A 144,179-nucleotide genomic window follows, 5' to 3' on the forward strand; every position below is an offset into this window, starting at 1 on the left:
ACACAATCCAGGTCAATGTTTTATCACTGACAGAATATTACCAAGGTCCTATTGGTCACCAAGCTCTTATGAGTGACAGAGCAAAAAATTACTAAAGTACATGTGGATTTTCAGTTGGATCCTGAGACAAGATTCTTCCTGAGATAGCTAAAATACTCCAAAGCATCTAGAGAGGTGTAAGAAACTGGGTTGCTAGATGAGGGGGGAAATAAACCTACTCAAGCAGAAACCACAATCCTTGTCAGAATGAAGTCGCAACCAAACTCTAAATTAACCACTGCTCATCCTGCTGGTAACTTGGCACAGAGCAGTCAGGCTTACCTTAGAGGCAATTAGTAAAGTATTTGTGCAGCACTTCAAACTGTAACACACTGAAAACATACCACAAAAGACTCTCACACCAAAAAAACAAAAATACAATCAGTAGAAACTGAGCTGTGGAATTTAAAAGATTTTAGGGAAAATGGTGCCAAAAAGCACAAAGCACCAACTGTGGATATATGGTCGCACTTGAGCAGGACCAAGTCACAAGTTCAGGCTAACCACGATGGAGCATGGGCTGGCTAAAAGGACCCAGTTAGACGCACTGATCAAGAATACCTTAAATCCTGGTTGCGAAGAATTACAAGCTCCTCCGGACAGGATGCGTTTCACAGCAGAGATGTGTCGGTTCTGAGGAGCTGCAAAGTGAGGTCCTGTGGCGTCATTGAGGATCCTGTCAACAAGGGCTTGCGATGCAAAGTACAAGGTCAAGGATGCATACTGCAGGTGAGGCGATACATCAGTTCTGAGGAGCTATAAGGCTGCGATGCGAGAAGCAGCGTCGCCGTTGAGGCTGCCGTCAACAAGAGATTTGTGATGCGAGGGCCTGCGTTGGGAAAGCTTGCAAAAGTGGTGGTTCTTATGAGGGCTGCGAGGTCAATGCAGAGTCCTTGTGCTAAAAGAACCTTGCAGCAGAGGTGATGAGTTGATTCTGCTTGGGATTGCGCTGCACAGCAGGGGAGATGCATCTGTTCCATTTGATCCACAGATGGACTGGCAGATCACCTTCAGGCCCACTTCCAAGGGTCCAGGACTGGGGTGGCAACTCTTGGTATGGCAGGACTCATATATGGCAGAATCAAGGTGCTGGGTTCAATGTTGTTGGAATCTTCTATCCCTGACACCCTGCTCAGGAGGCCAGCCTACTAGCCCTTGGAGTCACTCTGGTGTCATGGGTTCAACAGGAGCAGTCCAGCAGAGTGGCAATCCTTTCAGAAGCACAGCAGTCCTTCTTCCTGACAGAGTATCAACAGGTCCGTTGGTGTCTGAGGTCCAATATTTATATCTGTGCCTTCCTTTGAAGTAGGGAGAAGCTTCCAGAGGTTTCTCTTTGAAGTCCACAGGCATCCTGCCTTCCAAACAACCCTGGCTCCAGACTAACTACAGGGGGTAAGCAGCCCTTTGTGTGGAGGCAGGACATAGCCTATTCACATGTCAGTAGGGATGTGCCCAGTTCTGCCCTCCCATCCTGCCAGGGATGGTCCATCCAGGCCCACCTAAGCTCGCTATTGTGTATGGCTGTCTATGCAAAGCCCAACTGACAAATACACACAGTCATGTGACCCAGAGACATGCCATGGGCACTAAATGGCTAATTCAGGAAAATGCCAACTTTCTAAAAGTGGCATTTTTGAAATTGTAATTTAAAATACAAACTTACCATAAAGGAGGGTTTTTCATTACAATTCCAAGGACACCAAACATGAACTGATGACCTGTTCCCATTTGGGAATTACAGCTTATTAAAAGTAATAAGGTAACTCCAATGTTACCCTATAGGGAATAGGGAAAAACTAATTTAAGAGTATTTCCGCTATCACCACATGTAAAACTAAAAAGTGCATGTCCAACCTTTTAAATAAACTGCATCCTGCCCTCTGGGCTGTCCGGGGTCTCCCCTAGGGGTAACAATCATGTTTTAAAAAATGTTTGGGCATGGACAAGGTTTATTTTGCCAGGTTGAAATGGCAGTTTAAAACTGCACACACAGGCTGCAATAGCAGACCTGAAGCATGCTTTAATGGGCTACTTAAGTGGGTAGTACAATCAGTGCTGCAGGCCCACTATCAGCATTTAATTTACAGGCCCTGGACACGTCGTACCTCTTTACTAGGGACTTACAATTACATTTAATATGCCAGTTGAGGATAAGTCAAAGTTACCATGTTTTAAGGAGTGAGCCCATGCACTTAAAAACTGGTTAAGATTGGTAAAGTGCACAGAGTCCTAAAGCCAGCAAAAATGAGATCAGAAAAAATAGGAGAGGTGAAGATAAAATGTTTGGGGGAATGCTATCCTAAGGGTGACACTATTATTTATTTAGGATATAATACATGGGATACTGCAAACCTTGTATAAATGCATGTCTCTAATTTCTTTATAATCAGTGACTAGGGATCACTCAGTTGCCGAATATAATGAAAAGACGTCAGAACTTGAGTATTATAAGTTATTACAGTTGAGTTCTGACGTGACAATGCCTGCTGCCAGAGCAAGCAGCCGAGGTGAAAGGCAGGGCAGGTCACAGAAGATTATTAAATCAGCTGTTTAAAGCAATGAAAACGGAAGGTTGCTTTTCCTTTTTCTGTTCTATTTAATAGCTTACAAGGACAGGGAGCATATGTTTACTTTGTTAACTCCTTAGATAAGGAGAACATAGAATCCTTCTCCATGTTTCAACACATTCCTAGTTACTGCAGCTTTTCTTTAAAAAAAGGGACTTGCACTGAACGGTTTCTAATATCTGTTTGTAACAAATATATAACACATTGGCTCTTCACCTTTTGACCTCTGTGGACCCCCACTTGATCCTTACTGGAAACTGGGGACCCCCCAATTAATGATTATTTGAATCTGGGAACCCCTGTGGAATAGTTATTGGAATCCGGGGAGCTCCAATGAGTCATTACTGGAAACCAGGGACCCTGTCCAACCATTTTTGATGATTTGAGCATCAAAACTATACACTAACAATACAGAAACAAAGGAGCATTCATCAAACAAATATAAAACATGATGAAATATTCACAAACAAATATGTATCAAATAAAAAAATAATTCCAATGGAAAGGTTGGAGCTTTTCTAAGTTCACTCAAGGCCACTCATCATCCCTACTCTATTTTGTTTGATGCACTTGTACTGCTTTCACGAATCAGTCTGAAGATACTGACTTTTTTTTCCACATTTACAGAATGTTTTAACATTTTTCATTTTTACATTTTGCTTCATTTATATACACTTTATTAATCTGTTAATATTATTTAATTTTCTAAGCAGTTGTAAAGCCCCAGAATGTGTTTAATTTTGCACCGGGGTTTTATTTGTATTCTACATGTTTGCAAATATGCTCGTTCTTTCATATGAAAGAGATATGCACCAAGGTTTTAAGTGGTTTGTGGGAAAGGTGAAGGTATGACCATGTATTATGTGGGACAAAGTACCCTCCCTCCAGTGTTCATGATAAGGATATTGCAAATTACATCAGAGTTCCATACTCATACAGAGGAACAATGCTTAAGGAGTTATGGAACTCTGAGGAGTTCCATAAACTTAAAAAGGAACTCAGCTCCAGCCTGCTATTAGCTCTCTCCCATGTGACAATTGTCATCAAGAGAAAGACAGTACTCAAATTGCCGGCAGGAAACCAGAACGGTCCACATCACCACTTCATAGAAAAATAATGTGGAATGTGCCATCATCAATTATAAAATGTATTAACCTAAACCCAACTTATTTCTGTCCTTATATTATTATCACAACAAAATTAACAAACGGAATCATGAAAAGCAGATTAAACTTATACACTTAGGGCCTGATTCTAACTTTGGAGGACGGTGTTAAACCGTCCCAAAAGTGGCGGATATACCACCTACCGTATTACGAGTCCATTATATCCTATGGAAGTCGTAATACGGTAGGTGGTATATCCGCCACTTTTGGGACGGTTTAACACCGTCCTCCAAAGTTAGAATCAGGCCCTTAGTATTTTTTTTTTATCTGTTGCAAATAAATTGACAAAAAGGATGAATGTGACAGTAAGTATGTTGTAGCTTACTTAATTGGTCACAAAGAGTCTGCATTTTAAAATATCTGACAGGGTTAAAACACCTGCTGCCGAGATCTTTGTGTGCTCAGCAATTTTGAGAAGATCATGTCTTCAAGTACAAACAGTATGTGAATCTTACAACTTATAACTCTCATTGTCTTTTGTAACATTTACTTACCTTTATTTTACATATGTGAATGATTTTTAGTGTATCTGTGTGTGGTGTAAAGCACTCTGACACCCTACACTGGGATGAGAGTGCTATAAAAAAATTGAATAAAACATTAGTATGTGCCATTTATAAATTTATTTGTGTAATTACTCACACACAAAGATAAATCTTGCATCCCCACAGTTCCAGCACATTTCTTACAAGGGGATTTGAACAAAGTAAAAAACCTGCATCCAAGTTATAGTTTCTCACAAATACTTGTGAAGAGATTCTAAGCTGTGGGCATGTGCTTACTTCCACTTCATTAGAATCTAGGTGTTAAGCTTCAGATGACTCCAAGCGTGGTGATACTCAAACAAACAAAAGACTGATAGCTCTTCAATTCGGTTTTTTGTTTGGGTCCGACTAGAAGTGGAAAAAAAGAAAGCCCCATTGCTACCCGTATATTGCTGCTTCAAACAGAATGCAGATAACTTGCGGGTACTGCTGAATTATGTCCTGGTGTTGGAAAATGACACCAGTGCCCATTCAACATGTTTTCCTTGGTTGGCCAAGTCACAGATTCTGTCCAGAAATAGCTACTGGATCTGGGATTCATCAAGATCCCTCTACTTTACAGCACTGGAGGGTTCAAACAAAGAGAGGCACAGAGTAACTTCTCCTTCCATCTTGCCATGCACAGGATAATGACTTCTTCACTGGTTCACATAATCTCCGGTAGATATATTTAGAACCTCTCACAAGGACAGTACGGTAAAGGAGCAGAGGTCGTATACAACAATAGTGTCACAGTAACAATAATGATGATTAGCCAACAAAGATTACCTGGGTAACAACGTTGCAGCCCAAGAAATCGATCTGAGAAGCAAAGCAAGAGCCTGCACAGACAGGAGACAGTGAAACCTGGGCTGTGCCTGAGCACAAGTACCTCTAAAAACTGGAAATGAAGAAAGGATAAAAGGGGGAAAAAGAGAAAGACAATAAAGTACAGTCTGAGAGGCCAGGTGCCAACTTGTTTGATTGTGAAGTCTGTGTGGCAACCCTGCAGTGACACTGGATCTTAGTGGATCTCGAAACTATCTATTTCCATAAACAAATTAATTCACTCAAAAAGATTTGCAGTATTTTGTTTATCAGCCTTAAGAAACTGAATTGTATTTTCTACATACAATTTAAGTTGAGCTGATCAGAGAAAAGGAAGAACAGTCTGCTTGTTAGTACAGGTGGTTACAGTCAGAGGTTTGATAAAGAACGCACATAACATTGGTGACAGTGGGTGGTCCTACTTGGTGCCCTTAGAAACTTTAACTCTGCCTGCACAACAGGCTCTAACCAGAAGAGAGGCCTCAGAATCTTCCAATGAACAGGCCAATAGCCTCATAAATTGAGAAGGAATGACTCAAGAATGGTAAAATGTCATTAACAGTTCCTGAGGTCAAAGGTCTTCTCTACTCCTAATAATATAATTGCTGCTTTAACTAATAGCGTATGACCTGCACTCAGAAGTAGAAGTGGAAAATACAAGCTTGTATCTTCAGCTTCCTACCCACTTTCAAGAACCTAATGATGGTTTCTGATGTAAATAGCATAGCACTACCCCTTACTTCCAAATATTAGTCAATAGCATAGTGGAGTTCTCATTTCAGCAAGAAACGTTGTTATAAAACTCACTAGGTATTCCATCTTTCCCACACACCTTACTGTTAGAATGGCTCTGTATTGCAACTTCAATTTTCTCTTCGTAAAATGGAGAGTTCTGAAATCAGGCCACTTCTGGCACTCTCTATAGTGGAAGTTGGGACCAAATAATCCAAGAATGACACTTTTGCAAAGCTGAAACCTGCTACATAAATGTTACCATGATGGCCCAAAGTGTAGTTTGTATCCTACCATAATCATCTATCGCTAAATTAGTTTGATAGTCTTCAAGTTATATAATTTTATTCAGATTAGCTTCTCGTATGTTCTTACCATCTTTGTCCAACAGTAGTGCCCTTCACAATTTCCACATCATAAGAGTATGCCCTTATAGATTCTTGCCTTCCTCTCATTTTCTCCTGTTCACAGTTGTGCGCGTTTATAAGGAAGTGCATTCTGTGTGAGTTGTTTTTGCTTTGTAGGCTACTACCATGCATTGTAAAAAGTGACTGGAAAGTTAGAAAGTGTTCATAAACTGAATGGTGACGATAGATTGAGGTTCTACCTATGAGGGATATTTTAGTGGCTATTTTTCATGAACGTGGATATAGCAAGAACTCCAACCTATTTCAGATCAGAATATATTTCACAAGATTCTTTCCAACAACTTACAAGATTCAAAGTTTAAACTAACCAGATACAGGTAGCTCTTTGCATTGGAGTGTTTACATGATGAGGAAAGTATTGACGTTTCATTTCTGTTAGTCTTCCATGCACAACAAGAACATAAAATGCATCAAAAGTAATTACCCTTGCCACTAGGCCTGATGAACACCAGATTCATGTAGACATAACTTAGGTTTGCACATGACGCAATCTGTCTGATAAACAGTCTTTGGAAACCCGCCTAACTACTAAAAACATCCTTTAATTATATCCCAGGAAGCATTGGTGAGAGATACTACAGCTACCATTTGTCTAAAAAAGAAGCAGCAATAAAGGCAAAAGTGAATTTCATGTAAGTAGATGACCTCAGTGAAAGTATAAACATTCGGATGGGGAATAGATGGTTGGTCAACACACCAATAAAACAAGCTCTAGGAGATTCTAGACAAAAGGATTGCAGAAAAGTGCCCACTTCCATGCAACGTAACTAGAGGTCCTGTGTCATAATCATTAGGGTAGCATTTCTTCTATCTCAGTTCACAACACATTACAGAGGAACTTCAAGTGGTAGATGTGTTATGGGGACACTGGTGACTGCAGATGATTAACTAGCCTATCTGTTCCAACACAAGGAACATACAATCACCAGAGTGGGTTAAACTGGCAGGGTGGCATTTCCACATTGAGGCCCATATAGATTTCTGCTAATCCTGTAATTAGCCTTATGCTTTTAAATCTGATAATAGATATAATTATTACCCAATTTAAGGGTATTCAGTTCAGGCACTCCAGAAGGAGTGATGTTTGAGATCCTTTCGCTAATATTCTACCTCACAACTTGCTGACTACTGTATGTTTCAGTCCCAACCTTTCAACTCATTGAGCAATCTTGCTGATAACTAATTAACTATGAGGACTTCTATTTATGGTGCAGGGATTTAAAAGGGCATGAACGATCACAGTAAGTGGGTTTTTGATTGATGGCTGTCATAGTTTTAATAATGTTGACGTTCAGTAATGTGACGTAAATCAGATCACTTGTGAACTTTTACTGATGGAAAAGAACCAACACATATGCTTTGGGAGGGAACAGAGATAGAAGAGAAGTGCTCAGTGGACTGAATGAGTGTATTAAGAAGAAGAATGCAGAACAATGTAATCTCTCTGTCAGTTGCTTCCCTGTGACTTTATAAGCACTATGAAATGTACCATTACTGATCACAATTCATTATTCCTACAGTTCAAAGTAGGATTTAGAAACTAAATTATCGTTCTCTTTCACTTCTTGTGTAGTTGATAAGTGCTTTTCCTCATGTAACAGAAGTCATCAATACGTGACAATATACGCTGTATGTTAACTAAAGTACTAATAGTTTGAATGTAGAAAGATGCAATGAGAAGTCATTTTAACTGTGCATTCATTTAGACTAGTATTTGAAACCCTATTGTTTATAAATCAAATGTTTGAAAGATGTAATTGATATTATGTTGTAATTGAGACCTAAGACTAACAGAATGCATTTAAACAATACTGAATTTCTAATTAATAATGATTTCAATATAAGTGCAAAAATAGTTGAATGTAGTTCTGTGTTATAGTGACTGAAATTTATTAAATGAGTCTTTTCATTTAAAGTTAATGTAACCAGAATGTAAATGAGCCATTGAGAGAAGTGAAACAGTTGCCTTGAATGTGGAATATCCTGAACCATGGACTGACAAAATATACAATGATTTTAATCCTGTGTGGAACTACATGGGTGGATGGGACTCCCATGACAGACCTGGGAATATGTCCCGATGTTTCAACCTGGAGTCGATTATCGATTGCTTTTGGATGATTTCCCATAAGTGTAATATGGACTGTCTCTCAGATCAAACCAGAGTGTCGTATGAACTTTAATATGTCTTTGACCAGTTAGACTTTGGTCAGATTTTCAGATTCCCTGTTTGAATCCAGGCAGATGCCTTCCTGATGAAGAACCCTGCATGCTGAGCCCCTTGGAGAGGTATCGTCTTCTCTGATTTGCCCCTATGAGATGTCCTGCTGAGACTTAGAGATTGTTTCCCTAACCCATGCAGAAGGCTCTTGATCAAGCTTCCGGCACGCTTACACTTCCCCTCTTTATCTATCTTTTGTCCATCCTAGGAAGTACCTTGTTGCCCGAGATTATCTTTTTCCAAATTCTTTTTGCCCTTTTTGTCTTTTGCCCACATGTGTTGCACACGCACATTTTAATCCTTGATTTGGCAATAGTAGAGTTTACCCTGTGCTCAGCTAAATTATAATTCTGATGATTTTAAATTGACTATGCTTGATAAGCGTGAACAGTGCTTAATTTCTGTATCAAAAATAATCGTATTAATGTTTTGTACTTTTCTTAGTTTTATTAATGTTGGTTCACCTGAACTTATTTTGTCACCTTGGGCAGCCCGTGGTGATACTGTGTCTTTATAATTTTGCCTTGAGAGTTGTCTACTTGACTTTGAGCTTGAGTTTGTAATAAATCCCTTAACTTTCTACCTGACCAGAGATTCCCTTGTATGGCAAAATGGGTTATACTGTGCAATGAATTGGTTTTTATTGAAATTGAGCTGTATGGACCATGCAACAGGGTGTGGCAGAACCAAAGATCAGTCGACCTCGATGAGGAATGATTTTGGCGAAGGATGAAAATGCTCCAACACCTCCCATCAGCAACTGCTTCCCTGTGAATAAAACGTGCTGCTTTTAGTAGACATTTAAGCTTGAAACCAACAGATCAAGAAACTAGATTTATTGATGCCTATTTCATTCAATATTTCTCCAATAGTTTGATCTATCCTTATATTACCTTCCTAAATAATACACTGTGAGTGAGGTGAGAAGATGGTAGTATATATATAAATAAATATATATATACATATATATATATATATATAGATGAATAAATCTAGCTATTATTCAACATTCTTGTAGTGTCAGAGGTCTGTGAATGTCTATTGTTCAGGCACAGCTATTCATATTTAAAATGTGAAATGCTAAGTGCTTTCTCTAAGGTTTGAAACATGTGGCATGCATTTTGTACTCTGTAGCAAATATTCAACTGGTGTTTTTACTAGCTTCTGAATATGACCTGAGTCTCAGAGATATCTGCAGTATGTACATGCACTCAGTAAACTAGATTACTAGTATTAGAACCTGTGACCGACAGCAGATCTGTGTAGAGGATGCCTTAATCTACAGCTATAGTTTAGATGCAGAATGGAAGCATCTACCCAATTAACTATTTTATTTGGGTTTGCGTCTCTGAGCTGCAGGCTACACAGGAATCAGATTAACCACTGAGCATTCCTATTCTGTTTGGAAATTGACTCAAGGGATATAGACAGATCTCTGTAACAGGATCAATAACCAACTGATCTATTTTCCTGGGCATGGAAGATTAAGCCACAGGCTAAACAAAGGTTTCTCCAGGAGCTGACCTGCCCAGTTAGCAGGGTTTGGAGCCAGTAAAATGAAGATGTTTCGTAAGTAAACTCTAATTTTCATACCTCTCAAGAACAATTCCTTCCTGTTTTTTATTATTTTCCTACTTCTGGGGATGAATGTCTGTTGGATGTGAAGCAAGCTCTATTTACTTATCTCACCAGATCCAAAAATGTCAAGAAGACAGACACCTTGTTACTTTTGGCATTTCAGGAAGAGGTAAAAGACTTCTAATGTGACATTGAGCCGGTGCATCAAAGGGACTATTCTTTTGGCCTATCCTCTAATGAAGGAGGATGTACCACATGATGTAGTGGGTCACTCTACTTGGAGTTTTGCTGCCTCTTGCGTGAAAATGCATGGAGTTCCTCTGAGTCTACAGAGCCCGGATTGAGACTGATGAAAATATCCTTATAATACATTACAAACTTCAAAATGTCCAGAATTCTCAGAATTGTGGTTCTGGATTGTTAGAAGCTGTGAATTCCTTTGTTTTTCCATATAGTCCACTTTATTTTCAACAATTAAATCACCATGATTGGTGGTCCGTTGTCATTAATATTATTATGGTGAAAGTCCTTATTTTCTTTGGTATACCACAAGGTTTAATGACTGGGTCAAGGGTAAGGGACGTGGAGGTAAGGCCCTTATTATTCACTGGTAATCTTCATTACTCCTAGTCCTACTCATCCTTGACCCAGTCATTGAATCTCACTCACCTTCCCTAAATGTTCAGGCCTTTGACAAAGCTTTGGATTTCAGGAAGTACTGGGGCAAAAGTATACCATTAAAAACTCCCAGTTTATAGTAGGTGGGTGAAGCATTCCTGTTTTGTTTCTTGTCCTGTGATTGGGTGCAACCCTTAAGGTTTAATGACTGGGTCAAGAACGATGGATGTGGAGGTAATGCCCTAATTACTTACTAGTATTCTTCATTACTCTTATTCCTAGTCGTTCTCGACACAGTGATTAACCATGAGGAATGTTGCCCAATCACAGGACAGGAAACAAGACAGGAACTCCTAACTAACCTCCACAGACTCTCAACGAGTAGCAATACCCCACCACTTCCTGTAATTCAAAGCCTTTTTTCAAAAGCCTGGATAATAGAGAGGGTCACTGGGGTGTAATGACTGTCAAGGATGAGAAAGACTAAGAGTAATGATGATTACCACTAAGTATTATCTCTACAGCCCTCGTCCTTGACCCCGTCATTAATCATGAGGCATATCGTGGCAAGCTGAAACAGGTCTTTGGAAAAAACAAAGACAGATATCAACAAATGACCATTAAATAATGTGACATCTTTGCGATTTTATTGCCAATATCATGGTCAAACTCAAATAAAGAAGAAAACATGCTCAATCAGCTTAGTACAGATAGAACTACACTGTGACCAAAATTATTTTGTTTGAATGTTTTGGAACTTTTGCAGTCTCTAATATCCTATTAACATATGCTCTTAGGCCCAAGTCCCCACTCTACAAATTTCCTCCAGAGCAACACCTTGGATCTCAGTCCACAAAGTTGAGATCCAAGTGCTGTGTGGTAAAGGCTGATCCCTATTCAAATAAACTAGACTAATTGTATTTTAAATCCAGTGGCTTAGAGTTATCTTAAAAGCCATCTTTCCATTTTCATTAAGGCCATATGTGACAAATAGTCCATTTTCCTGTACTCACTGGATTTAAGATAAATGAAAAGTGCATGATTAACATTCAGCAGATTTGTTCTTGTTCAGAAGAAGAAGAGTAGAAATCCATAAAGATCAGGTCTTGAGTAATGTGAAACTTGAAGTTGACCTTTGGTAAAAAAGGAAGGATCCAATTTCAACAAAACAGCATCATCCAAAAACTGCAAGAAAGGCGGACGACAGAGCACTTTCTAGCAGAGGTAATTGCTACAAAACAAAGTATCTTGTGAGATAAAACTTTTTAAATCCACAGTGCCCAGGGACTTGAAAGGGGCTCTGTAAACATCTTAATACCAGGGAAGGACCCAGGGAGGAACTGAAGTATGGGGGACAGACGAGAAATGGTACAGTGTTTACACATTCTTGAGACCAACCCCCAGGCCTCCTTTATATCATCAGTATCATGGATGGCTTTAATTGCACACCGCTGAGTTTTTACAATAGAAGGAGACATATTCCTCACAAAACCATCTGAAAGAAACTGGGCAATGAAAGAAACAGGACAGGAATTTAAGAACAGATTCCACAACGAACACTATGCATCAAAAGTGCCCCAATGTCCTGAGTAAGCAGAAAGTGTAGAGGGTCTCCTGCATCCCTGAACTATATCAATTAAGTGCTGAGGTACCGTTGGTTCTCCAAATTTAACTTTTCAACCTCAAAACTGCTAGGAGCAGATGACAACAAAGATTAATCAAATCAAATCATAAATACTTATAAAGCGCGCTACTCACCCGTGAGGGTCTCAAGGCGCTAGGGGGATGGGGTTACTGCTGCTCGAAGAGCCAGGTCTTGAGTTGCCTCCGGAATGCGAGGTGGTCCTGAGGTTGGTGGGGAGGGAATTCCATGTCTTGGCCGCCAGGTGTGAGAAGGATTTCCCACCTGCCGTGGTGCGGCGGATGCGAGGGACGGCGGCGAGAGCGAGGTTGGCGGAGCGAAGTTGACGGGTGGGTGTGTAGAAACTGAGGCGACGGTTGAGGTATTCGGGTCCCTTGTTGTGGAGGGCTTTGTGTGCGTGGGTGAGGAGTCGGAAGGTGATCCTTTTGTTGACGGGAAGCCAGTGCAGGAGTCTCAGGTGGGCGGAGATGTGGCTGTTGCGGGGTATGTCGAGGATGAGGCGGGCGGAGGGGTTTTGAATTTGCTGCAGACGTTTCTGGAGTTTAGCGGTGGTTCCTGCGTATAGGGTGTTGCCGTAGTCCAGGCGGCTCGTGACGAGGGCGTGGGTCACGGTCTTTCTTGTGGCGGCAGGGATCCAACGGAAGATCTTTCGGAGCATGCGGAAGGTGAGGAAGCAGGTGGATGATACGGCGTTGACTTGTTTGGTCATGGTGAGAAGTGGGTCCAGGATGAATCCGAGGTTGCGTGCATGGTCTGAGGGGGTTGGTGCGGTGCCAAGGGCCGTGGGCCACCAGGAGCCGTCCCAGGCGGACGGGGTGTTTCCGAGGATGAGGACTTCCGTTTTGTCTGAGTTCAGTTTCAGACGGCTGAGTTTCATCCATTCTGCGACGTCTTTCATTCCATCTTGCAGGTTGGTCTTGGCGCTGGTGGGGTTCTTGGTGAGGGAAAGTATCAGCTGAGTGTTGTCGGCGTATGAGGTGATGTTGATGTTGTGTTTGCGTACGATGTCGGCGAGGGGGCTCATGTAGACATTGAAGAGAGTCGGGCTGAGCGAGAAGCCTTGAGGAATGCAAGCTCTTGTGGGGAAGGAAACTGAGGCGCCATTCAAGGAGTCTGATGAGCCATGGCCTTCAGAAGAGGGAACCAAGTCTGTAGGAAATTGGGTTACCTGTTGGGAAGGGAAAAACTTTTCAAGCAGCCACCACAATCTCTATGAGAATGAAGCACAAGAAAACCCCAAATTAGCCTGTGCTTAACCACCTGATAGACTGGCACAAAGCAGTCGGGCTTGACTTACAGGCACTGTGTGAAGTATTTATGCAGCACTTCAAACAATGATGAAGTGAAAACACAACATACCAAAAAATCCCACACTAACTTGGAAAAGTAGAGAAAAAAAAGTTTGGATACTTGTCATTTTGGTCTCAAATTACTTCCTATCAGTAGAACCTGAGATATGCAATTTAAAAGATTTAAGTGAAACCAGTACCTAGTACCTGACTGTGGTTATCTATTGTGACATACCAGGACAAAGGCACAAGTTCAGGCCAACGGGGATGGAGCAGGGCTGAATACAGGAACTAAGTTAAGCAGGCTGAACAAGGTACCTTACATCTTGTTTTGTGGAGCCTTGCAATATTCTGCGTTGAGGACGCGTTGTGCAGCAGCGGTTCCAAAGAAGCTACAGGACTTAAGGTGTGTAGTCCTGCAATGAAGGTGCATTGTGCACCTGCGGTTCTGAAAAAGGTGCAGGTCTTCAAAGCAAAGTCCTGCATTGTCAGTGAGAATGCAGTTGATGAGGGGCTTGCAATGCAAAGCCTGCATCAAAGAAGTGTCACGCAGCTTTTTGTAATGAGGAGACTGTGGGCTGCGATGCAATTCAAGGATTTTGAAGCTCCCACCCACGCCCACCTTGGTTGGACAGACAAGTTCCCCAGCATGGCCCCCTGACCTCAAGGTACTTGCATCTGCTGTCAACACCTCAGGATCTGGATGCATTTCAACTCCCTAAGACAGACTGTTCGTGTTCTGCCACAATTCCAGAGCCAGCCTAGTACTGCATGATACAGGAACTTTCTCCTCATAGACGCTGGCTTGTAAGGTTCCATGTTTCTGAATGCATCATAAAAGAGGCCTTAAATGCAGTCTTGCCAATTGAATCGTGAACACCTATGCTGCCATGTGACCTTCGAGCTCCAACCAGTTGAAGATTATTGCTTGCCTCCTTCTGCCTCTACAACAAATTCATCAGGCTCTGAAGATGACAAGAAAACATTGCCTTGCTCCATGTTGACTCTCGCCCCTATGAACACAAGATCCCTTGAGGGGTGTGAACTGACATTTGGGACTGTTGATTTAGCATAGCAATGGTCTTTGTTAACTGAAGCTGCAGCATTTGGACAAAAGGGGGTTGAATCAACCTATTGTCCAAACAGAGGAACATTAAGATTCCTTGAAAATGGCAATGGGTGATTAGAGAAACAACCACCTTGGTGAAAGCTCTCAGAGACGAACGAAAGCCACACAGAAGATACAGCCAGTTTTGACCCTGCACACAGAACCTCGGAAATTTCTGACGAAGCGTGAACATTGTGACATGTAGACAGGCATCTACAACACAAAGTTTGTCTGGATTACAGGAATGATTCTTTGGAGTGCTTCTATCTTAAAATGGATCTCTTCTACTTATTTGTTCAAATCCTTTAGGTCTATGACAATCCTGAAACGGTCTTTCTGCTCTGCAACAAGAAACACAATTGAGTAAACTCCTCGCCCCTCTTTCTTTTTTCGAGCAGGAACAATGGTTCTCTTCCACAGCAGAAACTGAGATCCCTACTTTAATGCTTCCATCTTTCCGTGATACCTTGGCAAGGGGTTATGAATGGTCCCTGACGGGGTTAGGGGAGAGAAGAGCTCTTTCTTGTAGCCTCTTTGAATAATGTCCAAAAACCCATGTGTCAAATGCGATAAATATTAAGGAAATAATGCATATAATGAAAACATGAATCCTACCAACAACCTTGAAGCTGGTTCCATTTATCTCCTGGCTTCCAGCATAGTCAGGAATGCTACTTAGAGTTGGAATCTTCCTGTTTCTGTTTTCTTTGGAATTTGGAAGGAAACCCCTTCCCCTGGACCCTTCATCCTTTTTGACGGTTGTCTGAAAGCCTTATGTTTGGCTTCGAAATAAAGAATAGTCCACTCCTTAAATGTCTTTTGTAACTTGTCCTCTACATGTTTCTCGATCAGTCGGGGACCTTGAAAGAGCATTCCTATCCTTTAAGGACAGATCCCTATGGGCTCCTATGGAAGCATAACATACGAAGGCAGATGTCTTTACTGCTTTAATCGATATATCTGAGAGAAATTCTCCTTGTTTCTCCATATTCCCATACTGTACAGAAGCTCTGGGCATTAGGTGCCTTCCTGCATTGCCTTGAATAGCTCTTTGAAGTATGTTAAAAGAAAGTGCGCTGTACAGGCACCATGCAAATCAGTGAGAAAAGCTTGAGTATAAAGCTTGAGTACACTTTCTTCAACACAGCATCCACTTTCTTGTGTACAGGCTCCCTAAAGGTGCTCTCCTCTGCCACAGAGGGTCTTCCCAGCAGACTAGCAACAACAGAATCCATTTGGGTAGAATCTGGAAGTTTACCCTCCATCTCCTTCGGGTGATAGTGTTTTTCCATAAACCTGTGAATGCTGATTTTATCAGGATCCTTCAATCCATTGAGAACAACATCCCTGACAAACTGATGGATAGGAAGAGTTACACTTGTAGGGCTTTTAAATTGTCTTAAAACTGCATCCTTAGAGGACCCAACAACCTTCTCCACAGGTAATCCAATGGAAAATCCCATCTTTTCGCTAAAGTGGTTGAAGGTAAAATGTCTTTAGATATATGTTTTCCCCTTATGATCCGGAGGAGGGGGCGACAAACAATCTAATAAACCTGAAGTAGAAACATTTGAATAAATGCTGTCCTGGCCAACTGGCTCAGTAGCATCACTCTTACTCTTGTTTAGAGAAGCCAGGGTTTCAAAGATTAGCTTTGTAATCCTGTCATCCTCCGAAAATGACCTACTCCTCTTACGCGGAGGCGAAGGAGAAACCGATCTAATGGTCGAAGATGATGAAAGAAACAAGTGCTTTTTCTTTTGAGAATGTTTACCCATAATGACAAATTCAGCAAAAAGGGCAGCAATAGTACAATTTCAGCTCAGTGAAAACAGTTTACCGAATATATGTCTAGGATAATGAATACCCCTGAGAATCAAGAGCACCCTAACCCAGAAGCACAAACAACCAAAGTGTTCATGCGCTAGAATCAGACACCTCAGTTTGACACCACGAATATGTGCGCTGTCAATCTGCCCGACTAGTGTACCAAAAGAGAGTTAAGGCAAACAGCATAACAATTATGTATTGGAGTCTTTTGCAGTGATTGCATTGGAAGGCAACTACTGCAAAACAAAGGCCAGAACCTCCACAGCCACCATTTAAGGAGACGTGGTACTGAAAAAGGTACGTAGCTCCAGAACTGTGTGCTACTAAGCCAAGCCATATGCACCAATAACCACTTACTGACTATACTCCGGGATCCATTCTAAATAGTCCCCACGGTAAGATTCTGCCAAATGGGTAATAGGATTTTCTCTGGGTTTTTGAGCAAAAGACTTGGAATGCTGAAAGTGCAACTTTGAGTAACAGAATGCACTCTACTAGTAGCTGAATGCCAATACTATCTTAGAGTATCATACATGTCATCATTTCAAACTGGAAAGTTGGAGACTTTGAAAAGATCAGGAGAATGTATTTGCCTCGTTGACCTATTAAAGCAAAGGCAATTTCGGGCGGAGGACATCTAAAAATTAGCTATTTTTCGCTTAAAAATAGTGAGTCCCGTCTCAGTCAGGTCTCTTAGAGTGTATGTATCACGCATGACATGAAATCAAGCAGCTGTTATGTAGCAGCTCAGCTACAGCGGGATGTATTTGAGAAAAACTCCAGGAAGGTAGGAATCCAGCTGATCTCACGAATAGTGTCACTCAAGATTCCAAATTAACTAACTAAAATAAGGCTCTCAAATAACAAAACAACATTGAGAAAGACAATGTGCAAATATTTCACGATTTACTGGGTCTGTTAAAGATATTTTGGGCTACTAATAAGAGATAAAAATCCAGTTAAAGCAAACAATATAATTAAACTGGCCGTAGTCCTCTTTATTCTCTTCTCTAGCTCCTACTCCTCCGTTGCTGGGTCTCAGGACTCTGCGTGTGCCCCACCCCCAATCCTCAGCCGCCACTTAGGCGCCGAAGCCGGTCAATGAACTTTGCGCGCAGGCGCAGAAGCGACCTCCGTATTCCAACAAGGACATGTTGGCTTTTGCCACCCTGAACTGAGCCTCTTTTGAGTAGAAATAGAAGGAGGACTGCGTCGGCACGTTATCTACCGACCTCTGGCCCTTATAGGATTCCTTCTTGAACTTAACCCTTACCTACACTATTAAGTAATAATTAGGAAAAATGGAGGGGGATAGTGGTGTTAGTTCGTGGATTTAATCGCAGCCAAAAAGATATGTTTTCTTCACGTTAGTTTATGCCACATAAACGTAAACAATTGACATATTCTATTTATATTTTGTATACGAGGGTTTGACCTAAGTAGGCAGCACTAAAGTGATATTTAAAATATACATCCAGGAGAACACAAATGCATATACAATTGTAAGGTGAAAACATTAATGGAAATTCACTAGATTGCAGTGAAATGCATGCACTACATCAAACAAGTGTGTTTCTTGCTGTGACAGTGGAAATATGCACTTGGGTCGCGTCACGTTTTGAGCCTTGGAACCCACCGATCTGAAAATGTCCGCTGCGCTGCCACGGCGCCCGCGGTGACGGAGAGGGGCGGTGCGCAGGGTGTCCTGTCCCCTTTCTATGATGATGGTGGTTGCGTGCCTGGCTGCCGAGGGAGCGTGCAGCTTGGACTCAGCGAGAGGCAGCGGGGCGGAGCCGGCGCACTTCCCTGCATCGGTGGACGGAGCGGAGCCTGCAAGCGAGCGGCGGCCACGGCACCATCACCATGAGCGCCGAGGGCTACCAGTACCGGGCGCTCTATGAGTACCGAAAGGAGCGCGAGGAGGACATGGACCTGCGACCGGACGACGTGCTCACGGTGACCCGGGGGGCGCTGCTGGCGCTGGGCTCCGAGGGCTGCGAGGCGCGGCCCGAGGAAATCGGTTGGATCAGCGGCTACAATGAGACCACCGGTCAGCGGGGCGAGTTCCCTGGGACGTACGTGGAGTACATCGGCCGCAAAAGGATTGCACCGCCCACTCCCAAGCCTCGGCCGCCCAGGCCCCCGCCCCAGGCCCCGACGGGAGCGGTTGCCGGTGGCAGGGCGGACGGGGAGGGCTGCGAGCTCCAAGGTGAGATCAAAGCCCGGTGCTGCAGACCCGACCACTGTGCATGCGCGGGGGCAAGGGCGGTGGGGAGCTGCAGCCCGTGGGAGACGTACAAGTTTGCCGTGCGAGAGGTGGGGTTACCAGGACGTCTTATAATTGCAGAGCACTTTCTGGTGAGCTTGGTGGGAGTACTATATAGCTAGTATTCCACCAAGGGTAAGATAACGGCTGTTGCAAACCGCACACGGGGATCCCCTGCTAGAGTTCCGTTCTTATAGGGCCCTGCAGACTTGCATGTGCATGATATGATATCGGACACCCAGGTCTCCCTTTGCGGTTCACGTGCTGAGATCAGCTGCCTTTCAGGTGGCATCTGCTTCCTGCATCTCCCTCAACCTTCGAGGTCACGCCGGGGCTGTCCAGTGCTGATCTCTGCAGGTGGCCCCGGCCGCTCCTGTCAGATGGACACAAAGGGAGCTCTGTCTGCAGCCAGGCGCCCCGAGCAGCGTTAAGGCGTGCTTGTTTCAAGAAGAGTGCCTCATCCATGAATGCGACTCAGTGGTGAACGTTGTGGTGACAGGTGTCTGGGGATCGCAATTTTACGCTAACCCCCACATGTGTTGGGTGATCTAGTCTGTGTGTGTGTTTGTATGTTTTGCAATCGGCTGGGTTGAATGAGTGTTGCTGTCATTAGTTCGTCCATCTGGTGTCGTGTATGTGTTTTTATTTTTTTGCTCAGGACAAGGCTTTCCTGTCACTGTAAATTTACGTTAACGGGAGACTTTACTGTGGGGGGGACGCATGTGCTTTTCACCGTGCTAGCCATTTTCCAGCAGGGCGTGTGATCTTGTTGGTTTATATCATGACCGGTAACCTTTCACGATCGACGCGGCAGTTTCGAAGCAAATTATGCGTGGCTCCAAGCATCAAGAGCCCCGCTACTCCGCAGCGTGCCAGGTTTTGAACGTACCCTTTAACTGAGCCTGAGACTTTCAGGCACGCATGTTAAAATTTATGGACTCTTCTTCCCTTGGGATCTATGAAAGTCACTACTTTAGTTTCAATGGATTGTTGTAAAAGTTTCATTTTTAACGTAAACATAACGGCTCGTTATAACCCCTGATCTTTTTATTGTCGACGTATACGTTTTCATGAGAGCCATAGGGGGTTAGCACTAAAAGTCGTAGTTTTTTTTCTATCAGTTATGCTGCCAATGTTGCCTGTCATACAGAAATAGTGTTACGTTCGGAATGTTGATTATTTTAGCTTTGCTACTTTTTGAAAAAAAAATCAAGCCAACATTATGAAACGAATTTATCACGTGGAATTCTATGGGAAGGGGCATGTGCTTTAGATATGAATTCTAAGTGCCACCTAGTGGAGAATGTATGCATATCTTAATATTCTAGCAAGCGAGGTGAACATGCGGTGAAAATTGTTCTTTTTGTTGTCAGTTTATGAAATACCTTCTTTTAAAACCAAAGTCAAATTTACCAAGTATTGCATCCAACCGGAATGCTGGTATCACATTTTCCAAAATTTCGAGAGTCTTCTGTCTAAATTGCATGACGCTTCCCAAAATAAGAATTTGCCTGCTGGAAACAATGTCTTTACTTTTGGTGTGGGACCCTACTTTATAAAATATCTACCAGTTGAACTAAGCTAATAACTTATCATGTTTGGTATTTGATCGGCAATAGTGCTCTCCTTTCCTGTTCGTTAATGTAGTGTTCCAGGTTTGGCACTTTTCTCTTGTATCTGTATTTACTTTACATTTTTGTTCTTTGCGTCTATTTGGTCGTCCTACCCCCGCACCCCTCCCACCTTTTATCAAAATCCAGCCACTAGTTAATCACCTAGGTATTTGTTTGCCAACTCTATTGTTGTAATCAGAGTGTCGCTAAAATGGAACATTGCAGGCAGAGGTGACTAGAAAGGTGTTATGTACGTATATTATTTGTCGCACAGCTATTTAAATGATCACAGGCTTGAATTCCGACGGGTCGACTCATCCATCATCTTTCCTAGGTTGATACTGAGTATCATTCAGTTGGATAACGTAAACGTCTTTTATTCAGCTCCAAGCTACTTAAAGAGGTAAAAGTGCGTTTCCACAAATGCAACTGATATGTCAGTATTACCTCATTTGGTTCTGATTGCATATCACATCAGTCTGGTGAGGAGTAATACTATGCTCTTTCGGTGTTGCCTACAGGTCAGCGAAACAGCCTTGTGTGGCTAGAAGATACTTCATCATTTTAAAACTTGACACCTAATAGAAGCCCCCGATACATCCATCCTACGATTCAAAACGTTGTCGTATCTATGTACACTTTTTTTTTATTTCAATAGCAAAACGAAACATATATATTTATACCGACGATGGCACAAAATAGTGAAATTGGTAACTTGTAGTATGTGAGCGAGTCATAGCATGATTTGGGAGGAAATATGCTGGTTACAGTGTACAAGATCTTGTGAGGAGACAATATCTCTGTAGCTTACTGGATAGTTACAGCTGGGCCTGATCCAAGAACGTTTTTGCTGTGACTTATGTTTTAGAGTATTTCTAGCTTTTTGTTAAGTAAGCAAGTAGTATCGCTGCATTGCCTCTGTAATACAGGAGTACGTCGAGAGTACTTGCTTCAAAATCAAGTCAAACCAACTAAGCAAAATCTTTATGAATCCGGTCTATTTAGTAGCTCTACGCTTAACAGAAGAAGCGGCCTTGACGTGCGTGTCATGGATAAGGCCTGATATTGTCATTAAGTTATATTGGTGGGTTCATGTTGTTCTTTCATCCTAAAAAGTCAAACACGAGGCCTGTCAAAATATAGTGATGATTGAAACGATGCTCCCCACAGGAGCTACTGAATGGAGAATTGACTTTATAACATACTGTAACCACAGTATATTATTTGATAACCACAATAAACCGATTAAAAAAAAAAAAAAAAAAGTTATATTGGTGGCTTCATAGTTGCTGGTCCTCAATGCTTTTCAACCTTGTGTATGACTTATTAGTGCTTATTTTAGTTGAGTAGTAACTCCATTGCGTAAAAGCAGTGTCCGAGCTGGAAACGGAATGTTTCCAATTGAGCATTGGCAGGATCGGTAACCATTGGAATTCTGTATCGCCCTGCACTTTGGCCAAGCTCAGTCTTTTTATAACTGATGTTCCCGCCCTCATAACTTATTTATTAACATGAGTAAAACGCTTTCCATAATGGTTGCAAATGTAATCTGTGCAGTTAGATGTACGGGACTGCCAATTATGTCTTGCTTTTTTATTTAAAAAAAAAAAAATCTGATTTGGGAACGTAATCAAATCTCTTAGAATACTTTACATGTGCTTGTCATTCAAGTTTGTAAAGCAGGTGATCATGTATAAAACCTTGGTATTGCAGATCAGCTAAAACATCATAAAAATAGCACTGCTAAAACCCACTAGTGCTCGTCCTGTTAAAACTGATGATTGTGGTGCGCAGGCTCAACGCCCAGGCAATTTTCAAGTGTTTTTTTTTTTCTTTTTTTCTAGCTAAGCCTCAAACTTGAAAGTTTCCTGGTTAGGTCACACTTTTGGATAAAATCTTATCAGTGAATTTCTGGTGTCAACTACAGCGGCTGCCACACTGATATCCAAATAAAATGTTTTTTGACTTATTTGCTTCGATACATTGCTGAATCAGTGCTACATACACATATAACTCCTTGATAGAATACCTTCCCTTGACGTTTAGGTTCCCAAAAGTCGCTAGTATATTTAAAAAAATGCTTAAGGTGCATGTTAAATAATTTGCTGTTTTAACAAAAGTCCATTTTCAGTGGTAAATTGTAATGCTTCAATTTAAGAGTTACAGTTTTGTTTGCCTTACTAGCCATCAGTTGTGTGTCCATGGTTCAAAATTAGATGCAGTCTTGTAGCGTATACTCATTGTTTACTTGTCTCCTAGTTCTGAGTCTGGAGGCAGCCCAGAAGATGCTACCATTCCAGAGTCCCCCATGTTGTCTAGCTGTGGTGAGCGCTTCAGTGATTAAGTACCACTCAACAATATTTGTAGCACTTTCCTGTGGTCATTTCTGCATGTAGTGTGAGATTGTGTCAAGCAGCCTGTTACTTCCTCCTAACCAAACACACTAGCTGAGAGCAATAGAGTACAAGGAAGCTACGTTTAAGGCCGAGCCTACTAGACAACGAATGCACTGTCTGTTGTGAGGCATATTGTGACTTACCAATAATCTAGAGGTGGTTGAAGCCCACCCATTGCTTGCCATTGGTTGGCTTTCCAGTCAGTTATTTGCCTGCTTCCTATGCATGTCAATCTTGTGTTTCTCTTCTGTGGTGCATTCATTCTTTACGTTCTTAGATTGGCTGTAAACTCTGCTTTCACTGCTTGTATTTCAAGCACTATTTTTTCTGTTATGTACTTTCATGGGTGTTTTTGAGCTGTCTCCCTTGTGTACCTCTGTCCTCTGTGCTGCTGTCTGTCACCCTTGTGCTTCCCTGCCCCTAAGTGTTGACTCTCGCCCCCACCCCCAGGTTGTTCGGCTCTGCACCCACAACCTTGTATTGCTTTACCACAATACCAATGTTCCTTTTGTATCTATCCCACCCTCCCTGTGTTGCTTTGGTTTCACCTCCCACCCCCTTGCGTTGCTTTGATGTCCCTCAACCCCACTCCATCAGACTGCTTTTGTCCCCATCACATTTCTTCCATGTTTCCCTTCCTTCCTACTCTGTGTTGCTTCTTCACCCCCCATTGCTTCCCTAAACCCCACCAAAGTTTGTTTAAAAAAAAAAAAGGCTTTTGTGCATGTTATTTTCCTTTTAGTTACCGATCCTACTCATATTAGTAACTAAAAAGAACAAGCATTTGTAATGCAATAGGTCTCACATTTTCTTGAGTTAGAGCTATTGGCATTGTAAATTCAAAACTGGACTTTTCTTGTCACATAAATTGGTCAACCCTGTCTCATAATTTCATATTGTCCTGCCATGTTTTCGTGGTCACTGGTGGCTACTGACATCAGAAATCACAAGCCATTGAGGAGAGACGATGGAAAATAAGACTGATTTCTTTTTGTTTTGGCAGAATTAAGTCTTGCCAGCCTTCTTGCATCATTTCAACAAAGCTCTAATGAAGTTAATAGCAGAGTAGACTGAGAAGATTTATGGCCCTAATAAAGGAGATAAGTAATGCCCGGTGTGCAATGTTCTGAGTGCTGGCAGGGAGATGCCCTGGAGGCGAGACTCCAGGTGCAAGGCTAAGCAAGTTTCACTTCATTGCTTTTAGGTTTAGCTACATTATACCAGAAAGGGCATATTGAGGCTTTTGTGAGCAGTGAGCTTAACAATGGGGTTTTTCGTTTGTAAAATAAGCTTATTTTAGGAGTCAGAGGTGAGGACAGCACAGTAATAAAGCCAAAACCAAACATCAGTGACATGGGAGGAACAGAATGCTACAATAAAACACAGGCAGCTACCAGCCTAAAAAACCCATAGTGAAAAGGGAGCACCAAAGAAAGGCCAAAGGAGTTCGTCACAGCAACAGATATAGAAACCAATCTGGAATAATATAGCAGTTGGTCACTGCTCTGAAACAAAAAAGGAGGGAGAAAAAGCAGAACTGGCAACTAGCAAGCAAGACTCTGTACACTGTAACCAACAAAGGAAATTACTTTAAGCCATAAGTATACTAAAAGTATACATGAGGTCAAACGCTTTCGCTCGACCTTAAAAAAAAAAGTGCCCATGTCAAAGGTTTATGTTTTCTTTTACCTTTAGCCACGCTGCACAGCATTGCGGATGTGGTGCAACATGCCTAAATACCCGCGTAGCCAATAAAAAGGTCACGGAGGTGAGGCTATTTGGTTTTGTCAATGCTTACTTTCAGCATGACCTCCTGCGCCACTGCTCTCAAGACTTAAGGTTTGTGCAGTATTCCTTTCCCTCACCAAAATACAGAACTGTTTTTTCTTATGGTCCCCTGAAGTGTAAATAGGCTCGAATCATGCAGACTGCTCCATCAGTTATAAATATGGTATGGGTTACTGGATTAGTTCTACTTCTATTTTTATGATTAAACCGACAGGTGTAGGAAGATAGACTTTTGCAGCCGTCTTGTTGAATATGTCTTGCAAGTTTTTTCCTTTCAACTGGGAACATTTACACATCAGTACGTGGGTTTCACGTTCAGAAATCAGGCCCATAAGATTAGAAAATCTCAAAGCATGTCAGAATGAGTATAAAAGTGTGGGGAAAGGAGCCCTTGGCATCTATTGAAAGTGTTAGCTGCAAGCACGACCCTGCAGACAGTGGCTGTAGCATGCAGTGATTAAAGCATGATGTGTGTGTATGTTTAGCATGCCAGTGAACAGTCTCCAACTTAGGGCCCTTTCAGTAGTTTAATATTGAGGGTTTCTCAATGTACATATAGTCTCACTGCGCAGGTGCAAGAACCCCTGTAATCTGTATCCCAGACGTCTACATTTGTAGCAGTCTTTGCTGTGTAAATAATCATAGTGCTGATATATTATGCCACATGTCATCTTTGTGAATATATTTTTGTTTGATGAGAAGACCTCTGACGTGTTAACTATATTTGCTTTGTAAAGGTGAATTTCACCTTTGACTTCAGTGAGTAGTTCTCGTTGTGTATTCACTAACAAACTTTCATTGATCAGAAATAGGGATTGTATTTGCACAACTTCATTGATGTGGACAACATACATTTGTGCTATGGTATGGAAGAGTGTTGCAAAATGTATTTTTTTTCTAGACGCATGGGTCAAGTGTGTGGTGGATAAACTGAAGCATTACTTTTCCTATATGAAGTACTGCAACAGCTCAGAATGCACATATGCAGGCATGCGTGAAGTATATTTGATAAAACCGTATTCTCCACTTGAATACATCATTTGTGTTTTACTTTATGATTCTTTGTTACATTCTTAAGACTGTATCTGTTGTTAAATATATCTTGGTCGCTAACTGGAGGTAGCATAAGTAATCGTCGTTTTCGAAAGTCGTATTATTGAAGTTTTTAGGACTATACACATCAAGGTAGTTTGGCTGTATGGCTCTATTATTTGAACAGGCTTCAGGGGAGAGACAATGGATGCTGGCATGTGTGCTGGCATCTTCTTTCACTAAAGAGTTAGATAGCTTTCTAGTTCTTTTTAGGTAAACTGATATTATTTATTGAAGTGATGTAGAGCTCAATATAATACAGAGGAATGACTCCCACACCCTGACCAATAAAATCACTGTACCATTCACACACCCTTATTACACTTCTGCAGCCCAGATCAGATTGGAATTTATGTTGTGTAACCAACTTTTAGCACAGAAGGTCGGCCTTCTCAAGTATCTGCATTCAGCATGCGGGGCAAACAAAGGTACTCTGAAGAATTTAATATGGCTAGTAATTTCATCAGTGGCAAACTGTTCATCCCAAAACCTCTGTAAGCCTGCCCTTTTGGGTGCATTCGAGTTTAAAAATGCAGCAACTCTCTGGAACCAAATCTCCTTCATTTATGTTTTAAGCTTGCTGACAACAGACACTCCATAAAGAACTGGACAGTCGGATATTCAATAGCATAAAGCATACAGCCCTTGTATCAGGGAGCTATGATAAACAAGTTTTACGCTATTCTAATGGGCATTTATTCCTCACTAGATTTGCATCCGTCTTGGTCAACCTGTCCCCTCAGCAACAAGTGCAGCCTTTGCGGGCAGCTACAAGAGTCCTTTACCCCATCTGCTGTGCATTTGCCCAGCACTAATGGATGATCTCAGAGAGCTTCACCGCCTTCACTTGTCAAACAAGGGATTCAAACAGTTCAGGAAGCTGTGAACCTTTTTTCGGAATGAAGCACCTCCTCAAGCGATCTCAAAGTTATACAATTTTTGGACAAAGCACACAAAAGGATAAGAAAGCTAAATTCGCCTTCTTCATTTCAGAACTGTAGGGCGCAGCGAAAAGAATGCCAGAAGAAGGAATGTGACCTATGAGCCAGAGTATGCAATATTTACATCATGAGAAATGCAGCAATAAAAGCTCAGGTACTTTGTGTGTTAAGCCCGTAGACTTGTGCGTAAGACCCTGAGTATACAACCGAACCTGGCCCTTGCAGATCATTTCATTTGCATTGTCACAATAGCTGGACACCTTTCAGTCTTTTGACTATACTGTCATGTTACCTTTTAGCTTAAATTACCCACAAACAGCATTATTTATTGAGCTCTTATCAATTTTACTTGTTCTGTCAATTCTAATTATAATTGTATTGCATAGTTCTCAATTTGATGGACTTGTCTAAATAAAGTATTATTAAACTTGACCTTTCACGTGGTGCCTTTTGACCTTTTGTCAGTGCTTGATTTTTCATGTTCTTATACAAAATATTTATGAATGTCTCAAAAGGCACAAGTTGCAGTAATAGTGCCTGGTACTTAAGGGAACTACTTTTTGTGAGGTGGTACTCTTTGTGAAAGAGCAGAATGCCATCATTCACAGGAAAGTTACCCAGTGCCTTAGGTGGACTGAGCCACTGCTCTATCCTGTAGGAGGAGGCATTCCGATGTTACTGACACAATAATGGCCAAATGATGATGAGGGCTGTTTAAAGGCCTTAAAATTAAATTGTAACATTACAGTATTCAGGTCTTTGGTAATAACCGTACCAACATTTTGAACACCCCAACAAAAAGCCTTTGTGTAACAATTACAGGCTTCAAGTTGAACATCTGTTTCAGTTAAGTTACTGATAGTTGTAGTTGTGTTTATTTGGTTCTATCCTCACTTAAAAAAACATATAACTATTAATTCTCTCACTTAAAATACAGTTCATTATTAGGGAAATGAAACAACTTGACGACGTTAAGCACAGATATCCCCTACTCGAGATTAAACGGAGGTAGCATTTGGAAAGGATAACATTATCTGCCGCATCATAAAAAAATGCACAATCACATTGTGTTGATGACAGTAATGTGTTTTTGTATGTAGTTCAGGATTATTTTGGGGGAGAGGCGGTGGTGAAGTTCGAAGAATGAGCTCTAAACTTTGTGTATCAGTATCAACAGTTTCTTTCGACTCAGTTGCAGAATTTGTTTTTTTGTATACACTGAAAATAGTATGGTCTATTCTTTCACATTCAGTACATTTGCTTAGTGACTGGGTATCCTAATCCTTGAACGGCTTTGTACTTGAAATTAACATTGCTTGCTGGCCTGTTGCTGCCCCTTAAAGAGCATTCTTTGGTCTTGTTAACACCAACATTGCTTTGTGTGGGAGAGTTTGTGATATGCAGCTGTGCTGTTGATCAAGTTGGATTGGAGCGGTTGGTCAAGCTTGTGTCTCGATTCTAGAATGTTTGTGCCTTCTACACTACAATTGTTAACTGCAGTAAGGTGGTGATGTGATTTCTGCTGTAGTTAGGATTGTGCACTGTTTAAACCCTCTCTACCCCCATTTTCACCTTGCGCTTCATACGTCTCTCTAGAGAACATTATAAATGCGCGTCTTCTAGAAAGGTTCAAGTGCCGCAGTGTCAGTTCCTTTTGTGGGGTGGTAAACTGGATTAGTAATACATACGAACCATTTATCTCTGTATCCGCCCTCTTTTCACATAGTTAATACTTGGCAGCGTTTTGTATTTTTACCGTTCCAGATATATTAGCATCAGCCTGTGTGCCCTCGGAGCAGGCTTGGCACGGTTACCGCTCTTTGCCTGTCTGTGAAGGGCGGTGCTTTTGTCCACGTGTAGCCCCCTTGTATCCAAGCTGCTCACTATGCAAATCACCACCTAGCCTATGTCTGATGTTCTACAAATCAAACTCTAAAAAACAAGCATTTGCGATGCAGTACAGTTTGCGCATATTTCGAACAAGTTAATTGGCATCTTTTGACAACAGACCCATGAGCAAAGACAAAAAAACAAAGTGGAAACCAAGAAAAGACAACTTAAAATAAAATAAAGTTAGCCTTAAAAAATAAAACTTTGCAATTTTGTTTGTCCTTGTGGACATGTTTTTGGCAGTCACAAGCCTTGTGTTTGCAGGGAACTGGAAGTTAGAAGAAAATAGTACCTCAGTCACATTTGGGAGCAGCGGTCAGGCACTAATTAAGTTGAAATCAATTAGTGCTTGATCCCTTCTCCACACAGAGGAATGGAAATTATGCCAGACATGCCTTGAAGAATTACGAGGCTGTAAAGAGGAGTGCCACAAACCAGTAAATGGTGAGCAATAGGCGGCTCCAAGCCCTTTACAGAACATAACAGTTTCTTGCATGCACTCGCAGGCTCGACCCTAAAAACACTTCCAGCTGTGCTAATGAAGCTAATTAATTGGTAATTTGTTTACACTAAAAATAACGATTTCTCTCTTTGACTCTTTTTACTCAAACCCTTTTGGATTACAGAACACTTGTCATTTCGGAAAGGGTGGCATGGTGGATGCTGCTAGTCAGAGCAGACTTTCACTGATTTTGTTTCCAGCATAATGGGTTCATTTTATTAACTGCACAGATTATAATTGGTTCATAAACACTTGTTTTTTCAATGTGAAAATGCTTATTTCACTTTCCAAGTGATTTTCATTCAAGAATCAACTAATTTTACCACTAGCAAAGCAGGTAATGTCCCACACATTTTATCAGTAATGTGAAACCCTCTCCTTCAATAAAATGGTGCTTTTATTTCAGACTGGATGCTATTCACTTTCCTTAACCTAATTCTAAAGTGCATTAGCTCGATGTCTATCCAAACTCTCTCAGCCATTACTTGAAATAATGCTGGTATAACTTCGCCATGCATTAATTATTAGTTTTTTGCAGACCAGGCAGCAGTTTATTCTGGAATATGCCGCAGTAGTGCGAGAAATCAATATCCTTCGTCTTTACCTAACGATAATAGTTTTCCCCCCTTAATAGCAAGCCAGTCGCCGTCTCTATCACAATATTCTTCTCGTCTTGCTCGACCTGTTTGCACAGTTTGACAACATTCAGATCGTTGGATAAGATCACCAAAGTTTGACTCCAGTAACCACAGTGTGCCCTTGGGCGACCGCTCCCCCCTTCACCTTTTCCCTGTACAGTGTTGTGCAGAATGCTATCTGTAGCCTCCCTGGTCTGATTGTTTGAAGGCCTTCGAATGGAAGGCTGCCTTATAATTATTGGATAGCATCACAATGGCCGCACCACTTGATCCTATTCTTTTACCAGCACTTTTGATATTCCGACACTCGGGTCCCTAACATGACTCGCACCATTGATGTTCCACTCACATTATGTGCCTGAGCTGTGGGTCACCTGGGTTGTGGCTTGCCTTGCGGAATGCAAGTAGACCACACTAATGGGCCTCTCAGTTTATCCTGGCCTCTTCTGAGATTCCTCTCCATTTGCCCGTGCCATACAGAACGAAGCTATTTGCAGTGGATTGCTAGTTTCCCTTAGACTCTAATGGCACGGTTCTTGTACAAACACTCTTGTCTTGTTTTTACTTTTTCATAGCGGGCAATGATCATTTCGTATATTGCCTTTGCATGCCGTTTCCTTGGGAAAGCAGCAGTTGCTCTCCCTTTGACTGAACGCCTGATCTGGCAGTGCAGCTGTCAGCTGATCTCTTTACAGCTGCCCCCGCCTATTGTACACTGTACTTGCAGAACAGTGTTATTTGTGTTGCCTTTTGATTTACTTACCGTCAGGCCCCGAGGTTCATCATGGCTTATGCAGAGCAGAGCTGCTTTGTGCCTGTGGAGTGCAAACATTGCTTGCTCCGTTTTTCAGCTTCTTTTGTGGACATATCACGCCCAACATAATTTTGTGCCACCCTTCTGGGGGTTAGACCAACTCAATGATTGTAATCAATCGTTTCAAGCTTCACCTCGCTCATTTCGCTTAGGTCAGTGAAACATATATCTGGGTGAGAAACATATCGACCTAAACGAGTTCCATTTATGGGAAGGATCGTTAGGGGTGCAATACTGAATACTGTTTAGCGTCCATTGATATGTCTACAAGAACTAGGCATGTAGCCAGGATTGACATGTAAACCCGCCTCACATCAAGTTAAACGAGATGCAATATCTGAGCTCAAGAGTGTGAAATCGCATTGACTGTGAGATGTAATGTTTTTGTCTTCATTTGAAGGTTTGGGGTGCAAAGTGAATCTTTCAGATCCATTTTGGTTCTTGTCAAAGGCATTTTGGTGTTTTAGTCCTTTTTGGTACATGTAGTCCATCTATTTAGAGGAGATGAGGCTTCAGGGTTACTTGAAACTGAATGCAACTAGTCTAGTCCAGCTGCCATTTCATCTTTGACCCCTGTCCTGCTCTAGCCTAGTATACGGTTTTCTGTTAAATTAGATGTATCTTATCACCAATAAACCAGTGGATATTTATTTGTGTGAATTTTTTTGGTACCTTTTTTAGGTTTTCTCCAATGCGCCCATGTTTTGTGACCCTGGGTCCCGGATTTTTTTTTTTTTTTTTTAAAGGTAAAAACGTGTGCCTGTGTAAATAAGTATGTGATCATGCTGTCCAGCTGCTAACGTGACGCCAGTTCTGGCTTTAAATTAAGTACTGCTGCAACACTCTTAAAGTGAAGCAATAAAATATTGACATTCCAGTTGTGTAAGTCACTTGATACTTTGAAAATGAGGGTCTGCACATAATTTGCCTTTACTGTTTGTTCCAGTAGACCTCCAAACTTGCCTGAAAAGTTAAGGGTGTATCTACTTGACGGCGGTAGTTCGCCTCAAAACATACAGTAGAACGTTCTCCTATAAAGTCGTCAAACCTGTTTAGTAATTTACAAGCTTTTTACAGTTTGCTCATTAGGCTTCCCCTTGGTAAGTTGACGCCTAGGTGACACTTGATATATTACTTAGACATGTACTCTTCTTTGCATGGAATGCAAACATTGCCCTTGTGTGAGGTCCAATCCAAATGAGCCATCACAAGAACTCTTTTCCACCCGAGTCATCTGACTGAGTGTGAGCTAAGCTATGATTTCCTGCCCTATGAGGTTCAGAAGGCAGTACCGTGCACCACAGGCAAATAATGGAAAATTGCAACCTTTTTCTGGCCTATATGGTCTCATTTTGATATTCCTCAGTCGTACTTTGAGCAGTTTTGTGGAAGTTTATGTTGCCGTGCAACAATAAAATACTTCCTTATTAATGGCTTACTGAAACTTCGAGACAGCTCGACAAAGCTGCAAACATGGAGGTCAAACAACTTCGACTCTGAATCCACAAGCAACTGAATTCTTTCTCATTGAACCGGGATACAAAATAACTGCTCACTGAAAGTTCTTGGCTTCACACTTGACACCACCCTGACTTTAATCACTAATGAAGATAATGTAATCGGGACAGTTTGTTACTACCTACTCTGAAGAAGATTGGACCTCTTTGTTCATCATTTTCTAGAGCAGTCACATCTTTATGGAACTCCCTACAAATTGTGCAGCTTAGCATCGCGGCAAAGAAAAGAAATACATACAATGAACCAGTTGAATTTGAAAACAATCAGCTGATTACTACTCACAACCCCGGGGTCACTTAAAGTAATTAAGCAAACGTGGTCGAATAGGCTGATTTTTATTTTATTTTATTTTGTTTATACAGTTATCTGGCATTAAGGTGGGTGGTAATGGTAATCTACCGCTCATGCAGAAAAAAATGAATAAAGATTTGTTAGATTATTTTAGATGAAACAAAAATGAGAATATTCTGAAACACGAACTTCTTGAAATCTGAACCAGTCGTAAAATATAGTGGGGTTCATTCAAAACGTGTATTGAAATACGTTCAGGGGAGGCCTTTTAGTTGTTGAGCACAGATCTTAATCGAAACCAACTAAAAAACGTGCTTTGTTCTACTAATACTTCTGTCAGAAGTGAGCGGCAGAGAATCCACATGCACAAAAGAAGTTGTCCATTGCCAGGATTCCATAAAAAGTAATTCCTTGGCCTCTCAATACCGCTAGCACTTTTCACACGTAGAGTGGTTGTAATCGGGAGAATAGGGAAGTTTAGCCAAATGTTAACTGCACTGAACAATCCTGACATCTGGTGGACCTACAGTGCTTTTTGTGAACAGCATTTTTTCAGTGCAAGTCGATCTTTGAGCATTTAATATTTCAAGTTTCTGGCTTATTTCAGCCTTCACAGGTAAATCAACAATATAAGAGTAACATTTGATCAGTTCATTTAAAAAAAAAAAAAAAAAAAAAATACATTCCCATGTAAGTTAATGTGTCTGTACCAACAATTCCTGGCAATATCACAACTTATTTTATTTAATACAAGTTTCACTATGAACATTCTGGTTTGAGGATCAGAAGATTTTACAAATGTTCAAATACTAATTATTTTACCTTGCAATTTTAAATCAGTTTGTCTGCTCGGATTTAAAATGTCAACATGGGGTCCAGTGACTCCACTTAATAAAAGACCATATTTGTCTTCTATCTGGTTTTATGCAGTAATCATATTGCATTCGACTCTATTTTATTCCTGACTCAAGTAATATCGAATAAAAAAAACCCTTTTCCACAGGTTTTGGAGTAAGAGACATACCAATAAAATGTGATACAGCACCAATGATGCCTAAAATGCAGCTCCGTTTCCTATCTAGTGAATCATTTCCAGGCAATCCCCTCTTGCTGAGATGTTAAGAGTGCTTCATTCTTAACTTGATGAGCTGAGACTGTCAGTACAGGTATTCAGTGATGTGTGTCGGGCCTTACAGTTCAGAAAAATGATGTCTGAAATATTTACGCCCTAGAGAGTTGTCAGCTAAGAGGCTGTTACATTCATAAGCAACAGAGTCTATACAGTAATATTCGTAGCCAGTTTAATATCCACAAAATGAATCCTGTAGTGTTTGTGTTTCTGGCTGTCTGGTCTATGCGCTATGTGACCCTAATACAGTAGTTACGAAAGTCCACTCGCGCTTGATTACCGAACTTCATTGTTCTGTTTTTGTGAATGGATTTTGTGTTCACCCCTGGTTTTTCTATTATAACAATTACAATGATTATTGGGTGGGTTTTACCCACACATAATCTTTTCTAATAGGATGTGGTCAAACTACTCTTGGGTTGCCCACGGGGGTGGGATGTAGCTGTTGGAGCATCCGTTAAGCACAGTTGTCTTCTCCAATGAACTGTTAGCTTTTGACAGTTTGTATGTAAAACGTTTAAAAAAATGTGATTGAAACCCTTAGACCCAAGACAAATAATTGGACGTGTTGGTAGATAGAATATTGGCCAGGGTGCACTTAATATGCCCCTAAAGATGAGTAAAGTTTTGTGATGTAGCTCGGTGGTGTGCAATGGATAATGACTTGTTGTGATGTGTTTTCAAGGACACTGTGACTCCACAAGGCTGTTGATGGTCCTTTAATGCGCAATAGAGGTATATATGACATATACATTGGGGATGCCTGGTATGTGCATGCACCTTTTACAATCTGATGCCTGGTGTGTTTGATCAATTAAGTGCCTTAAATGTGTAGCTGTTAATGGAAAATCGAGAGAAAAATAAATTAGCTTAAACGTTAGTTTAGTGTTGCATGTATGCCATTCCAATTAGGTTTTTGGTTCCCTACAGAGTAGTGCAGTTTTTTGAAGATGTTCCTATGTTTTTTTCTTTTTTATATTATGCCTGAGCGTTCGGGCCACACCTGTTCTTTCACAACAGCAAGCAGCAAACACTCTTACCCTTTCAACTGTCTGGCAAGAAAGGGTCCATGATCATTCTCCCTACTTTTTCAAGAGAGATGGAGCTGGCTGTCGAATTCCTCTAGTTTTGTAACGACTGTAATTTATTGCCATCGGTTAATCGATTAAGCATTTTTTTCTCCTGCTCTTGAGCAGGTTGGATGCTTCATTTCGCTTGGGGCCTTGACAAGCCCGCCAGTGTCAGGATCTCTAGAATTAGCTAACTTTCCTTGAACCTGTACCCTGCCTGATGCATGTTTTAAAGGCCTCTCTCTTCATCGGGTATGTTTAGCAGTGGCTTCAGTCTCTGCTCGTCCATTAATCGTCAGACAGCTGACTCGGGTTTCCGTTCACCGTCCTGTTGAAGAGACCGTTCACTCGAATTTTTACAGGTGGGATTAGTTCCCTGGGCTGCAGGCCTCCTTGACTCCTGGAACCTGAACCTTCTGTTGTCAGATCACGGCTAAATTCTTTACCATGGAAACTCGTGGTTGTGTCCCCATACACGTTTTCCTGTCGTGAAGAGTAGCAGTTTTGTACAAATTAAGTTGTTATTGGAGTTTGTAACAGCGCAGGGTCTGCCAGTACTTTGGCATTGTGGTGCTTTTGGAACTAGGTGGGGGTTGGGGGGAGGTGTGTGTGTGTGTGTGTGTGTGTGTGTGTATATATATATATATATATATCACCACTGTAGTGCCAAAAACACAGTAATGTCATACTACTGGCAGACTCTGCGCTGTTAAAAACACCATAGTATTTATCTTGCCTCATGCTATTGGCTGTTTGGTATATCGTTCTGACCCATCACACACAGTTGTTCAACTCCTGTGCTTTGTATACAGTAATCATTTCTTGATTTTGTTTTTTCACTGCAAATAGCGTTTTATAAATGTTTTATTTGTGACTTCAAATGCAATCCAGACCTATTGGTTTTGCAAGTGCTTGTTTGCCCTATACACTGGCATAAACTAAGGTGACTTTTTTTATATTTTTTATATTCATACAAGACTAAGGGCCAGATGTAGCAAAGGGTTTTACCCATTCTATGTCTATGGGAAAATGTGTTCGTACATATGGCCCTAGGTTAGCTGAGCTCTTGATTATTAACCTAACTGTTGATTGCCGTGTTCCCTGCTTTCCTTCACCTTCTGCAGTTTTCTTCAGTAAATGTTGCTTGGCACAGGTAAATTGAACAAGAGCTTGGATTTCTTCCCTTTTTCTTGAGAGTACTCTAAAACCTTAATACACTGGTAACTCGTGAGCATTTGGTACCTTTCACTTGGGTGGAAACCTTAACAATTCAACCTGCGTGAAGCAGCACAAATACAAAATAGTTCACCTCTAGCTCTGCAATAAATGACCCTGTGATCTCGATGTTTCTGCAAGAAAGTCGGTGGTGCTTGCAGTGCATTGTACTTTACTGTCCACTGTTTGATATTAGCTGTATATAGGTGTACCCCTCCGCATGGCCTCCTTGTCCACATGTTGATAACATTTAACAAATTGTAAATCTAGAAGAGAAAATCAGGATTTGGTAGTCCAGTCAGCACCTCTCTAGTTTCAAGGGGCACATTCTCCTTCTCACTCTCAGAAGCCAGTCTTGCTCCATCGCCATTTTGTGTATATTTATAAGTATTAAAACCATATTCCCCGTACCCTTCTAGTATTTTATATCGATATTTAAATTATATTGCACTTACATTTAGTGGAGTTTGTATCTGGTTTTTACTTATTCTTTTTCCCCCTCTTTGCCGCACTGCATTACTTTTTATGAGTTTTTTGTTTTTTTACTTCTCAACTACATAAACAGGAGAATAAAGTAATTCTGCTCTTCTCTAAAATCAACCCTCAAATGGCTTATTTGCAGCACTTTGAGTTGGTTTTGTCTTTGCTAGACGTTCACACGTCCAGCATCGTTTGATGGCTTCCTAGGACATTATGTCCAGCTTGCCCCGGTGCGCTCAAAGAAGTCTTTGTTAAACATTGGCTGGCTGTCCTGCGCCGCCTTACATGAATATAGCCCAAAAAGCCTGAGCGCCAGGCGCGAAATGCAGCTGGAGACTGAAACCCTGCGTGATAGTGGTGTCTGTGTATCCAAGTGAGGAAATCCGATCTGGTGGCAGGCAAGGTGGGATGGCGAGGAACAATTTAGACAAAAATATGATGGCCAAAGTACAGCTTTACTCTAGGCGTGTCTGCTAGAAATGTGAACATTTGTATTTATTGGGAAGATTTGTGATCAAAGAAAGCAACGATCACCCGAAAAACATATTTTCGGCCAGAAACGCTAATCTAATTGTTGTTTAACCCGACTTTGATGGCCGTTCATTGACATGTTAACACGTTTGGTCAATGAAGAGCTCGCTTGTAGGTCTTTAAAGTGTTATTGCGTTTTTGGTCTTCAACCTTTTTGAAAGTGCTTAGTTTTTGTTGTAATATTTCAGATCATGTTTGCTCTAACAAATCTGGTGTCTACATGGGCTAAGGGTAAATCTCGGTGCGTAACTAGCCTATTTCTGACATTAAAGTTCAGTTGATACATTTTTTTTTTTTTTTTTTTTGCAGCCAACAAACACTTTGCTCTTTGAGTGTGGGATTTTGTTTATTTTTTATGTATTTGACTTCAAGTGCAGGCGGTAATTGACTCCCTCGTGATTTACGGCGCCGAATAAACCTTCATTCTTACTCTCTCTTGGTGCTCAGTAATGTAGTGCCCATTCGATCGCTGGTACTCCGTACATTTTCATCTTATGTGATGTTTGTTGTTTTTTAATGTTATTTTAAAGACCATCCACGAGCTACCTCATGTCACTTGTTAGCTGTATGCTAGCCTTTGACCCTGTACTGCATTCCATTGGGTTTTTGGCTAGGTTGGGTTATCCAAATAGTACATGTATACAAAGTTCGATGCATCCCATGTTTTAATTTATAATTGTTATGGTATGTAGTAGTGCGCCTTGAAGCTGTTTATTTGTTAACAGTATATGTGAGGTAACAAATACAAAAACAACTTTGTGTAGTCTCTGAACATTTGCAATGCGTTTTCCCAGTCAGCTGTTTGTCCAAGTGGGGTTTCGTTAAGTTGTACGATTTTGCCTGAAGTTTGCTTTAGCTTAACTGCCTCTCCTGCTATAAATTACTCTGTGGATAATTAGACCTACTTTCTAAGAACTTTTTAGTGTCACTATATGGAAAATTATTTATTTCAAAGCTAATTCCATAAAACATGCAAGCCATCAGATGGATTTACTTCCGTCTGGTGAGTTTCTGCTCACAAGATATACAAGGGAAGGGGGGAGGAGGTACTGTGCGAGTCAGTGTACACTCATTATATTGTAAAGCAATTACGTACACTGTTCCGATACGTAAAACACCACACTACCAGTTAGGTGTGTGTGGAGGGAGGGGGGATTCACCTGGTCAACAAACACATTAGTTTGTTAGGCACAAGAGCTGTCACCCACCAGTAGGTGACATGCTTCATTATGCAACGTTGCTCCTCGTCAGGCTGCGCTGCAATGCCTGATGGGCGCCATAGATCTTTTGTTTGTGATTGCTGGGAAAAAGTGAGGTATGGAGAGGATTGGAACGTGTAATTAAAATTAACTATAGGTGCCAAACTGTTAAACTTTACTATGAAAAATGGGACCTAAGTCAAGGTTAAAAACAGAAAAAGAATATGCCAGATATGATGACCTGGTTTGTTTAAGTTGAATGTGAAAAGAAGAAAAACGTGTTCCCTCACCTCAGTGTATGTGAAAAGGAAAAAGAAGCCTGTGTGTGGACTATTGCCTATGCTACAGAAGTTATGGTCAGTGAATTTCTTGCCACATTAGTCACTATGGATCTGTTGGTGATTCATAGGACCTAAAGAAAACCTAGTCCTCCCTAAGAGAGTATAAGTGCTCTTTACTAGTAAGACCAGTTGTTACTTATCAACTTCTACTGCGTTACTGTGACCTGTAAAAAACAGCACAATCATGAAGTTTTGGGCATTTCATATATATTAGCAAAGAATGTGTCCACATGCACACACCTTTTTGAATTTTGTTTAAAGTGAAACCAAACTCATGCCCTCGATGCACGGTGTGGGCCGTGTTTTACATGTCTGAGCAGTGTACTTAGGTGGACTTGTACAGTGCACTTTGGTGTTATTGCTTTATTGACTTTCTGCTCACTACATCGCCCTGATTTTCCTGATCTTCCCAGTGTAGCCCTTGTAGAGTGGTGAGTGGGGGAAATAAGGGAGTTGCGACGGGCGGGAAGGGGGGGGGGTTGTCGCAACCTTATTGCCGCCTCTTAATCTGCTAGTAAGTTGTAGCGCTTCTAGGCGGGGGAGGGAGGGGGAGGGGGAGGGCAGAGGACTTTTGTACTGTTTTTGCAGACTGAAAGTAGGTTGCTCTTGCCAATAACTTTGAATTCGGAATGTCTTTTTTTCCCCACCACTTATACAATTCTACAAATTTTTTTTACTTAAAATTTCACTGGTGTTTTCTAACTCCGGGCATTGCATAAAAGTTTCACTTCATCTTAATCGACCTACCTCATTTAAACAATTTGAATCACCTTAGAATAATTATACCCTGTTCTAAAAGCTCTACCTAGGCTTCCGTGGGTTCTCCAGCCTTCAGACTATACCCTCCCTCCAACCATTGTTCCTTTCCATTGAAAGAAGCAATCGTTTGAATGACAAGTGTCCTAAAATAGCAACTCAGTGTTCAACCATAGAAAAACGGTCCCACTTAGAAGTTATTTCCAGTACTCTGTTCTCAGTCATCAATGAAAATGGCAGCTCCATTTTGTTTTTCATTTATTGCGTTTCAAAGCAACTACTTTCTGTTACTTTGTGCTTCACCTTAATACTCTCTTTTGTACTACATATATAATCATAGATAAGTAACCGTGAATTAAGGGGATATTTTTCTCATACATTTTCTGAGTTACATCAAATCAACAAGAGTGAAGCTCATGTTGTCTGTCACTCAGGCCCCAAGGTGGAAGAAAAACCTGGAATTCTCTTTACCCGTCTGTAATTTTATTTTATTTTATTTTATTTTATTTTATTTTATGTATGGCCTTCAGCCATCTGCCCCGCTTTCAGTTGTTACGCAGTGGCAGAGCAGTAATGGGGGTGTTATACATAGCATGGCCTCTGTTATATACTCCTGTCCCAAAGGTTAAAAAAAGGTCCTGCCATCCTTGACAACGCTCTAGCACCTTCCCTGCCTTCCTACCCTCTCCTGCAGCTATGCTTTCTGCTTTCAGTCAAAGCAGATGAGCAGGGCTGTGCTGAGAGGCTCTTCGGTAGTCCTGTCACCCTGGCCTGGAAGGCCTTCATGACATCACGGCCGGGGGTAACTAGTTTATCAACTGTTCTGTCATAGCAGAGGGACTCTGATATTCCGACCCTGAAATAAAACAGAGGCTCTCTCTCTCTCTCCACAAAGGCATTGTTAGTGTCATGTTAAAGCTGTTCAGGTTTGAATGATGCAGGAAGTATTGAGAAAATATGAAAGTAGATGGACACAAATGTAGTTTATGCTAACAGAGAGAAACAATAAGAGCAGACCCCAAGCAAGATTCCGTGCTTGTTAGTGTGTAGTGGGAGCAGCTGGGCCTTAGCCTGGTCTTGGAAGCACCTTATCAAGCAAATGCTTAACTCCTAATGTGCATATTAAGGGCCTGATTATCACCTTGGCGGATGGATTACTCCGTCCCAAATGTGACGGATATCCCGTCCAACGTATTGTGACTGACTGCGTAGAGTACTCGGGAGCTGGGTCCATGCTTTCCGAGACAAAGTACAGTGTGAGAAATAAAAAGGTTTCACAAGTCAGTGCTCACAACACAGGGCATCTCATTGGCACTCCTGGACTCTGCTGCTACAGAAGGTTCACCTAATGGAAGACCTATTGGGCCGTGGAAGTTGGCCGTTCCCATACTACGGTAAATCGTACCCTGTACTTAAGTATACCGCCCTGCATTTAATTAAAAGTTTTTATAAATAATCTCGTACTTTTGTCCAAGTTATGATTATCTGTTTTTCATCCTTCCCATGTTGGTAATGTCTTCCTTGCCAGAATTCAAACTGATGACCTCTGTCATCCCATTTGTCAGCTGTGAAGGTTCAGCTCACTGAGCCATCCGCCTGGCTTTTAGTTGTGTAAACGTTATGAGAACTTAGTGCGGTTGAGAAGTACTCCCGCCTTACGGTTCTGTTTAATTGGTTTAAGAATAAGCATTTTTTATTGAGCATAATCCAATTTACTTTGCCGTCGCGGGCCTCGAATTAACCTAAAATAGGCAATACATTTCCAAGTTGTTCCAAACTGTGCCTCCCAAAATATATTTGCCAGGAGCCCCAAAATCTTTATAACAATAGTGCGTACGTTTAAAAATTGACAAGATCCTAGTTAAACAACATTACATACATACTGCATTAGATTTGTAATTATATTAGGACGTTGTGATTCGAATGTGAACTCAATCTCATCAGTCCAGACGAGCAGATCATATTGCCCACAACATCACTTTTCAAGGCCGAGTAGCGCAGACTGTCCGTGGACCTAGTTGTGAAAACTGGGGAGATAAACCGAGTGCAGATAGCATAGGGAGAGGGCATCGTGGATGGGTGGGAACCTGCAATACCACTGCAAAAATACACCAAATCTGGGGGCAATAGGATCCACGAGGGAGTCCAGAGACCAATGGTAAGTAACATGAGAAATTATACTACTTGATGTGATGAAAAGCATGCCTCAGTGAGTTCGCAGATTCTTGTAAACCCAAAACAGCTTTCCCGTACTACTGAACCTAAAAAGGCCCCAGGCAGTTCTAATTATTTAGTCTCACCAGGGTACTGGGCACAAGAGGCAGGAGGAATCAGTCTATGGCTAGTCCCTAAACACAGTACTTGCAGGGCACAGGTCCTCCACAGCCGACAGTGATGGGAGGACAATCGTCAGCTTTCAGGAGGGCCGGGAAACTTATGTGGGGCTTGGAAAGGGCGAGGGACAAGCAGAACGAGTGGCCAAACCCCCCATCCCCAAAAACCCTCACTGAATAGTGCGAGCGTTGGGGACTAAGGCCCTGAATGTAACTGAAGGACGGACCTTCTACCTGGAGAATGGGAGTTAACTCCCATCACAATTATAAAGTACCAAAGCCCATAGCAATGCCCGGGCAGAAACTATATTGATAATAAAGGTTCTTCAATTATACCTCAATGGGTGAGATAAAGAAATAGATAAAAGTTAACTTTCTCAGGGGTCCCTTGGAAGGCAGAGGCTTAGGGCAATTGCGCATTTTGCCCATTCCTTAAAACATCTCTGAACGTAGGTATTTATCCCAAATCGTAACACGCACACAGAAGGTAGTGGCTTTATGTCTTTTGCTACATTTGGTGTTGGCATGTCGACTTTGTATTTGTTATGTTACCTGATTTACAGCTTCCACCGTGGTTAAAATGCCACTGGTTCTTTATGCTTCCCCCTTCCCTTAGAAATCGGACTGTTCCTGGCGCATATATGTATCAATGGAACAGGTTTTCGCCTTCCAGAGATTGAATTTGTTGCTTGTATATAATGACTTGTAGCCTTGTTAGACTCGCATGTAAAGGCCGAGCCTTCCTATCGGCGCTTGTGCTGTAGGAGGAAGTGTGGTGCAGTGCACGTTTTGTTCGTAAAGCAGATGTGGAAATCCCCGCTGGCCAGCTCTTGGCACGGCGGTGATGTTCTGCATGCCTGCAGGCAAACCTCAGCCTGAGGCCGCAGCAAGGTGGACGATTTCAGCCCCGTTGCGGTCGCAGCGTGTTTTACATTCAGAAAACGGTGCATAGGGAAAAGCGCCCGCCCCGCAGTGAGGGGGCGCGTCCCGTTAGGAGACGGGGCCTCCAAGGCCCTGGGGCACTCCCTCCCCTTTCCTTCTGCCGGGGGTGCCGGAGTTCGGCCGGATTTCCGCCCTGGCGCCTCGCGAGGCGTTAGGGCGGAAGTCAATCCTGCAGGGGGCATGACGTGGGGCCGGCGTTCGCCGTGCGCCGGTTCCGGCCGGCGCATACTGGTGGGGGGCTATTTAAAGGCCCCCCCCAAGAAGGCTAGACCTTCTTTTCCTGTGTGCGGCGGCGGGACCTGGCGTGCGGCCCGCGATTGTCCCACCCACCCTCTCCTTTATGTTTAGTAGTTTGGAAAGAAGTTGGGAAATTGAGATAAAAAATGTGACTAGAAACAATAGGAGGGGTTCCCCAAGGTGGGGCCCCCAGGAGGACATCTGGGATAGGATCCTGAAGTTCTGAGCCAACCAGCGGATGTACACACCAGATCAGGGGGTAAGAGACCTCAGATCGCTGGGGGAGAACATGGGGCTCCAGCTCTTGGCTCCCCCCATTACACCCCAGGGCTGATTGGTGTTTGGAGGGGGGGCGGAACCCGAAACTGGAGGACAAGGTACCGTGTAGTCGGGGTAACCGTCCCTCCTGGGATACAGGTGACACATGGGTCACCTGTGTGGTCCAAATGGTGGTTCAGGACAGGAAGGGATCCTGTCAGATTGGTTATGGTCACAAGAATTTCTCAGTAACATGTAAATAAAAACTGTTTTTCCTGTTGACTAACCTTGCCATGCTTGCTATTTGATGTTTGGCTTATTGAAGTTATGAGTCATTTTGAATTATGTCTTTTGAAATAAAAGATACTTCTTCCAACGAGTAAAGCTTGTCGTCTCGTGTATTCCTGGCGGGGGGAGTGTGGGCCGTTTTGGAGGCCTCCGGATCCTAATTGTGGAGGGCGAGTCTGCCTGGTGATTTGAGCTGTCTGTCGGAGCAGAATCCCTTCCGTCTCGGCCTCCAGTTAATGTGTACGCATGACGTATGTAGTAGCTTTAGTTGGTGCTTTAATTGGGCCGGTACTGTCCGGTATTGAGAACCGGCACTTTTTTATTTTGAGAGGGAGAGTACCGGCACATCTCAAGAAAAACGTTATACTTTTAATTGGAGAGTACCGGCACTTCTCAGAAACAGGCAGGTACTCTGGCACAGAGTACCTGCACTTTAATTTTGCCATTTCAAGCAGTGGCTTTCGTGAGAAAGAAGTCTGTATGGATGTTTCTCTTTTTACTTTTGCGGTGTTTTGTGTTGTGCCTAGTTTTTTCTTAATGCTAAGGTTACCTTCTGGCATTTTTGTTAGTTGGGTTACTTGGTGATCTCTGCTAATCTTTATCGGGGACTGGAGGTTTTGCAGCATATGCGCGCGGCCCATTTTGCAGTATGTACTTAGTAGTTGTGGTACGTGCTGTTCCCAAGACTGGACTCGGGGATGAGCGCTGTTTCCACACAGGCCACTTTCTGCTGCTTGCGCAACCTTTATCCTTGCCGTTGAGGAAATTGTTCCTGCTACTTACTGGTTATCTGCTGCAATAAAATGTGTGCTTATTTTAGCCATGCACTTCAGCAGCTCGGGCACGCTGTAGTTCATATTTATTGTGGGCCATAGTTATTCAGGCCATGTTCGTTTTCCTCTCGCTCCGTGGAGAGAGCAAGAGCTCCACCTAGCGACAGAAGCGGTAAACTGTTTCATACCGACAGTAAGTAGCCGGGGGAAGTTCTAGTGGCATGTTTGCTGAGGATTGCAGGAGCTGCCTTGCTTCTCGGTTGACTCGCTGGGCTACATCAGCAGAACCGACTTGTCATGTTCACGTTTTTGGAAGCGCATCACACTTTAAATAGGAATTTCATGTGTTGAGCTACCTGCATATTCTAGATTTAGCAAATGTTCTCCAAGTCCCTTTTAAAAAAAAATCTGGCCCCTCCCGCCTCCCTCAGCCCAGCAGCTATTCTATGTGCCTGTGCTACTGTCCCAAAATCATACATCAAGACATATTTTGAAAAGTACTTAATAATAGACGTAAATGTTGGCCATATCATACCCAACTTTTTCACGCTCTTAAAAGGAACCTGTTTTTAGTGCAGTTGTTGGACGACAGCGGTTTCATCTTTAGAACAACATTTGCTTTTCTGGGAAAAATGTGCATATCTGTCATTGTTATGGTAACCGATTTTTAGAGCGCGTTGTTACTTACACTGGTGTCCTGGCGTTAGAAAACTGCCATAACAGAGACTGTCAGGGAGGCCAGATTATAGCGAATAAAGCCAGCTTTTTAGAGCTTTTCTGAAAGCCAACAAATCGTGTGTGGCTCGTAGAGGGAAAGGTATGTTATTCCAGAAGCTGCTGCCTTTACTGAGAGGGCTATGCCCATAGGCTTACTTTAGAATGATGGCATGGGTCACTTCCGATACGCTGAACAAGCACTCAGTGGAATAGTATGAGAACTTTGTTTCAAATAAAGAGGTCCCATTTTATATAAAAAAAAACTTTGTGCACAATACAGAGGGATTAAAACATGACCTTCCTAGACACTGGTAACCAGTGAATGGCATCCAAAGCGCCAGAAATAGACGAGTAATAAGGCCATTACAATGCCAGTCTGGCTGCTGCATTTGACTTTATTGTAACCTATTCAAAATATATGCAGAGGGCCCCAAGAATATAGAGTTAAAAGAATCCATCCAACTTAGAACGGACAAATAAAAGCAACAAAGATCATGTGTCGCACATCCACTATTTGAGACAATTATATGAAAAACCGTGGTGCTCAAAACGCTTCCGCACACTTGTTGCCCATGTGCCAAACGCCATCTCCTATATAGGGACGGACGTGATACAATAAAGAATAAGTATTTCGCGGAGCACCTGTTTAGTTCAAGATTGTTGAATCAATATGTGGATAAAGTCAATAGTTATATTCATAACATATGTTGAAATCTTGTAATAGACAACCCTTTGCAAACGAGCTAGTCTTGTAAACGGTCAATAAAGACTTCTCAATCCATCCAAAATCATTTACTCACAGGAACACCGTAGATCAAAAAAATCACGATCCATTATTTCATCAGTTGCAAGTCGTATGTCACAAAAACTAGCATCAGCTAACACGTGTTTTGCTATTGAAGTCACTCCCAGGCCTCCAAAGGTAACCATATCCCGTAAAAAGTAAAGACGTGCAATAAAAAAGTAATGGTGGTTGCTTATTTGGAAATCCACAATATACCAAACACAGGGTCGATATATAGTAGTAAGGGGAATTCAGTTAAAATTCAAACAATTGCGAGCAAATGTTACGATTGTTCCAAAGGTAAAAGAAGTGACGCAGAATCCGTTCACCGGTTGTCGAGGCAAGTATACGCAATACTGGCCTATACAACCGGTGGAAGGATTCTGCATCTCTGAGTGCTTCCATGATCTGAAGTTAGACTTATCATGGTCTATGGACAGATTGTCACTACTTTTACTTGTGGTCAAACTAAGGCTTATACATTGGAGTGTATTCCACCAGGTGTGTGCCCTTCAAAGAAGATCTACACTCTTGCCAGACAGACCCTCCAATGCCTACCTCCGACATCCGAGAGTCTAGGATGGTGTGTGGCACTGAATTGAATGCAACAGAAACGCCAGCATGGCATATAGAAGAGCCAAGGGATCAAGAAGTGGTCTGCAAAGACCTGGAGTGGCTAATCGCATTGGTCACCAACCCCAGGATGGGAAAGATTAAGTCCAGCACATGGCTGTTTTATGTGTAGTCCCAGCAACCTCCTTCGTAAGATTAGGTGTTGCAAGAGTGCTGGTCAAGTATACTGCTTGTGTGTTTTTATACACGTTTGCCCAGATGGTAAAGTCACCAATAACTAGAAGGCTGCATGTGTTAGTAAAAAAAAAAGGCATAATGAAATCAGCCAATGAGTTTTCAATCAGGGGAGGAGCCCAGAAGAAGGTTACACAGAAATGTAGCAGTAACTGTCAGCATGCAAGCAGAAACAACTTCGTCATTGAGTTTATTTTTACGAATTGTGTATTTCCTCAAAGGCAATCGGGGGAATTCCAAATGCTTTCAGCGTTATTGCCATCAGTTGTCTGCCCTTTTGTGTTCAGTCCCTCTGTATTTCTTTGTGATACCTGTCTTTAGGCAGGAGGACCGGGGACGTTCTGTTTGCTTCCTTTGCTGCTTTGTAACTTAATCATAGAGGACGATGTAGGTTTTAATTTGTTTAAGCCTTGTACCCAGTTCAGTCCTGAGATGTTGCCACTTGGACTTCAGATTTGCATGCTTACTCCTCAGCGTGTATTTATACAGCCTTATACCCTATTGCTAAGGGCTATAATGGTTGTCAATGGCCCTGAACCTGATAAAATCCCAAAAGACAAATGGTTCCCTGTTCTTTCATGTGTGGGTTGGTTCTGTTACAGTCGATTCCCTTCGCTGTCAGTGAGGTTTTGCTTTACACACGCTCTCCCAGTTCTGTGCATGCGTTCCTTGAAACAGGATTCCCTTCTGAGTTTCTGAAGATAGTCGCGCACTTGCTGGAAGGGGTACGACCTGCCTTGTTGCCCAACTTCTCTGGGCAGTCGAAGTCTGAGCCTCGCACTGAAACTCCTCTGCATGGTGTCCAAGTCATTGGTTCCCTTCCGAGAATTTTTCTCCGGGTTCAAACGCTGACGCCACTTCCAGCCTAGCCGTCTATAAAGTGCCTTCTACACAGCATTACTGGTCTGCAGAAAACCAACGAGTCTAGTTTGCTTCTCGGCATTTCTGTACACAGACGATATAGAACTACAGATATACTAGACTGAAAAGATAGCACAACTGCATCAGATTGTTATAGTGAGTGATAATTCCGCTTTGGAATGTGGCATGCCAAGTCTTTCTAAGTGAGAGGAAGGTTGGGTGGCTAGTGTCCTGTTGGTGGTTTCCGGTATGCTTCTGGTGTGGGATGTGAATTTTTACAAAGGAGGGTCAGTGTTGGTCCTTTTCTAGTAGACCTCTGGTGCGACCCCTAGTTTTGAACTTTCGTGCTCCCAAGAAGGAATGTTACAACTTTACTGCACTTTCTCACCTTCGATTTGAACCCACTGCTTAGACTTCTAAATGCAATGTATCCAATCGCACTCAATCCATGTCCAGTGCTGTACTTATAATAACAATTCTCAGAGGGGAACCTATGTGGTCACCTCAAGATGCAGACGAACTGATTCTGTTCTGCTTTAAATCACTCTAATTTGGCCATATGCCTCAAAAGATTTAAAATTGTTTTGCTGAGAATCTAAGACACTGTGTAGTAAATGTTTATCAGAATTGAATAAGAAATGCTACATTTCGCCCACATGGGGGTAGTGAACAATACTCACATAAGTAACCTTTGCTGCAGCATTGAAGTTGCTCCATAGAAGCAGTGGTCAGGACTAAAGTGGCCAGGCCCTAAAGGATGAGATGCCACACTTTGTCCAAAGCAGGCCACGCTTCTCAGTCTGGGTGCTCTATTGAGAGCACAACGCTGTTGTAGGTTAAGAGATCATCATAATCTGCCAAGTGGAGAGACATATAAACTCATTTTGTCAGCACTATTTGGTTTTTCAAATCGACTTTTCCTAAATCCTTGTTTTGTTGGATTAAAAAAATACTAATAGAAACCTGTGACAGTAGGGAGCGTCTGTTCCCAGTATACTTTGTCAATTCCACATTCTTTTATTAATTTAGTCCTGTTTACATAATAATTGGGTATCTCTAATAACAGGTTTTAAAAGTATTTGATCTGATGTGCGTGGTCTGCCTGCACAAAACTTCAATTTCGCAGTATCATATCTAGGTTATACAAGTACATCTTTTAACTTCCTTTTTGGCTCTTAGCCTTGTTCTCGTGAGGATGTAATGTCATGTGCTCAGTTGTGCAATAGACAATATAATCATTTTACCTTTCATATTAAATTAGATCTGTAGTTGGCTGCGTTCGGTTCTTATCGAGTACATTTCTGTCAATAACCGTACCTGTAAACTGAAACAGTTTTCTACTTCATAAGAAGATGTTAGTTTGCCCAGTTGCAGACAGTTTTGCTTGGAGCTCGATGTGCTTTTTATTAGGTTATTATGCTAACGTTTGCTTTTTCCTATGCTGTATTTTCCTTGAACTCATAGTATTGAATCTACAGCTCCTTATGCCCGGTACCCCTTTGAGAAAAAACACGTTCTGTTGATCAATACTGCACAGCCTAAGCCATGATGTTTTCATTCTAAGAAGAAATATCTTTGGTACTAGGCTCTCTCCTTCACCTCTTGATGTCTTGAAGACCCTGTTAGTCCCAGCGTGCTTCTGGAGCGAAAGATGGACCCTCCTCACAATGAAAAGGAAATCCTCTTACCTCCGACGGACAAACTCAAGCCCACCATAAAACACAGGAGCTGAGGCTAAACCTGTCAGCAAATGAGGCCCAGAGGACTTTCAGTCAGGGTACTGCTTAGATGAATGATAAAGTTGGTTAATGTGACCTAGGAGTGTTGTCACTATACAGCAGTTGTTCAGGGTAGTGCATTGGTCTGGAGTTGGTGGGCCTTTGGATGGTTGCTTTCTTCCAGCAGGTCAGTTGAGCATACTCTCTTGTCTTCGTGCAGCTCAATGTAGCTGAATAAATCTCTTTCAACAAGATGGCAGGGCTTTGTAATCCTGTTCTGGCAGCTTTAGAGAAACTGCTCTAGCACTTTCTGATGGTGTTAATGGGCGTCTGGAGTTAGGTTTGTTAGGCCGCCTGGTCCCAGTTCAGTGAGCTTCCTTTAATTTCCCTCAGAGGCTCCACCTAAAAGTATTGCGTTGAGACTAATAGGTGGAGTGAGGTTTGCTCTGAGACTAAAAGGGCCTTAGAAAGCCCACTGGCATCCTCTCTTAAAGAAGCTGTCAGAAGGGGCAGGGTAGCGAGAACAAAAAAAAAACTCATGTTGTTGGAATGTTATTGTCCTCAGTTGTGGGAATAGCATGTCCTGCGCTTGTTCCTTATTAGAAGTGCGTGCATGAGGTAACAAGATTTATTTATTTTTCTTCCTTTTTCATCTTTCCCCTTTGTTCATAATATGCTGCAGTTCTCCAGGCTGTCACATGACCCTTAGGATCCAGTTGGTCCTGATCTTTATCATGAATGTGCTTTACATTCTAGGCCAGCATTCTCTTTTGTCCTTAAAAGAGCTCTTCCGATCCAATCTAGTGATCTCCTTGATGCTTTATCCTGGTCATGCCAACAGGTACATTGGTAGGTTGGTGCCATGGTCCCTCCTAAGGCTGTGCTGTGTCGGCATTTTCAAAGAGCCCGCCTGGCACATATGATCATGGCGTTGGACGTCGGCACTTGAATTGCCTTTTGAGAATTGCACTTTGAGCAGTGGATGGGCAAAGCAGTATCCCCTTTTTGATACTCTGAGTTACATTTTTGTAAAAGCTAGAAGCAGATAGGATCCTGTCCTTACCACACAGTTTAACAGTTGTGACTGCCTGAGATTTCCTGACACTGAAAGAAAAAATGCAGCCTAATGTTCATAGTGTTGTTCAGAATCAGAACGGAAATAAGGGGCATGTGAAATGTTAACAAAGACCCATTGTTTCCTTCTGTCTTGTAACTGGTGTCAAATTAGAGGACATTGGCCCCGTTGGGTAGCCTGCACCCTTCTGATCTGTGCCACAAGTTGATAATACAACATTATATACTCTGTGTATACAGTTTTTTAACTTTATTGCTTTATTAACAAATAGGGCAATCGTCACATACACAATTGGGCATTGGTAGACAAATACACACGAGAGTCATCAGTTCATAAGTGATTATGGATAAACAATGAGATGCACCATTTCTCAAACATCTAGAATAATGACTTGCTCCTCTGAGGATTTATTCATACCCGCCTTTTACTGGAGCAGGTGGTTCACACCCAGCCGGTCTCCCCAAGCCCGAATCGTCCGAGACATCTGTTGTCTCCTGCTCAGTGTCCAACAATTTCTCACAAAGAGCTCTCCAAGTGGTAAGAGCCTCCTGAAGTCTGTTGTTTCGCCTACTAAGTCTAATATGCGTTTCCTCGGCCAGGGACCAGTCTGCTTATTTCTGTGCCATCTCTCTAGCATTGGGGTGAGCTGTGACATCCATGTAATGGCGAATCTACATCGTGCTAGCACCATAGCTAGCTGTCCAAATGTATAGGTCACTGTGTATACAAATTTAGATGTGTTGAGCAATGATGTGGATTCTTAACAGATAACTTTGTAAGTTATGTCACTGCCGGTGATCTGCCCGAGGTTCCTGTTCCACGGACCAGTTCCCCTCCTTAGAGCTCTGTACTTCTTGATGAACAGTACCTGCTATTTGGGAATAGACTAAGCATATTATTAGCTCTAGGCAGAAAATACGGTGCGATCTATTCAAAGGGGCTTTGTGCTTCTCCACACACAGAAGATCTCCACACAACCTGTGGCCTGTACTGCATAGCGTGCATTCTGCTGTCGATTGCATTCCAGTAAGAAGGTGATCTTTAACACTGTTCCGGCGCAAGAGCTTGGCGGGCAGCAATAGTTGCTGCACGCTTCCCACAGGGTTATTTATATTGTACCAGGTGATGTACACAACGTTTCCATCTTGTGTACGGTAGAGACAGACACCTTAAAGCAGAGGTCTTCAAACTGGGGGGCGGGCCCCCCTTGGGGGGCCTCAAGTGATCCCAGGGGGGGCGCCAAACTCTGGCCAAAAGAAATATTCTATAGATAACATGCCTTTGTTTTAAGCAAAAGCATGTTATTTCAGTTTTAAAAAGGTAACAATACTTAACTGCAATGTTTAAATAGGTTTAGACCTATTTAAACATTGCCATCTTTCTAAAATAAATGTGAAAAATTCTGAGGGGGGGCCCAATGATTTTTATTTTTCAATTGGGGGGGCGCGGCATTAAAAAGTTTGAAGACCACTGCCTTAAAGGAAAGCATCATTGGAGTATGGTGCCGTCATTTATTACCTATCCATAACGTATTTTGCTTGAAATTTTAAGATTTCAAAAATTGTTTACTCTTTGAATGATTAAAACTTAATTTTCGTTCATAGGGTGACTGTTCTGAATAGGAAGCTGTACCATCCGCGTGATTGCTTTCAACTTTAATGAGCGATTACCCAGCGTGATGGGTTTTAATTACTTGTCTGTGAAAACAAACTTGGGTCACAAGCTACAACTTTCAGCTCTCTAGAGCCAGGCTGTCCATTTTATGTGCAGGGAGCCAAATCCTTCCCAGTTATTTTCAAGAAATCCTGTCTATGTAAATAAGCCATGTTTTATATTCTTTTAATGTAAAGGTATATAGGGTGGAAATTCTGAATGATTGGTCCAGCCATCTCTGGGCCTGTAGTGGATACCCAGCACTTTAAATGATTATTTGCTGAAGTGGGTAAATACTTAATAACTCCACACACACTTTCGCAAAAGTTGAAGAGTGGAGTATTTTGGCACACATATGAGCGCGGAGCCACTAAGTGCGGTTCAGACACATAATATAAAGTGACGTTTGTGTATTGTAGCTGTGAAGTAGGTCTAAAGGTTTGTTGGACCGAATCTCGCACCAGTTCTGCCATCAATCAATCAAATTTTTTTTATAGAGCGCGCTACTCACCCGTAAGGGTCTCAAGGCGCAGGGGGGTAACGGGGGGAGGGGAGCAGGGAGGGTCACTGCTCGAACAACCATGTCTTGAGGTTCTTTCTTAAGAGAAGGAGGTCTTTGGTTTTGCGGAGGTTGGTGGGGAGGGAGTTCCAGGTTTTGGGGGCGAGGTAGGAGAAGGATCTGCCTCCTGTGGTGGTGCGTTGGATGCAGGGGACTGTGGCTTGGGTGAGGTCGGTTGACCGGAGGTTACGGGTGGGAGTGTGGAAGTTCACTCTGTCGTTGAGGTAGGTTGGGCCGGTGTTGTGGAAGGATTTGTGTGCGTGGATGAGGATCTTGAATGTGATTCTCTTGTCTATGGGGAGCCAGGGAAGGGATTTGAGGTGTGGTGAGATTCGTTCGTGACGGGGGAGGTCAAGGACGATGCGTGTGGCTGTGTTCTGGATTCTCTGGAGTTTGCGTTTGAGTTCATCAACCTGTACTTCTATCTGTACAAGCACATTGGTGAAGCGTGCAAGCAAAGAGTGCACAATTGATGGCATTTCTGTATCTCCACAAGAAAATAAACCTGCTCCTGCTGGAAGTTGCAGAAGTGGGCTGCTACTTTCTTTTTGTTGCATGAGGATTGAACATGTGCCTTTAGGTCAATCCGGTACCATTTTATAATTGTGAACTCGGATTTGTTAAATGAATAGTCCTCTTTTTAATGTAGGTCTTTGGGTGTTTTTACAGTTTACATTTCCTGTCCAGGTCGAGGCATAATACTCTCTTGTATTCAGATACATTCAGTGGCTGCTGGGCATTTACTACCTTTCCATCTTACAGATCACATTAGTGCACAACCTGCACAGAAAAATGTGAAACTGTCAGTAATTTGTTCAGATAAATACATCTGCAGGTTTCCGTGCAAGCACTAACATGTGTTTCATTATTTGATCGCCTGGGGAGACTCCTGTCTGTGTTGGCAAATCTTATTATTAAAAGCAAAGCTGGTCTGCTGGCAGGATTACAGCATGACGGAAACAAAATGGGCCGGTGCAGAAGAAGGAAGACTATACTGCGTGCGTGCCTGTGTGCGCAGGGAAGCCATAAAGTTCACAGGAAAATAGACCCAAATGTGGTTTCAATTAGATGTACTGGGCCGAGGGTGATAACATTTCAGAAGTAAAATGTGGCTTTAGTACTTGCAGGTGACTAATGGAAAAAGTAGCTTTTACAGTTCGTTCTGTGTAGTTCATTAGCAGCTGGCACGTATTTCTTTTTGGGAGTATGTGAAATGTTATCCTTTTCAGTATTTATGTGGATAGAACTCCATGTGGATTGGCATTTTTCAGATATATGCAGGGCATTTATGGCTGCTTTATGCCTGCAAGCACATTGATTTTATTGACCTAGATGTTATTAGAGATGGGTGAGCCACTGAAAGCTCAAGCATGCCTGGCCCTGGTTCAGCTTGAGGTCCAAATCCAAAATGAGCCGAGCTTTCAGAGGAGGTGAAGTGAGCTAGTGGCTGTATCTGCTGTCCGTGTAACATGGGGAACAAGGTTTGAATCCCGACCTCGGCCCATCATCCTGCGAATTATAGAAAATGTCCCTTTGCCGAAAAGACGTGTAGCTCGGTCTCTGTTTGTTGTGGAGGACTCTTTACCCTTGGGCAAAGTTCACTGCTATACCAAACTGCCAAAAATAACGTGGATTCTGCTGCCACCCACTCTCTAACCGCACCCTCAAAAAAATGAAAAAAACGAGCACTAGGCTTTCATGACCTAAACAGATATCCCATCTAGTGGCTGGATTATGTTTTGTACCAAGATGAAATGCATCCATGTGTTAAAAGAAATAACACGTTTTGGAATTTTGAAGGCACCTTATCTCTAGCACGTTTGTGGCATGATTTACATACCAAATACTTTCAAGGCTCGGCTCCTGCATAAACTCTTGGAGCCAGAGCTGACACTTGGCGTGGCTCTTCCTGTTAATTTGTTGGCGCAGCCTCCTCCAGCTTTGAGATATGAACGTGCACACTCCTGAGATCTAGTGACGCTGTCTACCTGCTGCTTGGGTCGCCACACTCACTCACTGTCACGGGCATCCCCAGTTGGGCTCTCCCACCACATCAGCCACACGTATGTGGCCTTTTTGTTCCTAGCGCGTCCAGGTCAGTGGCAGATGGCGAGTTCGTGGGCCATCTCTTCTGTCAGGGTTGGGAGATGGCCTGGGGCCAGCAAATGCCTGCATTTTATGCTACATAATGGGGTGATCTGCTTTGCCAGGCAAGCGAATGCCACGGGTTACACTACATCAGCTGCTTCACTTTCATTAAACGTCCCTTACTAATAAATATGTCACGTTTTGGAAGGCAATCAAATAACTAACTGGCTTTTGCATTTGTCCACAGCTTTGTAATACTTTTTTTTCTGTGAAACGAGTGACTTAACACGTTCGTTTCTAGCGACATTCCGTATGAAGAGGCCTTTAAACAACATTTAAAAGGTAATTAGCACTGATCCTTGAACGCGGGCGCACCCAATTCGAAAGTAACAACTTTCAAATTAATTGTTAGTGATGAGCTTCCCAATGTCCTGGGCTATGCTCGAGGAACGAGTGTCCTTTGGTGTCTGGAAAGAGGCTTATACTACGCTTTTTAACCTGGGAAGGTAATGCTTTCCAGTTCCATGGTGACCGCGCATTATTTGTTATTGTAATTCCAATCGTTTTAATTACTACTGTGTGTGACTCCACGCCTTGACGTTTGATGGGATTGCTATGCAACGTGCAGCAATTCGTTTTGCTGTTTTTATTTGGAACTTGTTCGAGTGCTTTTTACAACCAGAGATGGCATTTGGCTGATCAGCACTTTGGAAACTGTTGCGGTTTTGTCCTCGGATGCACTATCCATAAACGAAAGCATGATTTGTAGACTATTAAAATGGAATGTTAGCATGTCCATTGGTAATGGTGGGTGGCAGCAGCTACGTTTTGTAATTTAAAAATTCATGGATAATTTTAGTAGCCGTGAAGGTGCCCGTTAGTTTACAATGTATGTGATGCGACTAGAGGCCTGGGGCCTGGCCTGACCTGACCTGACCTGTAGGAGTTTAGTCTAGCCAGCAGACTATATTTAGGTTCTGTACCCTGACTGTCTGGGCACCTTTACCACTCCTCCGCCCCTGTCCTGCCTTGGGTCGGGTCTCGTTGCAGCCTTGGCGTCTCGGAAGGCAGCCCCTCCCGTCAGTAACCGAGGAAGCACTGCAGCGCGCACACAAGGCCCCTGGAGGTTGGACCCAAACACTTTAACTCTTGGAACTGAATCTGCGCCCTCAGTTATGAGATAGAATTAACACAATGTACCAACGAATGAGAACAATGGAGAGGTCACGCTAGCCCACTGACGTTTCAAAATGAACGAACCATTAAATTAGTTTATTTCCTTTATCTGCTTTAATTTCAAGAGCGTTTTTATTGGGATTTTATACAATAGGAAAATTAAACAACACAAATGGCAAGAAACAATACATTGGTACCATCAACTCAAGTGGGAAAATTAGCTTAGGATATAGCATGAGGATTGGGTCCACGTTTATAAAAATAGCGGGTAGAGAAGTGTATTTGCAATAGTGAGGTTAATCATTGTATGTAGATGAATGGTAGAGTAAAAGAGGAGTCAAGAGAAGAAGGTGATAGGTGTGAAAAGTAGGGAGTACATGTGTAAGTGGGGTGGGCAGAGAGAGGAGTGGGGGAGGGTGGGAAAATGAGTAATTGCATGAATGAATGCATGAATTCATGCATGAAGAAGCATGAATTCATGTATTCACTCATTGCCTCCTGCGGCTTTAAATGAAATGCAAATAATTTCTTAATTTCCATCAGCGTTTTGTGGTGTCTTCTAATTCAGTGAAGGAAGAAATAAGAGTAGATGGCCGCAGCAAAAATAGGAAGCCGGAGAGGAAGGAGCGCCGGTCCTTTTAGCAGGACTCTGGTGGCACTAGTGACTGTTTTCTGGTCTTCTTGGGGCTTTACCCCCAGCACAGGCCCTTCCTCGGTTGCAGCAGAAACGTCCAGAAGACACCGGCTGTCCTCGAAAAGCGCGCCCTCGTGCAGGTGGGCGCGTGCTCCTCCTGTCACACGGCTTCCTCGTGTGTATTACTGTTAGACAGTGTCACGGCCCCAGACTCGCTCGTATTTATCCACTAACACATGAAATCAGTCAACCCGGATCTTTTCATTCGACCCTGCACTTCTGCATCCTGATACTTCTTGGTATGCGCCCTCTGCTTTTCTCAACGCCCAGTCAACGAGCAGCGTCGCTTGCTTTTAATCAATTCTGAGGTGTAAAATAGGAACGTTTAAAAAAAGGCTTCAGTTAACTGTTAACGTTTCTGGAAAAGGCACCGTTCTTAATGCTTTTACGTACGTGTCTTCATCTGGAAGCTGTTAAATGCCCCCTCTTTCGGAAACAGAGCCGTGTTGTAGCCTTCCTGGGCATGATGCACAGGCACCGTCAGTGTTAACATGGCACGGCTCCAGCCATACATCCCTGGCAGAGGTTGCGCAGTCCTTGACGGCTTATTTTTGGCCCCTGGCCTGCGTGTTCCCAGGGACTGCCGGTGGCCGGTAGGGGGAGGCATCGCATAACCTCGCTGCTGTCTACCGCAGATTGCTTTTTAAAGATTATCTGGGCTCTGATTGGAGCCAACGGAAGCCATCTGTTGCCTTATTTATAGCTCCTGTTTCTAAGAAGTATATTCCTTGGCAGAGGGAAAAATGTGTCTGACAGCTCATAATTCATAAAGTCACTAAGGCCATATTTGATGTGCACAAAACTCCGCTTCGCAGTGATTCTTGAAAGGCTGACGCCGAAGATCGAAATGGTCTTTCGAGGCGCTCGGAGTCGGTGCAGTAAGACACTATGCTCTGCTTGGCACGATGGCGGCTCTTCGCTTTTCGAAATGTCCATTTTCGAGAACTTAGTGCTCGGTTTTTAGATTGGACTCCCCTTTTCTTGCCGGATGATTCATCCTCGCCTTAAACTGCTGCCCACTGAGCGCTTTCCGGGATTCTTAGTATGGAGGAAGTCAGAACGGTCCACGGATTAAGAAAAAACGTTTTGATAGTATTCATTACTTTTAAAGTTCACGGAGAAAGAGCGAGTTTACATTTGTATCACCAAATTCTAATCACAGAGAAGGACTCAGTAGTATATTTTTTGTTTTGTTTTAAGGTGTTGCCGATTTGCATGTATAATTGAATCTTCCTAACTTTCTTCTCTGGAAAGATCTCAGTATGCATGAGACGAAACCAGATGTAATACACACGTGGAACTTTTCCAGTTTGGATGGGGGGGGGCATACTGCAGTAGGATAGTGTGAAAAGGTTTGTCTCTGAGTCTTTTAATGTGGTGTGTGTAACTCGGTAACAGAAAAGATAAACAATGAAAGCCTTATCTCTCTATCGTGTTTGTCTCCAGTCGTACTGACTTAGCCCTGGATCTCTTAATATCTGTAAAAGACATACGGGCACAAACGTAGAAGTGTGCCTGTACAAATGAGACAGGACTGTAAAAAATGTGACCTCAACAACACTTGGGTGTTACCTGGGTGGCTGAGTCCTCTGTGAAGATGTAAATTGTGGATTGAGAGCTAACCCTATACTGTGAAGAGAAGTGTCAGCGTTGAACGGTGTGTCATGTAGTCGAGAAGTCAGCTCAGACCTGTCTGCATGGGAGACAGACTTGAGCCTTGTATGTGATCTGGTCGGACATTATTAATCTGATGGCTTGAAGTTGGTTCAGTTTGGCTAAACGCCTTTGGAAATGACTAGGTATATCACGTGGTAACAATATACATTGTATATAAGCAGTGAGCAACCACCAGGTGCTGCTAGCTGGTTGTAATAGTCATAATTATGTGAGGTTCACTTATGCATTTTTTTCTGACAGTAGCAGAAAATACAAGGTCTTCGGCAGTATGCCCTTCAAGGGAGTTGAGGGGACCTTTAAAAGGTTCCTTACCCACAACCCGGAAGTCATTCTTTTGGGACTTCCAGCACGAGAATTTTCGCTGTGTTCAGATAAACTGAGACTAATGGCACCAGCATGTTTCCCTGCAGCAGTATTGAAAAGTTGGGTTATGAAGCCCTCAAGCTACTCTAACCTGTTTGCTTTGAGTATATAGTCCGTAAAGATGAGATCTAACGGATAAACCTTCAGTGCAAGAATAGGCTGTGGGCATGACCCCCTACTGTGAAATGTGTGGTGTATTCTTTGCCCGGCCCCTTCATATTTTTGTGTGCGTTTTTCTGAAGATCATACCTGTGCATTGCTTGTTTCTCCTATTCAATTGTAAATATGTAGAAGCTAACGGATCATTTTTTCACGATATTCAACATTTATTTCTTGATTGCCATGCTCCATGAATGTTCATGGCCTGCCAGTATCTCACCCCTTTCTAATAGGCTTTGCCACCAGAAACAGCTTTTTCAGTGGTGGTACTTTTCGGTTCTGAGGTGCAGTGGGACCTGCAGTTTGATTGGTAGCCAGAGACATTGTTTACGAGTGCCTTTTTTGTGATAACCAATTCAGAAAGAGAACCCTTGAACTATCTACTTTAGTATAAGGCTTCATATTTCATTTGTTTGTGTGCCAGCACAAGCATACCTAATCCATATTGGGTAGTAGCTCACTTCTTGAGATTGGGGTTTAAGATGCTAGAACTGACTCCTTTTAAGAACCATTTGCCAGAAGAAGAGGTTGTGTAAATGTAACCATTGAGGGAGAACCAAGCCAATGTTTTGAATCCCTTGCTGTGTATCTTGTTGCATTTATGCAGCAAGATCGGTAGTTAAAAAAACAGTGGTTCCTAAATGTACTGTGTGGCGAGATGTGACGTGGCTCATCCAAACTGTTGCCTCTGACCTACCCTGTAATTTAGTGGTCTACTTTTGCCTTTTATAATTTTCTGATGCCCACCTTCATATGCTGCAAAAGAAATGTTCCTCAAATCATGCAATGCAATAGTGATACCTACATTTTTAAAGACCCTCTGACACGCTCTTTTAAACCAAATCAACTGAAAAGGTTTTGAATGCTTTACCTGTATCGATTTTGTGGCTCTGAAATCATCAAACTCTTTCCCAGAGAGTTGCTACTTTGAAGCATCTGGCTTCAAACATTGCACAGAAGTCGGATAGTGTTCCTTTCAATGAGGTTTACACCTTTCTGCTGCTGTTTCGAGTTTTCCTCCTCAGATCATCTCTCATCTTTTATATTATATAAACAAAAGAAAATGGCTGTCAAACATTCAGTGTGTCTTTAATGAAAGCGCAATTTAGTGTTAATTTTTGGAAAGGCAGCCGGCCACATCTCCCACAGGGTGATATTAAGAGTGGACAGCCTCTTGGCAATTTCCATCAGTCTGACTAAGCAAATTATGTCTTCTGTGGTCACCACAGAGAAATTCTAGCCAGTATGAGAAATGCTTCTCCTAGGAACAGCATACAAGTCACTCCTGGGTGCATCCACAGGATTTGGGATGAAGGCTAATTAAGAGGGCTCATAGTTGCTACTTACCCTCTTTCCAGCCGCTTGGCCACAATGAAAACCACCTAGCTTTGAGAACAAGAAGTTACTACTTAATGATTCTTTTTTTTCAGTGTTGCAAGCAGAGTTTCCCGGTGATCGTAAAACAAGAAGTGTACAATATGCTCCAAAAAAATGGTGATGTCCTCTGGTTCTAGCGGTGTGCTGAGAAGAAAGCTACCCCTTTATCCGTTAGAGGACAGTTGGTATCCTGACAACTGGGGGCTGTCTTTTAATCTTTCTCACAGGCACAGCAACTCGAGATTAACAAGGAGACTGCACCCCTACTTGATAACAGTGAACACAGGATATCTGTGTACTGTGGAAAGTATTGTATTCCCTGTTGCTCTGGTGTGGTATCCACAACGGGGTGTTAGTGATTAGATTTCAACACAGCCCTGAAAACGCAGATTGCCCATAACCTACCCCTACCTGTGTGTCCATAAGATTAATAACGTTGTGACTGTTTCACCCATCCAAAAACTGTGTGATCTACTTTTGTGTTGCATGTAAAATCATCAATGATTGGGTTGCAATAAACAAGACTTGGTGTGGAAATGATAGGAGTTGATAGCATAAGTGTCAGGATGACATTTTAAAGAACGTTCCAGCATTTCAAGACCTGGCCATGGTTTCCTAAATTGTGGGGGGAAAACACTGTACTGTGCTGTTGGCTCTTTTGAGGGCTTCTTGAAGAGTGGAGTGACAGTGGTGCGCTCTATTAACCGTTGTTTATTTGTTGGTGAGCACTTCTTGCTGTCATCTGCACTGTTGTGACCTGAGGTGTGATAATATCGCGCTCCTCACCAGGCCCAGATTTTATTTACCCATGTCTGCGCATCATGTTTTCACTCCTGGAGGATTAGTTTGACGCCAGTCCCCTCCACCACTTCATTGGTTTACTTTCACTGCGTAGGACAGGCAGCAATGGTAATGACACACAGCCATAAGGCTTGTGCAGTAACTTTGTAACCCCACCAGAGCCAGCTCTAAATCGAACTGACCTAGACAGCGTCCTGGGTGGAAAGAAAATTTGGTGATTGTTGTGGGGGGGTGGTTGCGGTGTGAGGTAGGAGGCGTGAGGACGATGGGAGGAGGGCACGGGTTGATGGGGTGCTAACAATTATGCTGAGTTAAATTAAGGGCTGATTACAAAAGGCCTCATTACGAGGCTGGCAGTCTAGAGACTGCCAGCCTCGCTTTGGTGGTCAGGACCCCTGCAGCTGTTGCGGTCCAACAGCCACACTGACCGCCAGGGTACCGCCATCACCGCCGGGGATCTATGATCCTGACGGGCTGGCGGTCTGCGCGGCCCTGCAGATTACGACCTTGTTCTCCGTCACCTGCACTTGGCATGGGCACCCTTGCAAAGCAGACCGTGAACATTGCAAGGGTGCTGGTGAACCCTGCGACGGCAGCGTTGCCGCCGGCTCAATTACAAGCCACTGACAATGCTGCTGTCAGTTTCTCGCTGGGCTGACGGGCAGAAACCGAGGTTTCTGCCCGCCATCCCAGCGGGAAACTTGTACTGGGTGTGGCAGGGAGGTAGCCAGTGTGGCAGCAACTCCCTGTTGGACGTTCGGCTGAGGGTTCAAAGTCTTTAAGGGACCCGATTTAAGACAAAGTGAAATGGAGGAGCCGAGGTTTGCATGACACTAAGTCAGACAGCTCCTAGATGCGCCCCGGGCCTGTGTCCAGCTCGCCCGTGTCAAAGCCAGCCCTGAACCCCACACAGCACTGCATAATTAGAACTGGGGATGACGAGCAACCAGTATGGGGCAGTGAACGTGAGTCCCGCGTGGCGAGCTCCATGTGATTCCCAGTACTACTCCACAGTTAACTCAGTTGAGCGCCGAGGGTGGCAGCATCGGGAGTGAAGTAGCAGCCAGACCGCATTAACAGCACGGACGATGCGAGCCTGCGGTGACGATGTTCTGGCCTCACATACTCGCTTGCAGCCAACTTTATGATCTGATAGGCCGGCCGCTATTTTTTCTTCCACCTTTCATCCATCACTGATAAGGAACCGACTCGGGTGTCTCCGAAACACATATCCGAGCTTTAAATTTCCACATGATGCTGCCAGGTACTTACTCTAAAATATCTCTTTCTACCGAGAAGTGGCTCCTCGGAAAGGTGCAGCTGTGCGCGGGTCTCATCTTGCACTTGTGAGCCCTGCTGGCAGCACATCAATGTCAGGTATGCTGTGGCCTCCACGCGCCGCCGTTACCCTGGTGCTGCCCGGGCCCGCCGCTGGGAGGAGCCCGGCGCCCCCGGGCCTGTCCATTGGGCGTCTCTGCCAGGGTAAAAATAGAGCGGCGGGGAGACTGACTGCCCGCTGCGAGAGCGGCCTCCATTCGCCCCCCTCGCAGGCTCGCAGACCCTGGCTTCTACGAGGCCTCGCTCCCTCCGGACAATGATTACTCTAGGCGAAAAACTGATCCTGGATTGTGGCAAAGGGATTTGTAAAATGTCTAAGATTCTGAAAGGTGGATTCTCGGCACCGAAACTTTGCGTCGCCTTGCAGCATTCATCAAAGCAAAAAGTCCTTTCGAAAGCAGGTACTTGGCGCTACGAAGTTTTCTTGTGTGTGCTTGGTTATATTGTGCAGATACCTGCTGCGTCCTACAGCACGGTAAAGGCCGCCGAGTGGCTTCATTTGTCACGGTTTTAGTTTGGGCTGTAGAAGTTATACACCACTTGATTAACGAGGAGAAACGCTACTGTTGCTAGTATGGTCATTATTTTATTATTGTAACCTACGTTGGCAGTGTGCCTTCAGCTCCCTTCCCCAAAAACAATAAAATAAAAAAGCAGGCCGACTGCATATCCTGTGATTTTCTCATGGGTTTGTATAATACCCTCACTTGGTTCGTTAGCTCAGCAATATTTTTGTATGTACGAGAGCAGATATTTTTTTATTCAACCAAGTCAGCAGAATGACCCGTGAGTACCTATGTAATCTAATCGTATTCTTATGCGACCCTGCTTGTGCTCTAATCCCAAACTCCATTGACAGAAATGCTATGTTATATTTTAGTGTGATCATAGAACTAGAAATTGGTTGGAGGGGCGGGTGTAGAGCTTTGTTCTGTGTGTCCTGTTGGGCTCAAAGTATGGAGTGTGGCGGAGTGCTGAATAGCTGTTCTCATTTGCTTGTTGCTAGAAGACCCCATTTCTGGTTTTGTATTTGTACCTGTAGGATTGGTTGCACGAGATTTGTAGAGTTTAATGGGTTTGTCTGTAGGTCTGTGCCCTGAACTGATGTTTTGGGGCCAAGAGAGTCCTCGTTTGCTGCTTTATTCCAACTTTAGTAATCAATGGGAGGTGTCCGTTTCAGGCACTTTGGCATTCTAGGGTACCTCTGCCAAGTGCAGGCATGTTTTATTAGAAGGTGAGGTGAGGCTCCTGTGGGAGTTCCCTTTCCCACTGGTAGGAAGTTCTTCTTACTTCAGTTGGTTTACACTATGTTTTTCAGTTTGTGACAGCAGAGATTCACCCTTTGGACTGATGTCCTAGAAACCATGGTCTAACGTCTTGGGTATTATGGGGGATAGTGAGCATCACTGCGTTGTCTGATTTGATGCTAAATAATATGGACAGTCATCTCTTTTTTTTTTTTTTTTTTTTTTTCTTTTTCTTTTTCTGTTCCCACGGTGTTCTACTTTCCCTGTTCTCGGTTTGCAGCATTTCTTCGTTTTTTTCTCTTGGTGTCAGAAAACTTGCAAGCATGAGTACTTGTTCCCAGTCCACCCCCTGATGTGTACTTCATTATTTTTTCAGCCTCTTTCCACTTACCTGATAATCACATCTCCTCCTTGCTGTCTCTTTGCAGACTTTATCTGGTCTGGGTGAGGTGTTAAGTTGCGTTTCACTCACCTGTTGGGCGAGAGGGATGTTGGTAGCAGAGTTGTGGGCTTGTAAGCCGTGGTGCCTTGGTCGATGGGGGCATCGTGCAAAATTGTCATGATTTGCAGCACTCCAGTATTTCTTCATTTAACGTTACATGCTGCACCTGAACAAAAACGCCAAGATAGATAAAGTTTTCCAAGCTATCCGATTCACCTAGAAAATCCGTATTAAGAACATTGCAAATGCCCTTATTCGCCTATACGTTTTCGTACTCATTGCTGTTATTTATGTGGTTGTACCTTTCGGACAATGCTCGGACAGCCATTTCCCAAAGCAACAATTCCACAAAATCCTTGGTGACCGTGCACAAGGCGAGCTCCTGAAGTACGCAACAGGGCTCTTCCAAAGCTGCCAGGTCATGCCTTCACACAGCTCGGGCATTGGCCCAGCACCAAGAGCCTCATCAATGCCTTGAATATTCCGTGGGGCGCTGGAGCTCATGCTGCGGGTTTACGGAATGTGTGAAGAGCAGACTCCGGCAATCGTATATTTAAATTGAACCCTTATCAGAACAACGTACAGTAATATTTCGCCCCACATGGACATGGGTGTGTCTTTTGGTTGTGATTAAACGAATCGTTAATTTCCAAGCAAGCAAATGTGACAAGTTGCTGTGTGGTTTGTATGCGTGTTTGGCTCCCTCCAGCGGCATAATGGGGTTACTGCTTTTTGCAAGTAGACTAAACATTAAAGCATCAACAACGCTGTTTTCAGTTTTCTACTGTGTCATACACTGCTGCCTTGCCCTCGCTGCTTTTTAAATGTACGCGAACATTACATGTGATCTAACTTGTTTAATTTTTACTCTGCAGCCTTTTCGTTGCTAGATATTACGGAACAGTTTTCGCCTCCCGAGAGTGCACCTGCATTTCTCATCAAACTGTTGGATGCCATAGAAAAGAAAGGTAACTGCACATTTTATTGATTTCTAGAGTTATTTGCCTTTGCTTTGATAGTGTAATCGTTTGAAACATTTGACTGAGACCATTCTAGTTTCTAATACCAATCTGCTGTTCTCTGGCATAAATCAGATCAGAAGCGGGAGGACATGTTTCTAGGAAGCTCTTTTCTTGTGCATATTTTGAGAAGTTGTTTGGTGTTTTGTAAAGAATATTTTGTCCGTGTCCGCCATCCTAACTACACATACTCGAGAGCTCCTACCATACTGCGGCGCATGTTGGTTGTAAAGCATGTGGCTTCTCCCCAGCTAGCTGTTTTCACCTTTAGTTTGCCCGCAAGGGTTTGCACACGAGCAGAAGACATCTTGCCTCCAATCTGGGAGTAATAATTGACAAGGAGCTTACTTTTCCACGTTGAATCCAGCTGCACAGCAGCGTTCCACCTTCTACATAACCATTAAGGTCCTTCCTTTTATAACATCTGCTGCTAAAAAATACCTGGTCCAAGCCTTTGTTACATCGATGATACATTATTATTGTAATGCCTTGTTAGTCGGCCTGCTTAAATATCTGACACTCCGTTTGCCAAGGTTCAGAATGCTGCCGCTAGGATGATTTGGGGATTAAGAAAAGCTCACTTATCTCCCAGCACCATCAATCTCCCGACTGGATGCCAGTGCGTAAGGAACGCTAATTTAAGGCGGTGTTTGTGCCGTAACAACATTTATTTATAATAGTAGCAGGAGTCCCATGTTTCCATGGTGTAAACCTTCTCGCGATTTAATCACAAGATGTCTATCGCTAGTCAAGGCCACGAGATTCAGGAAATCTAGACAACGGGGCCACTCGCTAGCCATAGTGACATTAGAGGCTTGTAACTTTTTTACCTTTGTGTTCCCAAACCAATCTTGTGATCTTTAGAAATCAACTCAAGACCTTTCTGTATTCACATTATCTTTAATAGCTGTGTAGAGTGATGTACAAGCTATTCTGTTTCTCTGGGTAAAGAGATGTACCTGTGTCCCTGTTTTCTGTTTCGAGTCAGGACAGTATATGCACACATGAGCAGTTTTCGGTGGAGAGAGTACTTGTTACATTATTTAGTTTGTCCAACTTTGGTTTTGCTGGAACATTTGTCTAATCATTGATTGTCAGCTAATTTTTATTTTATAAAAGTTTTATATTGCGTGAAGAAACAAGTAAAGCAAACAACACACGTTTGAAGGCGGTAAAGGATGTAGCAGCCCCGAAGGTGCGGTGAGCTGCCACCCACAGCAAGGTCCAACCTGACAGATATACAAACAAGATAGTAAACAGTCAAGTAAAAACATGGATGATAACATGGCAGCGAATCAAGGCTCGGGGAGTAGAATTCTGTAGATTCTAGAGCAGAGATGTGTTCATTAGTAGCACTTTTAACTTCATTTTTGAATGATGCAGTTGATGGGTTCAATGCGATAGTTCCAAATTTCCAAAGCAATACCGAGAAGACTCTGTTGTAGGTTTTCTTTTTGTGAAATTTCAGTGGCTTCAATAATTTTAGAGATTTCAGATCGGGGGAGATGTGTTTTTTTTTTTTTTTTTGATCTTGTGATGAGCCCGGCGTATTGAGTTAAGTGAGGCCTTTAGTTGATCCAATTTAGATCTAGGTAAGTCGCAAAGGGTTGCAATTGCTTAATCAATTAAACAATAGAGTTTGAACAGCTGACTTGAAGTCGTTGGAGGGGCAAGGGGGTTGCTTTATTTTACTAAGGATGTTAATTTGTTAATTTGCACTATTAGTGACTGTACTGATATGTTCTTCTATATTCAGGTTCTTGTACAGCGTTATTCTCAGTGATCTTGTGGAATTTATAACATGTGGGAGGCAGTTAAGAGCATTTAGTTGCTTCACCCAGTCTTCAGTGTCACATAACTGTGTGGCAGGGCGATTAAGAGGAATTCCATCTTGAGTGTTGAATGAGGTGGTTGCAGGTCGGCTATTTTTTTTTTTTTTTTTTTTTTTTTTTTTTTTTTTTGGTAGCGGTATGTTGAGAGACCTGATATCCACAAGGGAGGAGATTTTCAAGTATAACTCATCAGCATACATATGATAGTAGATGCTAAATAATTGTAGATTTTCAGTTCGAGGTTCCGTGACTAGGTTAAGCAGCTAATACAACACCATCCCTTCCACACAAGTAAAAAGGGGATGAGTGTGATCATCAAGCCTTGCAGCTGTGTTGTCGCAGAATCCAGCATTTGTCTGATTTGCACCTTGGGGCACAGAGACATGTAAAGTGTGTGGGGTGGAGTCGGAGGGGTGATGAGGCTGTAGTCCACATGGGATAGGAGTTCTGCAACATGCCAACGTGTGTTGAATGGTGGGAGTGGTCAGACGAGGTTAAGGCGACTGATCGTGCAGTTCTCTTTGATTATGAGGGGCAGCACACAGAGTAGAAAGAAACTGGGAAAACTGAGAAGGGGGTGTGCCAAGGGCTGTGGCAGGAATAGTTGTGCCAGTCAGGGTGATGGAAAACATTAGCTTGCAAAGGGCTGGTAATGGCGGTACCATTGGGTGAAGGTTTTACACCGATCTAGCCCACTGCATTTGTCACCCAGTGCTACAGGCCTATTTTTTGGGATCTGAGTACAATTAGAGGCTCGTTAAAAATAGAATGTATAAAAAATATATGGCTGCTTTCCCCTAGCTTTGTCAGGGCCCTGGTGGTGTTGGTTGGGGTGCTATCGGGATGATGATAAACGAGGATGAACAGAATTGCAGCTCAGTAGGTGTTGGAGACCTCACACTTGCTTTCGGTACTAACTAATCACAGAAAACCGTTCAGAACAAGACACTTCCAAGATTGACCAGACCCCTTAGCATGTCCGCCTTTAGTGCTGAAGGCTTCTAGAAACTTTATTTAACATCAGTAATCCAGATTACCCCACCGACAGCATAGCGGCCAGTTGACACTCCCTTAGCAGCAGTGCCGTGCATGGTGTGTAATACCACAATAAACAGTAAGGGCGTTGCACTCAGCTAGGGCACGCGGATTGTACTTAACTACTTTCTTCGTGTCACAGTCCAAAATGTCTCCTGCAGTTCAGTGCATTTCACAGTGCAGTTCACGGGCCAGCGTTCAGTGTGAGGAGATCGTCATTGTCAATTGACAGGCTTGGAGCTAAATGATCACCGCCCAATGCTTTATTTAACAAAAATGCAGCACCAAGTGATGTTCCAGCAGTGTAATGTGCTTTGGATTTGTGCACGTTATTTAAATTTACAGTATGTAATTGGGTCGGGGCACGGTGTGCTTAGAACACCATGTGTATAATGATGTGCCTGGTGATTCAACGCGCCATAGCTAAATCACGTGGCATCTTACCTATTAAAATAATAATATGTATATATAGCCGAGTGTGATGCTTTTGTTTATTGTGGTATATCGCAGCGTGCTTTTTTTAAATGTTATTATTTTTTAAAGCTTACCAAATCCATTATATTTTATGTTTGGAGATTTCAGAACCGAGTTCAAATCGCATTACTAAAAGTTAACCAAACAAACCAAAAACAATCACAGATGTTTTCTCCAGTCATACCACCATGGCTAAGGGCCCTTCCTCACTGCTGCGTATTATTTCATCTGCTTGTAGGGGTCGAAGCTTTGTCGGCTGCGGGCCATCTATTATGTCAGGACTGCAAAGAAGAAACTTCCCCCTAGGTGTACCATTTTAATTCTGACGCAGTCTTAAAACGCGTGCCCCCCACTTCAAAGTTTATAATAATATATTAAAGCCTATTGAGAGCGTCTGAAAATGGAATCAATTTTTCCTAGATTAAAAAGCAAAACATAATTTAATTTGGAAAACAAATGGCAGATGTTAATGGGCTAAACACTCTCCACTACTTTCAACCTTGAGTCTATCTTGTCACAGTCATCAGTGGTCCTTTGTTGCAGCAGCAGCGTGACACCATCAAGATACGCCAGTGTTGTGCTTAGTGCCACATTGTACACATACGCACCCGCAGAGACGCATTTCGCCCTGCTTGTTTGACGAGGGTGTAAGGAGACGGAAACGCAGCCTCCAGAAATCTCCGAAGCATTTGCGTTAGCAGTGCATTGCCTGGCCATCGAATACATGGGCATATCTCTTCGCCTCCATCCGCCTCGGAGCGGAAGAGTGGGACTAAGACCGAGATGCGTCAAGCTTCAGTGGTTCGTTCACTGCACAGTGGAGCATGTCGAGTGGTTTTGTTCTTGGTGCCCTACTCTGCCTCACTGGACTGTGCGTGGCCCTCCAGGTGGGACCCAGGTTAAGCTCCTGATGTGGCCTGGCTTCCCTGGTGGTGAGGGCTCTGGAGAGACGTTGCAGATTCCTGCAGCAGCTTTCCCAGTGGGTTCGGGTTGGGTGTGGTATCTGAATACCAAGCTCCTGTTGCTTCACAGAACACGAGAGCAGTGTTGCAGCGGCGGGGACCAGACGACACCGAGGCCTTTTCTTCTCAGTTTGCTGTAGACGTGTTTTGTAGAGAAAGCAGTGCAGTCACACCTAAAACACTCACCACAGTTGATACCTACTTCTTACCTTAAAGAATGTTTCCTCTTCCTTTTTATGAGTACGCAAGTAAATCAAACTCGATTGAATTAAGCTCTCGCGCTCATCTGACGGGATGCCCAGAGGGCTTCTTACATAGTCGTATCTGTGGTATAAACCGAAGTGTTTGGTCTCCGAAAGGTTACGGAAATCATCTATTTGATTTTTATTTTTATTCTATAGGGTGGGACTCGCCAGCCCTCTACAGGACGCAGGGGACGACCAGTATAGCGGACCTGAGACAAGTTCTTGAATGTGGTAAGTGCATCTGCTGCTGCTTACCTTAAACCACTATGCGTTCTGTAGCTCTTACACAGTGTTGCATGGTATATTGCTAATTTGTGATTTATGAACGGGAACACTGTGGCATTTAAACCCAGGCAGCCCAGTCTTTGCCTTGATTAAAAATGTGTTATTGTAGTTTTAAATACTGTGCAGTCTGGAATATTGTCGGAAGGTGGCAGTGTTGTGTAGGGATAAGGTGCAAGCAAGCGACCATATATCGCAACTCTAAATTCCATGCATTCCGCAAGAGCTCACGGCACATTCAAACAAATAGGGACATTAAATGTCTGGCTCGAATTTAAAGAAGTAATTTATTTGATGAACCAGCGTCACAAAATATGCGATATGCAAATGGTGGTCCAATGGGGCCATTTATTTTACTTTGACACATTATTTAAGGCACTGAATGTTTTCTGTCGCTTTCTCAGTTGTCTCTGCGGGTCACACGTGGCATTCCGCTTTCGCAGGTTACCCGCTCACAAGACCCGTTGCTTCTGGTTCGATACCCTGCTTCTGGGGTGATAAAAGGCAGTGTGGGGATCTGCCAGGTGTCCACGGGGCTTCGCTCGTGCACTGGATTAACTATTCTACACGAGCTCGTGGGTGACAGGAAGGGCTCTGAAACAGACCTGTCAGGCAGGAGTGCTACATTCCCCACCCAGGATGCTGCTGGCTGCTTCTTGTCTGTGTTAATACATAATATTTACAGCTGCAACACAGACCTGTCGAAGGTAGTGCCAATGTTACACCAGCTTGTAGGCATACAATAGTTTGTCAGCACTGCAGCAAGTGTTTGTTGTGCACACAGTCTAATGTGGCAGACGTGTGCTAGGAAGCGAGCCCTCACCTTGCCCTCATAGGGACATTGTATCGACGTTGCATCTCACGCGACTCTACGTTTTCACGTTCGTCGGGCAAAGTGGAATTTGTCTAGAAAGATTTCAAAGTTGGTAGCAATTTAATCTAGAAATGAACAATCTATCTACATTAAGTAGTGTTTTTAGTGTTGGAATGAATCCGGGGTTGAACTAGTTAACTTAATGCCAGTATGCCTTAACCATGTTAGTGAAAGTAGTTAATAAAGTGCACTTTAAAAATGTGCTATTTTTCCTGAAGTGCATAATATTCATGTGTTTAGTTGTCCCAGAACAAAAGATTAATTTGGGAGTCTTTATTTTATCAGTGCATGGTGAAAATAACGTCTGCGGTGGGAATATGTGAGAATGAGCATGTCTCCGATCATTTTCTTTGTGAGTTTCTGCCTTGTAGATGTGTTCAAACAGAGCCAGGCAGAAAATCATTCTCTTTGGGGTTAAGCTGATTTCCCGTGTTTAATGTTTTGGTCCTCTGAGCCACCACACCTGCCTTAAAGTTAAAAACGGATTGTGTGCCAGACCCTGCATGGGTTTTGGAAGCACAAATAGAAGTTCTTTTGAAGCCTGCATCCTGTTCTGATGAACACAGCAAGCGAACTTGCAAGGTAAAGGTGAGCTAAAAGTTAGACCAAAGGAACATCTCTTAAAGCTTCCCAAGGGTCAGTTTTGTAAGCCCGTCTCTATAATGTCTTTAAGCGCTTGTGGTCATTGCAGCCGATGAATCCTAAAATTGGTGACAGTGGTCAATAACGCACCTGGCGTCACTTGGACGCCTCGCTTCAGTAAGTGTTAAGAGAACAGTGCAAGTGCGCTTCCTCTGCCTGGCTGGTGAAAAGCTAAGGTGATCTGTTGTGTTTTGATAACCAATATTCCTCTTATATCTGGGTCACTATAGTAAGCCAAGAGCAGTCACTGGGAATCAAGGTTACCTATTGATGGCACAGACTGTTCTTATCAGGGCCCCAAGGTAATTACGAATACCTGTGTGCACTTTAACTGCATACAAATGCTCCAACCTTCATGTCTGTCCATGAAATATGGCCTTTATTTGGCTCTTTCCAAGTGTTCATTGCTAGCCCTTCTGTTTTTCAGTCGAATGAAACCTCTTTTTTGGTAAGGCCTATGGTGTACTCCACTCCAACATCCTCATGTGGTGTTGGTCCTTCTGGTCAATATATAGGACAGTAAGGTGAAAAAAAGCAGCAGTGAACTTACATTGCATTTTTTCTTTCGAACGGCTAAAGGCATCGGTGACCTTATCCCTGACCTTCCTTCTTATGTGACAGTTTGGACAAATGTAATCTCACTGAATATATGTGTCGATCTTGAAGTCTTACAAATACTGTTTTTTATTTCCAGATTCATCTTCGATAGAGTTTGACCAGCTTGACCTGACCACTTTGTCAGACGTTTTGAAGCGGTACCTCCAGGACCTGCCAAACCCCATTGTTCCAGCACCGGTTTCCGCTGAAATCCTTCCCACAGCCCAAGGTATCTGTGAGGGTACAGCCTGGTTCCCGCCATTACAATTTGTACTGGTCTAGCTATGGCTGCTATCTTTGACATGGACAGTGCTCTCCTTGGCTTTCAGAACATTGAGCTGCGAATAGTTAAAAATGTCAAGGATTTATAGCCAGAGGAAGCTAATTGGTAACGTGTTTATCAGTGCTGGCAAGGGCGGTGCATCTGATGGGAACACTCTGTTCTTGGGATCTGCAGCAGGCCTGGGGACTGGAAAGGGCCTGCTGGAGTGATCTGGGAGGCTCTTACCTTTTGAGAATCGAGACCGCGCAGCGTTCGTTTTGTCACATTTTTAAGGGACAGGTTATAGTGGTTAATACGCTTCAGCGAGAAAATACATCCTGTCTCAGCTTCATCTCTGAACTGAATAATCTCACGTGACGTTAGACAGTAGGCAGGCCCCTCTGAATATTTTGTGGTTTACACCAAACGCCTCTACTGTTTCCGTTTGACCTGTTATCTTTTTTGTCTCTTGTGCTGCGAGGGTTCTTTGTTCTGGGGAGTGACTCTGAGGATCAGCATATTTTCGCTTTCCAGATTTAGTAACATATAAAAGAACAGTGAAATAATTGCTGCAGATAGCGGGATATTTGTGTCAAAATCTGACATAGTATCTGTTTGTTGGCAGAACTGCAAAACTCCGAGGACTGTGCTCAGCTGCTGAGGAAATGCATGCGTTCTCCTAGCGTCCCTCCGCAGTACTGGCTCACACTGCATTACCTGCTCAAGCATTTCTGCAAACTGTGCCACAGCTCCGGCAAAAACCTCTTAACTGCGAAGTCTCTGGCGGAAATCTTCAGTCCTCTCCTATTCCGGCACCAGGCGCCCAGGTATGTATGCATCGCTTATGGGACTCGAGTCGCGTCAAGAATGCTTGTGGGCCATACAGATAATCCACACATCTTTTGATTTAGCCTTATGTAAAAGGATGTCTTTTAATACGGGTAATTTGTTAATGTTTTGCAGTTCTGAAAATGTTGAACAGCACTCCAACATTCTAGAAGTTCTAATTACTAGTGAATCGCGTGAGTCGCAGTCTGCACCAGGTAATTTGGGTTTTCCAAATAATTGCACTGCTATTTTTTGTAGAGTATGAATGCACCTCGAGGAAGTTGAACATCTGTAGCTGCCAGGGAGGCAGTGCAACAGTTTTCATTGATACGGAATAGAACAAATCTTATGTGATATTGCAGGAGAAATAGCTCAGTTACCGCTGTCTGTTAATAAAGGGGACATGGGTTCTTACATTTTACCGGTATCAGGACACTGATTTTATGTTGACCATTTCAGAATTCACCACGTTTTTGTTTTTAACTGGCCTTGACCGCCTTATTGTTAGCAGTGCTGTCGTTTTGATTCTTAATTAACGTTTGTACAAGACCACCTGCCTTATGCGGTTAAGATCTTCCAAATGAGAGAGTTAAGTTTGAAAGGGGCAGACCTGCAGGAAACAGGCGCCTACAGAAAATGGCATCGAAAGGATGTTTTAATCTTTGTTTATAAGACAGTCACCCCAATGACCTCTGAGCTTGTGTGCTATATCTTTTCAGTACTTGCTGCACATTTTCAAAGCATGTTTCTTTCTCGTTTGAGAAGTTCAAGCATGACTATTTTTTAATTATTTTCGTCTGGCCAAGTCCATAGTCCATCTGCATTAATATTAAATGTCTTTGTTTTGAGGACTTGTGTAGTATTCAGAACTGAAGGGACTATTCTGTAGACGTAGACAAAATTAGTTAATGTAACTATCAGTACATGGAAACTAGTGCTTGTCTGTTAGCAGGTGTGGTGCAGGAAGCAGTGTGAAATGTGGTTAATTGTACGGTTCTCTTCCTGTAGTTTGGTTTTCAGATACTTTGAGTATTTTCTTCAAATGCAAACGTGTTTAATGTATAATGCTGGTTGTGCTAGAGTTAATCTATATGCAACTTTGTTTTGCGCCTATAACACCAGGTCTTCGTATAATAGTTACTTTAGAAAGACACCTTTCTGGCATACCCAAGTCTATGCACCGCTATGAGGCAGAAGGTGGCTGGCATTTCCGCACACTTGACAAACACCCACCATCCTACCTGGTGCTTTCATCTTGATCAAAGTACAGATACCTCTAACGTGCTGAGTGATAACCCTGTGTTTATCAGATATTTGTGAAGGGTTGTCCTCTTCACAGAGCTGCACTCTATCCTAGCTAGGTTATGGCAAGGCTGTTTTTGGAAAGTGTCTTTTGACCAGTAAATGCCTGAAGCAAGTGTTTCCTGTGTCTGAGTAGGGGCAGAGGGGAAATGATATGAGAATAGAAGTATGGTTTCAGTCGCGTTCAGAAGGCCTTGGATTATGCGAATGTCAGACTTATTTGATTTTCAATTGATATGTGTGGATCGGTCCATAAATGGTTTGGGTAAAGATTTTAAATCTTAGAAAGAAATGCTCATCATTCTTACTGTTCTGCATGGGTTGAGCCACAGACATATGTAGAAGGTGCTGTTTGAATTCTGAGCTGAAGAGTGCGGACCCTGTGGCATGGGCATGCAGAATTAGTTCCCTGGCTTCATGCTAAGCGCTACTGTTTGTTGTACCGCACAGTGGCAGATATATCCCAAACGAATGCTAACGGAAAAGTGCCTAAAGACCACCATCCTGACCTGTTCAGCTGAGTAAGCTTTTCCAGACTAAATCGGTGCTGCTTATGTTGCATGTTTGAGTGCTTTGAAAAACAGAAGATCTATTGGGAAGTGGTCCACTTCAGCCAGTCAATGACCGTACTGCTGAAATATTGATTATTTTACTACTGCTAAGATTACGTAATGTCTACTTTCCTGCCGTCTCCTATTCTATAGCTCTTCTCTTGTCTGCATCCAGCCTTAATTGTTTGTTTGCAACCATTGCACTTGGTAGCGTGTTAGGTATCTTATTTGCCGACATATATGACATCATACTAATAGAACAGTCAATTCCACATAGCAGCATGCGCATTCTATGCTGCCCCATGAATGCAAGGCACTTTTTCACAATCCCATCACTATGTAAAAGTCTTGGTAGGACATGACTTGTATGTTCAATATCACCTCCTATGCAGAATGCATCTTACCTGCGTGTTTATGTGCATCACACAGGTAAGCTGACGGTTGCAAAGGCTTCTCTCAGCATGGCACATCCACAGGCAGCAGAAGATGATGGTCCTTAAAGCCCCCAGGGAAGGGACTGAGGTCATTTTAGCATGTGAATGGGTTGAGGTTTTTGGCAATGTTTTAAACTCCGGTCTTGCATTCATGATGGGCGTGCAGTCTAGATTGTGTCCTGGCAGTGTTGTCAGCTCTTGTGTTTGTTTTATTGTAGGTGTGTAGACCATTACATATGTTTAACTCTAGCCATCTATTTTGACCCGAGAAGCTAGTCCGTCTTGTATTATTGCCATACTGTTAGCATGAGCTCCTAAACCAGAGAGGTTGCAGAGAACCTTGTAAATGCACTAGAGGCGCAAAGGGGGCAGTCAGAGGATTATCCACACTTCTGTTGTTGACCATTATGGCCCTCAAAAGATGTTTTCCAAGCAGGATGCCACATCCAGATTGTGACTCTACTTATGCTAGCTTTGACGTGCTGGTCTTCTACCCACCACACAAGAAAAACTATCCAAACTGAATCATGTCGATCATATGCTACACCTCCCCTAAGCCACAGGCCTATTGATTTGTTGATTCTTAGAAGAAAAATACTTGATTAAGACCATATTCATCATTACAGTTTCTGAAATGTGCAGGATACGATGTCCTTAAACAAAAGATTAGTTCTCTTTCTCTGTTTGAAGTGGCTACTCCTTCTGGAGATCCACAGTTATCCATGATATTGATTTGTGTGCTTCTTTTATGAAAGCCAGTTCCACCCTAGAATCTAGTGGAATTTGATTGTTGAAAGTCACTGCAAAAAAAATATGTTCCCCAAAGGTAATAACCCGGCACCCTGATATACCTCTGTAAAAAAATTGTTGTCCAGATATTTACATTTATTGATTTATGTTTTTGGTTCATTAGATAAGTAATTTAGCTTGGGTAGATATTGCTGATCCGAACTGAATTTTTCTGGACGACATTTTTAAAACTGGTGGATGTGTTGCAATGACGATGTAATATTTCAGGAACCATGAGACCTATAGACTTCATTTTGGTGTAAAAACCGGGTTTGAGGTGGGTCAAGTATTGGTCTTGTATAGACAGAAATAACTCCTCAGAGCAACCCTTCTGCCATTTTCCACAGTGTGGACTATAATAGAGGAAGAAGAGACATCTATAGAAATGAAACCAATAATAATGGTTTTTAATCATTTTAGTCTACATCAAACATTGTTTGTGATCTGCCTCTGGAAAAAATGTTTATTACTCCTATTTTAGACACATTTTAATAGTTCACTTTTTGTTTCAGCAATCACTAGTGGTACGTTCGCGGAATGTTGAACATTTGAGTAGAGCATATTGACAGGGACATCTTTTTGTAGCAGTTTTTGCAAGTACTTGTATGTGTAAGTTCTGTGGGTAGAGGCTTTAGAAATGTTGTAGGTTTTAGCACCCAATCAGTATCTTCCCAACCAAAGTCACACAGATCTTTCTCTACAGGTGCATGATCCAAAACATTTACACATTTTCTGATCAAGTAGAACGCTCTTTTAATGTAAACACACAGAATATGACGTCTATGAAAGGTCACTTAGTGGGACTGTTCTCTTGAACTCATTGTACCAAAGATCATCAAAGGTGTGACAGTCAGAACTTGTTTTCCACACATGCATAAGATATTTTTCTGTCATTAAAGTCAAATTTTTCTTCTGTCTCGGCAAATCCTTTTAGAAGCTTCCCAAGTTAGGCAGTTAAAGCTCCAAGCTTTGTTTCAAATGTGCTCATAGTGTGATCACCTGGAAGAATATGTGCATTGATAGGAACACTGGACATATCTAGGTCACGTTTCTTGTACAGAATATGAAGCAGTATTAGGCGTCTTTTCTTGCCTGTTCCATAACGTATCCATAACTCTGACAATCCTGGACTTATGAACATTGCGACAAATCTAAGCACAATAATATCAGTGCTATTTGACAGTACAATGACCTGATTGGATCCATTTCCAACAGCCCCTCAGCTTGTGGCACAACACGAAGGTCAGCTTCCTCCAACCTGCTGTTAAGTTCTTGAACAATATGGCCCATACTTTTTGAATATATCTCTGCAGGCACCAACTCCTCATTGACAATCATTCCACTTGCAAGAATTGGAAATTCAGTGTTCGCTGACGCATCAGCATATGTTGCTGTTTTGGCGAGTTAACCTCTCCATGTCCATCTTGTTCAATATTAATGAACAGAATTTATCAAGTTGCACAGGTATAGGGGTCAAATTTTTGATGCAGGCACGGTCACTTGTTCCACTTGCAGATATTTGTCTGATTCTCTTACATTCTTTGTTAGATAGTTCAAGATAACTGTCAAAGACAACGTGCAGTTCTTGCAAGGTGCACACTGACTTTGATATCTGTAGAACAGTCTGAATGACCTCTTCAAAATTTTGCATGGATGAAATCTTGACCATTCGCAATTGTGACATAAAGTCCACAATAGACGTTTTGAATGAGGACATCTTGTTGAATGAACGTTTTTTTTTTTAATTCCTCCAAGCTCTTTGTGCGAGTTTCTGCTTCACTGGTTTGGTTGCAGTATCTTCTTCAAATAATGCGTTTGCTGTAAGACAATCATGCAACAGAATTTCCTTGATAAATTCACCCCCTTGTTTTGCTACATTCATCTCTCTCTGTGCCTAAAAAAAATGTTTTTTTCTTAATCTGTTTTGTAGTGGCTGGTTGGACGAAACTGTTCCTATGGCAATTAAAGCGTGGAGGTTTAGGTTTAGAGATTATGTCAAACAGCTTTTTCTCTTTTGATGCAAACATCTCCTGCTTCAGTTCTGTGTACAGTTTCGATCCATGTACCAGGACTTCTAGTAGACAAGTTTTATATATCATTATCAACATATGGTTTGGTCACAAAGTTGTGTAGTCGCACAAGCTCACTCATTTCCTTGTTGCTGCATGAAGTGAAGAAGGCTGTCAACATGTTTTTTTAAACATATTTCCCTCTCTTTCCCACAAGTTTGTGGTGAGGAACAGTTTCACAATGGTCCATTAATTTTGAATTTGTCATCTCTCTGAAAACATTGCAAATAGAAAGGACTTAATGGTAAACGTGCTGCTATTGAGCAATATGTTCACTTTTACGTGTCTGACCAACAATTCCCCTGGAGCTTTTCTGTCATCTCTGGATCGTCGTCTCCTGTTTCATATCCGGAGCCACAGCATTGAACCCTCTCTCTCTGTGTTTCACCACAAAATGTCTCTGGATGAATTTTCTGTAAAGGTATGGTTTTTCTACCTCTAGCTTTTTCACTCATTCCAAATACCAGGATCCATATCTCCGGTAGTTTATGCAATCGAAATTCTCAAAACACAGTAATCAGTGACTACAGTCTTCACGTGCAGCTCCCAATCACCTTTCCGATCAACTTGTACCAAGTTTTTCACTAGAGCTATTGTGTAAAACATTTCCCCAGTACTTGCAAAGTTCTGATTTTCTTTACATTCTTTGATAAACTCTACGAACTTAGTTTTCAGGTTTTCTGATTTTGAACTGTGTATTGAACATTGCCTGGCTTTGCATTATGTCTTTTTAATGATGTGTACCCTGTGCCTTGTTATCTTCTGAGATAAGATATGCAAAACCTAATTTGTCATTCTTGATCCAGAAAGTTTTCCAAAGCAATGTTTCTATAGCCTCAGACATGATGAGAATACCTTGTAACAAACTAAAATAATGAGTTTCGCTCTATCCTGACTCGACAGTTTTGCTTCCAAAGATTTCAGCCTCAATAAATGCATCGTCCATTCCACATCCACTGAGAACTTCCTGCACACTGCAACACAACTTTTGTCATGTGGAAAACAATCATAATTGGATACAGATCATCAAATTCTTCCGGATAGCTCATAAATTTTTTAGCTACAATCCCACCTTCATCATGGAAAATTGGTCGGTTAGGCTGGACTTAAAGCTGAGCATGCACATTTTGGAAATTATTTTGAGCTGTGTATTCTGTTGCCTACTGTATGGTTGGAGATGGTATTACTGGTAAAAACCCAACCTCCTTCAGTAGGACGGTATTCTGGGAGAGCAGAGCATGATTTCCAGCCCATATAGGAGCTGGTTTTTCTTCATCCTTCAGTCCGCACCAAATAAGCAATATCATACATTCAGTTAAATCAGCTTTGTGGACCACAGTATCGGGTAGAAGAAGATACATGGCCCCAGCCACTTTAAAACTTTCTGGTAGACTGGGACGTGTGGATGGTTTGTAGTGATTTAGCACACGTTGGCAAGGCAGTTGGGTTATACGTTTTCAGCTTTGTTTGTGCCTACCGCTAACACAGCTTGTTTTCCAGCATCCATTTAATTGGTACAGTCGTGAAAAAGCACCATGGTAGTATCGTGTGCTGGATTTCCAGGCTAAGAGCTGTAATTAAAATCAAAATTATCAAGACCATCAGTTGTAAATCCTTTCCTGGTAAAGTGACTTGGAAGTGGTGTGCTGTTGGATTCACAAGATTTTGCAGCATGAGCTGCTAACAAGTTCCTGCTCCGTACTAAGTCATTATAACTTGTTGATACACCAATCCTACTCATTAAAGTGATTGGCTCTCTACTTTTGCACTTGTCACAGATTGCGTGGGCAGTCATCGCGTGTAGCAGAGTTTTCTTTCTGCCATGATGTAATTCATAAACATGATTCGGAAAATGCAGTACATTTGCTCAGCATAAGCCTCTCGGATCATGGGATTGTCTTCCACTTTTTCGCCTATATCTTTAAAGCCATCATGAACGTTGTCGGCTTCTTGAGTTCAGAACAGAACTTTATTTTGTAACAGTTTCGCTTTGCTAATATTGAACAGTGATGTTAAAAAAAAAAAAAAAAAAAAAGTTACGACATCAGGCATTCCTGTTGACTCCCATGATTTGCGGAGCTCTTAAGCATCACAAAATTTGTCATTAAGTCCAAAATCGAAATCTATCAGGTCATTTCTTAAATGGTTCCTGCTGATTTTGCTGCATCCTGTGATCTTATTTTGACAGCAAGAGCAGAGTCAAATCAGCTGAGAACACCATAAGTTGCTTATTCTTTTTGTTAGACTGATAAAAGCGAACTGAGTCATTGTACATTCTCACCAGAAAAATCTTCATTTCTTTATTATGGATCAATACAGCTTCATCAGTGTCAACCAATATTTCTCTGATCGCACAGAGTGTGAACCTGTAGCCAGCACTGTGACCATAGTGGCTTTGAAGCTTCATTTGCTTTTTCAAAGAGTGCAAACTTAACTGATGGCTGGTTGTTTACGATGCTGCTAGGAGCTCATTGTACATTGATATTTTCGAATGTATGTGTGCATACAAATCTGCTGCAGATACATTCACCTCGCTGTTTAGATCATCGACTCGGCTGAAAACTTCTTCCTGGAGGAAACTAGCTGCAGATAAAAACAAGTTTGCCCCTTGAGACTCACATACTCTGTACTTTTTTTTGTCCGTCTCTTTGGCCGTAGTTCTGGCTAAACCACAGAACACATCGAAGATCCTCTGCTTTTGGATCAGTTGTTGGAGGTGGACGAGGGGTAGTCGTCGATCTTCTAAGTGGATGGGCATTGTGTTTGATTGCCTTCCCTTTCTCAGAAGACTTGGATTCTTGTTGTGATTCACTGGTTTCTTCTATTTTTTGACAAATGTTTTACAGGCTTTTTTTCCATTGTTTATGACTTGTAGCACTTGCTACAATGATCAAATATTTGATCCTCTTCACCCATCAGTTTCAATCTTTTGTGAACTTTGTCTTGCTGTATTTCTGCAGCACCTCGAACGCTTTTCTGTCCAGTCGCGGTTGATGTTGGCTTTTCTTTCAGAGAAGTTTGGCATATAACACGTTTTTCTTTGTTGATGGAGTCCTCAGATTTTGTAGTTAGCAGCACTCTGTCAGGAGTGTCATGAGGTAAAGATCCTCTTCTTCGCTCATGTTTACAAATTTGAATCAACAGAACACCTGATACAAAAACAATGTTAAAATGAATTACCAATATGATGACTAACATCATTATAGAGCAGCCATTTTGGAAAATAGCAGAAGGGTTGCTATCAGGAGTTATTTTCTGCCTTTATAAAACTACTTGCCCCTCAAAATATATATTTTTGATACCAAAATAAAGTATGTAGGTCTTGTGGTTCCTGACATATTACATCACTGCAACACATCTGCCATTTTTTAAAATGTTGTCCAGAAAAAATAGTCTCAGATTAGCAATGAGCAATGTCTACCAAAGCTGAGTTACTTCTCTAATGATCCAAAATGAAAATCTCTGAACAACAAATTTTTTACAGAGGTATATCAAGGGGCCATAATCACATTTAGTCTGTAATCTATTTGTGTGATCTAGCAGGTTACATTTCAGCAAAAAGTTAGGGTTTATATTATGAGTTAGACATTTATTTAATGCCAAGCAGTCACATGTTATTCTTGTATGCCCATGTAGTTATTTCAACCCAATTACAGTTTATCTCAACCTGCTGGTTTCATCAGAATTTTTAATGTTTAGCAAACAGTAGGATTAATCTGTTGGAATTAGTATCCCCTCAACTAGCCTTGTTCTCTAGCAGCAAGTACTGTTTCCCCATCAAGTAGAGTGTTCTGGAAAGTTATTGGATGATTTTAAACAGGAACAGTCTGCAACCTTCGACTTGAGTTTTTAAACAGGCTTCAACTTAGACCTTTGGCGTACAGCATGATATAAAAACTTTGAGAGTAAAGATTATGATTCTAAAAGTGTTGAAGATGGCTTGGTTGTACTCTTCCTATAAGAATCAATCTCAGATGGGCGCAAGTAAGGCTATGCTTATAGGCTGGGGTCATAAATCTTTAGATTGGACCAGGCTGTTAGGCTAGAAGACATTGAGGGTGTCGTTTATACCTATTGTAATAGTAAGGGGGCATATTAAAGCAATCTGCTTGCCCCTTGTGTGTCTCCAAATGGATAGATCAGCAGTAATTGACCTTGACTTGAAAATAGTGGTAGATTTATTCTTTTTTTTTTTTTTTTCATTTATCATTTTCTTTTGTTACGGTTCCAACTTCATGAGCGTTACAATACAGGATTAATAGATACACAGCTCATCCTCTCACTATCTGAAGATCCCTTCACCACAATAGCTAACTTCCAGAGATGCATGATGAACGTAGCAGACTGGATGAAGGGCAACTGCCTCAAACTCAACACTGAAAAAACAGAAGCCCCTATCTTTGGGAACAACACCTTGCCATGGACTTGACACATGATGGCCCGCAGAGCTCGGCATACCCCCACTCCATCAGACCACGCCCGCAACCTCAGCATCATCCTGGATAGCAAGCTATCCATGAAGAAACAAGCCAACACAGTCTCATCCGCCTGCTTCCACGCTCTTCGTATGCTCTGCAAGATCTTCAGGTGGCTTCCAGCAGACACCAGAAGGACCATCATGCAGACCCTCATCACCAGCATAGTGGACTAAGTAAACATGGTATATCACACCCCATCTCAAAACTATACTAGTTCTCGATTCAGAAGAGATGCCATTTCAAGATGCTGACCCACACGTACAAGGCCCGGCACAACGAAGGACCAGCATACATCAACAAACACTTGACCTTCCACCAACCGACCAGACACCTCCGATCAGCTTCCTTCCCTCTCCCTCGCAGTCACCCCACAGATCTATTGAGCCAACAGCAGAAGATGCTCCTTTTCACACCTGGCAGCCAAGGCTTGGAACAACCTCCCCCTGCCCTTCAGGACTGCACAATCACTCCAAAGACTCAGAAGAGAACTAAAGACTCAAATGATCATTCCTCCATGCATTGGCATACAGCTCCAGTGCCTTGAGACCCTCACGAGTGATTTGCCACTCTCTATAACTGTTTGAATTGAAGATAAAATGCTTACTCCAGAAGGCCTTCCTGTAGTTGATGGCGTACAGAGTTCATGGGTGAATACTCTTCTGAAATCATGAGTCATTTGCAATATTCCACTCCATGATCTTAATTTGTTTAAGAAATTTCAGCTATTGTTGTCGGGTCTTTCCTGGCTTCAGTCGTGTCAAAGTTCTATTTCTGAGAACTTCTCAATTTCCCATTTTTTCACATTAAAGACATTTGATATGGAAGTATTTTATCAGTCTTGCATCGGGGGCAGGAGAGTTCTATTCTGAAGAAACTGGCATTTAGATCTCACCATGGGAGGGTGGGGAGGGGCACTTTGTACAATTGGAAGGTGCTGGGAATAAATATAAGTATGTGACCTTACCAGTTGTTAGGATCCTTTAAAAAAAAAAAAAAAAAAAAAATCTGTGCTTCATTATGTGACTGCATTCTCCATGCTTTTATCCCCTCACTCTCCTAGAACGTCATTGGTAGAGATTATACAGGTCTCGGTTTTCTTCTGTGAGAAGTGGCCAAACATTGACTTGTGGAGTTGAGGCTGTTGAATTGTAGCATGTTTTATTAGTATAGTTTGACTACAGTGGGTTGCTTAAGTAAGGTTTCATTAGTTCGGGTAAAACAACACAGTCAACAACCAAGGGTTGACATCATGGGCTCCACTTCGTTATTAATATCCCAGTCACTGGGGCGTGGATGAAATCATAGCGGCTGTGGGACATACTTATCACAGTAAATGTAATTAACAATCATACAGTAACTGAATACAGTGGATATCAGATGTGGTACATTAGTCATTTCTATCAATGTCATTGGCCTGGTAGTGTCTAAAGCATTCCCAGATGTTTCTTAAGATGGGCCTGCCGGTATTGGAGCTCTTCATTGTCCTCAACTCGCTTCCTAGAGAGGGCGCATCTTTCATCCAGTCAGTCATCTTAAGTGGTGGGTCTCTCATCTAGTGACAGTCTGGCTGTTTCTTTCCCATCAAAATTAGTACTCCCACCAGGCTTCTTGTCTGTTTCTGCACATTTGTGTATTCCATTAGGGCCATCAGCGGGGTGCATTCAGTTGTGGTTTCTGCTATCTCAGTTATAACTCTGAAGACATCCTTCCAGTAGTGGCAGATTGCTAGGTATTCCCACTTGAGGTGGAAAAAGCTGGTAGGGTCACAAGGGCTTCTGGGGAAATGCTTTGATCTCGGATTCAATTCTATGCAGGTGTTGTGGTATGCAAGGCAGTCTTTTGAGTTACTTAAATTGGAGTAGTTTACATTCAATCAATATGATTTTTTAGTTTGGGAGGAACAGTTTCGCCATACATCCTCACCTCTACTTTGCACAATACTTATTTTCCATTTCTCTAGGGATCTGTTATCTGTGCCTGTGCAGAGTCACTAGTAATGTGATTTGTATCCTTAATACCTCTATCACTTTTAGAATTTCTTCTGCCTGGTATTCAGTCATTAACATTATTTACTGCCCTATCAAGATATTTGTCGATTTCCAATTCTCTTTTCTTTGTATATCATTGTGGGGTTCCACCCTACTCATTCTGGTGGGGAACAAAATGCCACCATGGGGCAGGCATCACTGAGTAGGTAGGACTCTGACTGTAACAAGTATGTTATGGGTCCTGCAAAGTGGGCTCTGGCCATTTGCAGTCCATCTGAAGTCCAAGGGTAGTTATGTTTTTGCTTCTACATAATTTGCATATGTTAGTTTTTAGGAGTTGTATCATAACTTTAATGCTCATTTAACTAAGGTTTTCGGGGAATATCTTGTATATCAAACTGTGGCTTATGGACATGTTACATTAGTTCTGCAAAGCTCCACCTTCCATGTAATACACTTTATCCGAAAAGTTGCAGGTAATAGCAAGCGTTTTGCACGCGGCGTCCATAGTCAGCGGCTGACAACCTTGCTAAACTGTTTCTGTGATGGTAAAATGTTCACCCTGATCTCTTCAGCTGTGCTTTCTTCCTTCTTTGTGGAAGGCTTGACCAAAGAGTTGAAGACTTCTGAGCCAGTCTGGGAGCAAGGGAGAGTGATTCGTGTTTTTTCTAACTCCCGCACTTGGCACACTACAGGCCCGGTGATAGACACCAATTGACATCCAGTACAGTACATGTAATTCTTAGCATACAAAATGACACTTTATCAAATCTTTACAGTGGAATCAATTGGCCGCTTTATTAGTGTGGACAAGCGATTGTGTGACTGCCTCAATGTTAACATATTTACAGGTTATGCAGTTCGGTCAATGATCAACAAGCGTTTAGTACAAATGTCAAATAACTTTTGTCTTGTGCATTCTTTAGTTATCAACCCTTACACGTCTAAGTTCTCCATTTGACAATTTGTCATGCGTTCCATTGTCCTCTGAATTTAGCAGTCCCATTTTCCTTTTATGGAGAAGGCTCTCACCGACAGTGTTTGTTTTACCAGTGTTGTTTATTTGGGGGTAGCCTTCAGTTCTTGGAAATAGGCCCAACTCGCTACCTGGCGTGCTAAATGCCCTGCCATCCGATATGGCGGTTCTGGGCTGCGAGTGCCGTGTTCCGCTTAGCCCCCTTACTTTGCCATCTTACACCCTGCCGTGAGGCATCCCAAGGTGTGTGGCTTTTGTCCGCACACCCCCTTACTAGGTGTGTCCACCAATGATTTTTTGGTAAAACTTTCGCTGTCTTCCGCCACGCTGCCAGTGAGGCTCACGTCTCCTGGCAGCTCCCCCTTCGTGGTGTTTATTTATTTATTTTTTTTTTTTTTATGCCAGACTAGCCGCTAGGTTGGACCAAAAGATGGTCAACCCTTCCTCTGATAAATGTACGCCGTCCGGCGCATAGAGCTCTGGTCTCCTCAGGTGGATCAGGCCATGCCGGAATGCTTTCCCACCCGTTGTATTTGCAGTACTTGGCGACTGCCAGGTTTAGCTTTCTCCTGGAGTTATCCACCGCACTATCTGAAGTTGCCCCACGCCACCTGATCCGGGGGATTAGCTCTGACCAAATGATGGTGGTGTGTCCTAGCCCCCTGGCGATGCTCCACAGGACCTCTTTTATGGTGTAGAGGAGTGTCTTCCTCCCCAACGTGGTCAGGTCGTTGCCCCCCAAGTGGATGATAATGGCGTCCGGGTGTTCTTGGGCGGATTCGATAATTTTTTCAATTGCAGCCTGGAGCTGTGCCCATCTCATGCCTGGAAATCCCCACCACCGTATCCTGTTTGCTGGTCTGTCCTTTGGGTGCAACCTTCCGTTCCGTTTCCACCATGCCTCCAGTCTGGAAACAAATGAGTGCCCTATGATCCATGTGACCTTGGGGGGTGCCCCCGCCCCTGGAATGACAAGATACCGTCACAATAGGTGAGGCCGAATGTAACTTTTGAAGGCGTTGGAACGCCATCTACCAACTGCTTTGATTGCGTTTGCTTCAAGCCCCAGTGCGGCTGCGGTGGTGGCTGCCCCGATGCGAAATGAATGGGCACTGAAATCCGCCGCTGGGAAACCTTCCCTCTCTAGGGCTTGCCGCATGACCGCGTGAACTGGAACCTGCTCAGGTTGTCCCTGTTGGCATGTTTGAACAGGGGGCCTGGCCCGGCCGGGCGAGCCTGCAAATACTCTCCTATGCTGACCACTGGGCAGTACTCTGGTTGGTTTATGCGTTTTAATCTGATGCTAGTGCCCTGGCCTGCTTGGTCCGTTTTGGATCGTCTCAGGGTTAGCCGTACCTCTTCTGGTTCTAGATGACAGTCCCCGATCTGCAAGCATGACTTGTCCCCTGAGAGCTTGGCAGCTGCCGCCAGCTCACCCACCCTGAAAGCCCCAAAGAACGCTGTGGTGAAGGCTGCCCTGAAAAGTAGCTGCTCGTACCGGTCCTCCGCTACGAGCTGCAGGGAATTTATTAGCTTAGTTAGTTTGCTGAAATCAATGGGGCGTCTGGTGTCTTTTCTGCACCCCTCTAAGCGTTTCCAGCCTTTCATGGCTGTTTTTATATAGTGCGAGCCGGTGGGGTCCAATCCCAACTGTAATTTTGAATGGTGGGCAACCGCCGCAAGGTGTGCTTGTGCCCAGGACTTGGTTTTTCCCTGTTCGGATACCCAGAGGATGAAATGCTCTGCTGCTCGCCTGGTTTCTGCGGCGTTGGTTAATGATTCTAAGCCCCCCATGTCCATAAAAAACTTTGTATACTTATCATACCTCCGCTGGGTTTCAGGCGAGAAGGCGCTCTTTACTAGAACGGACAGGTCTGCTCTGCCAGATCCCATAGCTCTACTGGGAAGGTGGTCATCCTGTGGTTTGCCTCTGGAGCGAGTTTCCTGAACCTGTCCATCTGAGAACGAGAAAGGGCGTCCGCACGTGAGTTCTTTGCGCCCTCTACATGCCTTGCCCTGATGTCCAGGTTGTTTCTCAACTGGATGGAAACTAAACGCCTAAGCAATCTCAAGGTGTTGTGGCAAGATGCCGATCCTTTTGTTTATGGCCATGACCACTCCTAGGTTGTCTGACCACAGGGTTATTTTCAAATTTTTTAGCTGAGATTTCCATATTGTTAGGGCGACTATTATGGGGAATAGCTCTAGGAAGGTGATGTTCTTGGTGATCCCTAGCTCCAACCACCTGCATGGCCATTTTGCCACACACCACTCCTTCCCCAGGATGGCCCCAAAACCACAGCCGCCTGCGGCGTCTGTAAATAGAGAGATCTCCCTGGCAACCACCCAGCCGTTTCTCCATATGAGCTGGCCGTTTAATTCCTCCAAAAAGGAGTCCCACATGGCGAGGTCTCTTTTGACCCCGCTTCCCAGTCTCACGTGATGGTGTTTCTCACGCAGCCCTGCTGTCAACCGGCTCAGGCGCCTGGCGAACACCCTGCCTGCTGGGATAACTCTTGTGGCGAAATTGAGTTTGCCCACCATGCTCTGCAACTCGCCTAGGGTTGCTTTCTGTCTGCCCAGCATGGCCCTGATGTCTGCCTTTAGCTCAGTTACTTTTTCGCGCGGCAGCCTGGATGTGCCTGTGACCGTGTCTACTTCTATGCCCAGGAATACAAGTGAGGTGGTGGGCCCTACTGTCTTGTCTTCTGCTAGGGGAACTCCCAATTCTTCTGTTAGTGTTTGGAATGCTCCCAGGAGGCTGGCGCATGTGGTTTCCTCCGCCCCGCCTATGAATAGGAAATCATCCAAATAGTGCATTTTTCCCCCTGCTGGGTGCCTGTTGTGGAGTGCCCATTCTAAAAATGTGCTGAACCGCTCGAAATATGCGCACGCAATGGAGCACCCCATTGGCATTGCTTTATCTATGAATGTCTGCCCCTCGTGTTGGAAACCTAGCAGGTGGAAACTGTCCGGGTGCACTGGCAGGAGCCGGAAGGCGGATTCAATGTCAGCCTTCGCCAGGAGTGCCCGCTTGCCTGTTGTTCTGATTAGGTCTATTGCGTCGTCTAGTGTGGCGTAGCCCACTGTGCACGCTTCTACTGGGATTGCATCGTTTACTGATGTGCCCGCTGGGAAAGAGAGGTGGTGTATTAGTCTGAACTGACCAGGTTCTTTCTTTGGCACCACCCCTAGTGGTGAGATAATTAGGTCTGTTGGGAAAGGGGGGGAAAGAGGGCCCTCAAAGCGCCCCATCTTCAATTCTTTGCTGATTTTTTGACGGATAACCAGGGGATGCTCAGCGGCTGATTTCAAGTTCTTTGTGGTCCCCCCAGCTATCTGCCCCTTTATTGGGATAGGGAAACCTTCCTCAAAACCCTTCACAAGCGTGAGTGCGTCGCATTTATTGTGGTATGCATTGGCTAGCTTCCTCAGGGTGGTTGTATTGATTGGTGATTTGGCTAATTTGAAATTCAACTGGTTGGTCAGCGCTCTGGGGGGGGGGGTGGTCATTAATGCTTCTTTTTCCTATCTTTTTTGTCTGACTTGTGTCTGCTCTTTCTACAAGTGGAAGCTGGGTGATCCCCCCCGCAGGTGGAGCAGCAGTGTTTAAATTTGCAGTTCTGCCCCCAGGAACACTCCTCTGTGTCAAATTTCCAACATATAGCCTGTGATCCCTTTTCGCCTTGTGGTTTCGCGCTATGCCAGGTTCTGTTCTTCTGGGGCGCTTTAAATTTCTCGTGTCTCCCTTTGCTAAAGCCATTCCGAAAGGGCTGGTCCCCTCTTCCCGCCCATGCGTTAACTTCCCTTGCGACCATCATTTTGTGGATGTAGCTCGATACATCCTCCTGGTTCCACTCCATTTCTGGGTGGGCTTGCATTTTTAGTCTAAAACTTTTATCGTATTCTAGCCAGGCATCCCCGGGGAATTGGCGATGTGCCTCGTGAATCTTGGATTCGTAAAGCCAGAGGTCCGCTGCGCAGTGAGGGAATTTCTCTACTATGACGCAGGCCATTATCCTAAATGCGTCTAGCCAGTTCTCAAAGTTTCTCTCTTTTCTAGCCCTCTTCCTTTCTCTTCTATCATCGTCTTTCTTATCGCATACCGTGAGGTCTAGGCCCTCCAGCTGGATTTCTAGCAGTGTAAAAATATCTATGAACTCTTTTCGCCATATTCTTTCTTTCACTGGGAATGGGATAGCCGTCGCAAGGCCTGCTGCTTTGGTTGTCATGGAGGCGGGGCCCAATGAGGGCCTTGCGTATGATTCAGGTGGGTTACCTGTATTGGGCGCAGTGGTTCTCGCTGGCGCTCCCCAAGCCGACAAGGGATCGCTTGGGGCGGGGGGGCTCTACTGTATTTATTGGGGTGTTTGGATGTCTGCCCATGGGTTGGGTCCTGTCTACATTTGACCCTGCCCCATCCCCCCGCAACAGCAGTGGCGCCAGTGACTTAAAACATTCTTTGATAATTGCGCTTATATGCTCACCCTCTGCTGGTGCGCTCGTTCCGCCCTCCGTCGGTGACGCCGCTGCCTCGACCTCTGCGTTCTGGATCACGACCCTTGCTTTCTTGGTTGGGTTGCTTGCTTGCTTCCCCTCCGCTCTTCGCCGCCTGCTTGGTTTCTGTGGTGGGAGAGCTGCTCTCTCCGGTGTCTTCTCCGGCGGCGATGTGGTGTCCTCCATGCGCTCAGTGGGTTCCCTGCTCTTGTCCTCTATCTTGGCGCGAAGCCAATCTTTGCCTCGCTTCAACGCTTCTGCCCTCATGTGCGCTATCATGCTTTCCAAATCGTCCTGCTGCTCTGCTGCGTGGTCCTCCTCCATTTCGCTTAACTCAGGTCAGGGTTGTGTGGCACAGACCCTTGTAAACAGATATGTGCTGGTTTTGGCCCCGGGCTGGGATTCAGCTAATTACTTCTTCTTTGCGTTGCCTTGATACTGGGAAAGTGAGTGCTCGTGCTGCAGGGTCGCGTCGCGCTTGTGCGCGGTCCCCTGCAGGCCATGAAGAGTAAAGGGGGTGTGTCCGGTGGCGCCCGGGGTCGCGTCGCGTTAGGGAACGCGGTCCCCCGAGGCGAATGTGCCGTTCTTTTGTTGTGAGCCGTGCGCTCTCTGCCGGCACAAAAGGATTTGCCCAGGGGTCGCGTCGCCCGTTTTTTGGGGTGTTCCTCAAAATACCCGTTCCTCGTTGGGAGCCGTGCGCTCTCAGCCGGCTCGAACCACTCGGCCCAGGGGTCGCGTCACAACCACGCGGTCCCCCTAGGCGCTGGTGCAGTCCTGTGGTGCGCGCCGAGCGCACGGTGCCGGCTCTGCGAGTCTGGCCGGGGTCTAGCTTTCGACCCAAAGCCCCGCCGCGACGGTGAAGCTCGGGGGTGTGACCAGTGCGCTCGTTGCCGGCTCGGCCGAACCAGCCCGGGGTTGCGTCGCGTTGAAAAACGCAGTCCCCCAAGGCAGTTGCTGGCGCTGTTTGACTGAGCCGCGTGGTCGGTGTCGGCACAGACGAGTCACCCACCCACCTGGGGTCGCGTCGCGCTGCTAGCGCGGTCCCCCTAGGCAGGGCCTCTGTGGGTGCTAAAAGTGACCGGGAGCTACCGCTGGACGAGGCCGCAGGATCTGGATTCTGGTTACGGATTTTAGCATCAATTCTGCTTAACTGTAAAGATTACACTGTGCTAGTTGCAACTGTGTAGTTATGTGGTTCAAGTGCACGTTCTGTTAAAAAAGAATGTTTTGCATTGTCTGAATGTTGAGCCCCTAAATGGAGTTGCAGCAAATTGGCAGTTGTTTTCCATAGTCAGCTAAAGTCATGCATGCCAGTTTTCTGACGATCCATGCTTAGGGGAAAAAAGTTAGACGGGGGTTCAAAAGTTCGTGTGTTCCCATTTTCGCTCCTAAGGGAAATTTTACGGTTAAGCAAAAAAAAAAAATCACTGGAAACATTTACACCAAACGTCTATTTTGAACTGTATTCAACGCGTGCATTCGTTGTTTTGGTGTAAAACCATTCAGTGACTGTTGAGATGTAAACGTAATAAAAAAGTTGCCAAGTAAATGTTTTGGGGTAAACACTTTTCTGTTTCTCTGCCGTTCAAAACCCACCACCCTACTATTCTTCTCCCGCCCCCCAACCCCCGCGGCAGCAATCATACAAATTGTTATTTTTAAGCTTTTGAAGGAAAAAAAAAACACACAGCAATAGGGTAAGCACCATCCTAGGTGCCAAAACGCAGGGCAGTGATGGTGGGTAAAAGGAGTCATGGAAAAATGGTCCGAAACCAAAAAAAACAAAGGGGGTTGCCGCAATGAAATCAGTTTTAAAGGAAATCACATCACAGGACCACCATTTGTGAGCTGCAAAAATGTATCATTTTGTATTGAAAAAATCATTTTTTCGCTAAAAATAAAGATTATGCTGCTTCCGTTTAAAATAATAGGACAGGTGGAGAAAAAAACCACAAGGTGTGCGTTGCAGAAGTTAGCTGCCACGTTGGCCAGGCCGTTTAGTCCGCCCTTGTTGGCCATGGTCCTTAAAGGCATGTACAGTGTGAGTTGGGTCTAGCGGCCAGTCAAACATTCACAGTGAGGTACAGTGGTGTTTTGCGTGCCTAGAATTGGGCCCTGTGACCAGTCACCCAGGCGTAGCAAGGGCTTACAAATTGAACTGTTAAAAACCCTAAAAATTCACTTATTTAAAAAACAAAGAGACACACATTTTAAAGCAGCGTAATGGCTTTGGCGCAAACTTGCCAAACTACGGGAATTTGTCAAGTGTGATTAGCATCTAACTCAAGCCATAGCTCACCTCACGCCATGCTGAATCACCACTTAGCCAAATACTTAGGAACAAGAATACATGGTGGGTAGTTTAGGTTTCTAACTATTGGAGGCAGAACTGTAATCCGCTTTGAACTGTTTTTTCTTTTCTTTTCAATGTGCGTCTATGTAAAGATGGTAAATGGAATAAAACTATCTGTTGGTGGTTTTGAATGCTCCACTTTACCTTTGAATATATGAATATATGAATATATATATATATATATATATATATATATTGCCCCCTTGGGCAGCAGTTGTCACTGGAAAGGAATGGTACTTTTTATATGTCTATATGTGAGGTTTTATGTGGCACGTTGGAGTGCTTGGTTTTTGTGGTATATATTAGGTATGTGTTGGGCCTTTTTTAAGTGCCACCAAGTTCCGCTGAGAGGACCTGTTGCGCGTTCCTGATATTGTTCTGAAAGGTGCAGACTTGCGGCAAGGCAGGCGGTCTATTTTTTGCAGTCTGAGGTCAGGCGTTTCCTGTTCTCTGTGAGCGGAGGCTGGTTGTTTTGAATATTGCGCTTGGAGGCTATTTTGGTGTGCGCACAATGGCCTTCTCACGCAGCGGCCTAAAAAGAGCCGGCCCTGCATTGGCCACTCGTTAGCTGATGACAGCTCTTAGGCGGGTTCTGTTGCGCTGTCGCGAAACCTCCCCCATCTGAAATCCCTGGCTCAGCAAATATTTGAACCTGCCCAGGTTAATCATGAAACGGAGATCTTTATCTGAGTTGGACGTGCAGGCTGCCGTCTTTTTTTCGGTGTACAGTACTTGAATTGCCTTTGCTTTTCAATGATTAACCTGGTCGGAGAAGCCTGCTTCCCCTGCGCCGCCCGCAGCTCGAGCCTTTAACAGTCGAGAGAACTGGCAGTCCTGTCTTTTGGGCCTCTGTGACCGGCATTAGCCAACAAGTTCCCCCGGGAGGGCTGCTCTCCATATTTTTAAAGAAGAAACGAGCAGTTGTCCGAGTTGGACTTGGCCTTCTATTGTTCATTGTTCCCGCGAATGCGAATTGGTGCCTGGATAAATAAGTTTTGAAGACAGGAACATTATCCATGCATAATTTACTGAGTGAGTTATTTTCAGTTTCTGCAGCTGGGGGGTAGTGGCTGCACGAGGGATGCGGTGGTTGCTTGCTGTGCCTGAAAGTTGGGGTTTGATTCGTGTCGTTTGATCTGCTCAGTTGAACTTGACTTCCTGTCAAACGAGTGGAAAATCACTTGTGACAGTGTCTTGTCTGTGCTGGTTTAGCGCTCGTTGCCACAGCCAGCTCAACTGGTTTGGGTTGAGCATTAACCTGCTCGTACAAGCGTGGCCGTTCAGAATCTGCTTTAATGGGAGGCACTGCGGTATGTTTAACACTTGAATGACCCAGTTTTTCTTCACAGCCCTGACTTGTGTTGCACTTTTTCAGCAGGTTATTTTAAGATTTTCGGTGCACATGCAAATTCGTTTGTCATTAGTAAAATGCGTAGTACGTGCCCCTAAAAATAGTTTTGTCTATGGGCACCAGCCAATGGCTTGGCTTGCGGGGTTAATGGTAGCAAAAATATATATTTTCGTGCTTGGGATTTATTTCATATCTGCACCAAGAATGAGGCGTGTGACACGTGTAAAAAGCGAGACCACGTTGTTGCAAGAAGTTAGAGTGGTGGGGGTGTGTTTTGTAGAGGACATTTAATGTATGATTTGTTAAAGAGCTTTTCTGGAGAAAATTAGACTTCTCTGTAACTTGAACAGGTAAATACCATAGCCACTTGTGGTTTTAAAAACGAGAGAACTCGGTTGTGCCGAAGTATGCTTTTAATAAGTCATCCTTTTTTTTACGACGAAGTATAAAGGCATTCCGCTTTGGGTATGTAATTGTTTAAATAGTCTGATTGAAATTCAGTATTGCTTATATGCGTTCTAATTTAAGTATGCCGTCACTGCATGCAGAGTTGGTCAGCAGTTTGCCGTAAATGCTGACTGAGGCCCGTGTAACGTCAGCTTGTAATGTGACATGTTTGCATTGTATGGCTGCAAACCATGAGCTGGCGATGTCGAAGCCCGGGCTCAAGTGTGGAGCCTCCTAGTCGCGCGGCCCGTGAGCTTTTGTTATACTGCCAGCAATGGAATGTACCATTCTGCCTGAGAAGGGTGCGGGTGAAACTCAAGGGTTTCCCGACGCTAGGAGCCGGATTGCGCGCCTCATGGAGGGAGTGCACGCTGCAGTCTTGTAAACGCAGGCTGCTTCTGGGCTCTGAAATTCCGTCAGGCAGAGGAAGTGAGCGGGAGGGGTCTGCTGACACTTTGCCGGCTCCATTGGTTGGAGCGCATGATGTAATAGGTTACAGTGCAGCCAGCCCCTTGTAGCTTTTAAAATGCATTTCAAGAGAGCATCACAAAGGGAGCCGTGTGCTTCAGTAATAACGGAGCTTAGCCGGTGAAACGGGCATCACCATGTACAACACGGTGTTGGATATGGGCGACCTGGAGCGAGATTACCACAAGGTGGACGCCCATTGTGGGACCGAGCTGATGTTTTACATAGAGATGGACGCACCAGGTAAATGCGGCGTTATTCCCGAGCTTCAGTTTGATCTGCATTGTTCTTTTGTCGGGACATAGGTTTGTTTTGTTGCACACGTGAGTGTAGATAAAATGTTTTGCGTGGAATAGTGAAGCATGCTGACATTTGTTTGGGCAGATTTTATGGCTTAAATGGGGTGACTTCCCTTCGTGTATTTTCTAGTTCCTTGCTGACCCCGTGGGATCATATTGATTGTGTAAACAATTTGCCATTTTCTCAAAAATGCATGAATTTCAGAAGCATATATAGGCAGATTGTTTTTTCGCGGAACAGTGATTTCTATACATATGAGAATATATATTTTTTTTCACTAGAGCTTCTTGACCTACAGAATGAGGATTGCTGGTCATGCTTTAGACATTTGCAAAATGGAAAATGTAATCTTTTCTTGGGCGACATCTTTTAACAGATATTCATAAGGTGCAATTTGTAATCTTTTGTAACCTAAGAACATGAATATATATAGGCAGTGCTGCTGAATGTCTAGAGCGTGAGGTGCAGGCTATTTAAACAGATCCCTAGAGCGAACATTAGATGTGCTCCCCCCTGCACGGGTTACTGGGTGGTTGCCCATTTAGTGGGTCTGCAATCTTTTACTGGCACCTTACACCCCGGATTCTTTCCAAAGTCATAAACTTTGACCGGAGCTTCTGTGCTAGACAAAATACAATATTTGCATTAACTTGAAAAATAGCTTTACAGTGACAATGGGGGGTCTCCGATGGAAAACTCGGAAGTGTGCTTGGCTGTGCAAGACAGCAGAAATCTTTCTCTTTAAATAAATTTGCCTATGTAAATCTGACCATGCTACGTTTCAGGTGTAGAGTGGGTAGTGATGGAAATAGTTAATATTTGAGTGGATGGCGATGGAAAGAAACACCAGCATGTTAAACGATGGTATATTTGTCAAAACCTTTTATTTGACAAACTGAAATTTTTGAATCCATCTCTGTTGCCCTAACCCTGCCCTGTTTGAGACCAAACTTGCAGTATTGAAGACCTTGTCAAATACAACTGACGTGGAGTTACTTGAACCCTTATTTTAGAGAGTGAACGCATGTGTATTCCATAGTGAGACGTACCATCTGCTTTGGCACCACGAAATAAACATGTTATGCAACAGTTCTGTTTGCACCAGACACATACATTGAGTTTTCCCTTTCTTTGCAGCCTTGCCTCCAAAGCCACCAAAGCCCACTGCCCTACCCAATAGCGGTATGAACCACACCATGAGTTTGCAAGATGCTGAATGGTACTGGGGAGATATCTCACGGTAAGTGTACGTTAACTTGCAGGCTTTTGCCTCTCCTCCAATTGCACACTGGAAGAAAACGTCGATGTCATTTTTTTTTTTAAAAAAAAATTCAGAAAGCATTTTATACAGTTCATTAGGAGCGTGGAAGGAGGTTGCTACAGTGTGGATTACCTTGAAGTTGTTTTTTTTTTGTTTAAATCTTGGCAGCAAGTCTCACAGTTTAAGTGTGCTGCAGCCAAACAATTCCAAGTTCGTGGCTTAGTCTTAGTCTGTTTTAAGGTTTTAGTCTGAGGCAGTCTCCAACAGCAACAGTACTCTGCTTCAAGGAGATAGAACTGTATTGATGGCAGTATTGATAAATAGACTATAGAGCTTGGAAGTGCCTTTATATGATGCCTGCTTGAAATATAAGTTCCATCTGAGCAATTTGCCAATTTTGCGTTATTTGGGAGTTTGAGGTATTTTTACCTGTGAGAAACTGGTTCACAAAGAAAACATTTTGCTAAGGGATTTTTGCTCCAACCGCACTCCAGCGGGTATGTTGCATGACATTTATATGAAGTCACCTTCAAATGAAAACCTCGTTTTGTGCAGATAGTCACTTTGCATAATTCTGTGCGGTAGCCTTGAGATTTATCTTAACAAATATGCAATTTCACACTCTCATACTCGAGACAGTACATTTAAAATTCTTTTCATATGCACATACTTAAACAAGTCTATTTCATTTTGTGTTTGCATGCCTTTCAATGCTCTGGGTGAAGGGCACAGCAGAATAAATTAATAGGAGGTGTTACAAATTACTGGACATTGCAGTTTCACAGACAAAGCAACGTTTCCATATCCACAGACTATTTAGCTGATCAGAAGGCCCCAAAAGTTCATAGTAATTAAAAAAACTTACATATTGGGGGACAATAAAACATTTTTTTCACCACATTTATGCCTTCTCTGTTTCTGATATTGGTACTGAGTCGGGTGTGCCGAGGATTCGAGCAGAGTAGAACATATAAGAACACACCTAGCAGGGCTAAGCACTCATCTGTGCTTGAAGGTGCAGATCTAACCTAAAGGCTATTTGCACTGCCCTACCTACATAAGGTTTATAGGCATGTTACTGGCAATGAGTTTCAGTTGAGCCTTTTGTGCTTTTCCTGTTGTGGCGCAAGACTTTATGGGAGTAGGACTCTGAAGAATGTATTTTCCTTTTTGGAGTGGCATTAGTGTTGCTGGATTGGATAAATAGATTGTGGACACTTTTAATCCTTTAGCTTTGGCTTTTGGCAAAAGTGAGAGAAAATGTCATATCGCTTCAGCCGTATAATCCCGTACGATGCTGTCGCTTAACAGGGAGGCCTCGTTGGTTCTCCATTTTAGAGTCACGTGGTGGCAGATGCTTGTCGGTGCAGACCACACTCAGAAATTGCATTCATTGCTACTGGCTCCATGTGCAGTATTATATCTGACCAACCCCAACCCATGGAAGCCGTTAGGCGCTGACTTGTTTCTTAAAAAGTAAGTCACAAAGTGGTAATAATGTCAGGTCATTCCTGGAGGAACACTGTGCCCATTCCAGAACAAATGTTTGCGCTGTATCATACAAATAGAAGATGACCAATAGTAGAATTGGCTGGTATTGCTTTTTATTTTTTTAATCGAGATAGTAGCTGTTGTTGGAATTATTTTAGTTTATTCCTGTCTAATGAAACAATGTGCATTATTTTGCAGGGAAGAGGTAAATGAAAAGCTGCGTGATACAACTGATGGTACATTTCTGGTACGAGATGCTTCAACGAAAATGCACGGGGACTACACCCTCACCCTCAGGTACTGTACTGTCTTACACTCTTGAAGATGCATTTTATTTTTCAAAGAAAGGTGAAAAAAACTGCTGCTTATATTCTGTGTGGATTGCTTTACAGAAAAGGAGGAAATAACAAATTAATCAAAATATTTCATCGAGATGGAAAATATGGCTTTTCTGATCCGTTAACCTTCAACTCTGTTGTCGAACTTATAATCCACTACCGAAACGAATCTCTTGCTCAGTACAACCCAAAGCTTGATGTAAAGTTGCTTTATCCTGTGTCCAAACTCCAACAGGTACAGTCTATTTTTTTCCACTCCAGTTGCATTTATTTAAATAGGGCAGTGTACCATGCTCTTGGAGCATGCTCTTAATGGGTAAATGGCACTCTCTATACTGGTTTATATTCAAAGTAAATTGTAAGCTATAAATTAGCCCAAAAGCCAGAAAGTTGGCTAATTGAAGTAATCTCTCGCCATTGACATCTCTAGTGATCTGTAGATAGCAAGTTTTAGTCCTGGCAAGGCCATCGCAGCCTTCCATCTATCCAACGTCGTCAATGGCGAACTGGTATACTGGAATAGTGATTGTTGTTATTTAAAGTGCTTAAAAATGTCTTGATTTTTCTATATAAAAGCTCATTAGATTCTGTCAGCGTATTTATTAGATGTCCCTTGTTATATGCCTCAAAATGTTCAGTTAATAGGTGTGCTTGAAAACGTTCTTCTTAAGAAAGCTTACTTCTCTAATTAGATTTTTGCTTTGGGGTTTCCAGGACCAGGTGGTGAAAGAAGACAGTATTGAAGCAGTTGGAAAGAAACTGCATGAATATAATCTTCAGTTCCAAGAAAAGTCTCGAGAATATGACAGACTGTATGAAGACTATACAAGAACTTCTCAGGTGAACCTTTATCTCTATTTTTGGTACAATTTCAAGGGTACAGGATCTGTGTTCTAGTACTTAGGTTTAAAGGTGGCGCATGGGTGCAGAACACTACCAATAGTGTCCTGTGTATATATCTACCTCTGATCTGCAAATTTCTGAACCACAGTGGCTCGAGGTGCCCATAATTATAACCAAACATCCTTGCTCACCATTCCTGTGGAAAGGTATTTTACTACAAAATTTAGTGGCTGCATCACCTGACGCCTTTCAGCTCTAACCTTTCATATGGTCACCACCCTAAGAACAGTTTCACCCTCATAATAGCTCATCAGCCAGGATGGATGGCACTGTGTCCCTGTGCTTCAAAAACTGTTCTAGAGAAACAGAAATTTGAAGTGATCAGATTCTGAGTGTTGGTGATGTTGAAGAGTGCACCATATAAAGGAGCTGCTCTTCATATACATTTTGGAACTCACAGGAGTTCCCTGCATTTGTTGCATAATTTATGCAGCACTCTAAGCCTGAGAGCATATTATGTTGACTTATACATGGTGCTCCCTGGACAAAGCTATGCCTCTGATGTGCTTCAGATAGAGTGAAGAATGTCAGGGGTTGCTTTTATTCATTACAGGTTGAGTGATAAAAAGCTTTTGTAATTTTTCAGCTCAGCTTTAATGGCAGTGTCTAATCCTGTGCTTAAAAACTTTGCTGTAAAAAAGGCCAAAGGCTTTGTCACTCTATAGCTCGGCATGGATGTCACTGTACATGTTAATCATACGCTTAGAAACTGCTAGAGAGACAGACATTGGAGGTGAGTAGGTTCAGAGTGTTGGTGGTGTCTAAGGGCGTTCCATGTAAAGGAGCTGCTCTCCAGCTAAATCCGGGAACTACCCAGAGTTCCTTGCTTCCCTTTTTGCATAATTTATGTAGCACTCTTAAGCCTGAAAGGGTGTTGACTTGGATATTTATAATATACACACACAGCCCTCTCTCCCTGGGGGTGTGGATAGTAATAGCATTAATCACTTTTGCATGACACCCCCATGTCTCCTCTTATGCTGTTCCATGGGATCAGTTTGTGTTGCACTTTTTGTGAGGGCAGAGTCAGTATAACATTGTGGATTAATAGTTGTTAATACAGGGAGATTTCTGAGGTTCAAGCCAACGTTGACAACTAGAGCCTCATTGTCCCTGCATTGAACTTGGAATTCTTTGATATAAACTTGTTAAATCCTGTATGTTCCTTAATACGAGCAATTAAGGCAGGACTTCATGCTTTTCTTGATCAGTGAGGAAGCCTTTGTAACTTCCATGCCTGTACTTTCCAAATTAAGAAGTATGTGTTTGTAAGAATCATGGTTGTTCTGGGATTCTCTGAATGTATGATGTACTTACACTAACCTTTAATCATGTTGCTATTAATAGTACGTTCTTTTGAAGTCCTAAATGTTCGTTAAGATGATTTTTGTTTTCATGTCTCTTCGTTATTTAAATGCACATGGTAAAATACTTACTTTTCTTTGCAGGAAATTCAAATGAAAAGAACTGCCATTGAAGCATTTAATGAAACAATTAAAATATTTGAAGAACAGTGCCAAACGCAGGAAAAATATAGCAAGGAATATATAGAGAAGTTTAAACGTGAAGGCAACGAAAAAGAAATACAAAGGTAACCATTTCAAGGGTGTAACAGAAATGTATACACATTGTTGCAGAATGCCGGTTAAAAACGTTGCAGGTTTGAATTGCAAAACAGCGTGGAATGAACACCTAGTTATACGTTTATTGTGAGATGTTTGATTGCGTATAAAATGTAGAATTTTAATACTTTAATTTCACTGGATCTGCAGATTTATTAATTGATATGCACCACGATCTTAACTTGTCATTGAATTTTGGTATATTCAATGTGTTCTGTTTTGTCCATTCTGCATTGTACGAATCCCATATGTCCTCCTCCGTCCATTTCCTCCCACCTGTAAAAATGTAATCTGCTTACCTGCAAGTCGAGATCGTGTGCTGGCAGGTTTTGTGGCTTTCCGACCACCTCAGATTCTAAGCACAGTTGGTCATCTAAACAGCTAGAGTTAGCATTTTCAGTATCTTGAGTTGACCAGTGATGGTGTGTTTGTGGTAGCACAGAATTCCATGAATAGGTATACAGAAAACTACCTTCTAAAAGAAGCAGGCCAAAGGAAACTTTGTGCCAGGTTATTTTGGGTCTGCAGAGACACAAGACGCATTGCGACCCAACTTACATCGCCAAGTCAGAAGAAAGTAAATTCAGGGGTGTCTTTCCATTCAAAACACACTTAAGACGAAGTTTGCGCATGTAAACAGGGTGTGTAGGTGCTGCAACACCAATCAAACAAAATAATGTTTTTTATACAAGGGACTCTAACTTAGCATGCTTGTGAAAATGTAATTGCAGTTCTTAGAAGCTTATGATATAATAAAATTAATCCCTTTTTTAGGATCATGCACAACTACGAAAAGCTGAAGTCACGAATTAGTGAAATAGTGGATAGCAAACGAAGGCTCGAAGATGACCTCAAGAAGCAAGCAGCTGATTATCGCGAGATTGACAAGCGCATGAACAGCATTAAGCCTGACCTCATCCAGCTGAGAAAGCTCAGAGATCACTACTTGATGTAAGGGTTTTTTCACATTCCCACTTGGTTGGCCTGGAAATGTGGCCGTACCGTTAACTGTATTTACCATGCCTCTTCACTTCCTCACGTGTTTGTTTTTCCACTTTTAGGTGGCTAACTCAGAAGGGTGTTCGCCAGAAGCTGTTGAATGAGTGGCTGGGCAATGAAGTCACAGAAGAGTAAGTGTGTGCAGTCTTTCTTACAGTAGTTTGTTCACCCCTGCCTAGCAGTGGGTCAAAGGGAGGATGTTCCCGATTTCCTGTCCTAGATTTTATAGCAAGTGAGTGTGATTTGTTAGAATGACAATCCTGGTCTCATGGACGTCAGGTCCAGTCCCTGAATTGTCCATACCCTTCTACTCCTCAATTTTGAGGTGTCTTAAAACAGCCATAAATATCAGCCGAGAAGTTCAGAGGAAAGATGAGTGTCCAGCTTTTGTTTGCTGCCACTGGTGGTAATGTAAAGGGTAGGTGTGTGTCAAACTTACCTTAGCAAGCGTTGTTTATGTGGGGATACCCAGGTACCTCAGAGACCAGGGAGCATACTTTGAGCCTAAACATGTTTGTGTAATTCAATAAAAACGCATTGATCCTTTATAGTCCACACATCTAATAACTTCATTTTTCATGAGCCGTGACATAAAGAGTTGAGTTAGTGTGCTTGATATACATATAAATTACTTATCATAGGATTATTGCAAATATGTATCGCTCACATGAAAACTAGTGTGCATCATGCAAAAAGTTGTGAAAAAATGGTCATCACAAAAGTGATGCAATCTAAAAGATGCCTATGCTTGTCCGTTTGTAGTAGTACAAGGGAGTGTTGCTTATCAGTTTCTTCAAAGGCCAAAAGAGGAGCCCTAAATAGTAGGCAGTTACCCACCACAGGAGTAAGGAATGCAATAGGGTAACAAACTTGCATGAAGTGCTGAGTTTATTCTCGGTGGCTTGCATATTGTTTTAGTTTTGTGTATTGAAGCTTTCAGGGCTGTAAAGTTGCTAAAAGGTGGCATACGGCACTTTATAGAACTAAACAACATAACAAATAAAATTTTAAGTCATCTGCATTACTAGTATACATTTCAAGTCATCTAAAAATGTCTTTATTTCTTTAGTCAATATTCAGTAGTCGAAGATGATGAAGACTTGCCACATCAGGATGAGCGCACTTGGAATGTGGGGAATATCAACCGAGTTCAAGCGGACAGTCTGCTGCGAGGGAAGCGAGATGGGACATTCCTGGTGCGGGAGAGCAGCAAACAGGGATGCTACGCCTGTTCGGTTGTGTAAGTTATTCTTCAGTTGTGCGCAGCTTAACGGAATTTTCAAAACCTAGCGTTATGCAGTTTTTTTAAAAAAAATTTTTTTATATGAAGCAGGGAGGAAGGAAGGCCTTGTAAATGGAAACATAATCAGGAAACCTACAATCTTTAAGATAATGTTGTGAACCCTGGGACTCCGCGCCTGTTTTTCAGACGCTTTGGACCTAGGAACGCATTGTTTAAAAGTGGGTGTGGATTAGACAATTTGAAAAGCGTTCTGGAACTTAATGGAAAGGAAAGAAGGCATAATGTCTCTGCAGGGCAGTAACTTTGAATCTGTCACATGGTATGGAGTGAATAAGATAGGCCTAAAGGAAAATTGTGCACTAGAAGCTGCAGTTTAGAGTATGAACAGTAGAATTCGGTTAAAGCTCCTCTGAAATTAAGATGGGTGAGGTTTCCCATCATAGGTTTCTCCTAGTCTATGGTTAACAATGATAAAACACTCCCTAGTGCCATACACTAGCCTTGACTGTAGGTCAGCGTATGACCTTAATTATATGTTGTCTTATGTAGTGCTGACTCCACCCAGTCGAGGTACAGTGTTTTGTATCATTAGAAATCCTTACCAGACCACCTGAAATCAGGGTTGAACATTTAACAGCATATCATTAAAACCAGGCATGAAGAATAGTGACACTACCATTTGACAATGAGGAAGAGTGGTATTAAAGAATTATGCATTACAACATAAGAGAAAACTTAGCGGTCTGATGGCAACTCAGCGTCCAAAAATTAAACTTTGGTCTCAAGTAGTTGGAGGACAGGCAGGTTAGAATTGAACATTGAGTTAAGAATGCAAAGGTTGGGCACCTGTTGATATTATCATTATAGAGATATATTGTCGAGGCTAAGTAGGAGAATGGTCAAGTCTAGGTGAGCTTACAGTAAGGTTTATGAAGAAAGCGATTGAATCTCGGGCAAGTAATACAATTGGAAGATAAATTGCTAATTCTAGATTGAGGAGTAGACTGAGAAAGTGAGGGGAGTGTCTTCGTAGGCTAGGCCCCAAGAGGAATTAGAGCACAGAGTTGCGTTGAGAAAGGTGCCCATGAGCAATTAAATTAAACAGTCGGGCGCAGATGTTTGGCAAGGAGCAGGTTTATAAGAATGGATTTAAAACTCTGAAAGAAAGGGCACATTTAATGTGAAGAGATGTTCTGGGAGCATTACCAGAGAAGGATCTGCAAAGCTTGGCCTTCTTAACGTAGAGTTGAGCAAGGATGTCTGGTTCTGTAATGTAAGATTTATTTGCCAGGTGAAGTAGAGGGAACTGATTAACAAGCGGTCCAGCACACCAAAGGTGCTCCTAAAGCAAGCCCGTCTGCACCCAAACAGGTCCAGGGCCCAGGAGCCCTGTATCTTTTCAGCCAGATAGATTGATATTTTCTACTTACTGACTTAGTGCACTTTGATATGCCTGTCCAGAAGCCTGCCAGGCCTCCTTAGACCCTCAGAGGAGTCTACGAAGTTGTACTTTTTTTTAATTTTTCACTTTGCGAACATAACCTCTACAATTTCACCATTGAAAATTTTACTCATGTTCCGAGATCAATGAACAGTGAAGTTACCTTTTCCTGTAGCACGTCAGGAAGGAAAGTTTGCTTCTTAAGCATTAATTGTTGCTTCCTCCTAAGGCATCAACAGCACTTATACAATTTTTTCCTGGTTAATTCCCCTCATGTCCTGTTTCTGACTGAAACATGGCTTCATGAGACCTCTCTTTCTGATGTCATCCCTGCATTACCACAAAACTACTTAATCACTAGAAAGGATCACTAGGATAAATTAGGAGGCGGGATTGCGATTGTTTTTAAGGATAAGTACAAAAAGTGCAGGGGCTATCTGTCCCTGCCTGTGAAGCTTTGTTCTTCTCGCTTTGTCTCACTCACAATTTCACTGTATTCGGTGCCTGAATTTATCATTCTCGGTGATATGCCGAGGACTGGTGTTCCCTGGTTCCTGATTTGCTCTCTTCCTATGTTCTCAAATGCACTAACTTTATACTGCTTGGGGTTCTAAATATACACTTGGAGGATCCCACGTGCAGCTGTTGCAGGGGTGTTGTAGAGGATCTTAGCGCTTTGAATTTGGATCCAATTAACTCAGCACCCACCCACAAGGAAGCCACCTCTTAGACCCTATTTTTTTTCCAACGTGCAAGATCTTACTACAGACAATCCCCTGCCACTCCTCTGATTGGACCACTTGGCAATGCCATTCTATTTTGATTTATTCAATCCCCTCCACAGTGGCAGCCAAACCTCAAATCAGGCCTAAAAACTGGTCCAGATTAGCTGTTCCTTCTCTTAATGCTCAGTTACGAAATGCCAGACCTAATATGTCCCACTGTGGTTTAATGAGGCTCCACCGGTGAAGAAAAAGCGATACAAGGGCCTGGAAAGGTCCTGGAGGAAATCCTATGAAATTCAAAACAGCATTAAAAAAAATACAATGCCTTTTGTAGACCTACACAGGCTACGTTCTACTCAGATAAAGTCTCTGCTGCCCAAAACTGTTCCAAAACACACTTTAAAGTAGTTAAGGAACGCTCAGACCCTACAAAGGTTTCTCTGTCACCCTTGTCTCTGTCACAATGTGAGGAGTTGACACACCTTTTTTGTTAAAAAGGTGACAGACATCCAGCACACTCTTGTAACTGCTTGCATGGGCAAATCTCAGTTTGATGGTAGCATCTCCAACACTAGCTCATGGGTGCAACCTCCAAATGGTGAAATAAACATCTCAGACACCACACAAACCATTCAGAAAATGAATTTATTGACCTAATTTGGATAACCATCATTTTCTGACCTTGCTGCTGCAGTCTATCAAATCCAGCTCTCCACAAGATCCTCTGACCAAGCTTAACCTGCTGGACTTAGGCCTCAGACAACTTCTAGCAAGGCACCTCAACTCATCCTTACAAGAGGGTCAGATTTTCCAGGCATGGAAACAAGCCCTGGTCCGGCCCCCCTTAAAAAAGCGTAACTTGGACCTCTTTATCTGATCTAATTTTAGGTCAATCTTGATGCTTCCCATCCTTTCCAAACTCCTGGAGGGGTGTGAACATGCAGTTTGACCACCTTTGTGGAATCTCAAAACTTCCTGCACTCCCCTCAATCAGGTTTTAGAGCAGGCCACAGTTCCGAATCCACCCTCCTGAGAGTCACTGAACATCTGAGGCAGCTTCTGGATGAGGGTGGAACCGCTGTGTTGATTTTACTTGACCTTAGCACGGCCTTGGATACTGCGCCACATACCACTCTTCTGGAGTGTTTCCAGCCAGCACTGTGTCTAAGCCTCATGCCCTTACTTCTGGAGTCCCCCAGGGATCAGCCCTAAGTCCGATGTTTAATACCTGTCCGTCCGCTGGCAGACGTTATGTAAAGCTGCGGCATCACCCTTTTCATAGGCAGACGACACTCAAATCATCTTCTCTTTGTCATCTGCTGAGGGCCACAACTAAGGCTCTGCACTCCTACTTGAGTCTGGTTTCTACCTAAATAAACATCAACTTGCTTAAATTTAATGGCTATAAGACAGAGGTAATGGTCTTAGGCAAGACTCCCCTGCTCTGTGGTCCACAGCACAGACCTGAGACCCTAGGTACTGTTATTAAATTGGATTGCAATGTAAAGAACTGGGGCTAACCTGTCACTCGTGCTAAGGTAGCTTCCACCTGTTTTTTTTTTTTGGGATGATCCCTTTTTCAGCCCAAAAGACTGTTATTCAGGCTCTGATATTATCAAGATGGGACTACGGAAACTTCCTTTATTTAGGGGCATACACGGCGTCTATTAGACACCTATGAGTAGTCCATAACTCTGCCACCAGGCTTCTATTTCGACTCCCAAAACGTACTTCTCTGTCACATCTTCTTCACAAGCTTTATTGGCTCGCTGTGGAAAAACTAATACAGTTTAAAGCATCATGCTATATGCACAAAGGTTAGGTCAGGCAGGGGTTTGCGGTTTCTACAAGATCTAGTAGCACCTTAACAGCCCACTCACTCTCTGCACTCAAGCAGCTGATCCTGGTATATGGTTCCCTGAGTCAAATTGGCTTGCATGGGAGGCTGTTCTTTCTCATTCCTTGGGCCCAAAACTGCGGAACACCTTAGTCTTTGAGAAGCTGTGATCCACTGTCCATCTTTTGCAGGAACCTGAAGACCTGGACGTTCTAATTCGGTTTGTGCAGCCTGCCCTACCTCCTGCCTAAGTGCCAGGAGACCCTATTTGGGTAGCTGTACTCTATACAAGATTTCTATAATAAAAATAATAATCCCATAGTCCCCATTCCTTGAGGTGTAACAGTGTTGTGCATAAATCGATGGCAAAGAGCATTCTTTAGCAAAGGGTTTATAGTCTCGGAGGGTTCCTTAATCTGTGGTCTGGGGTTGGCGACACCTACTTGGGGACCTACTTTGAAAATTATATAAAAACAGATTAATGGAGTGTAAATAAAAAAGAAAAACTGAAACGTAATACTTTCTGTAAATGTTAAAGAATTTGAAATTAGGTGCTAAAAATTGAGGTGGCCCCCTGAGAATGATTTGTGGGAGCAGTCAAACAGAGTATAGTATAAATGATCGTTGTCCTCAGTTGAGTTTAGAAAAGCTCAAACCTTGCCGTTATCATGTTGAGGTTATTTTTATATTAGTTTGTGAATTTAAAAAAAATATTTCCTCGTTTGCTTGATGAATCCTTGTTTCTATATGTGTATGTATTTTACGGGTCGAATCATAAAAATTGACTAAGCCTGGGTCCCTGGATTCCAATATTGATCGGGGGAGTCCTTAGAAGACAAATGGTTAAGAACCACTTGTCCATTTCATGTGTTCCATGTAGACCTGATATGCTTTGATTATGTATATATTAAATGGAATATTTGGTGCTCACGTTGTAGATAGCTACAACCTAAAATTCGAGACCTCTTCTGATCTGGCAATCTCATTGTCATGCTATTATTGTAGTTTTAAATGTCCTCACAGTCTTGTCTAATACACAATAGCCAGACTCCCAGGCCACCAGCGGAGAGGGCAGCTTTCTTCAGTATTTGTACTTCCAAACCACAACCTTCATGTGCTTAGCCTGTGCTGCGGATGCGAGGGTGGGGATGGCCAGGAGTCCTGCTCTTTCACTTCGCTGGTTAGTTCTCTGGAGCGCGATGAGCTGCCGGTCCATTTCCTAATGTTCTACGACATTCTGTATATTAGTAACTTTCTTAAGTAGCGTTTATGTTGCAGCTGCTCAGATTTTTCGTTGAATTTCCTCACAATAACCTGGAGTTTTTCTTCTTTTTCTTTCCCTTTAGCGCGGAGGGCGAAGTCAAGCACTGTGTGATAAACAAGACTCCCAGTGGCTATGGATTTGCAGAGCCTTACAATTTGTATGGCTCGCTCAAAGAACTGGTGTTACACTACCAGCACACGTCGCTCTTACAGCATAATGACTCGTTAAACGTCACACTAGCCTACCCAGTATACGCACAGCAGAGGCGATGAAAGACTTGAAGCGCTGTGCTGAGTACTAATTCAAACATTGGGGGCCTCACGAGGAAGAAGCGCGCCCTCCCATTGAGCACGACTCCGGGTTCGGAGCGGCAGTATCAAAGCAGATGGGATTGGAGATTTCATCTTGGCATTGGGAGATGGAACAGTTGAAGCTGTGAATGTGAGTGTCTGCTCGAGCGTGCTTGTTTTCTGGAAACAAAATGAGGAGAAGCACAGCGACAGAAGAAGATGCTAAACTTTATTTCCTTGCGGAGACTTCGGAGGCCTTTCACAATGGTGCTTGTTTACTCACTTTTGGAAGCTTTACAGGCCCAAGATACGACTTGTTTCTGTGAGCTCCGTCAGAGGCTGTTTCCTGTGTACACCTCCTCCGGATCCGTGTTTGTTCCAGATACACAGCAGCATCGTGGATTGGTTCATTGTCCATTAAACATATGTAGCAGAATGGCACTTTTCGTTTGTAAGGGACACTTTAAAGGAACTGCAAGGCTACAGGTGTCTGGAAAAAAATTGCTTTGGTAGCAAAAGTGCCACGAAGTGTTTTATTTAGACTTCAAGACAAAAGCCTGTTTTTAGAGCCTATTTAAAACTGAAGAAAACAGGAATGGCATACAGTATATAAAATATGTACATAGTACTGGGTGACTAGCTATCAAATAGATGGAACTTATCAACACCATACCGTGTCTATTTTCTTTGTTTTGCTAACGGCTGAATCCCTAGACAGTGCTATGCAATGCCTGTTATACTTTAACCCGTACCTCGTTTCAGTGTATCAATGAGATAAGCTTCCTTCTTTTTTCTGTTGCCTAAGTGTATTTTGTATAGTTTTGTTAATGTTCCTTTTGTATGTTTTACTAAATGTACTTGCCAGTACGAAATTGGCTTCAAAATGAAACGAAAACGTTTTACAGTGTAGTCATGTAGACAACCTGGTTAACACAGCTGAAGCTTTTGTTAAAAAGCTCACAAGATATATTTCTTTCATTAAAAATATATTAAGGCAGTGTCTCAAAATCCGCAGTGTTCCCCAATCCGAGGATTTTATTTGCAGGTGTCCAGTTATGCTGGGATGAGAGTATTTTAGATAATGGTACTTCAGTGTTTTTTTCTCCCAGAGTGTTGGTAGAATATATTCTAGTTTTTCTACTCTTGGAAAATCATAACATCCACTGTTTTTTTTACTATGGCTTTATCCCTTATCCCATCTGGATACACGTGTCAAACTTTAATAAAGTGTACATGAATTTTTTTTAAAAAGATCTCAACGTACATCAAGAGAAATTGCTCACATCTCTTAAACTATTAATGAGTGTCTCTCAAAGAGCCTCCTGCCAGAACCACTTTCAGTGATGAAGCTTTGTGAAGTCTGGGGCCACTGAGTGTCCAATCTCTTCTGTGGCAAAGCTGTGACCTTATCGACGCCTTGAGCAGATGTAGATAGTAACTTATGTAGTTGCAACTTTAAATACGATGCCAGGAGAATCCTAGCTTTAGGGCAGATTTGTTTGGGGTTTGGCCTTTACTCCAGGTTAATTCTTCATTGATACTCATCGTGTTTTCAGCTCCCGTGGAGAAAGCTTAATGTAGGTTATAAAGGACAGGGTTAGAGGTTTGTTACAAACTAGTGGATGCTCTGTTCTAAGAACTCGACGTTCAATCAGCTTAGCAAGGGTTCAATGAATCAACAGGGGCTTCGATGCTTAAGTGAAATAGAAAACCAAACTTAGTTCAAACATTAACTCAGTTTTTGCGTACTGTCTGTTGGATTTTCCAAAGTATTTTAAAAGTAATGCCACCATGCAAAGACCGAAAATTTAAATTGTTCCTCGATTGGGATTCTTCCCATTATGTCTTTGAATTTGAGAGAAAGTGCTTTCGTCAACGCTTCCACATTATTGACCATATGCATTAAGGAATCTGTAATGCTGTGATGGTACCAGCATACCCACCCGGGTAAGCCGTTAAAGAGGCGCTGACAGGATTAACTGTTTTCACTTCAGTTTGCGGCCTTTATTTACTGCAGAAAAATTGTTTCTGTGGAAAGGACATACTTCTCTGTTCCTGACTTTTTAAAAAAAATTCTCATGGGGACTATTTTCAAAAAAACCTTTTCTATTGTTCACTTAACAGTAGTCATTGTTCAAGAATGTACGGTAACAAGATAGGTGTTGGCTTTACAGACCTGTGTGTGAGACACACCTGCTACATGGGGATGCGGTTTGCTTTGCACCAGTCAGTGATGTTCACATTTGTGGCCCAAATGATACACCTCTTTTATTATTAAGTTTGTGGAATTAATATTGCTTTTTGGAAATGAACTTTAAAAAAATGAATGCTCATATCTCGTGCCCTTGTGTAAGGAGGAAGAGCTCAGTTGATAATCCATACATAGAGACTTCCAGTATTCTCTTAATTTTTCAAATATACACGTAAATGCCGACTTCAATGGCATTACAGTATATCCAAACACCCTTCTACCTTCTCAGTGTCCCACCCATCTATATTTCATTTGTCTATGATTCTTATAAACAGTGCTCGGTTAAGTGTATATTTGCATGTCTAAATAAGGCAACGTGCAAATTGGTTGTAATAATTGGCACCTGTTTCCCTACACTGCCAAAAGACATTTCCATGTAATTTACATTTGTCATTCACAAATATTGCGTCCATTTTTTAGGTTCACTGATCTTGGTAGGGAACTGAAATGTTGAGAATTTGTATTGGTTGTGTGACACATTCAAGTGCATAGTGTTATTTTCTGCAGTTGTTAAAATGGTTCCCTTCGGGTGGTATTTGCTTAAAAAAATTATGATGTGAAATAACTATACCTGGAACAAGCTGGTACATTGGTTCAAGGAGAACTGTGCCCTGGCACAATCTTTAAGGGAGAAGGTGATCTCTTTGGCTTCGAAGACAGTTCAGAATATGAGTTTTCCCTTTTTTGGTTCCACTTAAACTTTGGAGTAACATTTAGACTTGTGCGACACACTGGTGAACGCTGGTCATAATTTTCTCGCCTCTTTAGTTAGAAACGACCGTCGGGGTTGCTATCACCGATGTCTACATTTTTTAAAATCATCCATTAGGTGTATTATTAATAGATAAACTTAACCCGCTATAATTTTCACTTGTAAAACTTAGTGTTTAATTAAAATGTGGGAAACCACAACCTATATTTTAGAAAACATGTCTGTAAGAGCTTTGCCGTGATTGTACATGACCACGTGCTGGAGCACACTTCTTACTCATCTGTGTATTTCCCAGAGGCACTAGCTGTAAGCCAAATGGCATCGCTGCCAGTAGGAAAAGTAAGAATATATAAGCGATCTACACTACACAGACCAAAATCAATTGTTTTCCAGTTATACATCTGCAAGAGGAAAAAAAAATCTAGGTCATATAAGTTGCCCGCATGTAGCCTTAAATTACAGGTTCCAGTAGAACTAGCAACCCAAATGAAAGAAATGGAAGTCTGGTGAAGATTACGCCAACGCCATTTTTACAAACTACTCTAACGCCCACAGTTGAAAGCAGTGCAACTGAATAAGGCCGGTACCCTTACTGCTGGTCTTCACGCTGTTTTAGCCTTAGTTTTCACATGGAATACAATATGGCAGACAGCTGGCATATCAGTTTTTGCTAAATGTGCTCAACTGCTTCTTAGGAAACTAGTGCTTTAGTTACATCTGCGTATACGGCTGTAACCATCATTTTAAAGGTACCTACTTTTTAGGTTGGTCAACATACAAACGTCATATCACTTGTGATGTCTTCTTTTATAGGAGGTTTGGCAGAGGCAGGAATTGTGTGTGATTAGAGCAACTCATTCAATATCAGATCACCTGACTGAATATGCTTGCCCAGATTTATAAGCTGTGCACCAAAGTCAATATGCCCGCTGTTGGAAAATCAAAACTTCTGTGCAAATAAGCTGTAGTGGCCATGTGCTTGCAAGGAAATTCTAAAGGTTTTCCTTTTTTGAGGAAAATGTCTGCTGTTTGTAACATAGTGCTTTTGCTATGCATGGTATTCTGTTGGGAAGGCAATCCTGACACGTTCAGGCTCACATTGCTCACTCTTGGAATGGGCAACTCAAAGCACAATGCCTCACATGTGACAAAATTCAGAATGTTGCCAAATTTTGTAAACAAAGATAATCATGAATAACACATTGCTAGTGAAAGTTAACTTGACATGTGTTGGTTTATAAACTTGCATTACATTTGTCACCATGCGATTGCATTAGCTGCCCAGGATGCTGCTATTTTTTAAAATCATGTTCCAAATTAAAAAAAACTGTTTGTTAAATGTTTTTACAACATTAAAACCTACTTTGTTTAAAAAATAATAAATTGGTCTTGTTTGGGGGAGGATAGGACGGTAAGCTGTAATTTGCCTTTACAAGGTATTGAAATTGTGCCTCCTTGAAATTTTGTTTGAGCTATAGCTTTGATAAAGCTCTGTCTTGTTTAAGTTGCTTTCAAACATTGTATTAGGCCTTCAAACAGAATAAAGGTTGTTTTGAAAACAAACTTTGTTTGCATTACTCAGAACACTTTTTGTGGAGTATTAATAGCTAGAAACTAACCTTTTGTCTGGGGAAGTTTATATAATTTGTGTTTTTACACTAGTCACATTTGACCAGCTCTTCACTGCATTCCTAGCAGGTGCCTACCCATTCTAGCATCTTGAACAAGCCAAATTCAGGTTAAGCAGATAACTGGAATATGTACATGTAGAATATAGTTTGAGTGCTACATGCAACCGTAGATGCTATAAGCTGGAAATACAGCATTCCTTTTGAAGTTTAAATATCTCTTATCACTAACATAGAACCTATTGTTTTGAAGACTGCTTGTGACCACAGATGGGTCACCATATGAATTCCATCAGGTGCTAAACTGTATATGGTAACTTTTTCAGCAATTACTCCCGTACGCTAATGGGTTGTGCTAATGGTCTCAGCGGCAGCTTAGTCCTAACTCCAAAAGTAACGACGAAGAACGACAATTGACTCAACCCTCATGCACGCATATTTCTTTTATGCATGCCCTTCGGCACAGATCAGTTGCTGTACTCCAGAACTTTGTTCATTTTTCATGGACTTCCTAAATGTTTGTTTTGCTTCAGTGTGCTATGGATGTCTCCCCCACCCAAAGATTACAGGTGCAAATCATGCCCCACCTGCATGAAGCAGATGTCAGTTATGAATCTACATGTATGTCTGTCTTTGGTGTCTGTTCCAAGCATGATTTGAAGTCTTGCAACTTACTCTCCCTGAAGCACTGAAGACCACCTGGGAGCAGGAGGCAGTTTTGTATATTGTTGAGCACAGAAATAAGGCTTGTCACTTTCTTATTCCAAGGCCTTTTTCGGCTCCAAGCCAAAGTCCAAGTCTGTGTCCTCTGTTTAGTCCAAGATGAAGTCCAAAGGCAGTTTTTGGCGAAAACCCAAGAATCCATGCAGAAGTGCTCTCCCCATTGCTTCCACTCCAGGAAGAGATAATGCAGCAGTCTGAAGGCCTTGCTCCAACCCGATTCCTGAGCTGGAGCCGATATGACTCATATTTCCTGGGACTTTTTCCACTCTGCAGCAAATAAAGTACTTCTATGAGGCAATCCTGCAATGTTTCCACATGATTCAGTGTCCCTCTGGAGCACCATCGTGCTCTATGGATCTCAAGTCCAGTTTACAGCATAGCTTTCCATGACGTCAGCTGACCACATTAGAGATCTGGACACCCTCCCTCCCTCGCCTCCACTCCATTACTGAAAGCCACACTGGTTCCATCTGATCCAACCGTGGCTCCAGAGGCTAGATTCCAAATTCTAAACCAACCCTCCATTTGGAGCGGAGTTCAGTTGTGCAATTGTTAAAGGACAGTCTGTGGTGTAGGAGAACTCTGTGGACGTACCTGTGCTGTTACCCAGTAAGTATACTGATGGTGATCTGTATTTAGACATTGAGTGCTATTGGTTTTGATACCTTACTGGAAACTGAATTGGATGTGTCATTATTGCCTTCCCACTGAGGAAAGCGCCTCCTTACCAGTAGTCTTTAAGGCCTCTGAGGTGATGGAACTGCAGTTTGTCAACTGTGAAAACCTAAGTTAATCAACTTATGGAAATTTTTCAACTTTGCCGTTCAACTTTTGAACCTTACCTACTTTTCAATATACCCCTGACATGTACACTGTCTGCAGTGGGGTTGAAACTATGTACAGCACTGCTGGTAAGATACTCCATCAATAGGTCCGAGAAGTGACAGAGCAGAGCCGCACATAGGTGCCACACTTGTTTTGTTATGGTTGCTTTCTTGTAGAGTGCAGCAATTAGCCCCCCAGGGCACATTATTTCTAAAACCCAGGTCTATTATGGACTCCTGCTTCAATCACTGAATAGACTTTGTTCAACACAAGGAAAAAGTCTGGTCTTCAGGTGCCACCTGATTTTCAGATTTGATTCCAGCTTGAGAGAAACGAGAAGCGGGTTCTTCTTACTGTTGATTGTTTTGCAGCAAAACTTTGGAACCCTTCGGTACAGTGAGAAACTGACCTCAAAGTGTACACTAACATTTCCTTTGTTTTAACGTCTTCAAACGTGAATCTGAAGCTCTATTCCAGTTGACATATTAATTCCAAAACATTTTTTTCCAGTGTGCAAGGGACCTGTATCTCCACCAAAGACTCTTGGGCTCAAACGGTGCCATGATTGCTGGAAAAATGTCAGACAACCCACACAGCATGTGCCCCTGAAGAATGTGCACTCGTGCACCTGAAAGCAGGGCTGGATCTTTCCAAACACCTAAAAAAGTTACAGACCTCGTGTAAGTCCCACTCCTGCTCCAAGTAGAGCGTGCAGACTCCTTCCCACTCTTGAGGCTGCTTCTGCAAAAGGTCCTCTTTGCTGTAGAGGGCATCTGATTAGTCAAATATCAAAGAAACAGCATAACAGTTGAAGATGCACTTAGCACCATCCCACCACTCTCTTGAAAGAGAAGTCAGGAGAGCATCAGGGTGCCAAATGATCGTGCTCCTGATCGCAAAGTAGACTCCTCAACTAGTCCCGTTCTGTTCCAAATTTCCTGGGCCATCAGTGAAGCCGCAGCACTTAACGACCTTTAAGGAGGCCATTATATGCATTTTAGTACTCTTCCATCTCCCTGTGGCGTGCCTTTGGGATACAAGGATCCGCAGGGGCCTACAGTACTGGTACCATCGGCGGATCTGTCCTCTGTACTATATGTGCCCTTCAAACCCACATCTGGTTCTACAACTACTCCTGTGCAGATTTCTATTCTGGCTCTTTGATCTAGGCTGGTTGCTTCTCTATTGATGCTGATCCTGATGTTGCTGGCACTGGACGTTGAGCCTTTTTTAGACTTTGTTGTCTGACGTCAAGTTGAATTCATTTCAACCCTGAAGGAGAAATTACTTGACTCCACTTATGTGCACCTGGTTGCTTTATTCTCCAACTCAGGAAAAAACATTTCCTCTTCCATGAGTCCTTTCTCAAAGGTTTTCAAGGTTTCATCACCTTTTTGGCTGAAATGCTGATGATATCTATGCAGACTTTCAGGAGGCCAGTTGGCTGGGGACTGTCCATGACACACGGTCAGTTTTGCCTCTTGAGCCCCTGTGGAGGAGAGTGCATCATTTGCTGTTGTGATTAGACGTGCAGCTAAGGTTCTGGACCTTCAGCTATGTTCTTTTGTCAAAATAAAAATAAATGTCCTCACTACACTTTGGACCCTGGGCCAGCATCCTCTGAGCCCCTGCTTCCATTTAATGCAGCCCTGACCGTGACACCCTTATTTCTACTTTGACAAAGCTTTGCTTTTACCTATCTGCCAATAGGAAGGTAGCTAGGTGCCACAGACCCACACCTACAGACCCAGGTTTTTCTTTTTTCTTCTTCTCGCAGGACTCCTGAGATTTGGGTGGTCCAAGCTTCTACCAGCAAAGTCAACCCTAATGCTTTCACTCCAGACAGGTAATCGAAAAGTATTAAGGCATTCAAAAAGTGGATCTTATCTTCTGCCAGTTTAGTGTTGAGGTCAGTCGACATTGTCTGCCTCTTAGGTCATTCAGTGCACTCCGTCTGGGGCATGGACAGTGAGATCTTGCTGTTCCGGAGTCGTTTCAGGCCTTTTTGTGTCAAACCATTCAATACGGCTATGATGCATCTAAATGTCATACAGCAGCATGCACTCTACTGACTTGGGTGTGCAGTGGGCTTTAGTATTGTGTTCTACCACCACACATGAAATCGATATACTGTATTTTCGGAGTATGTGAAGGTTTCTCTAATGGGTATACTATATGATGGGCCTCGCCTCTAGTGAAAAGGTGGACTCTGCCCTAAAATGCTTTAAAGATAGCAGGGCCACAGCACATTCTTGGGCCTTTCAACCCCTGCCTGACCGTTCCTCAGCAGCCCAAACCTGAGGGCTGGTGTCTTGACACTGCCATTTAGTATGTCACCTATGTCTGTCTCCTCTGTCCTTTTGTGGCAGACAGTGGTCCAACATATCACCAGGGATACCACCACCATCTTCCAATCCTTTCCCCCTGTGGCATCAGCTTCCAAGCCACTTTAGTTTTCCATAAGCATTGCACACCCTCCCTGTGGAAGGCAGTATCCAATATTTTCTTCTAGGTTGGCAGACCATTACATCCAACAGATGGGTTCTCCAGGTCATCCAGCAGGGCTATGCCCTTCCATTACATTCCAACACACTTCAACTTTCTCCCACATCCGAGCAGCCTTCAGAGTACCACCTATCCATCTTCCTGCAAGACGTATAGACTGTACTGGCCAAGGAGGCCATCTAGAGGGACTGTCAATGGAAGTAGGGGCAGGTTGTTACTCCTGCTAATTTCTTAGGATTAAGGCCCTCATCCTATCTTACATCTGGGCTATGATCCTGATGTTTCAGCCTTGATCCTTAATTTGAGTTGGAGCTGCCCTGAGACTTTTTGGCCTTCTGGCTTCATGCACCCTGCATTCACTTTGCCAGGAGGCATATGCTGACTCCAGTGGGATCTGAAGTCTCAGTGAGTCCAGCCCTAAGGAAACCTGTATGATGTTAATCACATTTCTGGGAGACTGCACAAGATCTGCAGTGGTGGCTGTTCAACTTCAGCCTGACCAGTGACAGAGTGCTCTTCACTCCCCACCCAGAGTTGACTGTGGTGACGTATGCCCATGTCCTTGGTGATCAGAGATCTCTGGAAACCTAGCTCCACATAAATCTGTTGAAGTCATTGAAGGACTTTCTTCCATCAGCATAAGGCTGGCGTAGGTGCACAAAGACAAATCAGCCATGTGGTACAGCAACAAACTTGTCAGAGCTGGGTCCCGGAGTTGGCTGTGCCATTAGTGCATCTAGCTGATCATTGGCTACCTGTGGGATCTTTAAATGCCAGGGTGGACAAGCTCAGTTAGCTACACCTGGCAGATAATGAATGGCAGTTGCATCCCAAGGTTGGCGCAGGATGTCTTCCAACATTGGGGATAGTTCCTTGGTAGATCTGTTTGCTGCTGTCAAGAATGCAATGTCAAAATGTCTGGTCTTAGGATTTCTCCATGAACAGTGTCTTAGAGACTCGCACAAGACCCCAATATCCTATTTCTCCACTGCCTCTCATGCCCCAAGTTCTGAAGATCATCAGGAAGGACCAGACCAAAGTCATTCCACTGGCTCAAGATGGGGCCAGAAGTGTGCGATACCTGGAACATGAGCACTTGTCCTTCAACCATACTACATCTTTGGGAAAATCGTTTGTTGCAGCAGGAGGGCGGGGTTCTGCACCAGAATCTGCTCTATGCATGGTGATTGAATGGCAGCAGTTGACTGCATTTGCTCTTCTTCCTCAGGTTGTGGATGTCATCCTTGCAGCTGTGCCCTTCAACAAAGTCTATTTGCGGGTGGGGTTCTGGGACAAATTTGTGGCCTAGTGTGGAGTCCGCAATAAAGATCCTCTGCAAGCCAGATCATCAGATGTTTTACTTCTTTCATCTTTGGCTCAGCAAGGTTTTGCAGTGGGCACCATTTAAGGTTGGTTATCAGCCTTTTTGCATTTGACAGCTCAACTGACTTTGTTGTATGATACTACAACCTTTAATGAACGGCATCACATGATTCAAACACTGTCCCATGGGGCATCAATAGAACAAAAAACTAATATATGGATCTCTGCAATACTGAAAACCCATGTATTGTGCAACTAACTGAGTTATAACACAAAAAGAGAATAGTAACGGATATGGCCAGGCAACTTGTAGTCAAATATATTTGGTCAATTTTCAATATACAACTGAGAGCAACAACAAATATCGATCATACAAGTGTTCAAAGTGCAAGGTGATCACAGTGCTTGTGAAGATTGGGTGAACAGTGCAAAGTGAAACACAAAAGAAAAAAACACATCAATAAATATCATGCATGAATAATGATGCATTTGATATTTCAGTAAAGATATAATTTCACAATAAATATCCTTCTGCTGGTGGATGTCAGTGGTGTTTCGACCTTTCACAATTTAACAGGTCATCATTAGGACAGAATGAGCACAATGAACATGATTGCTGCCTGTCACAAATCCAGGGAATGGTTCACTGCCAATATATCTGTCCAGTTGATTTAAGTGAGCAGGCGTCCACGAGGAATTACGTATGCTGCAACTTCAGCTGACAATATGCTGTATGGAATCGAGTTCTACTTAGAAGGGAAAAGTTCCTTCGTCTTTCAGTGCCTTTTCTCCTGTAAGAGGAACTAGATTCCCTACAGCATATTGTCAGCTGAAGATGTCAAATGTGCACTCATGTATTACATAGGCTACAGCATATTGTCAGCTTAGATGTCAAATGTGTGCTCATGTATTACATAAATAGAACTAAATATTTTCTCATGGCAGTTCAGCTGTTTGTAGCTTTCGCGAAACCCCACCAGGGTGAGCCTATATCTAAGGCAAACATAGCCAGGTGGATATACACCCAGTCACACCCTGGGTGCACTCAACCTGGAAAAATGTTGCAGCTATGGACTTTCTGGGAAATATCCCTCTAGCTGACATTATATTATATATATATATATATATATATATATATATATGTATATATCATCTACCTGATCAACCTCCCACACCTTTACTAAACACTGTTGTGTGGATGTTCAAGCCAGACAACAGGCTATAGTTGGCCAGACACTCTTAAGAACTGTATTTCAGACATCTGAATCATCCATATGCTAGCCACCGCTTATGGAATGGTACTGAGCATGTTTTATCTACAGCAACACATTCTACAAACTCAAACAACTGTAGCATGTAATGCTGTAGGTTCACTTGCATCCACTCTGCTGCCTGGAAACGTGTGAAAGTGAGCTCATCTCAAACTCTTCTTTCTCATAATTACATTTTGTGCTATAAATATGTGCATCAAATCGCGTTGACTTGCCATTCCATGCTACTCTCACTCGCGTTGCTTAAAACAACCTAACATGCGCTTTCCCAACTGTGGAAGGAATCACTATATACCTTGTGTTTCGAAATACGACTGAAGAAAAAAACAGCATACAGATGTTCAAGCCCAGCACTAGATGGCAGTATGCAGAGCATGTGAATCTACAGCAATACTCCATGAATAGATGCTTACGGAGTAAGTAACATGGTCCATGTGCTCCGATTCCGAGGGCTCAGAAAATCAATCAAGAAACTGACTCTGGCCCACAGGTGTAGTTCCTATATGTGGCTCTGTTCAGTCACTTTCGGGAGAGAGCAAGCTTGACACCGAGATGCCTGATGCCACCTAGTGGTGCACCTTGAGTGCTGCTGTAAAAAAATACCCAATCAACTTTGGTGCCTGGAAATATTATAAAGATGAGGAATCTAACTTTATATATATATATATATATATATATAAATATATATATATATATATATATATATATATATATATGAATCCATCAGAAAAAGCATTCAGAAGGTAAGTAATTTGTCTCTTTTGACAGTTTGGCATTTGGAGTTTCTAATTGCTGCCTTCTAGTTGGGGAGATACTCTCAAATCCCTGGCATATGGCAAAATGGATCTTGCTTAACCTTCCTGAGGAGTTGCGAAATACCTTTGCCTGGATGGTCCGCAACACACAAGATGTGGCCAAGTGCCTTTTTGCGGCCCAGGCTGCTGCATGGACTGCCTCTAGCAGAAGGCAGGCACTGGGAGTAACCCCTGAATTTCTGGTATTTTTGATGGCACTGTGGGCTGGGCTGTGTACACTGTGTTGCTGATATACCATCATGTCTGGACGAACATCTCCGGGAATGTGCAGGCAACCCTCATCATAATGCTTTTTAATGGATGCTGGCTCTTTGGATGCTAGGTGGATTCCGTTTTTTTTTTTTCCCTGCAAGTGAGTCAAAGATAGCCATGCTCCTTCAGCTTGTTCTATACAGCTCACCAGTTCCATCAAAAATACCAGAAATGCAGGGGTTAATCTCATTTCCTGTTTTTTGCTAGAGGCAGTCCATACAGCAGCCTGTCCAGCTGTTTTGAGGCTCCAGTGGGATTGGTAATCATTAAATACAACAATGCCCTAACAGGGAAAGATCGACAAATTAATTATATATCATAAAACAACATACGTGAAAACAAAAACACTATTTATTCATATAAAAGCACTTTGTGAACGCTCAGTCTTCTGAAGGCTCACACGTGAATGAAGAGCGCAATGGAATTGATTGGTGACCTGGTATATGAGGAGGAATGATATTTTAAAATTAGATATGATCTCCTCATAAGTAGACAAGTAAAAGAAGTGAAGAAGTCTGAGGATATATTTAAGGGACTCCCATCGTACTAGTCCTGAAGAAGACCCATTGTGGAGCTGGGATTTGGCCCAAGGTATAGAGGGGTCGAAACGTCGACGGATATATCATAGTTTGGATTGGTTTCTGCAGAGGATCTTTGGAGGATTAAAGGAATTGATTTAGACTCTCTGAGGATTTGGAATGGAGTTAATGCAGCAAACTGAAAAGAACCAACCGACTGTTTTTAATGTTTTTTGTATAGGTATTTGATTAATTGGAATATGTATTCTTCTTTCTATCTATCACAAGCACTTTTTCTCACACTATCTGTTCTTTGGTGTGTTGTTTTACTAGGTGGGTTGTCCATATAGGGTGAATATATTAAATTGATATTTATGTATAAGTAAATAAATGAATATATATATTTATATGAATAAATAGTGTTTTTGTTTTCACCTATGTTGTTTTATGATATATCATTAATTTGTCGATCTTTCCCCGTTAGGGCATTGTTGTATTGAATGATTATCTTCTACCCAGCCCGATCGGGTTTTTGGGTTACCCTCTGTGGTTTATAAGCACTCCAGTGGGATTGGTGGCAGCTGAAGACCGGGACGCCAGCCACTAACTGAAGGAGCTTCAGCAAACTGCTTTATAAATAATTTGAACAAACATTTATGATCAGTCTTCGTCTGCCAGTACGAAGCCATTCTGATTCCCAACTTGGGAGTTTCTTGCAGCCATTGGTCATCAGGGTTACTCCCCTTTTTGTCAACCCTCCTACAGTTCATCCTGTTCTCACTTGGACTTAAACATCTCACCATCCTTTTGAGTGAGTTTCAGGCACAGCTGGACAAAAAGGCGACAAAGTCTCAGAAGAGAGAAGGAAAGTAGTTTGTCTTTGTTGCTTCTTGGTGCCCAATAAAGATAGTAGGCTCAGACCGATTTTGGTCCATCAGTAGACTAATTTAGGATGCTAACTCTGTCAGAGGTGTAGTGAAGCCATTTTAGTGATGTTTGTGGGCACCTTAGTTTAGCAACTAGGCCTGTTGTCTATGCCCTTTAACCTAGTAGCATTTCATTTTATTCTTTTAGAAATTATCACATTTGTGGTGATTTTATATTTTCCTTTATCTTGCTGTCCTTTCGCTTAGGAAAGGATTTACATTTCTTAGCACAACATTCTTTCACTCCGTGCTTTCTTCAAGGTGGCAGCAAGATAGGGTTATTGGCACAAAGTGGTACACTGCATCTCTAACATTTCACAGAAACATACTTACTTGTACATGGGGACACTTTTCTTTGAACACTAGCTGTTTTATTATTAAAACATCTCTCTGTCCCCTGCACGTTGGAGGGAGGTTCCAGCTAGATGAGCACTACTGTATGCTGTCTGACTTCGTTACAGCCGCTCGCCGAGTCTGCCGGTTCCCTTGCCTATATGGAAAGGGTGTCTCTCTAGATGACAGGCTCCATCACTACAGTCATGGGTATAGGGATGATGTCTTCCCAGGTGGTCCTGAAGGGCGGATTAGGGCTCTAACATAGAACATTAATGGCGTAGGTAGGAATCACACATCTTTTATAGTGACAGTATGGTTGGACTTTTCTTGTGTTTCACTTTTCTTGTCACCATTCTGCTTCTAGTATGTTTCATCATCCTAATTATTGCATTTCATGTTATTTTATCTAGGACGCAGATGATTCAATAAATCTTATTGAACAATTCCCTGCTTCTGTTTGTCTTTGCATGTGTAAGACAAATGTAAGTAAGAGAAAAGGATGAGATCTGATTCACCACGATTTCCCTGAGAAGTCACAATGTCATGCGCCCAGTTGTCAAAAATCACCCCCTGCTCTTGGGCATAGGTGAGGTGCTGCTAGCTCGCCAGAAATGGATTAGGCCGACAGTTGTCACACGAGGTGGGATCAAACTCAGTTCCCCACAATTCAGGTGATGCTGCCGCCCAAATCCAACAGTATCATTGGTACAATGAGGGCCAATGCAACATAGGTTCTTTCTACCTTGGGAGCTGGCAGGTATCCTTCAACTTATAGGACTTGTACTTTGATTGTAGCCATCCTGTAGTCACTCTAGTAGTTCCTCCACTTCATTTGTATTACTGAACCTCTACAATATACTGCTGATGGTGAACTCATCTCAATCTCAGGCCACCTATGGACAGCCATCTTGTTCCTATTTTATCTTTGTTTCCCTATTAATAAACCAAATCTCACCTTCAACCAGTGCATAGGAGTTTCTTTATGGAGCCCATCCTGAGGATGTTGGTGTTCGAAGCTTTCCTGTCCTGTAGCAAGTCTGAGATATTCAGGACATGATCCCAGTGTGATCCTTGTGTTCCTTCCGTGACAGTTCTGAACCTTAATCTCCAGGCTGTTTTCCATTCTCGCGTCTAGAGCTCACATGATACGTCGGCTATTGGCTGGGGAAGTCCTGGGTGAAGTCTGGATTATATGCCTCTGATCTCCACTAGAGGAGAGGCACCATATCAGTCTTCTGGAGCTGCTTGCTATCTGGCAGGCTCTCAATACCTTTCTGCCCTTTTCAAGTTCTGGTGGACAACATGAGCACCCTGTGATACTACGGCGAACAGGCTGGTGTGGGGGGGGGGGGGGGGAAACCTGTGCTGTGCTAGGAGATGCAGAGGCTGTGGCAATGGCTGGACAAGCTCAGTAGATGGCAACTAGCCAACAACATCTGCACATTAAGGTAGTTCAAGGACTACTGACCTAATGAGGGTTCCTTGGGTAGATCTTTTTGCTACCTCCGTGCACCACTCATTGTTAAGCTTTTTGCCTCTAGAGTTTCTGCTTCAAGTTTCCTTAGGTGACTTGTTACACATTTTCCATGGGACTATGGCTCCCTTTGATTCCTGCCTCTGCCATTGCTTCCCCAAGTTCTAAAGAAGGTCAGGATGGACAGGGCCTAGGAGGGCCTGAGAGCATAGAGCTTGGCTCAGAAGAAATGGTACCCTGACCTGCTGAGTCTGAGCATCTGGCTCCCCACTCAGTCTACCTTTTCATGAGGGTTTGCTCTCCCATCAGCAGGGTAGGATTCTGTACTTAAACCTGCAGAACCTGAACCTGATTCAATCTGACTGAGCAAGTGGTGGATGTCATCTTGGGTGCTCTCAGCCTTCCACAACGTCTATCTTTTCTGCATATTGGTCAAAATGTGTGACCCATTGTGAAGACCTGCTGCAGGCTGAACATACTGATGTACTTTTGTTTGTCTTGACTGTGGTCCTGCATGGCTGTAGGCACTGGCAAACATTTGTCTGGCCTTTTCTGTGTTTGCTTGATTAGCCTTTTCTGTTGTGATGCAGTTTTTGAGGTGGCTTATATATTTTACCTCCTACACCTTTTGTTATGTTGCAGCGGGACCTTAATTTGGTTCTTATTTTCTTAATGAGTACAGTTGCTATTTGAAGCTTCTGACCCTCATTATAATTACTTCTACGTGGCTTTCAGAGAGTGATACAGTTGCAAGCACTGTATGCTACCACCTTTACAGATAAGCTGGTGCTTTGGATTATGGCTTTCTTTTTACCAAAAGTGTTACTTTTCCGTGTGTGGCAATCCATCACACGCCTCATTTTCTTCTCTCTGCTACTTTCCTCTGAAGAGGAGGAAAGGCTTTACTGGTTGGACCCCAACTGAGCCGTTACCTTTAATGTCGCTCAGACTAAGAGCACTGAGTGGATAACCAACTTTTTGGGTGGTTCTCTGGTGTTAGGAAATTAGGTATAACCCAGAAAAGTAGAAGTATCCCTCCTAAAAACAAGTTACTTACGTTTGGTAACATTATTTCTGGTGGATGCTTTATAGAATTGCATATTCTTCACTGCGTTCTGTGGACCAGATTTCTAGGTGTTTGTTAAGCTCCTTGCTATATTCATTCTTTTACAGACACTAAGGGTGCAGAATGCTGGTATGAAAACCAAAGCCACCTACATAGGGCTCTTCGCTACTACTTGTGGAGATGGGACAAGGCTGTCAGAGTCCTGTGGCACCACTTATTGGCAGCTGAAGCAATTGTGAAAAACGTTTCTGGATCCAATTTGACACCTTGGGGAATTCAAAAGATGAGGAATCTGTGAATAAAGTATCCACCAGAAAGTGCACTACAGTTCTTTTGCATCATGAATGTTCTAGTGCTGTACATAATCATGTTAACCAGTAATTCTGGCTAGAATGATCCATAATTATTTAAAAACAATAAATGTAATGCATGCCAAATAAGGTGTGTCTATATTGACCCCGTCCTTGGAATTGAATTGGAAACCTACAAATCTACCTCTAGACCGCAGCAGATTAAAATATTTCCACAATAGTGGGAAGACCTCATGTTAATTAGCTTGGTTATTGTAGCTTATTTGATGGAGAAAAAAACAGATGTGACAACAGCCAAATATATTCTTTGGCAACAAACCTCACCAAGAACTTACCTGTTTCTTTTTTACATTTATTTAACAACAATTAACTTCTTCAGAGGAAAGGTACGTTCCCAGTACTTGCAAATGCAGATTTCTCACCTTTGTGTTTCAGCTTCAGATTAGATCTGGAGAATTTTCGTAAGTAGTGCTCAAGTGCGCTGATCAGTGGTGCTGTGCGGTTCGGTGCCCCAGAAGTGATTGATCAGCATCACAAAAAAACAAATGCCAGCCCTACGCTCTGATGTAAGTTTTTCCTTTCTGCACCTACTGACGCAGATCCAAAGCACAGATCCTACCTTTGTTGGTCTTCCTTAGATTTTGAAATTCTTCCAAAAAAGCTTGCTAGGGAAATATGTCCCCTCTGAAAACTACAGGCTTTAAGTTTGCGGGGACTGCCGCAAGCAGATGTCCACCTAAGGTGTGTCTTTTGTGCATAGGTTTAGGTCATTACTCCAAGTGGTGTGACCAGTGTGCCGAAACGCATCTAAAGGCAGTTTGAAACTAGAAGTCAAAATTTTACATCGATGTATATAAGAAGTTGTGGTCTTACCACTGGTCTGGTTCTAAGTCTTGGGAACAGTCTAGAGGCCATTCCTGCATCTGCACCACTTCCTGTTAAACATCTTCAGGTAAACAGAAGTCAAAGTCCAGGCAATAGAAAGTGATGCAGGATGCTGCCAGTTACTCCCAAAGAGAAGCCACAAAGGAATCAAGGTCAGTGCTGCACTCCTTTGAGGTCCTCCGCCCAGGAACCCATAACCTAGCTGGTCCTGATATGCCCTGAGTCCGCTGGGCAGTCATCAACCATGCAGTAAGCCGAGGACTTTAGGGATGCAATGCTGCAAATCTTTAGTGCCCTTCTAACAGACTCGAATACAGACTTTCACACTGATTCCCATCACACAGATGCAGACATTGACTCCACCAGCAGATAGAAGGCCCAGTGCAGACATCCATGTCAGACCCCCGATCCGACAATGGCCTGAGCTTAACAGATGTCACACAGAGATCACAAAAGCACAACTGATTATTATAACAACTAAAAGATTCTACTAACAGCTGTCATTGTCATAAACCAGGCCCCTGGCTACCCACTGTCAGGTGAAGGCTCCAATCTGGGGCCTTGAGTAGGCCTCACTTCCATTTGAGGGGCTGGCAAAGAGTTCCCCACTTGCTTCTGAGGTCCCTTAGGTTTCTCAGAGTGGGGGGCTACATGTTCAGGTTGCAGACACCCTCCTTCCACCAACTCAGGGGTGACACCCTGAGATTGAACATGTGCCTGGCGGTCTAGGACTGTCGGGGGGGGGGGTAACAGTTCTTCTGAAGGGTCACGCATTCTTGCGGTGTCTTGTAGAGGTCTTCCTGGTGCAGGTCTCTTGTCCCCTGTCTCTGAGAAAGCATAGGCACATTTCCAGGTTCCAAGTGGCCTCACCAAGGACAGTCTTTGCATGCTCTCCTCTTAGTGGGTAGCCCCTGGACCTCTGGTCCTACCACTGTGAATGGCCTCCACCTCAAACCCTTTACTTTTTGTTTAGGCTTCTGTATCCTCATTTTGGAAGCAGTAACACCAGAAATCTTTGCTTTTAAGGTGCCCTGGGCTTATACCCACCCTGGCTCTTTTCTCACTAGTGGGAGATGCAGTCAATGGGCATCTAGGGACTGACAATGACCCTCCTCTGATCAAGTACTGTCTCCCATTTTAACGATACCATGGCCAAAGGGAAGACTTACTTATGACCATGAACCTGCATTACCCTACAAACCTGTCCTGGCAGATTCTGGTCTGGGAACACCAGCATTTCTACCATCATGGTGTGACTGGCACTGGTATCCTATAGAGCAGTGACAAGGACCCTATTCACTGTGATCTCCTCAATGTGATGTCTTCCACCCTCGAGGATCACCAGCTTAACTTCTTGGTCTACCTCCCAAATAAAGGCATGCTCTATCTTCTCCTCCTGGGAGTATCTGCCCCTTGGAAATACATTAGCCAACCATGTGGAGTGCCAACCTGTGTGGGGCTTCCTGGGACATACACAGCCCCTTTTATTATGCCCTGACTAGAGACAGTCTATAAACCGAGTCAGGTGAAAGGGAGCCCGGAGCTTCTACCCATCAAAACCTCCCCTCATTTTCACTGAAGAGGTTTGGAAATCCTTCCTCTCAAGTCTTTTGCGGGCCTTTTTGGAACTTCTCTTTACTATCCTGGCCTTCTCCTTCCCTCTCTGGTACCACCTTTCGTGTGGTCACTTCTGGGTACCTTCGTTGACACTTGACTACAAATTTAGGTTAGCTTCCTTCCTAAGCTCTGTGGGCAAAGTAAGCTTGGTGTCTTTTAGGTGCTGGTACAACTCTGTAAAACAATTACTCAAATTGTGCTCCTTGATAATAATATTGTACAGCCTATTGTAATCATTTGCTGTGCTTCCCTTTAAACAACCATCAAGTGCTTTGCTAGAAGAATCCACAAAATACACTCATGACTGGTGTAACTGCCTCTGGCGATCCCTGAACGTCAGATGATGTTACTCAGGGGTAAAACCAAATTTGTTTATAAGGGCTTCCTATATGGGGGGCATTGTTCATCTGGGCAACTATATCTGGGTATGCCTCCAGAAAAGGGCATGTGCTCGCACAGACTACCCCCTTAGTCCTACTCTGGTGCTATGCATACGTAGGGCCACCACATATGCAGCAAACCACTTATTTGTCATCTACACCACATAAGGTACCATGTCCTATAGGGTGTTGACGATTTGTTTACCACTCCTAGGCACTTCAGTATCACTGTGACCACCATCAATGCACTCAGAGGCGCTATGGAACTTAAGTCCACTTTGTGATGGCTCCTGTCATGGGCCAGCAGGGTCTTCTCCATTGTTTTCTCTTTCCAGGGCCGGAGTAGCTGTTGCCTGCTTCTCAACACTGGACAAGGCTTCAACTTCCTTCTGAGATGCACTGTAGATGATGTAGTTCCTTCCAGGCTCTGAGGGCAATGTAATAATCCTCCTTCTTGGACTATATGTTCAGCTTCAGTCCCTTTTGCTTGCATATGTTCTTCTGCTCTGCCAGTTTAAGGCTTTCTGTGTAAAAGGCTTTCTGTTCCCAAAATCTTATGGTGCAAAAAGTGAGGTTGAGAACGAATTAAGGAAAAAATTACCTAATTAAAACAAACATCAAATTTTTCCCAAAATCCAATTAAAAATTGAAAAAGTCATTTTTTGCTGTCCATTTAGAGAAGGAATTCAATTGAAATCACTGTGGTGATTGCAAAACACAAGCGCTGGATCCAGCCTCTGACCACCAATGAAATTGGATTCCTATTATTCTTTGGGGTGGGCACCTGTCCACCTCAAGGAATAACCAAAACAGTTATGAAGGTGAACCCTTAAAGGTGTTAAATTAGGTTGAGCTTAACCTCCTGATAGCCATAGCACAGAGCTGACAAGCTATTTTTAGTTTAAAAGAGAATCTTATTAAAATATAAATAATGCCATGAGAATAATGGAAAACAACCCTAATATACAATTGAATAAGGTATAAGTTAATACAATACATTTTATACGAGTAATATATGAATATGGATTCAGCATAGTTAAAAAGGAATGGGAAAAACTAAAAGAAGAGGAAGGAAATAGAAATAAAAGTAAACAGTCATTATAATACAAAGATATATTGGTATTGTAAGTTAAAATAAAACTTAATAAATAAACTGATTCTAATAACTAATATTCACTTAAGTAAAAGGAGGAGTGTTAGGGAGGTTTTGAAACTTCTTCAATAATCGGTTGATGTAAATTAGTCATTAGAGTATAAGAATTCAACAGATTAGTTACTGATGACCAAATAACATCTCTTTTGATAGCCAAGGGTATTGGAGTGACAAAATGTCTATCTAATCAGTGATTATAACAAACACCATACCACCATGCTTGAAAAGAGATGTTAAGAGCATTTTTCCATTATTTTGTTGTTTGTTGACATTCTATGGCAATTAATAACTCCACAAACTGTACACTAAGATCACAATTTTCTCATGCCTCAGAAAGTCTCCCTAAAAATACCTTTTGTAAAAGAAAAAGGAACATGAGTGTAAAAATGTGATTGATTTGTGCCCAGACTTGATATGTATGAGGGCATTCAAATAACATGTTTAAGTGTTGAATTTCGAAATATGACACATCCAACATGTTGACAATATGTAGTTAGTTTTATTTAAAATATGTGGTGCAAACTGTAGTCTGTATCTATGAAGAATAATTTTTGAGTAGTGTCAGCGGCTCAAGAAGTCTGGCAAATTTTAATCCAAATCTTATTCCATAAAGAAATAGAGAAGGAGGTTTGCACATCATTTTTCCATTTTAACTCCAGGGACGTTTTCTGTCTGGGTTGAGGTGAAGAGGTAAGATGTGTACATATTTTAGAAGCAGAGGGGAAAGTTGGTAACAACTGCAATAGAGGAGAAAAAGAAGAAAAGAAAGGAAGCTGCAATAGAAGGGAGGGTGTGGGAGGTTGGGAAGTTATAGAAATGAGATAATTATATGATTGAGAGAAAACTGCACTTAAAATATGATTTTGTTAAATATGAATTTAGGAAATTAAATATCTGTTTGGCTTAAGTGAAAAGGAGTACTGTACAGGAATTCCAAAATAAGCATCTATTGTTAATTTTGATAAATTTATTACACCAGATTGAGGATTGAAAACATTGGTCTAAAATTGAAACGTTAGAAATGAAAATGGGATATAATATTTTACAGGTATTTTTAAGAACTGGTAATGACATGTGAGAAGTCTGCCCACAAGGGTCTTTGATGTAAGGTATCTTCATGGTAAAAATGAACTGTATGTTTGAGGAAAAAAGTGGTATAATAAGATTGAAAGTTGGGAAAGTTAATTCCTCCATCCTTCTTAGAACATTGAATCTTGATAAGGGACATTCAAGATTTTTCATTATTCCACAAAAAAGCAATTAAGATATAATTTTTTTTTTTTATGATATAAGAAGAAATATTAATGGGAGTTGCTGAATGATAAAAAGTATTATAGGAGCTAGCATCAATTTAATAGAATCCAATCTACCCCACCATGAAAGAAACAAAGGATTCCACCTTGTTGTAAGATTTTTTAGAGTAAAAAAAAAGAGTATTGGAATTAATAGACACAGTGTCATTCACAGAATTGGTAAACAAAAGACCTAATTATTTTATTTTTATAGAGTTTCAAAGAACGTTTAGGAATATTAATTTATGCTTAAAACACCATTTACTAAGTGAAAGAATTTCACACTTCATTAAGTTTGTATCCTGAAAGATTTGTAAAATCGGAAATTGTATCTAAAAAAGGTTAGAGGGATGACTCGGGAGAAGATATGTATAACAGAATATCATCTGCATATATTGAACATTTACTATGTGTCTACATATTTAAAGCCTTGTATATTAGTATTTTGTCGGATATCAGATAAGAAAGGTTCAAGTGCCAAAATACAAAGAAGAGGGGATAGAGGACAATCCTGTCTGACTCCTCCGTGGAGATGAAAAGAAGGAGCAGCTCGACCATTAACACGGATGAATAGTTTAGGGCAAGAAGATTAAATAGATATTAAGTTAATACATTTTTGGCCTAATCCAAACCAAGAAAGTTTAGAAAAAATAAATTTCCAATGAATATGATTAAAAGCATCTATAGATATAGCTGCCAATGATTTTGAGGATGTTTTGGATTTGCTTAAAACATCAAAGAATATTCTAGTATCATCTGAAAAGTGTCTGACTTTAACAAAACCAGACTTTTCTTTACCTTTTAAAGTGGGAAGGAAAGGCTCTAATCAAATATAAAAGGTTTTAGTAAATATTTTATAATCAGAATTAACAAAAGATATTGGTCGATAATTTTTTTATATAATTTGATGTCCTCACCTTCTTTGGGGATAAGGCAGATTAAAGCGTCTTTAAAAGTGCCGGAGTCTGAATTGATTGTAGCAAAGAAAGTAAAAGGTTTATGTAATTTGGAGATTAATAGTAAAAATTTAAATAAAATTCAATGGGGAAGCCATCTGGTCTAGGAGTGTTATTTGTTTTATAGAATAGATTGCCTTATGAATATCTTGTAAGACATGTCTGCATCAAGAAAAGAAAAATGTGTTTAGGTCAAATTATTTTTGAATAGAAGTTAAATATTGATCTCTATCACAACGAGATGGAATAGTTCCTGGAGTACATGGAGTTATATAATAGAGAATTCCTCCAAAATGTCTTTATCTTTAGTTACTGGGGTTTCGCCAATGCATAGACTTTTTTCAATTTTAACTTGTTCTTTTTTTTACTTTTAGATAGTTTACTAGGAGTTTGCCAGCTTTATACTGCCCTCCATAATACTTAGCACTTGATCTGAGGAGGTAGGAGGCAGCATTGCGTGTGGAAAGTGTAGAAATATTGTCACAGGAAGGGACCCCTCGTCGCCAGTGTGGATATAACGTCCATAGAGTTGAGTTCTTCAGAAGAAGTTTATTGTGATCCAAAATATCCCATCCACATAAGTCCTCAGAGCAGCACAGCTTTCTTCCACCTCCTCCACCACCTTGCTCTCGCTCTCATCACAGAATGTAGAATCCCCTTTACATTCTACTTCTTGAAAAGATGCAGGGTAGGCTTCACTGAAGATACCTCAGAAAGTTTATTGAATTCTAATTTAGCTTTAACTAATTTAGACATGATTTGAATTTGGATGTGAAATAAGTTTGTTCTAGGGTTTTAATATGTTTCATAATGTCTGAGGCTTTTTTTGGTATTTGTTTTCATTTTATTAGAGACATGTGATATGATAAAATCACTTGAGGCTTCTTTAAAAGCATCCCAATAGGTTTGAAAGTAAACATCAGATAAGTCATTTAAAATGCAATATTCATGTATAAAGTCTTGAAAACGTTGAGTAAAAGTGGTGTCCAATAAAAAGAAGTATTAAAACGTCAAAGTTTAATCTTGGGAGTAAGGGGAAGCAATTCTTAATCAAAAGGGGCTAGGGCATGATCTGAAATTAAAATGGTCCCAATATCTGCATGTACAATGTGTTGAGGTAAGAGTTTGGAGACAAATAACTAATCAATCCTAGATTGGGAAAAGTGAACGGGAGAAAAGAAAGTATATTCTCGCAAAGAAGGGTTGCTAAGTCTCCATGTGTCTATAATGGCTCTCTGTTTGATAGCCGTAGAAAATTGTTAATGTATTGAGGAAGGGATAAAATTAGTTTTAGAAGAACGATCCAAAAATGGATCTAAGTCAAAAATTAACGGATCAAAGACAAAAATTAAGTAATCGTCTGTAATACACATCAATTTATTTGTAATAATAGGCCACAAGGATTTGAAAAATCGGAAACATTGAAAATTACAGAAACATTGAATATTGTTATTGGTATGTTATGTTATTAATAGTAAGTTGAAAAAGAAGCCATCCACCTCCAGTGTTGATATCTTGTGACAGCACCATAACAGCGATTTTTTTTTTTTTTAACACAAGTCAACAACTCCATTATGTTTACCCTTCCCTGGTGATATAAAAGCATACCCTACCCAGTTACGGATAAGCTTTCAAACTTCTTTGTCAACTATATGTGTTTCTTGCAGCAAAGCAATCTCTGCATCTAACTTGGCTAAATATGTAAGTACTCCTTGTCGTTTAATGGTTGAAGTTATGTTCCATGTAGTTACACGAAGAGACATATATAATAATATAAGTTAAGTTTAACAAAGTCTTCAAAATTAACTTTATACATATAATCGGTATTGATATAGGCAAGCAGAATAACAGTAGAATAAAAGAAAAAAACATATATATACACACACACACACACACACACACACAAATGTGTGGAAAATGACCATTGAATAATAATAGTTAAAAGTAGGAATTTCAATATAAGATGGCATATGCTAACATTCCATATCCGTAGAAAATATACAGGAAAAGAAAGGAATGTAGAAGTATTGAATAAATAGAAGTCATAGGACTGGAACCTCAATGCAGTCGACAAGGGAAAAAAATCAAGCCACATGCAACAATAACAACATAGTCTTGGGGATGTATAGCAAACAGTACCTGGAATGCGGTAATAAAAACAAAAGGGTATTTAGAAAACAGGTTACATGGGGAGAGAAACAATGAGATTGTACAAAGAATAACATTTAACTTAAACATTGCTTCAGTTGTCTATAAGTTGTTAGAATGAGTAACTGAATTCAAGCTAAAATAAGCCTTTTGCCAGGCCTAAACCTTCCTTTTTAATATATGTAAGTCACCCCTAGGGTAGGTGCTGTACAGCCCAGAGGGTAGATTGCAGTGGATTGAAAAAGTTGGGCTTGTACTTTTTGGTTTTACATGTCCTGGTAGTGACACAAACACTTACATTGTGTGTTTCGCTACTGCTAGGACTACCTCTCCCATAAGATAACATTGGAGTTACCTTATACCACCTAATAAGCTGTAACTTCCAAATGGGTGCAGGTAACAAGTTCATGTTTGGTGCCAATGGAATTGTAATAAACAATCCTCCCTTATGGTAAAGCCGTACTTTAAAATACAGTTTTGCCACTTTTAGGAAGTTGGTATCTTCCTGACTTAGCCATCTAGTGCCTGCAGCCTGTCTCTAGGTCACATGACTGGGTGTAGCTGACAGTTGGGCATTGTGTAGTCCTCCTAGATAGCCACACACAATAGAGAGCTTAGGTGTTCCTGGATGGGCCATAATTGGGGGAGGTGTCGCTGGGCACAGCCTTACTTACACTTGAATAGGCTGTGCCCTGCCTCCACACAAAGGGCTGCATACCCCTGTAGGTCATCTAGAGCCAAGGCAGGGAAGGCAAGAAACCTGCAAACTTCAAAGGGAAACCTCTAGAAGCTTCTCCTACCTCAAAGGAAGGCCCAGGTATAATTATTGGATTCCTGACACCAACTCTGCCAGGAACAAAGACTCCTGTGATGCTGAAAGGACTGCACACTTCTGGCTGCTGCTCTGAAAGACTGCTACCCTGCTATGCTGACCTTTTTTCCTGGGTGAAAAGGACTGGACCTGTATCCTCCATGAGTGACTCCAATGGCTAGTTGGCTGCCTCCTGACTACAGCCTCAGGGACAGAAGGGTTCCACAACCTTAAATCCAGAACTTGGACTCTGCCATCTCTGAGTCCTGCCCTGCCAAGTGGTACCACCCCTTTCCTGGACCCTTGGAAGTGGGTCTGGAACTGCTCTGCCAGCTCATCTGTGGACTCAGCAGAGCTGACACATCTCCTTTGCTGTGTGGCCCTATTCTGAGCAGAACCGACACATCGCCTCTGCTGTGAGGGCTCTCTCCACGCGAGGACTCCACACTGACCTCGCAACCTGCATGGGAACTGCCACCTGTGCAAAGCTTTCCCAATGCAGGCCCTTGCATCTCAAGTGTCTTGTCGACGGCAGCCTCGATGATGATGCAGGTTTTTACATGGCAGCCTCACAGGTCCTAGGAACCAATGTATCGCCTTGACTGCGAAATGCATTTTCAACGCCATACTTCACATTGTAAGCCATTGCTGACGGGATCCTTGTTGAAAATGCAGGACCTTTCATCACAGTGTGCAGCTTCTCGGAATAGATGCTTGGACTCGACTGCGCAACACATTCTTGGCGTGTGACTTTGCAAACGCCCTGCAACTAGGATTTAAAGTACTTTTGTTGAGCGGCACCAACTGGGTCCCATCGCAGTAGGCCTGAATTTGTGACTATGTCTTGGTCTGGCACAACCAGATATCCATAGTTGGTGCCTTGTGGTTTTTGGTGCTATTTTCACTGAAACTTTCAAAATTGCATATCTCTGGTTCTACTCATTGGATTTTTGTCATGTTGGTCTTGTTTTATTCATGAAAGAATAATCTAATTGGCTAGATCTTGTTTTGAGTATGTTAAAGCTTGATTTGAGTATGTTAAAGCTTGAAGTATTGCACACATACTTTACACTTTGCCTCTAAGTTAAGCCTGACTGCTCTGTGCCAAGCTACCCGGGGGTTGAGCTCAGGTTATTTTGGAATTGGCTTATGGCTTCACCCAGACAATGATTGTGGTTTCTGTTTGAGTAGGGTTTTACCCCCTCTTAACCTGCAACCCAATTTCTTACACTGATGTTCAGAGGTGTAAAATCTGAGCCTTTTTAAATTCTCCCTAGTTTGCTGATAGCCTGTTTTTCCTTTTTTCTAAATTTAAGTTTCCTACCTCAGCTTATACCATCGAAGTTGAAAGGCTTCATGTGGATAACCCCAGCAGGGCTGAGCTGAAGAAACTCTGCAAGGAGAGGGGGCTACATGCAGGAAAGAAGGCCATAAGCCTGGACCTTCAGATAGCCCTCCGCTCCTACGAGGAACTCACTAGGATGCAATCCAGGTCTGAGGATTCTGCAGATGAGGATCCTGATGAGGTGGAACATTGATTTAGGTGTGGAGGATGACCTGACTGTGTGCCCTGAGCAGGAGCTCCCAGAAGGGAGAGAGAGAGAGCCCAGTGTGAGGGCAGGAAGTTATGTGTCCTCAAACAGCCTATCCCCAGAGGAGCTGGAAGAGCAGAAGTAAGAAAAGGTGCTCAAGCTGCAGTTGGCCAAAAAGAGACTAGAAAAAGAGGAAAAGAGGGTTGAGAGATCCTTGGTAGAAAAGAGACTGCTGCTGGAGCATGACAGAAGCCTGGCAGAACTGGAGATTAAAACAAGACAAAGCTCAGAATCCAGCCGCAGTGGTGGCAGCTTACCTATAGTGTGTGAAGGTGACAAGAAAGTTTGCATACCCAAATATATGGAGTCTATTTATGTAGTGGGGGATGATATTGACAAGCGGTTTGCTGTGTATGAGGTGTCCCCAAGGGTGCACAAGATCTGGGAGTAGCACTGCGGGGAGAGTGGTTTGGAGAAGCATATGCCTACAGTGGCCAGGGATATAATACTCATTCTAATGGTAGATAACAAGACCAAGTGTGCCTCCATGAAAGCCATTCTTGTCACTAAATTTGGGCTGACCCCTAAGATAAACTGCCAGAGATTCAGGGACATCCACAAACGTCCAAACCATTCTTGGGTAGACTCCTCAGATTACTATACTAAGGCACAGACTGGTTGTGTGAGGGGCAGCAAAGTTAATAATTATGATGGGCTATACAACCTGATTGTGAAGAAGCATTTTCTCAATATTCGTTTTACAGAACTACACCAGCACCTAGTGGATAGCAAGCTGACTGATCCCAGGAAGCTTGTTGAGGAGGCAAGCATCTGGGTCAGTACCCAGGTGTCCAAGAAGGCATCTGGGGGACTCCAAAGAGGGTAGTTTGGGTTTCCACCAGAGAAGGAGGAGGAAGATAAAGACAAGGAGTTCTCACAAGGTCCAAAAATAGTTTTCAGGGGAAAGGGTCTCAATCCCAATCTTGCCACAAAAACAAAAGGTTTTGTGGACAAAATCCACTGGTAAGTTTGTCCCTAAGTGCTGTAAGTGCAGCCAGTATGGGTGTGTCAAGGAAGATGCTAAGTGCTCTGAGAGAGCACAGTCCCCCAGTGGTAGGCAGTCCCAGGGATTGACCAGTGTAGTGCTTTGGGAGCAGATGGTCCTAGTTAGTATGGAAGAGTGCAACTGAGGTTACCTTAGTGTCCCTGGATGATGGAGAGATGGTAACAAAGGCCCTCATGCCTTCCAATACTTCCAAATATAGTCAGTGGGTCACCATCAGTGGGGAGGAGGGTGGAGGCTCTGAAAAACACAGCAACCAGTATGACTACTTTCAAATATCATCTGGTGTTCCCAGAGCAGGTAATACCTGATACATTTCAAAAGGTGTAGTAGCAGACAACCCTCAGAGTCACTACCCAGTTGCTCTGGTTCCCTTTGAGTGGGGTGGTTCTCACGATCTCTTAAGAAAATTGTGAGCCCTGCCATGCTTGGCGATTGCTTTCTAGGGAATTACTTGGAGCACTATCTGTAAGAAAATGGAGTTCATGTCACACCTGGAAATGTTGAGGTTGCCTGAGTTGGTCTGCACAGCCACTCGATCCACGGCTGCCCGACAAGAGAATCAAGATAGCCTGGAGCCTGGAAAAATGGCCCATGCAGCTGCAAGGTAGAGGAAGGGAAGGAGGTGTGGGAAACCCACCTCTGAAGTTCCCAATGTTCTGGTGGATGGGATGTCAGAGGAGGTGGCCCTGGAGCTAACATGGGAGGACATTGCTTCTCTAGGTAACTGCCTGAGCTTGCTGGGTGGCAAGATGAGGTTGGGCCTACCAGAGAGGAGTTCTGCAAGGTGCAGAGGGAGTGCCCAACCCTTGAGGGACTGCGGTGGCAGGCCGAAGACCAGGCAGCTGATGACACCTCTGGAGATCACATGATTTACTTTTAGAACAATCTCCTTTGCAGTGAGCCTAAGGCACCTATACGTGGGGCCGCATGTGTGCTGGTAGTCCCCCAGTGTTACAGGACCTTCCTACTGAGTGTGGCTCACAAGCTACCTTTGGTAGGACATCTGGGGCGGGACAAGACCTTTGACAGTCTTGTCACCCTCTTTTATTGGCCCAAGATGAGAGCCTCAGTTGCTTTATGTGGGACGTGTCTCACCTGTCAAGCTAGAGGAAAAACAGAGAGGAATCTCAAAGCTTCCCTGACTCCCATGCCTGTCATTTGCACTCCTTTGAGAGGGTGGGCATTGACACTGTCAGGTCCTTGGATCCCCAAAACTGCCTTGGGCAACACGTTTTTCCTGGTTCTGGTGGACTATGCCACACAGTACCCAGAGACTACCCCTCTGAGGACCATGAATGCACCTGCATTGGCTAGGACCTTGATGGGGATTATTCTGATAACACAGTTTTATTGATGTTTTTTGCAGACAAAACAGTAAGTACAGACTATTCCAATTGGATCGAATAAACAACAGACATTACAGACAATAGCAACAGGGCCAAACATGGAGACCCTTCAATCCATGAGGGGACAAAGTCCAAAGTATACCCACCACATCCCCCAGATCTTATTGAGCTTCCTCAAATGGGTATTTTTATGTGAGTGGGTTTCCCCATGGAAGTGATGTCAGTCTGGGGAGCCAACTTCATGTCTGCACATGAAGGCCACGTGGAATGAATTTGGGGTAACCTACAAGTTCTCCACACCTTATCACCACAAGCCTAATGGGTGTGTTGAGAGGTTCAACAAGACTCTTAAGGGAATGATTATGGGCCTACTGGAGCCCATGAGGTGGGAGTTTGATGTCCTTTTGCCTTGTCTACTCTTTGCCTACAGGTAGGTACCCCAGAAAGGAGTACGGTTCAGCTCTTTTGAACTCCTCTATGGTCACCCTGTAAGGGGTTCTGTCATGTGGGTGAAGGAGAGGTTGGAGCAAGCTGCCAAGGGTATGTGAACAATTCTGCTCTGCCGGTGGAGTTTGCAGAGTTTTGGACACCCTGTGTTACGCTTGTAATGCAGAGTTTTGGTAAAACTCCACCATCCACCATGTGGCAGAGCTTTTTCTCACACAAGGCTTGCCAACGTTAATTTGGCACTTGCAAGGGAGAATTGGTGTCCCTTAGTGACTTTCAGGCACTGGAACTACACCTGCGAGATTTTCTCAACTCAGGCGTTACTGCAGTCATATTGAGAAAGCTGCTACTCGGGTAGAAAATCTACTCAATTGGCAGCAAAGAAGCGTGCCCTCTGGTGCACCACATGGTGCCATTTGTGCTGATTTTGCAGTGTGGAATAGGCTCCAAACGCTAAAACTCAGTGCGAGCAGCACAGCGGACCCGAATTTTCTCCTGCTCACGAAACTGCACAGAATCTCACAGTGTTGTCATGTAACTCTGTGGAATTATGCACAGTGAAACTTTGCGAGTTTCACCCATCTCCACATGAAACTCCCTCAGGACATGGTTATCTACATACTGGCCCTGCGCAACCAAATGTAAAGTTTTGGAAGAAGTCTTCAGAGACCTTAGAAGCTAGCCAGAAGGTGATAAAGCAATGGCATGACCAGAAGGTCACTTTAATCAAGTTTCAGCCTGGTTAGAATATGTGGGTAATGGAGCCAGTTGAGCCCAGGGTCCTTCAAGATCATGGGAGAGGGTCCTATGAGGCGATTAACAGGAAATGGGAGGCCAACTACCTGGTGGACCACATGATCTCTAAAACACCCTACAGGTCCTCCACCTCAATTGCTCTAAGCCCCACCATGAGAGGTCTGAGATCACCATCTTGTTGGTGACACATGATTGAGATGAGGAGCAGAGTGAACCTCTTCCTAATCTCTTGCCATCCAAGGAGAAAGATGGGTCAGTGGAGGATGTCAACCTCTCCCCTACTCTGACCCCAATCAGAGGGACTGTCCCAGCTATTGTGACAGTTTGCCTCCCTGGGCTTACACACTTATGTACCCACAATATTGACACTGGTGACAGTTCCCCTGTCAAAAACAAAATCTACAAACTGTGTGACACCTCTGGGCAATCATCAAGGATGAGGTCTCCAAAATGCTATAGTTCAGAGTGACTGAGTGCTCCAGTAGTCCCTGGTTCAGTGCAGAAGTAGTGGTTCCAAAAGACTGTTCCACCAGGTACCACACCAGAACTTTGGTTCTGTGTGAACAACCAGTTTCTCAGTTCAGTCACAAAGACTCATGTTTATCCCATCCCCGAGTGGATGAGCTCATTGATCAGTTGGGGGCAGCTAAATTCCTGAGCACATTTGACTTGACTTCAGGGCACTGGCAGAGTTATCTAACTGAATGTGCCAAAAAGAGGTCAGTATTTTCTACACCAGGGGTCATGTACCATTCAAGGTAATGCCTTGTTGCCTGAAAATGCCTCTGCACTTCCACAAGCTGGTGAACAAGGGTTTGGCTAGAATGTAGGCCTTCAACACTGCTTACCTAGATGACATAACTGTCTCAAGCAGCAGCTGGGAGAATCACCTGTTTAACCTCTAGGAAGTGCTTTAGGCTCTGCAACAGGCCGGTTGACTATGAAGGCCAGTAAGTACCAGACAGGGCAGGGGTCTGTGGTGTAGCTGGGACACCTGATGAGTAGGGGTAAGGTACAGCCCTCCAAGCCAAGAGAGAAAGCATCCTGGCCGGGGACCCCTGAAAATGAAAACAGAAGTGAGGACCTTCCTGGGCCTCACTGGTTACTTTCAGAGGTTTGTCCAGGGTATGGCACTTTGTCGCCCCTTTAACAGAGTTCACTTCGAAGAAGCATCCAAGAAAGGTACTCTGGACAGAGGCCTGTTAGAAAGCCTCTGTCCCCCTCAAACAATCCATGTGTACAACCCCTGTACTCAAGGCAACTGACTTTTAAAATAATTTCATTGTGCAAACAGATGCTTCAGAGCATGACATAGGAACAGTATTGTCACATTTAGATGAGGAGGGCCTAGACCAGCCTGTAGCCTTCATCAGTAGGAGGTTATTTCCCCAGGAGCAGAGGTGGAGTGCTATTGCGAGAGAAGCCTTTGATGTGGTCTGTGGTGCTGTGAACCATACCTGTTTAGGGCTCAATTTCAGGTTCAGACAGACCACAGGCCCCTCAGATGGTTGATGTCGATGAGGGGTGATAATCCCAAGTTGTTGTGGAGGTCATCTGCCGATAGGGAATGGACTCCAATGCCAGTAGTGTCTCCAGACTTAGTACTGAGAGCTCCCAAGAGGTTGGGTAGTTCTCCCTTCCCCAATCCTTTTGCCTTCACCCATGTTATTTTTACTGATTACATTTTTGATGATCTTTGGACTCGACACACTTCACTTTACCACTGCTAACCAGTGTGAAAGTGCATGTGCGTACTCCTTAAAACATGGCAACATTGACTTATCCCCAATTGGCAGATTTTATTTACTTGTAAATTCCTAGTAAAGTGGTGCTGTTAGACCTGACAGCCTTAGGATGATCTTCCTCCTACTTTTTGCCTGCTCCCTCCATTTTCTGACTTCATTTTTGCTGGTTTTGGGACTTTGGGTACTTTACACCTGGTAACCAGTGCTAAAGGGCCGTGCTCTATCCTCTAAACCAGGGTTCTGCAAAGTCTGTCCTGGAGAGCCGGCTCCATGCCAGATTTTTAGCATACCCACATTTAGAAAAAATATGTTTCAGAAATCTACATTTTTCTAAATGTGGATATGCTAAAAATCTGGCATGGACCCGGCTCTCCAGGACCGACTTTGGAGAACCCTGCTCTAAACCAACGTAACTGTTAGAAATGGGGTCTCTAGTTGGCAGTCAGTTATCACCCTGTACAAGTAGGGACCCTCACACTAGCCGGGAAAGGGAGATACACAGCTCAGATAACCCCTGCTCACCCCTTGGTAGCTTGGCACAAGCATTCAGGATTATCTCAGAGGCAATGTGTAAAGTATTTGTACAAACACAAACAGTAACACAGTGAAAACACCATGAAAGGACTCCACACCAGTGTAAAAAATAGCCAATGTTTATCTAAAGCAAACAAGACTGAAACAAGAAAAATCCAACATGAACAAGCAAAGATATGAATTTTTAAAGTAAGAAGAGTCTTAATCCATAGAAAACAATGGATGCGTTGTTTTAGCACAAAGTACCTGGTATGCATCGAAAATAAAGCCACACAGGCGAGCATGCATCAGAAAAGCAAGAGATGCGTTGATTATTTACTCACAAGTGAGGCTGTGCGTCAATTCTTTCTCCGCCAAATAAGCGATGCGCGGATTCTTACCTCACAGGGAAGGGATGCATCGATTTCCATCAAGCAGCCTCAGGTCTGTGTGGTGATGTTGAAGATTTTTTTTACCGAGGGTCAATATGTGGGAAATTCTGATGTTCTGTGCAAAGGGTCCGAGTTGAGAGCAGGCACTGCGTCTATTCTTCAGCCATGAGGCAGGTGCTGCATCAAATTTTTGGCAGTGGGACGGGTGCTGCATCGATTTCTTTTCTGATGCGCACACTGCGGTGCGTGGATTTTCCCCTGCAGGTTACCAGCTTACATTTCTGAGGACCCAGGTACTGGATTTGGCACCACTTAGCAAGTCAGGACTCTCAGGAGAAGAGCCCAGGCACTGGTAGATGAAGTCTTTGATGTCCATGAGACTTCAGAACAGCGGGCAAGCTCAGTCCAAGCCCTTGGGGAAACTTCACAAGCAGGCTTTCAGAAAGCACAGTCCAGTCCTTTCTCTATTCAGGCAGAAGCAGCAGACCAGCATAACAAAGCAACAGGCAGAGTTGCAGGTCCTACCAAGCATCAAGCTCTACTCCTTGGCAGAGGTTGCGCATGATCTAGAAGTAATCCAAGGTTGTGGGGTCAGCAGTCCAATACTTATTCTAATTTCTGCCTTTGAAGTAGGCAAGCTTCAAAGGAAAGTCTTTGTAGTGCACCAGACCCTGCCTTTTCCTTGCCCTGCCCCAGACACATACCAGGGAGTTGGGGGCTGTATTGTGAGAGGAGAGGCACAGCCCTTTCAAATGCAGGTAACATCTATTCCCTCCCACTCTAGCCCAGGAAGACTCATCAGGATATGCAGGGCACATCTCAGCTCCCTTTTAGTCTCTGTCTAGAGTGAATTCACAAACAGCCCAACTGACAGTCTGACACAGACGTGTATTCATCAGCCAAGCAGAGGCACAGAATGGCCAAGCAAGAAAATGCCTACTTTCTTAAAGTACAAAAAAGTACTAAAAAACAACTTTACCAAAAGATGTGTTTTAAAATTATGAGTTCAGAGACCTCAAGCCCCATATCTCTATCTGCTCCTAATAGAAAACTGCACCTAAAATATATTTAAAGGAAATCCCCATGTTAACCTACGGGAGGGATAGGCCTTTCAATAGTGAAAAATTAAAACAAATTTAGCAGTATTTCACTATTAGGACATGTAAAACTCACCAGTACGTGTCCTACCTTTTAAATGCACTGCACCCTACCCATGGGGCTACCTAGGGCCTACCTTAGGGGTGACTTGCTTGTAGTAAAAGGGAAGGTTTGAGCCTGGCAAGTGGATACACTTGCTAGGTTGAATTTTCAGTTTAAAACTGCACACACAGACACTGCAATGGCAGGTCTGAGACATGTTTACAGGGCTACTCATGTGGGTAGCACAATCAGTGCTGCAAGCCCACTAGTAGTGTTTGATATACAGGCCCTGGGCACACATAGTAAATGTTACTAGGGACTTAACAGTAAATCATATATGCCAATCATGGATAAACCAATCTACAATTTAGACAGAGAGCATATGCACTTTAGCACTGGTTAGCAGTGGTAACATGCCCAGAGTCCAAAAGCCAAGAAAAAACGGTCAGAAAAAGTAGGAGGAAGGAGGCAAAAAGTTTGGGGATTATCCTGCAAAAAGGGCCAGGTCCAACAGTAACATTGACCTAACCCCAAATGGCATCCTTAATTTATTTATAAATCCTTAGTAACGTCCACTACTTGTGCCCCAGGCCTGTAGATTAAATGCCCCTAGTGGATCTGCAGCACATATTGTGCCACCCACTCCAGTAGCCCCCTTAAACATGGTTCAGGCCTGTCATTGCAGAGCCTGTGTGAAGTTATACTGCCACTTCAACTTGGCATTTAAAACCCCTTGCCAAGCCTTAAACTCCCTTTTTATTAAACATGCCCCCCCTAAAGTAGGCCCTAGGTAACCTGCTGGGCAGGGTGCTGTGTAAGTAAAAGGCAGGGCACGTAATTTAAGTTTTGCATGTTCTGTTAGTAAAAACTCCCAAATTAGGTTTTCACTACTGTGGGGCCTACCCCCCTCATAGGTTAAAATTGGGAATTCCTATTTGAGAAGGAGTAACTATACCATATTTCATATCTTTGGGATGATAATGAAAAGTCATCTTTACTTGTAAAGTTGGATTTAACATTACTATTTTAGAAATGCCACTTTTAGAAAGTGGACATTTCTCTGCTCTTACACCTCTGTGTGCCTGTAGCCTGTTTCAATACTCTTCTGGTGTGTGTGACTACTACTACACTACCCCACTTTCCATATTTCCTCTAGACAGCCACGAACACAGGAATGTTAGCAGTGTC

At 42.8% G+C, this 144,179-nt stretch overlaps 1 protein-coding gene across 4 annotated transcripts; it reads left to right on the top strand.

Annotated features, from left to right (window-relative positions):
• Positions 1–18,305: 18,305 nt before the first annotated feature.
• On the top strand, positions 18,306–112,402 carry PIK3R1 (phosphoinositide-3-kinase regulatory subunit 1). Of its 4 annotated transcripts, none has more exons than XM_069223044.1 (15): positions 18,306–18,779; positions 64,283–64,375; positions 69,131–69,205; positions 71,467–71,598; positions 72,257–72,458; positions 72,595–72,674; positions 95,600–95,702; positions 97,413–97,511; positions 97,607–97,787; positions 98,267–98,392; positions 99,904–100,046; positions 100,852–101,028; positions 101,139–101,207; positions 102,146–102,316; positions 107,669–112,402. In XM_069223044.1, the coding sequence occupies exons 1-15, from the start codon at positions 18,434–18,436 to the stop codon at positions 107,856–107,858; spliced, it is 2,187 nt and encodes a 728-aa protein (XP_069079145.1). In that variant the 5' UTR covers positions 18,306–18,433; the 3' UTR covers positions 107,859–112,402. The 4 variants fall into 4 exon arrangements, with proteins under 4 accessions (XP_069079145.1, XP_069079135.1, XP_069079162.1 ...); XM_069223034.1 differs by lacking the exon at positions 18,306–18,779 and adding an exon at positions 61,960–62,119; XM_069223061.1 differs by lacking the exons at positions 18,306–18,779; positions 64,283–64,375; positions 69,131–69,205; ... (1 more) ...; positions 72,257–72,458; positions 72,595–72,674 and adding an exon at positions 92,803–92,928.
• Positions 112,403–144,179: the final 31,777 nt, after the last annotated feature.

This window comes from Pleurodeles waltl, chromosome 1_1 (genome assembly GCF_031143425.1).
Source record: "Pleurodeles waltl isolate 20211129_DDA chromosome 1_1, aPleWal1.hap1.20221129, whole genome shotgun sequence".
In the NCBI taxonomy this organism is placed as follows: Eukaryota; Metazoa; Chordata; class Amphibia; order Caudata; family Salamandridae; genus Pleurodeles; species Pleurodeles waltl.

What these genes read in the sequence shown, in the direction of transcription:
- PIK3R1 (XM_069223044.1), top strand. Translation starts at nt 18,434, where the DNA reads ATGAGCGCCGAGGGCTACCAGTACCGGGCGCTCTATGAGTACCGAAAG. An exon ending in TGAGTCGCAGTCTGCACCAG is followed by an intron (nt 72,675 to 95,599) that starts GTAATTTGGGTT and finishes CTTTCTTTGCAG; the next exon opens with CCTTGCCTCCAAAGCCACCA. An exon ending in TGCTACGCCTGTTCGGTTGT is followed by an intron (nt 102,317 to 107,668) that starts GTAAGTTATTCT and finishes CTTTCCCTTTAG; the next exon opens with CGCGGAGGGCGAAGTCAAGC.